The 144,179-nt window shown below is 36.0% G+C and overlaps 2 protein-coding genes across 2 annotated transcripts; one reads left to right on the plus strand and one right to left on the minus strand.

Moving 5' to 3' along the window:
* Window positions 1–28,790: 28,790 nt before the first annotated feature.
* Fancb (FA complementation group B) lies at window positions 28,791–64,958 on the minus strand. The gene is made up of 9 exons (XM_047535101.1): window positions 64,877–64,958; window positions 56,240–57,257; window positions 53,473–53,610; window positions 52,671–52,763; window positions 44,252–44,380; window positions 41,975–42,138; window positions 36,835–37,265; window positions 36,488–36,725; window positions 28,791–35,997 (listed from the first exon to the last, which is right to left on the minus strand). Exons 2-9 carry the CDS (start codon window positions 57,185–57,187, stop codon window positions 35,556–35,558), a joined length of 2,583 nt encoding a protein of 860 aa, XP_047391057.1. The 5' UTR covers window positions 57,188–57,257; window positions 64,877–64,958; the 3' UTR covers window positions 28,791–35,555.
* A 333-nt stretch (window positions 64,959–65,291) lies between these two features.
* Window positions 65,292–111,143, plus strand: Mospd2 (motile sperm domain containing 2). The gene is made up of 15 exons (XM_047536953.1): window positions 65,292–65,434; window positions 65,585–65,654; window positions 83,763–83,918; window positions 85,767–85,853; window positions 87,546–87,700; window positions 90,957–91,017; window positions 93,425–93,463; window positions 96,269–96,393; window positions 100,025–100,201; window positions 100,886–100,998; window positions 103,100–103,196; window positions 104,105–104,201; window positions 104,623–104,752; window positions 107,769–107,871; window positions 108,539–111,143. The coding sequence occupies exons 1-15, from the start codon at window positions 65,426–65,428 to the stop codon at window positions 108,674–108,676; spliced, it is 1,557 nt and encodes a 518-aa protein (XP_047392909.1). The 5' UTR covers window positions 65,292–65,425; the 3' UTR covers window positions 108,677–111,143.
* The last annotated feature ends 33,036 nt before the right edge of the window (window positions 111,144–144,179 follow it).

Genomic DNA, 144,179 nt, shown 5'->3' on the forward strand with positions numbered 1-144,179 from the left:
CAATTGTGGGTTCTTGGTACCTGTGAGCCCAGTATGTTTCAAATTGTTTAAAGAGTAGTATATTAATCAGGATTCTCCAAAGGAACAGAATAGGATTTATTAGGGGATTGGCTCACATGACCAGAGAGGTTAAAACATCCCATGATAGGCAATCTTTCAGTTGAAGAAGCATAGAGACCTGTAGCAAGAGCCAGAGAAGCTGATAGTATGGGTAATTACCAGAAGCTACAAGCCTCAGAACCAAGGAAGCAGACAGTGCATACCCGAAACTGAGGGCAAAGGGCTGAGAGCCCCCAAAATGTCACTAGTGCAAGTCTCAGAGTCCAAATGCCAAAGAATCTGGGTATAATGTCCAAGGGCAGCAGCTAGAGAAATATACCCTGCTCTGGAAGAAGAGTCAGAGAGCCAATTTCTCCCTTCTGCTTTCCTGTCACATCCAGGGGCCCCAGTTGATTAGATGGTACCCAACCACATTGAAGGAGGATCATCCCCACTCAGTTTGCTGACACACATGCCAATCTTCTCTGGACACATCCAGAAATAATGCTTTATCAGTTCCCTAGGCATCCCTCAATCCAGTCAAGTTAACATCCCAAATTAACCATTACAAGTAAATTTTAAATGCTTTTACCACAAAGAAATGATAAATATGTGAGATGATATATTTGTTAATCAGCCTGATTTAATCATTCCACATTATAAACATGTATCAAAATATCATATTGTACCCCATAAATATATAGAATAATTATTTGTCAATTAAAAATACAAATTTGCACATGCCTGTAATACCAGCAGCTCAGGAGGCTGAGGCAGGAGCATGGCAAGTTCAAAGCCAGTCTCAGCAATTTAGTGAGGTCCTAAAGAACCTAATGAGATACTGTCTCAAAATAAAAAATAGGGCTGGGGTTGTGGCTCAGTGGTAGAACACTTGCCTAGCATGTGTGAGTCACTGGGTTCGATTCTCAGCACCACATATAAATAAATAAATAAAATAAAGGTCCATCAATAACTAAAAAAAAAAAATTGAAAAAAAAACACAAACAAAAAAAAACATAGGTGGATCTGCTCCTCTACAAGAGAGGTAATCAGAGCTATGAAAAATGATACAGGAAACCAAAAAAATAAAATAAAATAAAATAAAAAATAATAAAAAAGCGGGGTTGTGACTCAGTGGTTAAGTGTCCCTGGGTTCAATCCTTCCTACAAAAAATAAATAAATAAACAAAAACTTTAAAATGCTGAACAAATAAAATATTCAAATATAAAAAGTAATAATTTTTTAAAAAGGAATCATAAATATTGGCAAAGCAGGTATAGTGGCATACATCTGTAGTCCCAGCTACTTGGGAGGCTGAGGAAGGAGAATTGATTGGGTCCAGGAGTTTGAGTCTGGGCAATATAGTGAGACTCCAATTAAAAAAATATGCCAGAAGTAAGGCTTAATTTAAAAAGAAGAAGGAATGTTAGTATCAGTAATGTCTGCAACAGATACATATTTTTTCAGATTTTGTTTGTATTACTATAGGAAAAACAATTTAAATGTTTCCAGGTATTTTCAAATATCAGAAAGTATTCTCTACCTTCCTCCCATTTATTCTTTACTTCACTCTGGTGTAAGCAGGGAAAAAAGGAATAAAAGTAGACTTTGAATACATTATTTATTTTAACCCAACCCCTGTCACTAGAAAGGAACTAAGTAAAGGCTTTTGTCTATCATAGGGCTTCTCAATCTCAGCACTATTGACATTTGGGGCTGGAACATTCCTGGACACTATCCTGTGCATTAGAGGATGTGTTAGCAGCATCTCTGATCTCTACTCACCAGATGCCAATAGCACTGCTTACTCCAAAATTGTCTCCAGGCATTGTCAAATGCTCCTAACAGAGTCAGGGGGGTTATTCCTGGTTGAGAATCACTTTTCTATTTGTTTCCTTTGACTACTAGAGGAATTTAGGAAGGGTTAAAATGATCTAAAACATAAAATGATCCAGTATTGAAGTTAGGAAGAGATGAATGAAACACTTTCTTCCATATCTACCATTTACTTACCCTGTGACTTTGGGCACACATCTGAACTCTGTTTTATCTATAAAGTGAGAAGAACAATGTTACCCAGCTCACAAGCTTATTGAAAGAATTAAATGAGACACTAAATAACCCATTTTTTTCATTTTGGGAAACTGCTATTATTATAGACCTAGTACCTGAATATACAGAAGTCTATTTCTCGACTTTCTGTTGTTTGACTTGTCTCTTTGCATGTCTATGAAAGTTCTTCAACAGGTTGCTTAACTATTACGTATATTAAGCCCTCTATTTTTTATGTATTATAGCTATATATAATAGGATACATTGTACCATCTTCATATATGCATATAACAATTTGCTCAATATCATTCCCCAGTACCTCCCCTTTCCCTTTCCTTCTCCCTCCCCAGATCTGCTTGCTTTACTAATTTCCAATTAGTAAATTATATATATAAAGCATAATTCATTGCAGTATATTTATACATAGGCATAGCATAATTCAGTAGATTTCATTTTCTAGTATTTCCCCATGTTCTCATCTTTTCCCTCCCTCTCAATCCTATTCCTTTAATCCCTCTATTATCCATAGGTGACTTGTCTGAAAAAAATCAGTTATCAGGAAAGGTTGGAAACTGAGAAGTGAAGAAAAAGACCTGCAGAAGTTCTGCACTAAAGTTTGGATATGTTTATCACATAAAGCTTCCCAAAGTTATTAAGTTTACAAATTATTCCTTCCTTAGACCATGCACCATCCTGTGCCTTGCATACAGAAATAGGCGCCCAATAAATCTTTGCTGAGGAATTAATTGATCAAATTCAGATATAAGTTAAATTAGCCTACAACTCTCAAATTAAGTAGGACAGGAACAAGGAAGCTATTGGCAGGAGTGATGTCATCAGTAAGAAGTAACAGCTAATAGTCTGACATTAAGAGGAAATTAAGGAGCAGATATTAATTTTAAAGAAACACATGCTCTGGAGAGTAAGCTGCCGTGCACATCACAATAACCCCTTAGCTGCATTACCATGTCAGTGCATAATAATTGACATTACTAATAATATCTCTGACATTTTTTAAAATGTGAATTCTGTTCAGCATGTTCCATTTTTTAAAATTCAGGGTAGTGTATAAGGGATTTGAGAAAGATTTTCATCATAGACTTATAAAATATGTGATTTTGAAATTTATCTTAGGCATTATCTATTCTTATAGATGAAGAAAGTCTAAGAAAGGTGAAGTGCATATTCCTTGGTCAGACACCAGAGATAAAGAATTGGAATAAGAGTTTTTGTTTGCTGACTTCAAAACAATTGGTTTTTCCACTACTGTACATTTTCCCAAATTACATGAATATATACTTTAAATTGATTAAGATTGACAGATTTAACATTTAGTGACTCGATTGGGGTATACATCAACTATTTGGAATTTTCCTTCACTGAGCTATTATTATTAATGAACTGGTCTTTATTTAGTCTTTGTGCTACTCAAAGAAAAAAATGACTTAATTAGTATATAAAGGAGGGAGATAGCATGATCATTGATTCCATGATTCAAGTGACTTAAATTTCTAGAAAGGAGAGGAAGATTCACATGTAAGAAGCAAGAATAATACAAATCAATGCAAGCCATTAATGAGTCTGAGTTCACAGCAACTCACATTAGGTGTTCTGGGAATAGAGAGAGGAAACAGCAACCCACGGCAGGTAGTCAAGGAAGGCATAGATGGAAAGACAGGTCACCTGAATTGGACCCCACAAACATATGTAGGCTTTGGAAAAGAAAACAGGGAGGCTACAGATGCAAAGTACATTAGAAAACACGAGGAATATGGCTGGGGATATAGCTTAGCAGTACAGTGCTTGCCCCACATAGGCAAGGCCTGAGGTTCTGGGTCAGGCCCTCGAACAGCAAAAACCAACAAACAAAAACATAAAACATAGAAATTTGGATCATATTTTCCAAAACATTCATTCAAATGTAGTACTGAATAAGTAGGATATTTTTATGAAAATTTAGGGATATGCAGGAAATATTCAAAATTGAATCTTCCCTAGAAAATCTAACTTAAAGGGATGAGAGAATAAGGAAAATGGCCCAACAGCTCCAGAATATCATGGTGTGATAGAAACATAATACTTGCCTCACACATAATTTAAAATTTACTAGTAGCCCCATTAAAAATATTGAAAATGTCCCATGATCTATAACCCTGGGGTCACCATTACCATTGCTGGAAGCCTCTGCCACCACTGGTGTTCCCCCCTATGGATTCTGGGGACACATCCCTGCTTTCCACACCCCAGTACTATCAGACATACCCATTAACTGCAAGTTTGCCCAGCAGTGACTGAAAAAATATCCATCATGCTCCACATCACAGCACCACCACTTCACTATCTGAGCAGCCACACAGTGTGTGCCCCACGCCCACTGCCATGAGCAACACACCTGCCTGGGACACTAGTGTGCTCCCACCCCCAAATAGCCTTAAGGGACCATGGGTTTTCCTACCCTACCAACACATGCACTATGCCCAAAGCCATCAATTATACCAAAAGAAGCTACAAGGAGATGACGGTATAGTACCCAACTGGAACCAAAGTCAGTAATAGCCTACCACACCAACAAATACTAAGATACATCTGTAGGAGAAAGTCTTTTGCTATGATTGCTATGAGAAACACCTTATAAAATAGAAACAACTGATCTAGCAGATACACATACATAAATATAGCAACATAAAAAGTATGAAACATCAAGGTACTATGATGCATCCAAAGAACACAAGCGAACTCTCCAGCAACAAACCTCAGAGAAAGGGACATCAGCAAAATGCCTGTTGAAAGAAAATAAAAATGGAATATTCAATGAAATTAGAAGACTTTAATTCATGATATGAATGAAAAATTCATCAAAGAGATAAGAGACCATGCAAAAGAACCAAACAGAATATTTGGGACCAAAGAACTCAGTAAGTTATATAAAACATACAGTAGGGAGCCATAACAACAGACTAGTTCAAGTAGAAGAAAGAATTTCTGAACTTGAAGGCAAGTCTTTTGAAATATCCCAAACATGAAGAAAAGAAAGAAAAAATAACACACAAAGCCTCTGAGCCTTATGGGACAACCATAAAAAATAAATATTCAAGTTATAGGTATTCTAGAAGGTAAAGAGAATGAAAAGTCATAAAAACATTCAATGAAATAATAGTTAAAAATGACACTAATCTTGGGGAAAAAATATAGGCATCTAGATCCACAGTGCCCAAAGGACCCCAAATATATTTTATCAAAATAAAAAAGTCTTCACTGTGGTATGTTATAATCAAACAGGTCAAGGTTCAAGACAAACACAGAAATCTAAAAACAGTAAAAGAAAACACCATGTTATATTTAAGGGAACTCTCCTTAGACTAACCAGACTTCTCAGCAGAAACCTTACAGGACAGGAGGCAATAGGATGATATATTAAAAGTTTTGAAAGAAAAAAACAACAACAAAGAATATTATAAACATCGAAGCTATTGTTCAGACTGGGCATAATAGTGCACAATAGTAACCCGTTATTTGTGAAGCTAAGGCTAGAGGATTCCATGTTTGAGGCAGCCTGGGCAACTTAGATTCTGCATCAAAATAATTTTTTATCCAAATTATACTTATTTTCATCTATCAATTTCAAAAACATATCATTCTCCCATATTTGCAGTTGTTTAGCTGAATAATTAGCCATTGAACAACCAAGTAACATTTGTTGCCTCAGTTAAATGGCTTCAGCTCCCAGCAGTGTGGGAAGGTCTCAAAAGAGGAAAAACCCCAAGATGCCTAGAAAAAAATGTTTAAGAGTGTACTGAATACCTTAGGAAAGTTAACTTTTGGGTTCCAGAATTTTTTTAAAAAATTTCTCCTCCTAATTATACCACCAAACATGCTTCAAATAATGTTGTATTAGAACAAATGAAAATAAAATTGAAACACTCATCACTTGGGGACAACCAATATTAACATTTTGGTTGTCCACCATATTTTAAATAAAATCATTTCAATTTTTATTTAATATTATAATGATTTTATATTAATAAATATCTATCTAAAGCAGTCTTTTAAAATTGCATCAATATTTTAGCCTTCCATTATACCATAATTTTTTGATTTCCTTATCAATGAATATTTGTTCTAAAGGGTTTAAAAATCAATGTTCTTATTCTTTAATTGGTTCTTTTTAGTTATATGTGACAATATAATTCATTTTGACATAATTATAAAAGCATGGAATATAATTTACTCTAATTCAGCCCCCAGTACTTCCCCTTTTTCTCCCATACTCCCACCCCTGTTCCCTTCCTTCTACTACACTGATCTTTCTACTATTTAATTATAGTTGTTTTTTTAATTAGTGTCTTGTGGATGTACATGATGGTGAAATTCAGTGTGGTATATTCATATATGTACAATAGGAATGTTAGGTCAGATTTATTCTACTCTTTCTCTATCCCATTTGTCATCTCTTTCCTTCATTCCCCTTTGTCTACTCCACTGATCTTTCTTCTATTCTTTTTTATCCCCCCTCCTAATTTTAAATTACCTTCCATGTATCAAAAAAAAACTGGATTTTTTACTTTTTGGGACTGGCTTATTTCACTTAGTCTCCACTTTCATCCATTTACTGGCAAATGCCATAAAGTCCTTCTTCTTTATGGTTGAGCAATATTCCAATGTTCCTCTGTGTGTGTGTATCATATTTTCTTTATCTATTCATCTGTTGAAGGGCACTTAGATTGGTTCCATAGCTTGGCTATTGTGAATTGTGCTGCTATAAACACTGATGTGGCTGCATCACTGTAGTATGCTGATTTTAAATCCTTTTGATATATACTGAGGAATGGTATAACTAGGTCATATAGTGGTTCCATTCCAAGTTTTGTGAGGAATCTCTATACTGCTTTCCAGAGTGAATGCACCAATCTGCAGTCCCACAAACAATGTATGAGTGTACCCTTTTCCCCACACCCTTGTCAACCTTTATTATTACTTGTATTCTTGATAAATGCCATTGATTGAAGTGAGATGGCATCTCAGTGTTTTTTTAATTTGTATTTCTCTAATTGCTAGAGATATTGAACATTTTTTCATATATTTGACCATTTGTATTTCTTTGTTTGAGAAGGGTTCAGTTCCATTCCCCTTTTATTGATTAGGTTATTTGTTTGTTTGTTTGTTTTGGTGTAAGGTTTCTTGAGTTTTTGTATATTCTGAATAGTAATACCCTGGGGAGAAGATGACAAAGATTTTCTTCCATTCTGTAGGTTCTCTTCACGTTCTTGATTGCATCCTTTGCTATAAAGAAGCTTTTCAGTTTGGTGCATCACGGTTTATTGATTTTTTATTTTACTTCTTACACTTTAGACTCTTGTTAAGGAAGTCAATTCCTGAGCCCACATGTCAGAGTATTGGGCCTACATTTTCTTCTAGCAGGTGCAGGGTTTCTGGTCTAATCCCTAGGTCTTTGATCCAATTTGAGTTTTGTGCAGGGTTAGAGATAGGAATCAAATTTCATTCTACTACATACAGTTTTCCCAGCATCATTTGTTAAAAAAGCAATCTTTTCTCCAAGGTATATTTTTTGGCAACTTTGTCTAGTATCAGCTAACTATATTTACATGGGTTTGTTTCTGTGTATTCTATTCTATTCTACTGGTCTTCATGCCTGTTCAAAATAATTTTTAAAAAATGGACTGGGGTTATGGCTCAGTGGTAGAGAGCTTGCCTAGCACATGTGAGGCACTGGGTTTAATATTCAGTACCACATGAAAATAAATAAATAAAATAAAAGGTATTGTGTCCATCTACAACTAAAAAATATATATTAAAATTTTTTTAAAATGGCTAGGGATGTAATTCAGCAGCAGAGCACTTGCCTGGTATAAATGAGTCCCTGGGTTCCAACCTGAGCACTGCCAAAAAAAGGAAAAAAAGGTATCCTCCGTAAATGAATGGAAAATAAAGGCAATCAAAGACAAACAAAAACTTGGAGAATCCATCATACTATACAAACCATACTAGAAAGGTACTACATATGAAAACAAAAATTTATACCTTCTATGTAGTTTGGATGAGGTGTCACCACAAAGCTCTTGTGTTTATACAGGAGGTGAAACTTTTAGATTATGAGATCTGTAACCTAATCAGTGGATTAATTCATATTTTGGATTAATAATCTGAAGGGATTAATGAGTGATAACTGTTGGCAAGTGAGGTGTGGCTAGAGGAAGTGGGTCACTGGGGGCTTGCCTTGGGGAGTTCAGATTTTGTTTCTGACTCTTCCCACTGCCTCTGTGCTTCCTAGCTACCACTTTTTCTCCACCATCCCCTTTTGCCATGATGCTCTGCCTTACCTTGGTCCCAGAGCTGTAGATTCAGCCAATCATAAACTGAACCTCTGAAAATGTGAGTCCACAATAATCATTTCTTCCTCCAAGTTGTTCTTGTTAGGTATTTTGGTTATAACAAAGAAAACTGAAAAAACTATTATCATAAAAACATGTGAAGGAATAAAACACTGGTAAAGCTGATGTACAAATAAAAGAGAGAAAAGAATCAAACTTTACCTGTACAGAAAACTACCAAACTACAAAAATAAACAATGAGAGACAGAAAGAAAGAATATCGAAAACAATCAGAAAATAATTAACAAAGTGGCAGGAATCAATTTTTTACCAATAATAAACTTGAATGTATATGAATTAAATTCCACAAATTATATTAAGTGGCTGAATGGATAAAAATAAGACACCATTATACTGCCTACAAGAAATTCACTTTATAAGTAAAGAAACAAATTAGCCAGGCACAGTGGTGAATGCCTGTAAACCCAGCAGCTTGGGAGCCTGAGGTAGGAGGATCTCAAGTTTGAAGCTAGCCTTAGCAACTTAGCAAAGCCCTAAGCATCTGGGCGAGACCCTTTCTCAAAATAAAACATTAAAAGGAATGGGGATGTGGCTCAGTGGTTAAAAACTTCTGGGTTCAATTTCTGATACAAAAGAGAGAAAGAGAAAGAGAGAGAGAGAAAGAGAGACACAGAGAGAGAGAGAGAGAGAGAAAGAGAGAGGGGGGAGGGAGGAAAAAGAAGGAAAGGAAAGGAAAGGAAAGGAAAGGAAAGGAAAAAGGGAAAAGGAAAAGGAAAAGGAAAGAAAAGAAAAAAAGAAACACATAAATTAAAAGTGAAGGTCTGGAAAAGATATTCTATGTGAGTGGGAACTAAAAGCAAGCACAAACAGCCATGTTTACATCAGATAAAATAGACTTAAAGTTGAAAACTGTAAAAGGAAACAAGGTGACTATATAATTAAAAGGTATCGATACAACAAGAGAAAATAACAATTATAAACATATAAACACTCTGTCTTGGAGTCCCCAATTTTGTAAGCAAACACTATCAGATCTAAAGAGAGAGACTCTAATACAATAATAGTTGGGGACTTCAACAACCTATTGTCACAAATGGAAAGATAATCTACACACAAAAAATCAAAGAAACATTGGCATTAAACTATACTAATAGACCAAATGGACCTGATAAAAACACTTATAGACCATTTCATGCAGCAGCTGGAGGTTTCACATTGTTTTCATCAGCACAGGAACATTCTCCAGGATAGATCATATATTAGGCCACAAAACAAGCAATGAGAAAAAGGCATCCAAATCACATCACATATCTTCTCTGACCACAATGCAATAAAAATAAAAACAACAAGGTGAACTTTCAAAATTATAGAAATACATGGAAATCAAACACCAAGCTCTTGAATTAAAATGGGTCAATGAGGGGCTGGGGGTGTGGCTCAGTGGTAGAGCACTTGCCTAGCTTGTGAGAGGCACTGGGTTCAATTCTCAACACCACATATAAATAAATGAATAAAAATAAAGGTCTATTAACATATAAAAATATTTTTAAAAATGGGTCATTGAAGAAATCAAAAGGCAAATGAAAAAATGTTGAAACAAATAAAAATGCAAATACAACATATCAAAACCTATGAGGTACAGCAAAAGCAGCACTAAAAGGAAGTTTAGAGCAATAAGTACCTATATGAAAAATAAAGAAAATGATTTCAAATAAATAACCTAAACATGCAATTCAAAGAACTTTAAAAATGCAAGAACAAACAAAACCCCAAATTAGTAAAGGAGGAGAAATAATAAAATCAGAGCATAAATAAATGAAATAGAGACAAAATATGAAGGATCAATGAAATAAAGAGCTGGTTTTTAGAAATACAAACAAAATTGACAAAATATTACCCAGGCTAACGAAGCAAAAAAAGAAAGTAGCACCAAATAAATAAACTCAGAAGTGAAAAAAAAGACATTACAACTAACATCACAGAAATATAAAGGATCTCTAAGCACTATTATGAACAACTATATACCAACATATGGGAAGATATAGAAGAAATGGAAAAATTTCCAGAAACGTAAATCCTATCAAAATTGAACCATAATGACATAGACAACCTGAACCGACCAATAACTATGAGACTGAATCAATAATAAAGTCTTCCAATAACAATAAAAAGCCCAAGAATTAATGCCTTCATTGCCAAATTCTATAAAATGTTTAAAGGAGAACTAAGTTCTTCTTTAGAAAAATGACCAACTCTTAAAACTATTCTAAAAAAATTGAAAAGGAAAGAACTCTGCCAAGCTCATTCTATGAGGCCAGAAGTACCATAACATCAAAACCAGACAAAGAAAAAAAAAGAAAACAAAACTACAGAATAATGTACCTGGTGAACATAGGTATAAAAATCATCAACTATTGAATAATAGAGTAAACTAAATTCAGCAGCACAACAAAAAAATTATACACGGCAATCAAGTGGAATTTATCCCAAGAATGTAAGGATGCTCCAACATATGCAATCAGTAACATAATACAGCACATCAACACATTGGAGGCCAAAAATACAAACATCTCAATGTATGCAGAAAAAGCTCTTGATAAAACTCAATACTGCTCTATGATTTTTTTAAAAAACTCAAAAATTAGGTACAGAAAAACATACCTTAATCCAATAATGACAAACTCCAATATGACAAACTCACAGCCAACATCACAATAATGTTCTTGAACAAGACAAGGATATCCACTTACACTACTCCCATTCAAAATAATAATACTGAGTCTTAGTGAGAGTAATAAAAGAAGAAAATGAAATAGAGGGCCTCCAAAGTAGAAAAGAGGAAGACAGACTATTCCTATTTACAGATAACATGATGGTTATGTTAAAAAAAAAAAACCTTAAAGGTTCCACCAAAACAAACTGTTTGAATTGATAAATACATTCAGGAAAGTTGCAGGACACAAAATCAAAATAAAAAAGACAGCAACATTTTTATACACTAATAACAAACAGGGTGGAAAAAAGAAAAAGTCACTCTCAATATATCCACATAGAAATAAAATGTCTAGAAATAAATTTAACCACAGAAGTGAAAGATCTCTACCATGCAATTTCTAATACACTAATGAAAGAAATTATAACAGGACACAAAAAATGGAAAGACATTTCATTCTCATGCATTGAAAGAATTAATATTGCTAAAATGCCCATACTACCCCCAAGCAAGCTACAGATTAAATGTAATCACCATCAAAATCCCAATGACATTCTTCAAGAACTAGGAAAAAACAGTTACAACACTTGAAGACCCAAAACAGTCAAAGAAATTTGTTTGCCCCTACATTGTTCAGGCCATATCTTTCACCCACATTACTGCAGCAGCTTCCCAAAGTTACCTACTTGGTATTACTCCACTCCAATCCACTCCAAATTCCACGGTATTCTTTCTACATACATATAATTCATGATACTCCAAACTCCATGGTATTTTTTCCAAATACAAATCAGAATGTCAACTCTTTGCAAAACAATTCAGAGGCTTATATATAGGAACTCTCGGTATAATTTTTGCAACTCTTCTAAAGCAAATCTTAATTGGTCTCAAATATAAATTAAAATTTTTTTTTGGAGGTTGGATACTGGCGCTGAGCCCGCATGCCCTCACACTGAGGAAGGAGGCCTGCAACTGAGCCTGACCACCTGCCCCCCTACCGCTGAGGGACACTGCGCCTGCCTCCGTGCTGACTCAGTGCACCCTAGCAGGGGCTCTCCAGCTTCTTTGGAGGCTGGTGTAGGCAATTTTAATTATTCCTGAGGGCGTGGCCATCATCACTGGAAAAGCGGCTCCAATCCTGAGACACCTACAGGAGACTGGAGGCCCTTTGACAGGTACCTCTATTTACTCACTTGCATCCTAAACCCTTCCCCATCCTCTTGTTCACAACTAAAATATTGTAAATAGTAATTGAACTGATCCTGTTCTTTACAATAATGTTAAAGTCTTTATAGGGGCTATCTGGTTCAGGGCTGCATTTTCTCTGTATTGGGTGCTGCAAATATTGATCTCCACTCAAAGGAGAGGTATAGGAAAACTACAGGGTCACAATAAGCCTGCAGGGAGGGAACTTCAGTACCTCAGATCATCACTGCTAGAGGGGGATATATAGAAACAATATGAAAAAACAGGAGAAGAAAGTGTACCTAACAAACCAAGATGCTACTGTGATAGAATCCAATGACAGCATGGCAGTAGAAATGAGGGGAAAAGAGTTTAGAATCTGCATACTTACAATGATCTGTGAAGCAGAAGGCAAGATAAGAGAGCAAATGAAAGCAATGCATGACCATTCCAGTAAACAGTTAAAAGAGCAAATGGAAAAAGCAAAAAAGAACACTTCAATAAAGAGATAGAGATTCTGAAAAAAAAAAAAAACAGAAATACTTGAAATGAAAGAAACAATAAACCAAATTAAAAACTCAATGGAAAGCATCACCAACAAAATAGATCTCGTGGAAGACAGAAACCCAGACAATGAAGACAAAATATTTAATCTTGAAAATAAAGTTGAACACACTGGGAAGATGCTAAGAAGTCATGAACAGAACCTCCAAGAATTATGGGATATCATGAGAAGAACAAATTTAAGAATTATTGGGATTGAGGAAGGCACAGAGATACAAAGCAAAGGCATGAACAACCTGTTCAATGAAATAAGATCAGAAAATTTCCCAAACCTGAAAAGTGAAATGGAAAATCAAATACAAGACACTTATAGAACACCAGGTGCACAAAATTACAACAAATCCACAGCAAGACACATTATAATGAAAATACCTCACATACAAAATAAAGATAGGATTTTAAAGGCTGCGAGAGAAAAGCGTCAGATTCCATATAAGGGGAAACTAATACGGATATCAGCAGATTTCTCAGCCCAGACTCTAAAAGATAGAAGGGCCTGGAACAATATATTTCAAGCTCTGAAAGAACACAGATGCCAACCAAGAATCCTATACCCAGGAAAACTAACCTTCAGATTTCACAATGAAATAAACTCTTTCCACGATAAACAAAAGTTAAAAGAATTTACAAATAGAAAGCATGCCCTACAGAACATTTTCAGCAAAATATTTCATGAGGAGGAAGTGAAAAACAACAATACAAGTCAGCATAGGGAGGAACTACCCTAAAGGAAAAGTCATCAAAGGAGAAACCAAGTCAATTTAAAAATCAAAAATAAGACAAAATGACCAGGAATACAAATCATATCACAATAATAACCCTGAATATCAATGCCTAAACTCAATAATCAAAAGACATAGACTGGCAGATTGGATTAAAAAGAAAGACCCAACAATATGCTGCCTTCCAGAGACTCATCTCATAGAAAAAGACATCCACAGACTAAAGGTGAAAGGATTGGGAAAAACATACCATGCACATAGACCCAGGAAAAAGCAGGGGTCTCCATCCTCATATCAGACAAAGTGGACTTCAAACCTAAGTTAGGCAGAAGGGATAAAGAACGACATTTCATACTACTTAAGGGAAGCATAAAACAGCAAGACATAACAATTTTAAATATTTATGCCCCAAACAATGGAGCATCAATGTACATCAAACAAACCCTTCTCAAGTTTAAGAATCAAATAGACCAAAACACATTAATAGTGGGGGACTTTAACACACCGCTCTCACCACTGGATAGATCCTCCAAACAAAAACTGAACAAAGAAACTATAGAACTAAACAATACAATCAATGATATAGACAATGGCATATTTACAGAGTATTTCATTCATCATCAGACCAAATATACTTTCTTCTCAGCAGCTCATGGATCTTTCTCCAAAACAGAACATATGCTATGCCACAAAGAAGCCATGAGTAAATACAAAAAAATAGAGCTCCTACCCTGTATCCTATTAGACCATAATGGAATGCAATATGAAATGAATGATAAAATAACAAACAAAAACTACTCATACACCTGGAGACTAAATAATATGCTATTGAATGATGCAATCATAACAGAAGGCATCAGGGAAGAAATAAAAAAATTCTTAGAGGTAAATGAGAACAATGACACAACATATAAAATCTCTGGGACACTCTGAAAGCAGAACTAAGAGGAAAGTTCATTACTTTGAGCTCATACATTAAAAAAATAAAAAGTCAACAGCTAAATGACCTAACATTACATATCAAAGCCCTAGAAAAAGAAGAAGAGATCAACACCAAAAGTAGTAGAAGACAGGAAGTCATTAAAATTAGAGCTAAAATTAATGAAATTTAAACAAGAGAAACAATTCAAAAAATTGACAAAACAAAAAGTTGTTTCTTCGAAAAAGTAAACAAAATCGATAAACCCCTAGCCACATAATGAAGAGGAGAGAGAAAACTCAAATTACTAGAATTCGTGATGACAAAGGAAAGACCACGACAGACACGATTGAAATACATAACATAATTAGAAGCTACTTTGAAAATCTACACTCCAACAAAATAGAAAATATCAAAGACTTTGATGAATTTTTAGAGACATATGATCCTCCCAAACTGAATCAGGAAGACGTACACAATCTAAGCAGATCGATTTCAAGCACCAAAATAGAAGAAGCTATCAAAAGCCTATCAACCAAGAAAAGCCCAAGACCAGATGGGTTCTCAGCCAAATTCAACAAGACCTTTAAAGAAGAAATGATACCAATACATCTCAAAGTATTCCAAAAAATAGAAAAGGAGGGAACCCTTTCAAATTCCTTCTATGAGGCTAGTATCACTCTGATACCAAACCAAAGACACATCAGAAAACTTTAGACCAATATCCCTGATGAACATAGATGCAAATATTCTTAACAAAATGCTAGAAAATTGCATACAAAAACATATTAAAAAGATAGTGCACCATGATCAAGTGGGGTGTATCCCAGGGATGCAAGGTTGGTTCAACATCTAGAAATCAGTAAATGTAATTCATCACATCAGTAGGCTTTAAGTTAAGAATCACATGATTATTTCAATAGATGCTGAGAAAGGGTTTTATAAAATATAGCACCCCTTCATGCTTAAAACACTAGAAAAAACAGAATAGTAGGAACATACCTCAATATTGTAAAGACTACCTATTCTAAGCCCATGGCCAACATCATCCTTAATGGAGAAAAACTGAAAGCATTCACTCTAAAAACTGGAACAAGACAGGGATGCCCTCATTCACCACTTCTATTCAACATCGTCCTTGAAACACTTGCTAATTAGACAGACAAAAGAAATTAAAGGGGTACAAGTAGGAAAAAAGAACTAAAGCTGTCACTATTATCTGATGACATGATCCTACATTTAGAAGATCCTAAAAATTTCACTAGAAAACTTCTAGAACTAATAAATGAATTCAGCAAAGCTACCAGGATATACAATCAATTATGGGTAAATCTAATGCATTTCTATTCATAAGTGATGAATCCTCTGAAAATTAGAAAAATCACTCCATTTACAATAGCCTCAAAAAAAAAATGAAATACTTGGGAATTAATCTAACAAAAGAGGTGAAAGAGCTCTACAATGAAAACTACAGAACATTAGAGAAAGAAATTGAAGAAAACCTTCAAAGATGGAAAGATCTCCCATGTTCTTGGTTAGGCAGAATTAATTTTGTCAAAATGGCCATTCTACCAAAGAAGCTATACAGATTCAATGCAATTCCAATTAAAATCCCAATGACATTCCTCATAGAATTGAGAAAGCAATCATGAACTTCATCTGGAAGAATAAGAGACCTCGAATAGCCAAAACAATCCTGAGTAGAAAAAGTGAAACAGGAGGTATCACAATACCAGACATTAAACTATACTACAGAGCACTAGTAACAAAAACAGCATAGTATTGGCACCAAAATAGACAGGCAGACCAATAATACAGAATAGAAGACACAGAGAGAAAACCATATGAATACTCTCACCTCACATTAGACAGAGGAGTCAAAAACATACAATGGAGAAAAGATAGCCTGTTCAACAAATGGTGCTGACAAAACTGGAAATCCATATGCAGTAAAATGAAATTAAACCTATCTCTCACCCTGCACAAAACTCAACTCAAAAAGAATCAAGGACATAGGAATTAGACCAGAGACCTGCACCTAACAGAAGAAAAAGTAGGCCCAAATCTTCATCATGTTGGTTTAGGATCAGACTTCCTCAACAAGACTCCCAAATCACAAGAAATCAAAGCAAGAATCATTAAATGGGATGGACTCAAACTAAAAAACTTTTTCTCATCAAAGGATACAATCAAGAATGTGAAGAGAGCCTACAGAGTGGGAGAATATCTTTTCCACGTGCACTTCAGATAGAGCACTTATCTCCAAAGTTTATAAAGAACTTACAACACTTTACACCAAAATTACAAAGAACCCAATCAATAAATGGGCAAAGGAACTGGACAGACACATCACGGAAGAAGACATACAGGCAATTAATAAATATATGAAAAAGTGTTCAACATCTCTAGTAATAGAGAAATGCAAATGAAAACAACTCTAAGATTTCATCTTACTCCAATTAGAATGGCTATTTATCAAGAACACAAATAATAGATGTTGGCGTGGGTGTGGGGAAAAGAACATTTTTACATTGGTGGTGGTGTTGCAAATTGGTGCAGCCACTCTGGAAAGCAGTGTGGAGAATCCTCAGAAAACTTGGAATGGAACCCTATTTGACCCAGTTATGCCACTCCTAGGTTTATACCCAAAGGACTTAAAATCAGCATACTACAGTGACACAGTCACATCAATGTTTATAGCAGCTCAGTTCACAATAGGTAGATTGTGGAAGCAACCTAGATGCCCATCAACAGATGAATGGATAAAGAAACTGTGGTATCTATACACAATGGAATATTATTCAGCCATAAAAAGAAGAATATTATGACATTTGCAAATAAAAGGATGGAATTGGAGAATATCATGCTAAGTGAAATAAGTCAATCCCAAAAAACAAAGACTGAATGTTTTCCCTCATAAGTAGAGAATGATATATAATGGGGTTGGTGGGATGTGGGGAGTGAGAGAAGAATGGGGGAACTTTAGATTATGTAGAAGGAAATGAGAGAGAAGGGGGTATGATAAATGTTGGAGTGAGGTAGACATCATTACCCTATAAAAATGTATGATTACACGAGTGGTATGAATCTACATCGTGTACAACCATAGAAGCGAAATGATGTACCCCATTTGTGTACAACGAATCAAAATGCAGTCTGTAAAAAATTAAAAGATAAATAAAAATAAAAAAACTTTAAAAAGTATACTAAAAACTTTAAAAAATAAAAGATATATTAAAACCTCAAGTTAAAATTGTTCGACTTGGATACAGAGATTCTCATCTTTTAAGTGGTGGTCACTAGGACACTGTTGGCTGGTGCCTATTCTGTTTTCTAACGTCAAAATTTTCAACATTATAAGCTAAGAACCAGTAGGATAGGATCTCCCTTCTTTATTAAGGAGTTACTGAGTTTGAAAAGAAAAACCTGCTACCACAAAAGTTTGCTTAGATTTGTCTTCAGACATGGTATTTTCACTTTTGACCAGCCTTTTTGATATTTAGATGATGATTTAAAATTATGGTAGTTACAATAGACCACACATATATCGAGTGTGTTTAAAGGCAGTAGGTACTAAATGATATCATTAGTGAAGTAAAACATTGTTAATTAAAAGTGGGTGGAAAGGGAAATAAGAACTGATGTTTATTCAGTATTCATTAAGTGGGAGGTACTAATCGGTTTAATCTTCACCTACAATTGCATAAGGTTCTATGCTATCTTCTGTCCTGAGGCTTTGCCCAAGGTCACTTTACAAATAAGAGACAGAAGGAGAATTTGAACTCTGATGTGACTCCACAAACTATGTCTTTATGACCATGCCATCTGCTTTCCAGAAGAATGGGCAAATAATCTATGGAGGTGGAATAAATTAGGCGAGATAAAATTCCTCTATACCTTTCTCTACCCGTGTATATGGGGGAAAATAGCTCATGGGAGTAGTCTGAAACAAGAATAGAATTTAGAGGAATTTGATTCTGAGTCCAAAGTTACATTAACGTGCTCTGTGATCGAGGGAAAACGACTTTAATTTGGGTCTTGGTTCTCTTAAAGTGTATATTAGCTGGCACAATGATGCATACCTGTGATCCCAGTGACTCAGGAGGCTGAGGCAGGAGGACTGTAAGTTCAAGGCCAGCCCTTAGCAGCCTAGTGAGATCATCTCAAAATAATAAAAAGAACTCAGGACATAGCTCAATGATAAAGTGCCCTGGGTTCAATCCCTAGTACCAAAAAGGGTGCATTAGTAGATAATAGTTAAGTATTACATTTGAATTGCAATTGTCTATTAGAAAAATGATCGATGTCTCAGAATTAGGCAAAAGAAAAAGATCACAGGTGCTCTTTCAGTATAGTGCTAGGCTTGACATTCATCATCTCAGCTATTTCACTGCTCTGCGGAGTCAGAGGTGAACTTGAAGAATTTTGTCCAATAGAAATGTAAATAATTTCTGTCCAAAAAAGATGGAGCCATCAAGGGGGTTACTGTTAATGGCCCTATAGGATATCAGCCAGTTTTGTATTTAATCTGGGAAACTTACCCAAACATTACTTATACATATCTCACTTCTCAAATGCTCTTTGACTGATTTTAATGTTTTACTGTTTTTCATCAATTTTTAACTGAAGTGCAATTTTTGACGTGTAACAATTTTCTGTGTGTCTGAGAGTCATGCTTTTATCCTTTTGAAAACTATCCTTAATATCCAAATAGAAAATTCTAAGTCTGTATTCTTTTCTGGAATTCCTTACTCTGCTTCCTTTGAATGACACAACAGTGATTTCATTTAAGTTGAGACTGCTACCTGTTGTTTTAGGTTCCTGGTAGCAGGGTGTCAATAGGTAAAGAAGGGATGAATTACTGTACTTGCCTGGGTGATTCAGCCTGACCATTAAGAGGAAACTGAGATACTGTTAGATAGAGGAGTTAAGGAGGAATGTCTAGAATGCAGGAGATCCCCTGGCATACCTCTATATTCTAGAACCTCCTACATCTTAGAATGCCCATGTGTTCTGATAAAAGTCCATGGGAAACTATAGCAACTCAATCCAGGCACAAATGTTAATGTCCCAGACCTTTGTAGACCTGTAAAATTAGGGTTTCTCAGAACACACTTGAGAAAATGTTCATCTAGTACAATTTCTTCATTGTTATAGACTTAAAACACACTTAAGTTATGAAAGCAATTTTTAATCTAATCAGGTAATATTAGGTTCCTTAGTTCTATCCCTAAGCCTACCATGAGCTCAATTAACTTCCTAATAAATGTTAACTATTCAATTATTAATTCAATAAATACTCTATTGATTAAACACCTACTAAGTGCCAGGCACAGATCTGGAACTTGAGAATACAATAAACCAATTTCTATTTTCTACCTGGAGCTATGTTTGTGTGTGTGTGTGTGTGTGTGTGTGTGGGGAGAGAGAGAGAGAGAGAGAGAGAGAGAGAGAGAGAGAGAGAGAATATAAACACATAAAAGCATCAATTGTCAGAAAGTGGAAAATCCTCTGAAAAAATATAAGACAGAAATGGAAACTATAGTATAGTAGTTGGGAGGCACTAGTTTATTCAGGGTAGTCAGAGAAGGCTTCTTTAATAAGAATGTATTTGAGTGGAGTCCTGAATTAAATGAATGAGTAAGCCATATATATATATCTAGAGCAAGGATCGGCAGTATTTTGCCTGCAGGCCAAATACGGACTGCTACCTGCTTTTATAAGTGAAGTTTTATTGGCGCACAGCCCCCACCTATTTGTTTATATATTATCTAAGCCTGCTTTTGTGCTTCAATAGCATAGTTGAATGGTTGTAGCAGAGACTGTATGGCCTGCAAAGCTTAAACCATTTACTCTCTAACCCTTTATAGAAAACGGTTGCCAACCTCTGGTCCAGGGAAAGAGGGTACCATGGCAAATGTAAAGGCACTGTGATAGAAGTGTGTTTGGCATAGTTATGCATTGGTAAGGTGGCCACTATGCCTAAGAGAGAGGGGACAGGAGGGATTGTTAAGAGAGTTGGCCAGATCATGTGGCCGTAGTGAGGACTCTGGCTTATTCTCTGAGTAAGATGGAGAGCTGGTGAAGGTTAAAGCAGAGTGACATGATCTTATTTTTGTCTTAAAAGGAAATTCCTGTCTGTTGTCCTCCCTTTATTTCTTCTCCCTTTCCCACTGCCGTGTCCCTAAATCTTTCTCCTCATGAAGCAGGGATAGCCGGGTACAGTGGCACACGCCTATAATCCCAGCAGCTTGGGAGGCTGAGACAAGAGAATTGCAAGTTCAAAGCCAGCTTCAGCAACTTAGCAAGGCCCTAAGCAACTCAGAGACCCTGTCTCTCAAAATAAAGTATAAAAATGGACTGAGCGATGTGATTCAGTGGTTAGTTGCTCCTTATTTCAATCCCTGGGTCAGAAAAAAACAAAAAGCAGGGTTGCCCACAAGTTAACCCTTAGTCATATAGCAGACAAATAATTATGACATATGACATGACATAGAACCTAACAGGATAAAACACAAGATTTTATATAACTTTTGACTTGTATAATCTAATTATTTAAACAAACGATTATTCTGGTTCTCTTTTGGTTTACTATAAATTCATATAGGGTTTTTTGCATCTTCTGGAGAATTCTGTTAAGTCCCCAAAGCTGAGACCAATAGGCATCAAGTTTCTAGTTATTCTAAAGACAGGTGCTGACTTAGTAAGAAGTGGACAAACTAGTTCAGTGACTACCACCTACCTCTAGCTTATTTAGGAGAAACACAGAGAAATGTGTTTAAAAATTAGAAAAGATATTATTTTTCAATGTTTTAAGAAATAAGAGCATACTGGTGTTTGTTCTTCCTCCCGAGGGCATTATCTCCTATCTCAAGTCAGGTCAAGTAAGCAGCAAGCAAATCCGTTTTGCTTAAATTTGTTTAACCAGTACTTCCAGTTTCTCAGAAGAGAAAGAAGGCATCTCACTCTGCAACTGATGCTTGCTGAGCTGTACATATTCACAGGTTTTCCCTGTACCACCCAAGTAGAATACAAGAGTATTTTTGGAAAATTTCACAGCAACCCCAGACCTCCAAATAGCACAAAGACTAGTGCCAAATTGTCCTTGAAGGGACCTGAAAGCTGCCCCACAACATTGGAAAAGAAGAAAGCAGTGGGAACAACTATACTTCCAAGATTAGTGGGCACAAGGGTGGCATGTTTCTCTGAAGGCCTAGTAGATTCTGTGGGAGGTAGCCAATAGAGCCAATCTGAAATGATCTTTCCAAAAGGGTTGCCTGCCAAAGAAAGGAGTAACCCCAGAGGTGTAATACCAAAGGGTAGGAGTTAAAGGAGAGTCATGAAATCATCACTGATCTTGCCAAGGCCTTCACAAATATCTCTGAGAAGATCAAACAAGGCACAGCACAAAGAGCCTGCAATTGTGCTATGACAGAGGTACCAACAGCTAGATTGTGTGGCAGCAAATCAAGAAGTATTGCTGTTTGCCCCTAATTTCTCCCTGAGGAGCCAGCCAAGAGAAGCAGAGGGAGTGAAGGTCCAGAATGCAATCTGTTTCCCTTCCCCATTTCTGGTCTGCAGAATCTAGGGCCAGTCCTGAGCTAAGAAGAAGGGCAAAGTTTTGATTAGTATAAGAAATTAATTTTTTAAGTCTTAATTATAAAATATACTCATCTTGCTCAAAAAATAAACAGTAAATAAATAAAAGAACACCAGTGAAAATTCTTTGCATTCTTTGTGATTGCCATTATAACTGGGTGAGAGAATCTCAGTGTAGATTTGATTTCCATTGATTTTCCTGATGGCAAAAGATGTTGAACTTTTTCTTTTCACACAACTGTCAGTCATTTGTACTTATTTTGAGAAATGTCTGTTCAGATCATTTGTCCATTTACTGACTGGGTTATTTGTTTTATAATATTGAGTTTGTTGAACTCTTTATATATTCTGGATATTAGTTCTCTGTTGGAGGAGAAGGTAGCAAAAATTTTCTTCCAATCTTCCAGCTGTCTCTTCATTCTGTTGTTTCCTTTGCTGTGAAGCTTTTTAAATTGATGTCATCCCATTTATTAACTCATTCTCTTATTTCCTGAACTACAGGAATCTTATTCAGAAAGTATTTACCTGTACATTAGTGTTTCCCCTAATTTTTCTTCCAGCAGGTGCAGTTTCTAGTCTAATTCTTAGGTCTTTGATCCACTTTGAGTTGACTTTGTGAAGGGTAAGATAGGGGTCAAGTGTCATTCTACGTATGGATATCCAGTTTTCCCAGCCCACTTGTTAAAGAGGCTGTCTTTTCTCCAATGTATGTTTTTGGCACCTTTGTCAAGAATGAGATGACTACAGTTGTGGGTTTTTCTATGTCTTCCACTTTGTTCCACTGGTCTACATGTCTGTTTTTATGCCAGTATTCAGAATCTCCAGGCTGTAGCAACGGCAGTGCTAAGAGGGAAGTTTATACCTATGAATGCCTACTCTATTAAAAAAAGAGAGATCTCAAACAACCTAATGATGCATCTAAGGTCCTAGAAAAGCAAGATCAAATCAATCCTAAAACTAGTAGAAGGAAAGAAATATTAGTAATTTGAGCTAAAATTAATGAAATAGAATCCAAATGAACACTTCAAAGAATCAATAAAGAAGAGTTGGTTCTTTGAAAAAATAAACCACATAAATAGAACCAAGGACAAAAGTCACATGATAACTCAATAGATGAGTTACTATGAGGTTAAATTATTATAATCGCTAGAAAAAAAATAATATACTATGAAAGTATATACCAGGCAGGACTTGAGTTGGTCTTAGAGGATCGGAGGTTTCCAAGAGGAAGTGAATTAACAGCTGAGATATGAAGGATAAATGGATATAAAACCAAGTTAATGGAAACGGAGGATTGGAGAGAGAGCAGAAGCTGCAGGAAATGGGAACAGCACATGCAGTGTTTGAGTAAAAAAGGTAAAATGTTGTGCTTGAATAATTAATGGCATGCCTGAACTCACCAGGAGAGTAGAATTCTAGCTAGGTCCATGAAGTAGGCCAGATACTTACCTTGTATGCCACACACGGGTTTGATCTTCATTCTAAAAGTAATGGGAAGCCACTAAATGAACAATGAAACAATAGAAAGATGACAAATGGCTTTTCAGCAGCAGATGACCAGGTTTGTGCTTTGACAAAAACAACTGGCTGCCATTTGAAGAACAGGACGGTAAAGAAACAAGAGGAAAAACACATAGATATTGGGGACCTTCCAGCAATCTTTGGCATTCTTTAGCCTGCAGTTGTATAATTCCACAATCTGTCTTCATTACAACATAGCATTTTCCCTGTGTGCCTTCATATTCAAGTGACCATCTTCTTACAAGGACACTGGTCACTGCAATGTGAATATGACCAAACAAGATCATATTCTGAGGTACTGGGGATTAGGAGCTCAACATACTTTGGGGGTGGGAAGGAGCACAATTCAACTCATATACAAATGCTTACATAAAATATTTAAGTAACAGTAAACAGCAAAATGTTTACTTCCTTTCCTTCTCCAGGCCTAAGCAAATCAATACAGGATAATCAAATTGCCAAAGGCATTAGTTCAGGATTGAATGTGTGACTGAATATAAGGCAGTAAGTTATCAGGAAACATTTCCTTTGGGAAGAAGGTTCCTCACTCTTTGATAAGCTCTTTTCCTTCTGGAAGGAGTGGTGTGCAGACACTTATTCTGGAAATGCACAATTCCTTTGTACCACATGGGGAGCCAACCTTACAATGAAGCTAAGAACATCCTAGAAATCCTGCTATAACAAAATGCTTCAAGTTTGAACATTTCCCATTTGAATGATGATTATATCACTTCCACATGTAAATTCATGTGGAGTTGGATTTTCTTTCAGAGGAAGTCCTAATGGATACCAGGTGTCATTATGCATTCATTGTACAGTCATTTTCTTCCCACTGTTTCTGTGTTCAGACTAATTTCTTTTTTTTTGTTTTTGGTACTAGGGATTGAACTCAGAAGCACTTGACCACTGAGCCACATCCCCAGCCCTATTATGTATTTTATTTAGAGACATGGTTTCACCATTGCTGAGGCTAGCTTTGAACTTGCAATCCTCCTGTCTCAGCCTCCTGAGCTGCTGGGATTACAGTTGTGTGCCACCACGCCCGGCTCAGAGTAATTTTTTATTTTAGAATTTAAAGAGAAAACCCCATCCATGATGACTGATACAAGGCAAAGAAGATAACCTAAATGTTAAAATGTCAAAGAAGAGATTAAGCTCATATATCTTTTGGTTTTCCTTTTATCGCAAAAGGTTTTGGAACACAGATAATGCATGAACGCTTTTGTGTAAAATTTGCATCAATAAGCACAACAGCAAAGATGAAATACCTTGTATTACTAATCCATTCAAAAACTACATCAGATTGTGAGGACTTTTTGGAATGACTCCTTCTGAAAACATATAAACCTTGATTTTGATATGACAAGAACGACTTAGAGGAGGAAAAGTTTATTTTGAGCTCTTGGTTTCAGAAGATTGGGTCTATGGTTGACCAACTCAACTGCTCTGCACCTGGGAGGAGGCAAAACATCATAGTGGAAGGGTGTGGAAGAGAAAGTTGCTCAGCTCATGGCAGCCAGGAATCAGAATGAGAAGAACCAGGAACAAGATATATAATACCAAAAAAGACACTCCTAGTGACCTACTTACTCCAGTCATGCCCCATCTGCCTGGAGTTATCACCCAGTAATCCATCAAATGGATCAGTCCAATGATTAGGTTAAAGCTCTCATAATATGAACATTTCACCTCTGAACATTCCTACACTGTTGATCATGGGCTTTTGGGGGACAGATCATATCCAAACCATAACATTCCACCCTTGCCCCCAAAGAGGTCATGTCCATCTCACAATACAAAATGCATTTAATCCATCTTTAAGTGTATTCATAGTCTTAACAGTTCCAGAATTGCCCAAAAGTCAGTCAAAAGTCTCATCTGAGACTCAAAGCAAACTCAGCTGTAAGCCCCTGTAAGACTGAAAGAAGTTACATATATGGAAAACACAATGATACATAGTAAACTTTCCCATTCCAAAAATGAAGAACAGGGACATAGAAAGGGATAGGACCAAAACAAGTCCTGTAGCACCCCATCTAGCATTTCTGGCACATGGCAGCAAGATGTAACGTGAAATGGCTTGGGATGCCCAGACCCTGCAGCCCATATGGCCTTTATCATAAAATGGCTGCCAGCAGTCAGCAGCTTTCCTCTACAGAAGTTCATGTTACTGGCATCTCTTAATCCTGGGAGGTCTCTGCAGCAGCCTTGGGTTCTTTTTCACAGCTTCATGCACTGCTCTCTCAGAGGCTGCCTCTGAGAGATTCCAATCCTGCTATACTTTTCCTGGGTGCTGAGACCTTGCTTTGAAATTTCTGTAGAAACCTCCATGACCCCTAACTCCAACATCCTGCATTCCTACACCAGCATCACATGGACAATGTCAAGGTCTTCCTGCAGCTCGAGCAGTAGTAGCCAGGTCCTCTTGGATCATGGTTGCAGTGGCCTGAGTGCCTGCATGGCATGGTGAAAAGAACCCTGAGGAGTTTCCTGGCCCTGATAACCAAGCAGGGTGCTCCTAAGTTCTCTTAAGTTAGTTTTCATTTTTATACCCAGGAGTTTGTGATGGGTGTGGTCTTACTGATTCCTGAGATGACCTGAAGACATCTTTCCTATTGCCTCTATGCAAAGTATTTAACTTCTCTTTAGTGGTAGCTATTTCTTCAAAAACCATACCTTTATTGGCCCTAATTTTATGTACACTTTCCTAGCCAAACTCCGAGTTTTAAAAATCCTTCTGCTCTGCTTTGTGTTTCTGATTATCACAGTAAACCTGGCTAAAAGCTAACAGCAGTACCCATGCTACTGCCTGAATGCTGTGCTGCCTTGAAATTCCTTCCTCCAGATTAATTAGTCCACCATCTTTAAATTCAGGCTCTCACAAAGTCTCAGGACATGAAAAAAATATAAACAAGTTATTTGCCCAAACAGAACTTGTGCAGCCTCTAGTTGAATCCCCATAGTCCTCATTTTCCTCCAAAACCTCATGCCCACAATCTTTTATTGTCTGCATTCTTTTCAGCATTCTCATCTTCTGCGCTCCTACCAGAATTGCCCATCAAGCTCTCTTATGATATTCCAGCCTGAACCTCCAAAATTTCCCAAACTCTTCTACAAAACAGTTCAAAGGTTTCTGAACTATATGGTCATGTTAGTCAAAGCAAAAACCTCACTTCTGATATCAATTTATGTGTTAGTCAGCTTTTCATTGTTGTGACTGAAATATCCAACAACTTAAAGAAGGAAAAGTGTATTTTGGGCTCAAGGTTTCAGGGGTCTCAGTCTATGGGCAACATAGTCCATCACTTTGGGCCTGAAGTAAGGCAGATCATAGCAGAATGAGGTGGACAAGGAAAGCTATTCAACTCATGACAGTCAGGAAGCAGAGAGAGCAAAAGGGGTATTATCAATGGACATGCTCCCAGGGATCTAACTCCTCTAGTCATGTACTACCTCTCTACAGTTACCACCAGTAATCCATCCAAATTATTAATCCATCAAATGGGTCAGTCCACTGATTAGTTCACAGCTCTCATAACGTGATCATTTTACCTCTGACCATTTCTTCATTCTCTATCAGGAGTTTTGGGGCACATGTCATACCAAACCATGACGGAGTATTCCATGAACCAGCAGCATCATCACCACCAATGATCCTGTTAGAAATGCAGTCTCAGGCCTCACTCTTGACCTGCTGAATCACAATGCAGAGTTCGACAAGATCCCCAGGTAATGTATGTTTATATTACTAAAGTCTGAGAAACACTGGCATATTAGTCAAGAGAAAGTTGCCACCAACAAAGAAATATCTGTGAAGCCATGCTCCCTAAAATGGTCAAGCTGATTTGCTATTTATTATAAAGCAGTGACCCTCAACTCTGGCTATGCATCAGAATTACCTGAGGAGCTTTTAAGCCAATGGTAAGACCTAAAGCAGAACTTAAATCAAAAGGATCAGAGCCTTTGGAGTGGGGCATAATATAAGAAAACCATTGAGAAGCTCTTAGTGGTTCTTAAGTACAGCTGTGGCTGAGAATTATTAGTGCAGGGCACTGTTCTCAAAGTTGAGAATGCAACAAAATAATCTGGAGCACTTGTTAAAACAGATCACCAGTCACCATATCCAGTTTCTGATTTATCTAGTCTGAAATAGGGCTCAAAATATGCATTTATAACAAGTTCCCAGATGTAGATGATGCTATTCTTTCAAGGACCATACTTTGAGAACCACTGATACAAAGAAATAAAACTGACTGAACTGGAAACTTAAAAGGCTGCTTAGGGAATCTCAAAGGCAAAAGAATTCATCAGATCCCATTGAAATGGTCACTAAAAAAAGAACAGAACAAGTATTGGGGAGGATACAGAGAAACTGAACCCTTTCTACAATGTTGGAATGTAAAATGGTGCAGACATTATAAAAAACAGTACAGAGGCTCCTCAATGAACTAAAAACAAAATTACGATATGATCCACCAATCTCACTTCCATGTACATATTCGAAAAATTGAAAGCAGGATCTCTAAGAGGAATTAGCACACATGTACTTACTGCAGCATTATTCATGGTAGCCAAGAAGTAGAAGCAACTTAAATGTCAATCCACAGATGAATAAACAAAATGTGGTATAAGTACTATATAAGATTATGCAGCCTTAAAAAGGAAAATCTGTCACATTCTACAATATGGCTAAATCTCAAGGATATTGTATATAATAAGCCAGGCACAAAAAAACAAATACTGTATGATTCCACTCATGAATGAGATTCCACTCATCTAAAGTAAACAAAATCATAGAAACAGAAAGTAGAAAAGTGGTTGCCATTGGTTGGTGAAGGGGAAAGAGGGAATTAATGTTTAATGTGTACAGAGTTTCGGTTTCACAAGATAAAAAAGTTATAGAGATCTGCTGCATAACACTGTGAAAATACTTAAGACCACTGAATTGTATATTTAAAATAGTAAAGACTGTAAATTTAATATTGTGATTTTTTGCCGCAATAAATAAAAGTGATTCAGACAATCAATTTAAGAAGTTGCTTTAATATATTATATATATGGTACTTTAATTTTTAGAACAATGTTTATTTCTAAAATTTTGAATATAGTTATTTTGTAGGCTCACTGATACAATAAAACTAATTTTTCAATCAAGAAATATTTCAAATGTGGAGTGCAGGTGCAACTCAGTGATAGAATGGGTGTTCAACAAGCCTGAAGGCCTTCAGTTGCCAGCACAAAAAAAGAAAGAAAATAGAAAAAGAAAGATTTCAAAAGTATAATCTGTATTAGACTCCTTTATGCTGTTCAAAGTGCTTTGGTTTGAACTTTTCTATGTGCCTACATTTTTTTCTAGCATTCTCTCTGAATCATGAGGTAAAACATCATTATACCACCATTTTAAACTCAAAACCACTTCCAACATGAATAGCCTCAGATTTTATCAGATCCCCAAGGAATCCTCTCACTAAGACAGTATTTCTACTGGGCATAGTTCATTTAAAGGTGTTCCCTGGAACCTCAGGAATACATATATCGAATACCTCAGTATAGCATATATCTCTGTGCCACTGTCTCTCCCATTAAAACTGAGCTTTTTAAGATCCAAGAAGCTTATTTATATTTGTATCTCCAGGTCCTAGATATACACAACACTGATTCAATGAAACCTAAAAATATATGAATGAATGAATGACAGATCCCTTCATCTTCTTACATTTCATATTTTCAAATAGGTAAAATATTTTCTATGGGAAGATCACCTGGAAAGATTAGAGCAAGCAAAGGGTGAAAACAGAACACAGAATTCAACTTCATTTTCTTCTCAAGTAACACAGTACTCATACAGAATAAAGATGTAACTTTCCTAAGCTAGACAGTTCACAATTTTTTCTAGAATTCCAAGTCCTCTATTGTAGTCATGACCAGTCAACAATGAATATCGTGGCAACTCACAAGACGTATGTATTTCTCAAGGAGAAGCTACTTAAAGATTATTTAGAGAAGTAACACTTTCACTCAAGAAATCCTGAAATATGAACCAGGAATGGTAATGCAATAATGCTGGAAAGTGACAGTTCTAACAAAGACAACAGGAAGGAAACAGGGACTAATGCATAGGTATTTGGTGTTTACATATAGGTGTAGGCGAGTATGTAAGAAAGCAGATTCAGCTGAGGCATCACTTAACTCTTAAGAATGTGACCATTACAGGATTTAGGATGAACTGTCACATTCACATTTTCCCTGATATTTCAATTTTATAAATAGATTTATACTTTTAGCAAATTATGTATTTCTTGCACCCCATTTTTAAAATAGTAAGTGTTACAATAAGACTGTCAGGATATGACAGTGTTTTATTAAAAACTGATTTTATAAGCAGAATAGCATAGTGGTGAAAGAGCAGAGGTACTAAAACTAGACTGGAGGATTTAAATCTTGGTAGTTCCCTTTCTAGCTATGTGATCTTAGGCACATTATTTAACCTGTCTGGGTCTCAGTTTCTTTATTAGGAAACAAAAGTTAGTTAATAATAGACATCTTAGAGTAGCACTGACTAGTAGAACTTCCTATGACTATGGAAATGTTCTCTGCCTGACCAAATACTAGTCACATGTGGCTACTGAGCACTTTAAATGTGGTCAGAGCAAGTAAGGAACTAAATTTTATTCTATGTTAACTAATTAAAATGTAAATTTGAATAGCCACAAATGAGTAAAGACTACTACCCAGAAAAGCACAGTTTTAAAGGGCTATTAGGATCATGTAGGCAAAACATTTAGAAAATATATGTTCACTATATATATGTGTGTGTGTATGTGTGTATGTGTGTGTGTGTGTAAATATATATATATATAAAATAAGTGTTACAATAAGACTGTCAGGATATGACAGTGTTTTATTAAAAACTGATTTTATAAGCAGAATACCATAGTGTGTATACACATACATATATCACACAACACACCCCATTGTAGAAAATTGGTATGAAGTGCAGGTTACAGTTTTATTCAACTATTTTCTTAAATGTTGTAGATAATTCCTTTTCCTACTATTTATATTTCCTATATAATTCTTTCCCCTTTCAGTTAGCACTGCTTCAGGAAACACCAGACTAGCCAGCACACTAAGCCCCACCTGCCCTTCCTAGGACCAACGCATGTACCACATATTTAAGTTTTATTTTTCTGAAGATTTTGGCAACTATAACACATTTGATCTTGACTTCTTTCAGATTCTATCCTCTGAAAATACATGCCAATGTTTTTATTATTTTTATCAGAATCTTTTAAGTGTTGGGAGTATATTAATTTTCTGTTTGGATAAATCAAAGAGGATTTTATTATTGCAGTTGACAAATTACTCAGCCATTCTAAGCCTTAAAATATCTCATCAGGCTCATGAAGTCACGGTAAAAATTACCATCACCTGGTTTTTATGATGAGGTTAGAAAGGAATCGGAAAGGGTTATCTTTCACTCCATAGTATGTATCTGTTATCTTTGAAAAGGCTATAAGGTCTAAATTAATAATGCTGTATCTCTTTTGATACAGCAATACTACTCTATTTCCCAAACAGTCCCATGACATCAAATCAGTTTTTCTAGCAAAGACTCCCAGAAAAATAACATTTGATAAAGATTTCTTCCTCTTTTTACTGAAGAGGATGTAGCTAAGAATAAGAGAAGAGTTGTCAGAAGAAATGAGAATTTAAATTATGAATTCTTGAGGTATCTAAGAAATAAACTGGACAGAAATGGTCCTTACATTTACAATTTTGTATCTTAAAATAGGAAATAGAGAAATAGGTTAAAGAATCTGACATGTGCCTCTATCCCAATAAGGAAGGCTTAAGAAAACAATTGAAATCATCTAATACTAAAGGGAAGCTAAGGAATAGAAAAAAGTAAGATAAACTTTAAAAATTAAAACTTTTATTTCAATTATATATTGCTATCAAGAATGTAGTAATTTGAACTATAAACATAGAGAGGGGGAGTAAGTCACTACCCAGAAATCAGGGTAGGCATGGGGTAGAGGGTAGATGGTTCTTTATTGCTGTTTTTTAAATGTAACCACATTCTGTGCTCCATGGGTTTTATTCTCTAAGATTCTTTTCCCCATTTCTAGCAGTTTCAAACAATTTTAGCTAGAAGTAGCAGAAACCCTGATTTCTATCATAAAGATTTTTTTTTCTGAATCCATCAGCAATCCAGGGAAAAAGTCAAATTTATGTTTGATTCAGGGGTGCAACTACAAAAATGTTGAGATCCAGTGTCAAATTCATTCTAATGTCCTTGTGACTCTAACATAACTCTTTTAAAATTAGAACTACTTCTAGCAAGTGTCTCTTCCTCAACAAAGTCCTTCCCCCCAATCTGACTAGGTCCAATGGGGTGGTCTTGTGCCAAATCAGTAATGGCTGCCAAGGAAAGGTATTATATCGACAGGCTTAGAATAGTGAAAACTAACCTCTGAACTGGAAATGGGGTCCACCTCCCCAAACAGTGAGAAAGAAAGTTTTGTGAACAAAATGAGAGTTCTGGTATGAAAAAAAGGAGGAAAAAAGATGTGCAAGGAGCAATCAATAGAGCATGGTATACTTTTAACTCCTGACTAAGTGGCATCTAGCTAAATATTTTGACTAATTATTAATGGTATGCTTTACTGGCCATAACACCACTTATACTTTGGCATAACTGGTTGCCACTGTGGGGAAATAGATAATTAAAAGTGAAGTTAAGGATGGTAAACCCCCTGGCTGAACCCAGAGCCATGATGTTGACCTACAATTACATACACAGGTACTTTGTCCAACAAGCTGCTCATAAGTAGAGCAAAGAAAAAAACCTAATAAGAAGAGCACTCTGGTTATCTAATTTACTGCCTTTATGAAAGTTCAGCTTCCAAACAGGACTTGGCATCCTACTGAATAAAAAGTCAAATTGACACGATTACTGAAATAAGGGCTTGGAAAGTGACCAGACTCAGCACTGCAAGAATGCATAACATCAGGACTTTTTAGGACAGCACTATTTTGTTGAGGCAGTAAGCCATTTGAGCAGTATAGACAACTCAGAAATAGAAAACAGAACAAATCCCTAAAGAAGTCAATTAAGTATACTGTTTATGTGTCAACATTCTTTCCATTGAACCAAGCTGTGTTTAGAAGTAAAAGCCTAAAGTTCTGCAAGATAGGGTTATCCAAGAAGGAGCTCACACTCTTAAAATTCTGAGCACAGAAAGTAATGTTTTTGCAAAATAAAAAAGGATTCTTCTCAATATCTAGTACTATCCAGGTGGAAGGGAGGGAGAGAAGTAAAAAGGGAAGGAAAGAGGGAGGAAAGAAGGAAGGAAAGCTCTGCACAGGCTTCTAGCCTAGACAGTTCAATTCTTTATTTTATTGGAGAAAGCAGATAGAGATGTAAACTACATCTTTTCTTTTCTGACACTGGGGGGAAACTTGGTAAATTCTAAATGGTATAAAGAGATGTTATTACAACAATATAAGATTCACTGGTATATTAAAGTTCCTAAATTATCTGCTGTTTTGGAACTTATTTGCAACAAGGACACAGGATCAAGGTGGTTTTAGGCATCTCCTTAATTTGGTTTAACATTTTTTCCATGTTGAGGACACTAATAACTATACATCATAGGTTGCTGTGAAGAATTAACCATATATGTATGTTTAAATCACATATGAATGTGCGTGTGTGTACATGCACGTGTGCTAGCATGTGGGTAAGTTTCAAGATTACCCTTTGACATAGAGCTGATAGTCAATAAGTGTTACATTTCTTGCCTTTTTACTACGCCTGGTTAATGAACTGACTACACACTAGCTTGAACATATTTCTTAATTAATGGGATCAGGAGTCAATAGATGGTTATTTTTCTGAAAACTATGGAGAGCTACATTCCTAAACAAAACTTGGTTTGAATTTAGAACCATGAATTTGGGACGATTATGTTTTTGAAAGTAACCTCAGATTTGTAACCAGGGTAGCGTCAATGGAATTTGTTTGCGGATGCAAACACAGCTGAATCGTGAAAATGCCAGAGTGTTGAGTCCTCAAACTTAGGCTTCTCTAGTTTGTAGTTAGTAGGAAAGTATACTAGAGTACAAAACTCACTTGTAAAAAAGGTATTTGGAATACATACACACACATATAATATTGATTGTATTTATAAATAAAAAATAAGTAACATGCTATTTTTTAGTATCAGAACTTTCCCTACAGATAAACTAAAACAATTAAATCCTGTTAGTCTTTTGACAACCTCCATTTTACAATCAGTTACTATATTTTATACTTGGTTGTTCTTTCAGAACCTGTCCTGGTCAGTTTCAAAAGATAACACACAACAAATACTGTTTCCAGATTTTTACAATTAATCCTGAATTTATTCCATTTCCATTTGCAGAATATCTAAAATATTTCTCATTGGCATTTCATAGAAATAGGGCTGTAGAGTTCTATCTCAATTTCCAATGGATTGCCAAAAAGAGGTAGTATATTATATGGACAATCACAAAAACTAAGACAAGAAACTAATCACCTATATTTTCTAAAAAACGTTTGTAGTTTGTATCACCAGATCATTAGGTACAAGCACTTCTACGGCATGGGGGGAATTAGCACTTCATAGCTGAAAGCATGAGATGCTACTTCCTATAATCATCTTCATTTCTTTCAACTGAGATGGAAACTGGCATCTCACTTAAGGATTTTAGAGTAAAAAAGATCAGGAACATTTCTTTCTGCTCATACCTTTTGGTGTCTTTTTCCTTCTCTTGACACTGTTATTAGTCAAGAATTCTTATTTTTCAAAAAAAGAAAAGAGGAGGTTCAATTTTTATCCCTTTGAAATGTCTCTCACCGGATCCCTTATAAATCACTTCTTTATTGAAGTCAAGTTTCACTTATTTTTAAAATTTCTCTGTCCCTAAGGAGCACCATATTCTTTAAATTATTTTAGTTACAACTTTATATTTTACCTTTGCCTAGAGTTGGAATTTCAGATGGCTTAAAAGCATTTTCAATTTTATTTTTAATAGTGGCCTGTGAGGTATACTTAGCCTTTTGAAAGGGATGTGCTTTTTAGAAAAAATGCCCTAAAATTTTTACATTCCTATAGACTCACACAATTTCAGAGCAGGTCTCTAATAAAATTTAAATTAAACAGTGTTTCAAAAACTAGTCTCACTCAGACACTCTGCCATTTGACTTCCTACAGAAGCTTAATATTTATAGGAACTTGTGAATCCTCAGTCTTGCTTAATATATTCATTTGAAGTTGTTTTTTACACACTAGGTTTTACTAAGCAGAATAGTAGCAAATAATTTTTTAAAGATTTAGATCAAAATTCTATTATAGCATTTCTGTCTTCACTTCAGTGGTGAATATAATATAGGATTTCTCAACCTCTGCATCATTGACATTTTGGGCTGGATAATTATTTGTTGTGGGATGCTACCCACTAGATGCCCACAGTACCCCTACATATCCCTAGAAGGTAAAGGAGGTTAAGGATGGTGCTAAAACTCCTACTATATGCACAGGACAGCTCCCCAATACAAAGAATTATCCAGCCACAATACCCCAGTATTAGTTTCTTGTCTTGATTTTATGATTGTCCACATAATATGCTACCCCAGAACTTCTGACAACCAGAAAAACACGCTTCCAGACACAGTTAAATGTTACTTGCAATGGAAGGTGAGAACAAAGGAAAGTAAAACAGCCCCACTTGAAAACTGCTACTCCACAAGGAATACTATTTTATGCATCATCAAAACTAAAAGAACTGCAATGAGCCTCAATATTTTTACAAAGGGGGCATACAAAGCAGAATGAAAATTGATGGGAGAGAAAACACAATTTCAAATATGATCACGCTGAAATTGTGATTGTAAACTGGTCAGTTTCTCTGCACTGAGGTCTGATTGCAACTGAATCTCAACTAATTTTAAAGTCATCTCTCTATAAAGGACACCACTCACTTTTAGGTTCCTTTCCAACATTTTCTTCTTTTCTCGCTGAACTTCTTCTCTGTACAAATGGATATTTTCCTTCTTGTCTGATGAAGCAGTCATGACACTACTCTTTCCTGTGTTTGCTTCACCCATCTGTACAAAGTTGCTTTCAACCTTAGCTAAAGCAGAAGAAGAAAGAGAACCAAGGGTAACCAGTTCCTTCTCCAAAGTCAATGCCAAACGATCAATTAGGAAATCCTCATTTCCTAATTTTAAATTTTTGAAGGAACAATTCATAGGGAGAACTCTGATGAGATTACGAAGGCACTGGAACAAAACTGTTTGATTCCTAAAATAAAAACCAAATATGATATTACAAAATTTGAAGAACACAAAGTAGTCACTTACAGCATATTGTAGTAATCAACTGATATTCATTTATACACTATAATGATGAATACAATCAAAAAAGCATGTGATCACTGATAAAATTCAGACTGCAGCAAATACACACACACACAACTAATTTGGTTCATATTATTAACCACTCCCTGATTAAACTTATTTTAAACATAAAGATCAGTATATTTTTTAAAAATCTCACTATGAAGAGGTAAAAGGAAATCTTAAAATAATTACTAGACTCTTTAAAAAGTCAATAACAAAACTAAAGCAGAGATCTTCAGTTTCTAACTAAAGTTACACCTGTCCATTCACTCTATACCAGGACATGGCCTTGACACATCCCACAGTAGCACAGAACTCTACAAGGGGAAAGCTGTTATACCATGCGGTCACCACACTCACATACACTAACACTCCAACTTAATGCGCATTACCTGGAATAGACTGTTAAAGTGCCTTCAAATGGGGTTCTTTGTTTCCAGTTGAAGAGTGTCCCATAGAAATTTCTTGGCCTTTTACAAAAGCACATTTCTGGAAATTCTTTGATTACTTCACATTTCATGTGTTCTAAGAGCCACATCTTCATTGAATTCACGGAATAGCCAGGTGATATGACTTGAAAACAAGATTTGTGCAATGTTGTAAGAAGTGCAAAAAGATCTTCCATGTCCTCTACAAGAAAAATGTCACAATTTCTATCATTAAACTGTTCATTATCAAATAAATGCTTCTTAAAATTTTCTGATTCAATTAAGTTTCTGATTAAAAAGTGCCAACAAACCTATCGGTTTCTTCTTTGGAAATGTCATTAAGTATTTCCCACTTGAAAGATCTTCTAGACTTAAAAAAAGTCTGCCACATGGAATATAACGATCTTTAGGACAGCTACCATTTTCTTTCTCCCTAATGTGTAGCAGCACAACGCAACAAAATTTATTGAATGCTAAAAGTGGTGAAAGAGACGTTATAGCAGTAATTATCTGTACATATGTTTTCATATATGGTTGTTCACAAGCAAATCTTCCTTCTTCCTTACTATCAGAGGTCAACTTGATCTTTTTGGCTTCTGATCCTATTTCATGTGGCATCAAGTGTGGTGCTGGGAAAGAATCTTTACTCAATTTAATCACTCTATTTTCACACTTAATAAGCCGAAAGCTGGAGCTGTAGGCTTGCTCCATTATCAGTGATAAAGTCACTTCATTGAGGGACCTGTAAAAAATATAAAGTTTAGTTAATTCTACCAACTCATTTTTTAAAATCCATCACCTCATTTTTAAAAATCAAATAAAAGATTAGACACCATACAAATGACAAAAATGTTTATTCTCTTCTTTTGTAGGAAACATAATTTCAAAGGTAAAATATATCACAGTTAACAATACAGATTTTTTTAAAGGTCCTGTACCATAGCTTCTAAAACAGGCAGGAAAACCATTGGAAATATGTTAGATTTATAGAAAATTGTTTTTCCTTCTTTCTTTCTTTCTCTCTCTCTCTCTCTCTCTCTCTCTCTCTCTCTCTCTCTCCCCCTCCCTCCCTCCCTCCCTCCCCCCCTTTCTTTCTTTCTTTTCTTTCTTTCTTTCTTTTCTTCTGGTACTGAGGACTGAATCCAGGAATGCTTTACCACTGAGTAACATCCCCAGCACCTTTTACTTCTGATTTTGAGACAGGGTCTCCCTGAGTTGTCCAGGCTGTCCTCAAACTTGTGGTCCTCCTGCCTTAGCCTCCCAAGTCATTAGGATTATAGGTGTGTGCTATGGCACACCACAACTGGAAAATAATTTTTAAAGGTAAAGAATGGTACAATAACGCCTGGATTTTATTTTTGATGTAGGATTTTCCATTCAAACTTTTCAAAGAAGAAAAAAATACTCATTTTTCAGAGTTTATTTTGGTAATAATTTAGATTTCAAATATATCTAAAATAAAAATTGCATTTTATATTCCCATAAATTACTTGAATAATATCTGCTTTTAACACAGAATATTACTGGTTTCTCAGCAATTCGTCCCAGATTTACATTTCTAACAACTTATAACTATGATATAGGCTTATTTTAATACATTCAACATTGCCAACATTACCAAATAAAACAGGTGAGAATGATAATACGACCAATAAGATGACTTTAACACACAAGAATTTCACTGTATATCTAGTGGGTTATAATAAGGATTACAAAAAAATGTTAAAACTTGTAACAATCATATTGTTGGTACTGTTATTCTGTGAATACTGCCATATAGACTGTGGAATGAAACAAGTAATTATGTTGGTACAACTGAGAACTTGGATTTTCAGCAATGGAGAAAAGACATGGATGCAAGACTAGTGGTGATAAGTAAATATCTTGAACTTCTTAGTATAAATTGGAAACACTGGCATGAATTTATGCTGTTTTATCACGAAAAAAAAATGAATCACAACCAACCAAACAATGACAACAAAAAAATCTCCCTCTGCCTACTAAAAAGGTCTAGAAAAAATGCACTCAGGAGCAAATGAACACCTTTTATGTCTAAACTCTGGTTTCTATATTACAAACTCTATTTGAGGGTATAGCTAAATAACTGATGAGAGGTTTCTCTATAGAAATATCCCAGCTAATAAAAAGGCAATAATAGAATCAAAAAATCATCATACTGGAAATTCCAGTAAAACAATGATCACCAATAGCTAATATCACAAAATGAAAAGATCCGACTTTATATACCTCCTGATGCAAAAAAGCAACATTATCTATTAAGTATTCTCTCAATGAAATTCAAGTATTAATCTGATCCAGGCTCTGGATTTAACTGCTACTTTAGAGGAAATACAGGAGACAGAGAAACATGTGAAGCAATAACACAGGATGAAATCAGCAAGATCTTGTCTACAGAACTTCACAGGGCCTACTGCTTGATTTCTTCAAACTACATAAGAGAAACAAATACAAAAAAAAAGAAAATGGCACATATAGATTATGAGGGACTGGAAAATATCAGTCAAGTTCAATTTATAGATCTTATTTGGATATGAAAAAAATTTTGATAGAGACAACTAGGAAATTTTAATGTTTACTGGGAAAATTACTGGTAATTTCTGAGGGGGGATTATATACATATTCTAAGTTCTTATTTTTTAAATACATACACTAGAATAGTTACAGGTGAAATAAAATGATGCCTTTGGGGCTGAGGATACAGCTCAGTTGGTAGTGTACTGCCTCACATGCACAAGGCCCTGGGTTCAAGCCCCAGCACCAAAAAAAAAATGCCTTTGATTGTTCAAAATAATAGGGGTAAGAAGAGAATAGAGGTATAGATGAAACAAGACTAGCAATGAGTTGAGCAATGCTGAAGCTCAATGACTGGTAGATGGGGTTTACTATATTTTTCTTTCAGTATGTTTGAAATTTCCTACATATAAAAACATTTTTAAAGTAATTTTGTTTACCATATTATTAAGGAAATAAAAAGCAAGTGAAAATATAAGAAGCAATAAAAAATGATGAGCCAGATCTGAAGATGAGCAAATAAGATAAATGCAAATAATAATAAAAATTAGAAATTTATTGATGAGATTAAGTAGCTGAATAGAGAGAACTAAAGATAAAATTAGTAAGTACAATACAGAACAGAAGAAACTACTTAGGATTCATACTGAGAAATGAACAGAAAATATGAAAGAGAAGTTAAGAGATACAGAGCATAGAATTAGCAGGCCTAACAGGACTTCCTGGACTAAGAGGAAACCCATGAGGAAAAAAAGTAAAAGGAAATTGGGAGGCATCAATATTTGAAAAGGTAATAACTAAGAATCTCTTGAGTTGCCAAAAAATTAAAATCATTTCTTGGAGTCAAGAAATTCTAAGACCTAAAGAAGAATAAAATCAATATCTGCATCTAATTGCATCACAGTGAAATAGTTAATAACAGAATGAGTCCAAAGAAAGTAGAAGAAAATAATAAAAGATAAGAAATTAATAAACAGGAAACATAGAATCAAAGATTGGCATAAAAATTTTTAAGAGACTAATAAAATGAATTTCTAACAAAATTAATCAAGAAAAAAAGAGACACAAGGTTTGGAATGAAAAAAAGACTGACAATATGTTTGATAAATATCTGAATATCTTGGTAACAACATACTAATAAATATGATGACTTTGGTGAAATGGACAAATTACTAGGAAAATATAAGCAAAATGCATTTAAGAATACACAAAATCCGAATGATCCCATTAACTCTTTAAAAAACTGAATCAGTAGTTAAAAAACATCTCATAGGGACTGGGGATATAGCTCAGTTGGTAGAGTGCTTGCCTCGCATGCACAAGGCCCTGAGTTCAATCTCCAGCACTGCAAAAAAACAACAACTCATGAAGAAAATGGCCAGGTTTCCACTGCTTTCCAGGTCAGTACAAGCAAATATCAAAGCACAGATAATTCTGAATTGACACAAACTATTCCACAAAACAGAAGAAAAGAAAATAATCCTTATCTCATTTATAAACTAGTATTAATCCAGGCACAGTGGTGCACACCTGTAATCCCAGCTACTCACAAGGCTGAGGAGGGATGATCTCATGAATCCATGAGACCATCTCAGACAACACAGTGACACCCTATCACAGACAAAAATAAATGAATAAATACAGTATAGCATAAGCTGGGCATGGTAGCATATTCCTGGAGTCACAGCTACTTAGGAGGGTGAGAAGGGAGGATCACTTGAGTCCAGGAGTTCTAGGCCAGCCTGAGCAACACAGCAAGACCTCCAACACAAAACAAACAAGTATATCCTTGATACTAAAACCAAGCAAGTATTGTTTAGGAAAATTTCAAGCCAATTAAAAATGCAAATATTCTTGACTGAACATTAACAAACCAAACATACCAGTGTACCAAATGATAGAATAAATTTGGGTTTATCTCAGTAACACAAAATGGGTTTTATAATAGAAAATTGATCAATACAACTCACCACATTAAAGAAGAGACAAAAAACTCCATATGATCAACCAGCCCAAAACACCTTAGAAATTCACAGAAACAAGAACAAATCCATATCTCAAGTCCACTAGGTAAGTAATGTAAATGTCCTACTGTGTTGAGCTGCTCATATATAGTGACATGCTCTCTCCAACTACTACAAGGCACTACCTTGTCTCTTTCAACTTGCATATTTGGGGTTTAAATGTAGCACTACAATGCTTATATTTAGTCTATTTTATCTCAAAAGTTCTTTGCTAGTCTGCAGATAACAGACATTACTTCCCTATACGTGATCTCAAAGAGAAAAATTCCTGTATTATCAGAAACTTTTGTTACTTAACTAAATTTTCACCAATCCATGTTAGTCAATAGTCTCTAAATGTTCCCAATACTTCCAAATGTTTTGATAAAAAGCTCTGTATATTGTTTAATTATTTCTTACCCTGAGACTACAACATCTTGGTTTTGTAAATATCACTTTCTTCATGTTATTAACATCAATGTGTTTGTGTAAAAGACATGCTTCTACAGCTATGTTGGCCAAGAGACATATGATTATTGAGCACTAGAAATGGGGCTAGTCCGAACTAAAATGTGATATAAATATAAAAACTTGAGGGCTGGGGAGATAGCTCAGCTGGTAGAGTGCTTGCCTTGCAAGCACAAGGCTCTGAGTTCGATCCCCAGTACTGCAAAAACAAAAAAACTTGATATGAAAAAATAAACCTAAAATATCTCATTAACAATTTTTATATTGATGACATGTTGAAATGATAATATTTGGGATATACTAAGTTAAATAAAACATCATTAAAATTAATCTCATCTGCTTTTATTTATACTTTTTTAATATGGCTACTAGAACAGTTAAATTGCATGTGGCTTACATTAATTGGACAGTGCTGGTCGAAAGCGTTATCATGTCACAATTTACTTACAGCTTCAAAGATGACATTTTCACTCCAACAACTAAGCTATCATCCATGACACGATACCATATCTTCTCTACTAGCTGTTCTGAATCTTGAAAATTGTCTGGTAGCTTTTCATCAAAGGCATGAACACAGTTTTCTTCTTTACCACAAAAAGGAACAAGATATCCCTTATACAAAAATATGTTTAAATAACTGATTAGGAAAAGTATCTAATGTAGCAAAACTAAAATAATGTAAATCAGCTTTTGGTCAGGTCTTCTTGTCTAAACATTTTATAATAAATCATAATGTACCATATTATATATTATACATAATTTGCTAAAATAAAATACATAAAACATAAAATTAATTATCTATTCTGATCAAGAAGCATGGTCTGACTGGAACAAGATGAGTTATTCGACACAGAACCAGCAGGGATGTCAGTCTGACAATATGTACCCTAGGTATACCAAAAACAATCCAAAATTTTAGCAACTTGCACTTAGCTGGTAACTATAGACTTTTATGTTAATAAAACCAATTAAACTGATCTTTGGACTGTTTACAGATTGTTAAAATTTATTCTTAAAAGTCCAGACCATGCTCAGTAATTTCTGCACACATGAGCATTTATAATAACAATAGAAATAGTAGTAATGATAACAACATATATTATTGACTGTTTATGTCAGGCACTGTTCTAAATGTCACTCATGTATCAATTCATTTATCCCTTACAATAACTCTAGTATCCTTTGTCAGTTGTATTGTTGCCTACATTTTACAGATAAGGAAAATGAAGCACAGAGAAGTTAAGTATCTTGCCAGAGGTAACACAGCAAGCAAGTGGCAGAGCTGGGTTTGTACTAAGGCATACTAGTTCCAAAGCCTGTGCTCTAACTTAGCCTACTCTCTCTATATATGATAATTACTGAAAAAAAAAGATATGGGCACTTACAGCACAATAGTGCACTAACATGTTTCTACTGGCTTTGGCCAGCAGCTGTGAGATCTGAGGCAGGTTATTCATCTGAAACCTGAGGAAACTGTTACTACCTTTCAGTCTTGTTTTTGAAAAAACAATGTAAACAGCCCCAAATAGGGCCTTGAACATAGTGGTTTCAATTCATTTCTAAACATTCTTTCTTCTCTGTAATACTAGCAAAATTGATGCAGTAGGTGAGAAGGGAAAGGGGACTCAATTTTAACAAGGACTTTTGTGAGATCTCCCAGGAAATTAGAACAGTGATAAAGAAATACAACACGATGTGCTTTTCTTATGTTTTTTACATTAACAGGATCATATTTTGGACCAAGCCCCTCATACTGCTAAGACTGAAATGCAGGCAGGGGACATAAGAATGCCAATATAGGGACTGCAGTTGTGGCTCAGTGGTAGAGTGCTTGCCTAGCATGTGAGGCACAGGATTAGATCCTCAGCACCACATATAAATAAATAAATTAAGGTATTGTGTCCATTTACAACTAAAAAAAAAATAAGAATGGGCAATATAGAGGAAGTCAGGGCAAGGCACAAGAGTGGACTTGAGAAAATAAAAATGCCACATTAAGTTTCTCTATGTAATTGTACATTCTGGTCTTTCTCTGTATGTAATTAATATGCATAAACACTGCTTTTATGAAGTCTGAATAGTTTTAACTAACTTTTGCCATTACTATACCAGCATAAGGAACTGCAAGGTACCTGAAGAAGTTCATATGATGGTCCGCCACAAAGAAAAAAAGTAAAATTATAAACTGTAGATAGAATGACTAAGGAAACACAGCAATTTAAGGGTATTTACTAGATAGAGGAATAAATATCCTTAGAAGTGAACAAGGCAACTGACTGAAAGAACAATCATCATGCTAATGATGAAATTATGTCATCACTAATATAAGGTTAAATAATGCTCAGTATATTCTATTTACAAATCCAGGAAATATTTACTTATGAGTAATTCCTATCTAAATCATACAAATAAAAAAGTTAATAGTTAAATCTTTTTTAATCAACAGAACTTGTTCCTTAAGGTTTCTGATAACTGAAATTTAATTTAATTAACCAAGATTTAATATCCTATAGGATTGCATGCAAATAGGTAAAATATTGGCTCCTAAATCAAATATTTTTCAATGTCATAAAAGTCCACCAGTATAATCCCTGAAACATTTGTTCTTGATCCACTGAGCAGTATTTTCTAATATATTCCAATATTCCAATTTAAATAACTCTTCAACAGCTTGCTTGCAGATTTTTGATGCATAAAGTGATAAAATGGCCATGATTAATTTTACCTCTTCTGCACTTGATGTACTATCATCTTTCCCTTGAACCATATTTATTAAAGCTTTCCAAGATTTTGAAATAATTTTCTCCTTAAGCAATAGATGCTGCTGTAATTCCTGAACAGAAGCCAAACCAACCTGTAAAGTAGAAAGAAAAATAGTTGCCAGAGTCATAATTTCAAATGAAACCAGGCATACCATTAATTCAGGAAGTACTCCAAATGTGCTTTTCAATTCATTTTTCTATGGAAAAGCAGGGAATATTTCTCAGAGCAAAAATTTTTATTTATAGATTTTAAGACTGATTACAAAAAAGTATTTTTTCTTTCAAAGGAAAATATAGCAAATAACTACAATATAGAGTTTATGTATCAAACTGAGAATGCCAATCTATTAGCATTCATTTTAGTATTAAGTAACTAGGAATCAATATGGTTAAGAATCAAATTCTGTGAACACTCTCACCCTCATCAAAAACATTTTTCTTGTTGAAATAATTTCTGCTTCAAAACTAAGCATCCATATAAGCAAAGACATCATGAATAGAAATGATCACTCTGAATATGATAGTTTGAAACTCTCTGTTCATATAATTTTTACAACAAAATTTTAAAGATGACATGTTATAAGTTTATTTTTATGTCATGTAACAGCCCTGACATGTTATAAGTTTATTTTTATGTCAATAAACTCACTGCAACAATCTACTCTCCTGGAAAAAAAATACTGAAAATTACCGAAAAAAATAATACAAATGTAGGTCTGAACAGGGCACAGAGCAACACATTCCTTTTATTATACCAGATAAATAGATTTCAGCACTAAGGATGAAACATTCATGGAATAGATTGTGCTGCTGAAAATTTAAAGAGTTGTCATTGAACTGATAGAAGTTGTTTCATTTCAGATGGATATCTGAAGCTGTTTAAGTATTAATCTAGCTTTTAATAAAACATGTATTTCTATATTTAAAAAACAAAATGCATTCCTCTTCTGGATTCCTTAAACTTTCAGGCAAGCCAATTTTATTTTTATCAATGAATATAAGTTGGAAGGTGAAGACTAAATTATTTCTATATCTCACCTCATTGCACAAAGTATATAAAGTGTCTATCTAATATTTTAGACTTCTATCAAATATTTTACACTACTCTTGTTGACCTAGTTCTGTGAGCTACTCATCTTTCACAGTGCATCACTCATTCACTCAGTAATTCATGACTTATATAGAAGATGTACTCATCAGAGATATATAGCCAAATCTGAGTTGCTGGATGGGTATGGAGTAGAAGAAAGGATTATGTGCACAGATTGAAAATGAACACTCAGAATACTAGCTTTGGTCTCTTGCCCTTTCTTTCTTCAGTATGTTCCCTGCTCCAGGATTAAATAGTGAATCACAAGACTTGTTAGATAATTTATGTTATGAAGTTTTATTATAAAACTACAGAAATATATAAGAAATTTAAACAATATAAAAGTATGCCTCACCTCCTCTTCTTAGACACACAAACCTAGATACATAGTCAATAGATGGTTTACCTTTCCAACACATTTTCATGTTACATGTTATATGTTAAGGAATGTGTTCTTTCTCTTCCTCACAAACAAAAAAACCCACCAAAAACCCAATAAAGGAGCACATGCACTGGACGACACTGAACCTGGCTTTTTTGTTCTTCATTGTGAGCTCTATCAAACACGGTAGAAGAGTACACAATACAAAAGAGTACACAGATTTAATAATGAAGCCAACACCCACATAACAACACCCATGTCAAAAAACAGCACTCTACAAGCTGCCTGTAAGCCCTCTACAGTCACAAACTTCTTTTCTTCCCTGGAACAACACTACACTGGCCCTTTTAAAATAACTTCCTTATCTTCATAATTTTAACACATTTGTATGAATTCCTAAGGAACATTTTTAGTTTTTTGTGTTTTGTTTCTGGACTTTTTATGAATGATTTTAGAGTTGACCACGTTGTTACTAGTAGATATAGATCATTCCTTCCATTTTATGACTATGATTTACATCTCTGTTCTGTTGGTAGACATTTGGGTTACACACAGTTGTGGAAAATTACAACCAATGCGACTAGGAATGTCCCTGTCCATGTTCACAAGTCTCTCCAAGGTCCTGGTCTCTCCTTTTCCCCTCCAATAACTCATTGGAAAATAAATTTCATGGGAGAAAGAATAGTACAATGGACTCTAGCTCTAGCTCTGCAAGCCACTTAACCTTTCTGCTTCTTTGTTTCCTCATGTACAAAATGGGGGTATGGAAAACTTGCTAACCTCTTAAATGGCTACCACCATTAGAACTTCAATATCCACACTGACAGCTGCTATGAATATATGGATTCTTAAGAAGGACACTACACTCTCTTTATGCTCCATCTCCATTTGTCCCTGCTTTCCCTTTCCTTTATTTAGCCTTTCATAGTTTCCTTGTCTTTGTGAGATTTTTTGGATAATTTTTCTAATACATTCTGATTCACTAAATTTTTTTGCATTTCTTTCAACTCTTTAATTATTAGTTATCTGTTGAGCTTTAGTTGGAAAAAACAGATTTGGTTATTTTCTGTGAGTAATTACTTGTGATGCCTTGTTTTTTATGTGCTCTTATTCTTTGAGTGGCTCATTTTCTTTGAAAAAAATAATAAAATGTGAGATTTCTATGAGGCCTGGGATAAACATGTATTTCCAGAGAGGTATATTTATTTTTGCCAAGTGCATGGGGCATCACTGTCACTGATGAAGGCTCAAATATGCTCCCAGGGCAAAAGAAGCATCAATATTTTGCTTATTTCTCTGGGTTCCTGACTTGAAATTTTGGTTTGATAATTTATTCTTATACTGTCAGGTTTTTAGAACTTTTAACAAACTTAAAAATTTTTTCATCTGTTATTTCAAGTTGTTTTTAATCAGAAGAGTTGGCCTGCTTCATAAATCAAACCTCTTATAAAGACATGCTTTCATAAACTACCCTATTATGGCATCATTTCTAAATCAGTATAAAAATATCTTATTCTTCTTGGCACCTATATAATATTCCATTTTTCATGTATATCATGATTTATTCACCATAATCCTTAAAGGTGTACATTTACACTTTGACCACTCTTGTTATTTATAAACACTACATAAACATACTTATAAAATCATCTTGGGGCTAGAGGTGTTGCTCAGTGGTAAATTGTGTGCTTAGCATGCATAAGACCCTTGGTTCAATCCCTAATGCCACCCCCCAAAATTTCATGTTCATCCTTAGGTTTTCTAGAAGTGAAACTATGATAGTAAAAAGACACATGTGATTCACATTTTAATATCTATAACAAGTTTCCCCCTTAAGAAGGTAGGGACACTTTATATTCCCAACAATTCTGTGTAAGAAGGCACATTTATATTAAAGAAAATATCCCTTGTCATTTATTACAATCTTTTCCCACAACTTTTCTTTTTATTTACTTTGCTCAGGGTGCAAAAGTTTGTAATATATCAATCTCTTCCTTTATGGTTCTACTTCCATTATACTGTTTTATTTATCTACTATTCACATTCTTATCTGTTTAATAAGCATTTAGTAAATTCACTTTAATAACTGAAAAAGCTATGAAAAAATTTTAAAAGGGCCTGCAAAGTACAAATATTTACTGTCTAGAAAGTCTGCCAATCCCAGGGATAGAGAAAAACTTAATGGACACCATAAAGAAACAGACAAATCCAAAAAGAGTGACCACTGGCCTGGCCTCCTTATTAGAGTCATTTAACAAGTGGGGAGGATAGAAGGGGATATTATTCTACATGAAAAGACCAAGAAGAGATATGATGACCAAATGTAGGGATAAACTGATTGGATTCTGAAAACAGGATATATAAAAAACATGCTTATAACAACTAAATACATTTCAACATGGGCTAAATCGATAAGATTTAGAGATTAAGATTCATTTTCTTAACTCAAATTACTAAAATTCGGAATGAACAAGGAAACATCACAACAGACACGAGTGAAATACAAAACATAATTAGAAGCTATTTCGAAAATCTATACTCCAACAAAACAGAAAACCTTGAAGACATCAACAAATTTCTAGAGACATATGAACTACCTAAACTGAACGAGGAGGACATACACAACTTAAATAAACCAATTTCAAGCAATGAAATAGAAGAGGTCATCAAAAGCCTACCAACAAAGAAAAGTCCAGGACCAGATGGGTTCTCAGCCGAGTTCTATAAAACCTTTAAAGAAGAGCTCATTCCAATACTCCTCAAACTATTCCATGAAATAGAAGAGGAGGGAACCCTACCAAACTCGTTCTATGAAGCCAATATCACCCTGATACCTAAAACAGACAGAGACACATCAAGGAAAGAAAATTTCAGACCAATATCCTTAATGAACATCGATGCAAAAATTCTCAACAAAATTTTAGCAAATCGCATACAAATATATATTAAAAAGATAGTGCACCACGATCAAGTGGGTTTTATCCCAGGGATGCAAGGTTGGTTCAACATTCGGAAATCAATAAATGTCATTCACCATATCAACAGACTTAAAGTTAAGAATCACATGATTATTTCAATAGATGCAGAAAAAGCATTTGATAAAATACAGCATCCCTTCATGCTCAAAACACTAGAAAAAATTGGGGTAATGGGAACATTCCTAAACATTATAAAGGCCATCTACGCTAAGCCCATGGCTAATATCATTCTAAATGGTGAAAAACTGAAAGCGTTCCCCCTAAAAACTGGAACAAGGCAGGGATGCCCTCTTTCACCGCTTCTATTCAACATCGTCCTTGAGACTCTAGCCAGAGCAATCAGACAAACCAAAGAAATTAAAGGGATACGAATAGGAAAAGAAGAACTCAAACTATCCCTGTTCGCTGATGACATGATTATATATTTAGAGGAACCTGGAAATTCCACCAGAAAACTTTTAGAACTCATAAGTGAATTCAGTAAAGTAGCAGGTTACAAGATCAATGCTCATAAATCCAATGCATTTTTATACATAAGTGATGAATCTTCAGAAAGAGAAATTAGGAAAACTACTCCATTCACAATAGCATCGAAAAAAATAAAATACTTGGGAATCAATCTCACAAAAGAGGTGAAAGACCTCTACAATGAGAACTACAGAACACTAAAGAAAGAAATTCAAGAAAACCTTAGAAGATGGAAAGATCTCCCATGTTCCTGGATAGGCAGAATTAATATCGTCAAAATGGCTATACTACCTAAAGTTCTATACAGATTCAATGCAATTCCAATTAAAATCCCAATGATGTACCTCGCAGAAATAGAGCAAGCAATTATGAAATTCATCTGGAAGAATAAAAAACCTAGAATAGCTAAAGCAATCCTCAGTAGCAAGAGCGAAGCAGGGGGTACTGCAATACCAGATCTTCAACTCTACTACAAAGCAATAGTAACAAAAACGGCATGGTATTGGTACCAAAATAGACAGGTAGATCAATGGTACAGAATAGAGGACATGGACACAAACCCAAATAAATACAATTTTCTCATACTAGACAAAGGTTCCAACAATATGCAATGGAGAAAAGATAGCCTCTTCAACAAATGGTGCTGGGAAAACTGGAAAACTATATGCAATAGAATGAAACTAAACCCCTATCTCTCACCCTACACAAAACTCAACTCAAAATGGATCAAGGACCTCGGAATCAGACCAGAGACCCTGCATCTTATAGAAGAAAAAGTAGGTCCAAATCTTCAACTTGTTGGCTCAGGATCAGATTTCCTTAACAGGACTCCCATAGCACAAGAAATAAAAGCAAGAATAAACAACTGGGATAGATTCAAACTAAAAAGCTTTCTCTCAGCAAAGGAAACTATCAGAAATGTGAAGAGAGAGCCTACAGAGTGGGAGAATATCTTTGCCAACCATACCTCAGATAGAGCGCTAATTTCCAGAATCTATAAAGAACTCAAAAAACTCTACACGAAGAATACAAATAATCCAATCAACAAATGGGCTAAGGAAATGAACAGACACTTCACAGAAGAAGATGTACAAGTAATCACCAGATATATGAAAAAATGTTCAACATCCCTAGTAATAAGGGAAATGCAAATCAAAACCACCCTAAGATTTCATCTCACCCCAATTAGAATGGCGATTATCAAGAATACAAGCAACAATAGGTGTTGGCGAGGATGTGGTGAAAAAGGAACACTCATACATTGCTGGTGGGGTTGCAAATTAGTGCAACCACTCTGGAAAGCAGTGTGGAGATTCCTCAGAAAGCTTGGAATGGAAACACCATTTGACCCAGCTATCCCACTCCTTGGCCTATACCCAAAGGACTTAAAATCAGCATACTACAGAGATACAGCCACATCAATGTTCATTGCTGCTCAATTCACCATAGCCAGATTGTGGAACCAACCTAGATGCCCTTCAGTTGATGAATGGATAAAGAAACTGTGGCATATTTATACAATGGAATATTACTCCGCAATGAAGAATGATAAAATTATGGCATTTGTAGGCAAATGGTCGAAATTGGAGAATATCATGCTAAGTGAGATAAGCCAATCTCAAAAAACTAAAGGACAAATGATCTCGCTGATAAGCGGATGAGGACATATAATGGGGGGTGGGAGGGGCTAGCATTAGGTTTAGGGTTAGGTTTAGAGTTAGGCTAAGGAGAGCAGTAAGAATGAAGGAAAGAAGGACTGTGTAGAGGGAAAAGAGGGGTGGGAGGGGTGGGAGGGGTGGGAGGGGTGGGGGGGAGGGGAAAAATATAATAAACATCATTACCCTATGTAAACGTAAAAAAAATAAGTAAATAAAAAAAAAAAAAAAGATTCATTTTCTTTTCTTTTCTTTTTTATTTTTGGTACCAGGGATTGAATCCAGGGGTGCTTAACCACTGAGCCACATCCTCAGCCCTACTTTGTATTTTATTTAGAGATAGGGTCTCACTTAGTTGCTTAGGGTCCTGCTAAAATGCTGAGGCTGGCTTTGAACTCATGATCCTCCTGTCTCAGCCTCCCAAACCACTATGATTACAAGCATGTGCCACCACACCCAGCAAGATTAAGTTTCTAATTATGATAATGATATTGTGGTTACATAGGAGATTGTCCTTATTTTTAGAAGATTCTTGCTGAAATACTTTGGAGTGAAGTATTTTAACATTTACAATTTTCAAAAGATTCTACAAATACGTATACACACACATAAAGAGGAGGCAAATATGATTTTAAAGAGTAATAAAAGAGCTAGGCACAGTGGCACACGCCTGCAGTCCTAGCTACTGAGGAGGCTAAGGAAGACTGTTTTCAGCCCAAGAGTTCAAGGACAAGCTGGGTAAAGAGCAAAACACCGCCTCAAAACATTAAAAAATATAGTCGAATCTACATGGGGACTACAATGTTAAACATTATTCTTCAAACTTTTTTTATATATTTACATGCTATTTTATACATTAAAAAATATATTTATATACATAAACAAAAATGCAGGTTAAAACATTCATATTATAATCATATTTCTGTGTAAATTACATCAAGTCATAATAAAACTATAAGAATATAAACATGAACATGTTAAAATTGGTTATTTTACATAGGTACCTGTTAGTTTCTGTTTAGTATTTCTTTGCAGTCTCAGTATTTTATGGGGGATGTACATTCGGGAGAAAAACAGACTTTTTTTTTTTTTTTGGTGGTGCTGGGGATCGAACCCAGGGCCTTGTGCTTGCAAGGCAAGCACTCTACCGACTGAGCTATTTCCCCAGCCCAGAAAAACAGACTTTTGTAGAGAATTTTTTACAGAAAACATGAAGGTACACTGCTCATGTCAAATAACTTGTTATAATTTATCCTATTTGGTATCCCTCTCTCCAAAAGAGATACTGTGGTATACCAATTCTATAGGCCAGAAAGAATGTTTTCAAAAGTGAGCATCTTATATTGTGTCTCATGAGGCTTATTAAATCTACCCAATCTTACTCTAAAGAGATGTCATTTTTAGATGACATATTTGTAAGTAATGCTACGATAGCTTTTACACAGGTGCCAAAAGGTAAAGATCCTTTGAAATACCATTTTCCCCAAGTGCTGAGCTGTTTACACTTTAAACATATTTCTTTCAGTGTTCTTTCCTTAACAGAATAGCATTCATCAAAAATCAAAAGTAGAATGAAGGGAAGGGAAGGAAAAGGAGAGATAGTGGAATGAATTGGACATCACTTTCCTATGTTCATATATGAATACACGCCCAGTGAAACTCCACATCATATACAAACATGAGAATGGGAAGTTATGCTCCATGTATGCATAATATGTCAAAATACATACACTCTGCTGTCATGTATATCTAAAAAGAACAAATAAATATTTAAAAAAACAAAAGCAAAAAACAAATACAGACACTAACTTTTAATCTTTTTTCCAGTGCTGGAATTACCAAATAACAATGTTCTGGTTCATCTTCAAATAAATCATCTTCATTACGAGTCAATGGATCACTCTAAAAAAAAAAAATCAAAAAAACCCTTAGAACTAAAATTTTGAAATAAAATTGAAAATTTTAAGATTAACAAAATATAATTAAAGTTTATCCACTAAAATATTACCCTCAATTTTATGAAAGGCAAATTATATTTCCCTATCTTCTTGTAACTAGATAAAATTACTATGTCTATTACTATTACCACTTAAAATACTGCTTTAAAAGTATTGGATTATTAGCTTTCTATTACTTTAACTAGAGAAAATAAAAATTATCTTCATCTTACAAGTAAAAAAAAATCTGAGGTTTGGAAAGATTTTCCACAGATCTGAAACTGCAGAGTTATAATTTATTTCATGTTCAAGACTTCAAGATACTCTGAACTGTTACTTCTTTTAAATGCAGTTTTACTTCATTTTACTCCTTAATACGGTATTGTGCTTATTGTTATAAAAATTGATTTTCCAGAAGCAACAACAAAATTAACTTATAATATTAAAATCATTTGAATGACCATCAGAAATACCATATTCCAAATTTACATATACTCAGTTTGTATAATATTTGTTGATTTAATGCATAGATTTAAAAGATTCAATCTATATATTTTTAAAATTCAAAAGTATAACTATAAAAGCACAAATACTTAAATGGTGGGTCAAACGCACTTAAGTACTCAAAATTTCTTAATATAGCTCTTAAAATAACATATAACAAAAGAACTCACTGAATAATTTATTTTGTCAAGATTTGTTATTTTAAATGAGTTCAAGGAGTCCTTAAAAAGGAGAAGTACTTGTTCAGTTCCAGTTCCAATAAAGTCATCTATCAGTACAGAGGTAAGTTTTTCCCACTTAGCAGCAATCTGAGAGAAAGTACACATTAAAAGAGGAATAGAGAAGAAAAAAATCAGATGTGAAATAAACAAGTCCTTTTGTTTCATGTAGTAATTTGTTATCCCCAATATTATAAATGAGTAATGAAAATGGTAGTGTAAAAACTAAAATAAAATAGATACTACAGGATCAGAAAGCACAAGGAAATAAGACAACTTTATAAATACCAAGATACTTACATTTAATACTTTATTAATGTTTGTCCAGGGACTGTCACATTTCCTGATTTCGCTGTGAAAATCTTATTGTAAGCTATTATAAATTCTAACACTTCTCATAACTAAATCTTTTGGAAATCGTAACATTTATCAAGAGTAAAACTCTAGTGAAGATTCTTTATCAAGGCAAATTTATGGAAAACCCTCATTCCCATAAGCCTTAGTGTATGTGTATCTATGATAAGAACAATTACCCAAGGAATTCAGTTAAATTCAGTAACTGGTGCTACTAGTACACATTCAAAGTAGAATACCTTAAAAGAGCATCAAGATGAACTTATTAGCTTAAACCCTGGGGAAGGGAGGCAGAGGCTATTATCAGGGAACACAAAGGTAAACACCCATAACGGTGGGTCACCTAGAAGCATCCTGCCTACTGGAATGATTTGGCCAGTTTGTATTAGAACAGGAGATCCCAAATCTGAAGTAGACGACAGCTACTTAAAGGTCCATAAAGCTGAAAGCCTCCAGACTGATCCCTTGGAAAATTAACACCATGAAGATGAGACTCCCCTTTCTCCCTGAGGCAGAAAAGCTAACAGTTCCACTCAGAATCTAGGAGCAGAGGCACATCTAGATGATACATGATGATGGTTTGTATTAGGGTAGAATGTTAAGTAAGGCTGTTCAATCTGTACAACCAAATATCAATCTTGATCCTCTTGGGATAATTTCTAAAGCTATGATTCTTCATTTGTGCAAGAAGACTGTTTATTTGTAAACCCAGAACCCTCCCAAGGTTATCATGGAGCATAACGAACTTTAGGAAGAAGCATTAGTGATAAGAATGTGCTCAGCATGCAACCACCAGAGAGCTGGCACGCATGAATACACACACATTTGTAATCTATACCTTGAGAAAGTTGCTATCCAGTACAAACACAGGTGAGCCACGAATGCATAGCACACATAATTTTTAACTTTCTAGGAGCAGTGAAGAGGTGAAATGAATTTTAATATACAGTCACCCCTCAATATTGATGGAAGACTGGTTCCTAGACTCACCGCACATACCAAAATCTGTGGATGTTTAGATCCTTTATTTTAAATGTTGTAGTATTAGCATATAATCCACCCACATTTTCCCATATACTTTAATTCATCTCTATCTTACTAATAATACCTAATATTATGTAAATGCTATATAATTGTGATTATACTGTATTACTTAGGGAATATACAAAAAAGTTTGTACATTTTGGGGACAGACATAATTTTTTTTCAAATATTTTAAATATGCAGTTGGTCGAACTCATGGATGTAGAACCCCCAGAGGGCTAACTGCCTTTAACCGAATATCTCCAAAATACTACTATTTTAATTCAATGTAGTTAATTTTTAAAATTGAGATTTTTTACCAAATCTGAAATCTCACATATATTTGACATTTGTAACACATTTTAATCCAGTCCAGTCACATTTTAAGCACTAAATAACATACATGGCTAGTGGCTATCATATCAGACACACAGATCTTTTCCTATTGACAACATACCAATATCTACTTCAGGTATATCTGACAATGAACTCAGTTTTGAAATGCCTGCTACAAACATTCTTGTCAAAACTTGCAGAGATAATTTCTCTTGAGAGAAAGACTGAGAACAGAAAAGCTAATTAGTATCCTCTAGACTCAGCTATTTCAAGTCCTATCACTGGATTAAACATACCTAGGACTTTAATGAAGAACTGATCTGGGAGCATATTAACCTTAATTTTCATCATTTACTCAGAGTTATGCTTGTTTGTATTTTACCTATCTTTGTAAGTTACCTTAATTCCTTCTTGGAAGGAGGTAGTAAAAGAATGGATAGAGGGATACATAGTCAATCCAAAGGAAGACTGTTTCTGGGGGAAAAACTGCTATCAAAGACATCATCTCATTATTCAATAAGGCATTCATTTTATTATCCAAAACCTCTTACATAATACCACAAACAGTAAACTCCTTTCAGAACTCAATTTTAGAAAAAAAATTCCCCTTTCAGAATTTTCAATCACAAAACCATCATATTTACTTTTTTGTCTTACGTGCTAAGTAGCAGTGATCAAATGCAATTATTGTATTTCCCTTAACCTAGGTTTTCTGACATGATTATATTAATAAAATTTAGAAATAGTTATGTTAAAAGACAAAGAAATACATAATCATTATAATTATGTATTTATATATTTCCAAACTCATAATGGCAAGACAAACAATTATCAGGTAGTATTCAGCTAACTTTAAGAAAAAAGAATAATGTGACAATTACATTTTAAGGGCAGAACTACAAAAATTGACTTAGCTAATAAAACTCCAGGGTGAACTCCATGAAGCACAGAAATGCTTAAAAGGTACCAGATCACCAACTGAATTATTAGAGATTAAACACTGTACCTGAAAGTTCTTTTTCCAAACAGCACAAGCATCATTGGACCTAAATGATACAATGAAAAAGAGGTTCCCTTCACCCGAATTTAGAAGTTGAACAGCACAAGGATCTCCAAATGGAAGCTGACACAAACGTTTAGGAGTTCCATTTTGGAATGAAATCAGCTGATTTTTTCGAGTTAGGGCAATCAGAGATATTCTGAACTGGTTGTTGACAATCTCAGTTTCACAGACATGCACACAAGTTACCACACTGCTATAAGCAGGAGGAATAATATAAGTATCACTTAATACTTCTTGACTTTCAAGAGAATATACACAAAATTTGGTATTCTGAATTTCAAAATCTGATTCTGAAGGCTTTTGGTTGCATTCTTTCTCAGACGAATCACATTCTGTTAGTCCCAATAACACTATACCTAGATTTTCAATCTCGCCTGCCCACTCAATAGAGGAAAAGTTAACCAACACACTCATAACTTTGCGAGTGTGGGAAGAGATACAGTACAATGTGTTGACATATTGCCATAAAACTAAAGGGCCATTAAGAACCCTTATGCTCTCCTTCAACTCATGGGCTAGTTTAAAAGTCAAATGCTTTTCAAATTTATTGTTACTGTGAAGACACAGTAGAAAATATTTGAAAATGTTATTTTTATTGCTTTGTATCAAAATGTAAGGGAGGTTAATTCCAGTTCTGAAATCTGACACACAATTGCAACATATAATTTTTAAATGAGAATATTCTTTCCTCATGCTAAAGAACCCAGTGGACTTCAGAACAAATGTTCTTGTTTCTCTATCAAACACCATTCTTTTGACATGCAATATGAATATTTTTGCAGGCCCTTTATCTGCAAGATTTCCTTGAGACAACTGAAAAACAAGGACTTCTCCATTGTAACACAAGAGCCTCTCTTGTTCTTTAGATGACATGGCTTGTTTACTAGGCATTCCACAATATCAAGTCTTTGTGCTGATCCAATTTTTCAATGCAAATTGATTCCAGTTGATGCTTTTAATCCTAAAAAATAAATGAGAAAAACTGCCATGAAGTAGGCAGAGTTGAAAAGGAAACACATTTCTGTTAGAAAATTATCACACAGGCAACCATAAATTTCACTAAGCATTTTTTAGCTTTTTATACTACATACTTTCATGACAATGTCACACTTGGCAGAAAAGAAAATCCCCAATAATATTTCTATACATCCTGTAAAGAGTTTGCTAGGATGTTACTAACTGATCAAAAAAAGATACCTGAATGTGTTAATAGCGCATATTTAAAGGTTTACATGCTCTATTAAAAGTGACTTCAGACATTCTTTCTGGCTCAGGGAATTTCTTAAGGGTTCTACTTCTCTCTGTGTTTTAAACCTACCAACTCTTTTCTATTTTCACCTTAGCCCATACAGAATGACAAGTCAGTTAATCAATAGTTTACTTGTCACGAAGCTCTGGCTCTATCAAAATATGGTGATTCCCGAATTAGACTTCTCACAGTCCAGGTACTTAGGCTCCTGCTTCCCGAAGACAAAGAGCCTATACAGGCTCTATGACAAAAATAAAACCCCAGAAAGAAAACAGGAGAGACTAAAGCAAGGCTGAAAAAATATAAGAAATTAATCTTACTTTACAAACAATGAATTTTTATTCCCTAAAGAAGTCATTATTCTCATTCAAAGTAGGGAAAAATTGAGGATTAATACAATTTATTATAATGGATAGAATTATTAATCATTCTTGCTTCCTATATGCCAGGTACAATACAGGCACTATTTAATGCTTACAACTATTCTTTTAAAATAAGTATTCCACTGGGCATGGTGGTGCACACCTGTAATCCCAGCAGCTCGGGACACTGAGGCAGGAGGATCACAAGTTCAAAGTTAGCCTCAGCAACTTCACAAGGCCCTAAGTAACTCAGTGAGACCATTGTCTATAAATAAAGTATAAAAAAAAGTCTGGGAATGTGGCTCAGTGGTTAAGCACCTCTCGGTTCAATCTCTGGTACCAAAAAAATAAATAAGGATTCTGTCTGAAGAGAGAGTCTACAGAATGGGAGAAAATCTTTGCTGTCTTCACTTCAGACAGAACATTCGCCAGGATAAAGAACTCAAAAAACACCAAAAAAACAAATAACCCAATTAATAAATGGGCTAAGGAACTGAACAGGTACTTCACAGAAGAAATAGGAATGGTCAATAAATATATGAAAAAATGCTCAACATCTCTAGCAATTAGAGAAATGCAAATTAAAACTACACTGAAATTCCATCTCATTATCAGAATGGCAATTATCAAGAATACAAGTAAAAATAAATGTTGGCAAGGATGTAGGGAAAAAGGTATACTCAAACATTGTTGGTGGAATTGCAAATTGATGCAACCACTCTAGAAAGCAGTAGATTCCTCAGAAAACTTGAAATTGAACTGCCATTTGACCCAGTTATCCTATTCCTCAGTATATACCCAAAGGACTTAAAATCAGCATACTACAAGGATGCAGCCATATCAATGTTTATATTATAGCAGCTCAATTCACAATAGCTAAGCTGTGGAGCCAACCTAGATGCCCCTCAACAGAGGAATGAATAAAGAAAATGTGGTATATATACACAATGGAATATTATTCAGTCATAAAAAAGAATGACTTTATGACTTTTGTTGATAAATGGATGGTTCTGGAGACTACCATCCTAAGTGAAATAAGCCAATTCCAAAAAACAAAGGTCAAATGTTCTCTCTGATATGCAGATACTAACACACAACAAACTGGGAGGAAGGAAGAATAGAAGTTCAGTGAAAGAGACAAAGGGGAATGAAAAGAAGGGAGAGGAGATGGGAATAGGAAAGACAGCAGAATGAATCAGACATAACTTTCCTATGTTCATATATGAGTACACCACCAGTGAAACTCCACATCATGTACAACCACAAGAATGGGATCCTAATTATAATTAAGTTATACTTCAAGTATGTATTTGTCAAAATATACTCTACTGTCGTGTATATCTAAAAAGAACAAATAAAAAAATTTTTAAAAATAAAATTTAAAAAAATAAGTATTCTGCTGGGTGTGGTGGTACACCTGTAATCTCAGCAGCTCAGGAGGCTGAAGCAGGAGGATGGCAAGTTCAAAGCCAGTCTCAGCAATTTAGCAAGTCCCTAAGCAACTGAGTGACACACTCTCTCAAAATCAAAAAATAAAATAAAAAGGGCTGGGAATTTGGCTCAGTAGTTGAGTGCCCCTGGGTTCAATTCCCAGTACCAAAAATAAAATAAAATAAGTATTCTTATTATCTTTTTTTTAATACAAACAACTTATTTTAATGAAGATAAGACAACTTCCCAAGGTTGCAACAAGGATTCACAGTTACAATACTAATCAGCAAAGCTGCTAGACTTGGAAAAAAGGCCCTCTGACTCCTGAGTCTACACTTTTAACTACCACATTGACCTGGCATCCATTTTCTTCTTCTGAACAAACTGGTTATAAAAAGGTAACTGGAGAGAATTAGTTAAATACAATAAAAATCAAAAGAACACCACCTAAATTGAACACATATTTTTAAAAAAAGGATGTTCTCTCTTTTTTCAGTATATGGCTACACATACTGAATCACTCCTTTGATAGTGTTTAAAAGCACTACTGAATGCTTACCATAAACTAAGCAGAAAAAGCTTAGAGAGTCAGTATGAATCTGGGTCTTCCTATTGCTAGATGTGTGATTTTGGGCAAGTTACTTAACCCCTTCATTCCTCACAACCACATCTGTATAAATATAATAATATATTTATACAGAGTATAATAATAATATCTACCTAGCCAGGTGCAATAGCGCATGCCTGTAATCCCAGAGGCTGGGTAGGCTGAGGCAGGAGGATCGTGAGTTCAAAGAAAGCCTTGGCAACTCAGCAAGATCCTGTCTCTAAATAAAATAACCAAAAAGAACATACAAAAAATTAAAATGTAAAAAAAGGTGGGGGTTGGGGATGTGGTTCAGTGGTTAAGTGCCTCTGGGTTCAATCTCCAGTACCAAAAAAAAATTCCACCTCACAAGGTACTAGAATTAAATACAAAGCACTTGAAATAGAGCCTGTTAAATAGGACGTACAGTAGTAACCCTAATCATAGGTACTGCAGTTTGTTACTCATGGTCAACTGTGACCTGAATATATTAAGTAGAAAATTCCAGAAACAACTCATTCGTTTTAAATTGTGCACTGTTTTGAGTAAAGTAATAAAATCTCATGCTGTCCCACTCCTTCCTATCTAGGACAGGACGTGAATTATTCCTTTGTCTAGCATATCTAGATGTTTCTGACTGTGTAGTTACTTAGTAGCTATCTCAGTTATCCAAATGCTTACAGTCAAGTAACCTTTATTTTACTTAATAATGACCCCAAAGTTCAAGAGCAGGGATGCAAAGGAGGCACTAGAACATAAAATATGAAGACAGGTTAACTTGGGTACTATATGACAAAGCAGCAAGGCATACGGGAAAAAACATAGTATATATAGAGCTTACTACTACCCATGGTTTTAGGCATTTGCTAGGGATTTTGGAATATATCAGCTGTGTATAAGAGGAAACAACTGTACTCAACAACTGTTAACTGCAAACATCACTATCAGCATCAGCATCATGGCTAGTTCTGGCCCATATAGTATCTATCCTTCCAAACACTGAAAGAATAGTTACATACTTAAGGATTTGTGGATGAAGATTCCCCTCCACAATAAATAACTCTACTTCATACCTTTCTCCTACTTGTGCACCATTATGTATACCAGGAATTTCAACTGTTTCCGAAACATCTAAAAACTAGATCATTTACAAGTAAATAGGATTGTATTCCCTTGAATGAGAAGAAAAACCCAAAAGCTCAAGTTTTATTTATTCATGATAAAAATCTATGAATAGTTCAATTAGAAAAATGCATCACTATAAACCATAACCTAAAATTTAAGTCAATGTAGCCTACATTTTACAGAAAGGACTATGATTTACAGAGGCAATTCTACTTAAAAGTTGATTCAATTAGCATTTATTTTCAAGTTGGAGATGTCCCATCTTATTATCTCATTTCCGAATATATCACTTGTGGTTTTAAAATGTGCTCACAAATTCTTTGTTACAATTTTCATCAAGAAGTGTCACTTATTTGCCTCCCTTTGAGGGAGGGCTGGATATTGTGACTTGCTTCCAGCCCAGAGAATAGGGCAGAAAGAAGGAACTGTGTGACTCCAGGAATGGATCATAAGGAACAATGTGTTTTCTCTTTCACCTCTTAGATCACTTGCACAGGGGGACACCACCTGCCACACAGCAGTCCCATGGAGATATACACACAGCAAGGAACCGTGGCTTCCTACCAAAAACCAGCAAAGAAATGAGACCTCTGCCAAAGCCATATGAGTGAGCCTTCTTGAGAGCAGATCTTACAACCCCAGGTCAAGACCTGAGCCAGAACCACCCAGATAAGTTGCTCCCAAATTCCTAACACTCAAAAATTAGGAGATAATAAAGATGTGCTGTTTGAAGTTGCTAAATTTTGGAGTACAGTCAACCCCTGGTATCCATGGGGAACTGCTCACAGGACCTCCAGCAGATACTAAACCCACCAGAGTTCAAGGCCCTTATATAAAATGGCATAGCATTTGCATATATTGTCAGCTCTCTGTATCCATGGGTTCCACATCTGTAAAGTCAACCTACTACAGATCAAAATATTCCAGAAAAAAACTGAGTCTGTACTATACATGTATACCTTTTTTTCTGGTCATTATTCCCTAACGGATAAGAGTGTAACACCTATTTACGTAGCATTTACATTGCATGAGTTATTACAAATATTATAAGATCCAGAGGTATTAAAAGTAGATGGGTGTGTGTAAATTATATACAAATGCCATGGCATTTTATATAACAGACTTGAGCATTAACAGATATTGGTATCTGTGTGTGAGGGTCCTGCAACCAATCACCCAGGGATACCAAGAATGACTGTAACCTATGTTAATATAAACATAGTAGGGTGGCAAAAACTTATTTCCCTTACCCACTCTTCTCTACTAACCCCCTCCCTCAATGAACATAGTGTTCCTTTTAATGCTTATAAATTCATTTTGGCACTATACATTTCAAAACTCTAAATAAACTATCGTTGTGGTTCAGGAACAACCTATAAGAGCAATATAATATCTGCATATGAAATCCAAAAAAGTCTGTAAGAAACCATATCAATTGTAAGCAAGGAAAAATATCTCCAGAAAAAGACGTAGAATTAAGATGCCCAACCAAAAACAGCACCTACTAATACTGAATACAATCTTATGAACATAATGTTGACAGATACCTTTTACCCATATATATGGCATTGTTAAGTAAATTAAGCTGTTTACCAAATATGTTCACCATTAAAATGGTTTTCCCTTTATTAAACATTTCTTGGGAGTTTACCCAGAACTGATCTCCCCTTTTCCTTTCCCAGCATTATCTAACACGCCTAAAATATCCGTGTATGTGGGGGAATGGTGATTTACTAAGTTAAAGAATTAAACATTAAATTAAAGAAGGAGCTCAACATCATACTAAGGACTTCTAACTTTCTCCTACAAACAACGATAATCCTTTGAAAGACTTCAAATTCAGAAACCACAAAATTGTATTGCTGTGTTATAAAGACCTTGGTGACAGTGCTGAAGATGTGAATGAAGTTATAATGGAAACAAAGCTAACAATTAGGAGATAATTATGAGTAATAAAAGGGAGAGGTGACTTTGGAATATAAACTGGCAGTAAACCAAAATGCATATATACAACTATTTTAATTTCTAGATACAAATCCAGGGAAATAATGTCACATATGAATAAGGATGTTGCTCTAGAATGTCCACTGCACTATAATTTATAATATAAAAAAGTAAAAGGTATGTGTGGTGTGGTGACACATAACTTGTTTCCAGCAACTCAGAAGATTGAGGCAGGAAGATTCCAAGTTCCAGGCAACTGGAACAACTTGGTAAGACTCAGTCTCCAAATAAAATAAAAATTAGGATATGGTTCAGTGGTAGAGTGCTTATCTAGCACAACTGAAGCCCTGGGTTCAATTCCCAATACCACAAAATAGAAAAAAAGAAAGAAAATTTTTGATTACCATCAATAGGACAATGAATAAATACAGATGGCTTATTGCACAATCATTAAAATGAATGCATTAAAACTGTTTATGATCAATTATTTTTAAAATAAATTTAAAAAGAAACTGCAGACAAGATATACTGTAGTATTTATAGAAATGAAAAATATATAAAACAGTATTATATACTTTTCGTTTTAAAATTGCTATATTCTTTAAGTGTTTTCTCTGGGAATAGTGGCAGGGAGTTCTTTTTTTCCTCATAGAAGAGTGCCAGATACTGTTCTAAGCACTTTGGATTAGTCATTTACTCCTCATGACATCCTTATGCCATAGGAAATATTACTATCTCATTTTAAAGATGAGAAACTGATGCACAGAATTTCAGGATATTCCCAAAGGCCTACAGATAAAAAGTGCCAAAGCTAAGATTCAAACCCAGGTAGTGTGGTCCAAAATATAAAAGCAAAACTAAACAGTTTATGCCAAATGTTGAATGGCTGGTGATTCCAGACAAGGGGATGGATGTCAGAGTCTGGTAGTGGAACCAGAAGGAGACTTCAGTTATAACTAAATTTATTTATTTACTTTAGTGGTGCAGGAAGTGGAACCCAGGGCCTCCAGCAAGCTAAACAACTGCTTTACCACTGAGGTACATTCCAGCTGAAATAGTCTTTACAAATGTATTCAAACCATTTTTACACAATGTGTTTGATTTTTTTTCCCAGAAAAGAATGTAAATATAAGAAACAGTGTGGGGCAAAAGACTCTGAAGTGCCATATTAAAATGGGTGACTATGGATGATGCAAATATGGGGGACTGTTCTTACAACTTCTTTGTTGTTTTCAGTACCTTTCAAGTTTTAAGAAAGGTAATATTGTATGCACAATGATTTCCTTTCAATTACAGGCTTTTAACTAAGGAAACTAAAATTTGTTCTAGTACTTCATAAATCCAAACCTTTCTCAAACCTTGGCACTACTTATGTTTTGTGCTGGCTAGTCACTGTCTTTTGTCCTGTGCACTGCAAGATGTTTGGCAGCGTCCCTGGCTCCTGCCCCCCTGGAAACCAGTAGCATCAGCTTCCCGGAGTAGTGAGAGTTGTGACAACCACAAATGTCTCCAGAAATTGCCAAATGTCCCCTAAGTGGCAGAACCGCTCACCTCTCCCGCTGAAAACTACTTTAATTAAATCGAAAAGATGTTTTTCACTTTTTACTTTACATAACTGAGTCTAAAGATTTCAACGATAATTTTTCTTTTAAGTATCTCACACCCCAAATAGGACGGAAGTTGAAGGAATGAAGAAAGTTTTCAGATAATACCAGAATACAGCAAGCACTTAAAATCCAGTCCTTCCACTGAAAACAGATCTAGGCCCCGAGACGCCAGTTTCCTTCCTGCTCTCCCGCACAGTGAAGGCAAGGGGTGCAAGTCCAGTCGGCCTCCCACAACGCGAAGATGGGAGGTAGGGAAAGGAGCAGACCCTACCTTACCTTAACTTAGGCACGTTCACCAAGACCCACGCAGGCTCAGCGTCCCAAAGTTCCAAACCTCCCGCCAGCGCGCTGCATTCTGGGAGAGCCCGCGCGGAGGCTGCGTGGAATACAGAGGAGGCGGAGCGTACCAAGTGGGCTGGGAGACGGTTGCCATGGGAGGTTGAGGAGGCGGAACCTCCAGGGAGTGTTGTGAAAGCGAATGGCCAGCCAAGCTCCCCAGGGCGGAGCCGGCGGGGGCAGCGCCACAGATCTAGCTGCTGGCGGGGGCGGGACCGCAGTGCGGGGGGACGTCGGGGGTGGGGCTCGAGCGAGAAGCGAATGGGGCCCAGGCTGCGAGCCTTGTCCCTCCTCCAAGCCCAGGCGGCTGCCTCCGATAGACTGGTGCAGCGCCACTTCCGTCTGCCTTCCGGTGTCACGCGACCACCTCCCCCTCCCGCCCTTCCCTGTCTACCTCTGGGCCTGACTGGCCGGTGATGAGATACTCTGGCGGCGGCGGTGGAAGAGGTGACAGCTTCAGCAAGTGCAGTCACATCCACAACCGTAATCATGGCCGAGGTGAGGAGCCGACTGCACCGCTGCTGGCTCCCTGGACTCGGAAACCACCTCCGAAGCCTGGGGCCGCTCTCCGGGGTGCAGGTGGGCTGGGCTGAGGGTAAGTGGGCTGGTGCAAGAAGTATCTAAGCTCCTGTCATGTCTCTCACCCAGAATAACGCCCAGAATAAAGCCAAGCTCATCTCTGAGACCCGGCGAAGGTTTGAAGCTGAGTATGTGACAGGTGAGCTCTGCGTCCTCGGGGTTGACAAAGGTGTACAATGAGCATCCCCAACTTTGCTAGGGTGTTAGTGGGTGTCTCTTTGGGAAGTATAAGGACCATTTCGACTCTCACAGGACCTGTACTCTGCACGTTTCAAAGGTTTTGCTCTCCAAAACAAGAGTGGTCGTCTGATGCTTCCTTTAAAGGGTTAATGTAAGTTGGAAATCGGTGATTTTCTAGCATCTCTTCGCGTTTATAGAACTTGTAGGACACTTGTCAGGCTTGCGACACTGGCCATTTCACAGTTCCTTTACTAGCTTTTCACCAGTGACACTCTGAGAAAATGAATCTGGAAACTGCCATAGTACTGTTGACGTGTACTTAATTGAATATGCCAGTTTCTTTGATATTTTGCCTAACTTCATTTCATACAACACAGCACGCTACCCACAGTGTAGGCCTTCCAGTGCTAGAACAAGTTATCTTATACTCTCATACTATACCTAGCAAAGTTCCTATGAGTCCAGAATTGATTTATTGGTTGAACATTCTGTGTCCATATGTCACGACGCTTGAGTTGTCAGGTATTTAACTGATGATTTAATACTCATCAAATAGTTTTTTAAAACATGCAGGATAAGTTATAAATATGGAATTAAAAAAGGATCTATATGTTGCCTACCTTAGAATTGTTTCTATTTCTGACCTTGCCACTAAATAGCTTACATGTCTATTCTGAACCCATTTCCATATCTGTGAATTGCAAATAAATTAGGAGGATTAAATGAAGAAGTATATATCAAACTGTCTAACAGGAACTTAACATATAAGTTCTCTATTTTGTCTCAACAGTCATTTTGGTTTCTTTTAAAGAAGTTAAGCTTGCACATCTTGACTTTAGTGCTCTGCAGAAGTTTCTTACAACTTTAAACTGCCCTAGATTATGTATCAGTTGATGACCTAGAACAAATAAGGAAATCTGTTCCAAATAGCCTGGTCACTAAATCTTTTCATGCCTCCTTGCCAATTTTCTTCACTCTCCAAACTTTGCACCAGAGAGTTGCAAAAGTGCTCAATTCACTTTTAGCCCAGAGATCTCATTTCAAATAACATAGCTGGTTGCAGTAAAGACATAATTCTAAAATTGCTTTCTTACAGTTACATGATTTATAGTATTTTAAGAAGTAACTCAGAACTAAACCTAGTGAACTGGTGACCCCGCTGTCAGTAGTCATTTACTTATGCCCAAAGGAAGAAACAGAAGATAGGCAGAAATTTAGCAATACACAGATCTTAAAGACCATATTGGTTCAGCCTTGTCATTTTTAAAATGAGGAAATTGAGGCATGGGGAGATTAAGTGATTTACTCAAAATCCCTGGTGTTTGTGGCTTGGCCAAAGTTAGTACTCAGGCCTTCTGAAATTCACTATAGTAATTTTTTGGCAATGCCATAATGTCAAATTAGATCACGTCACTCCCCTTCCCACTGCATGTACAATAAAATCCCAATCTTCATGGTGACCTGCAATGCAAGACCATACATCATCTGATTCTTGCCCACCCCTACATCCTTACCTCTTACTTCTCTCCTTGCTTAGTGCAGATTTGACTACTTCCTACATTAAAAAACATACATTGCAACCCAGTAACACATGTACGTGCTCACATAGTTGAAGCAAAAGTTCATTAAAGAATACTTATTCTGAAACCATGTGACTCTGATGTTTTTACTATTTGACGTCCTTTTAAAAAATTCAGTGATCCACAAATTTGATATCACAATCTAAAACATGACCCACAGTTTGAAAAACATGACTATACTGCCTCATTTGTGTTCATCAAACAGAATGAGTCTGTTTCCATCTCGGGAACTTTCCACTTCTTTACTGTGCCTGGAAGGCTCTTCCCCAGTTAGAGTGTGTGGCTAGGTCCTTTTATACTTTCTGAGGCTTAAATGTATCTGAGAGGCCTTCACTGATTATTAAATAGCTTCCCTGCCCTGCTTATTTTCTTTACTTCTCTTACCATAACCTGTAATTGTCTTGTATATTTGTTTATTTTTCACTTCCTCAAATAGGTTATATATGAGTTCTGTAGCAACCTATAGAAATTGAGGGGAGAAGTCTTGTATATCTTACTTGCCTCTGAATACCTAGTAGAGTTCTCAGTGCATACCCTGAATGAATACAGCAATACTTATATGCATTGGAAGAATAGTCCAATTATGAATTAAGAACTGTCCCAACTGGCTTCCCTTTCCCACTAAAATCTAACAAAGAGCAGTCCTCACAATATATCTCAACACAAGCATTATTTCAAAATAAAACACTGTGTCAGGCATGGTGGCACATGCCTGGAATCCCAGCAACTAGGAAGACTGAGGCAGTAGGATTGCAAGTTTGAGGCCAGCCTCAGCAATGTAATGAGACCCTAAGCAACTTAGTGAGACCCTGTCCCAAAATAAAAAATAAAAAAGACTGGGGATGTGGCTCAGTAGTTAAGCGCCTCCCCCCCCTCCCCGGGTTCAATCTCTGGTACCAAAAAAAAGAAAATGTAAAGCACTGTATTATGTGGCATTAAGAATGGGGAGGGTTTTATCCTTAAATATACACACTTGAGTAGGTATGAATGTGTGTAATTTATCTGCACAGCAATTGCAAATATTAATTTAAAGACTTAAATGGAAAACAAAATTGAAATCTTCAAAGACTTTCTTAAAGGTTCAGTTGTTTCCCAAAATGTAATATCTGATAAAGGTGGACTTGCAAAGTGGTTAAAAAAAGTTTTATAACTTACCTACCTTCTCCCTTTTAAGTTTGCTCTTTAGAAACTAACCTGGGTGTTTAGAACATCCACTTTCCTTCTTCCTCTGTCTTTCACAATTTCTATTGTCATTAACAATATTTTGTTTCATAAGAGGTTTAAGGCAGACTTACGTAAACATGATGTTTTTCCAAAAGAAAAATGTGTATTATCTGCAAGCCTATCACTTCAAGTACTATCTATAATCCAAAAACTTTTTTGGAGGTAGGTTCCTAGGAATTCCAAACAAATTTTTGTGCCCATAGTAACTGTTACCAATGATGGGAATATTTTAATTTGACAAAAGGAATAAAATATAGGTCCATAATTGTCCTTTTTTTTCTCTTTGTTACTGTGAAAAATTCCATGCTCAGTCTGAAATGAGAAACTTTGCCCATTCTTTCTTTATACTCCTTGTGCACAAGACAAGAGACTAACCATTTGTGATAATAATTTATTCAGATCCTCAAGTACTCATTATATGCTTAATTCTGGGAAGCAGTGTGTCAGTATTAGAGAAAAAGTTAAAGAAAAATAGAACCCTTCCCGAAATACTACAATCTAATAGAAGCATTAAAATAGAGACAACCGTTAAGTTTAAGGCAAATTATATTGAGTAATAAGAGTGCTAAAATGCTCTCTGTGATAGTCAAAGACAAGGAAAAATAACTACTGTTTGATGTCTGGGTAAACACAGAGTTACAAGAACGTTTATAAAAAAAAAAGGTGGTGCTATACTTTGAATTCTAAGTGTCCTCCAAATATCCATGTGATAAAGGCTTATTCCCAGGGTGGTGCTATTGGAAGGTAGTGGAACCTTTAGGATGTAGGGCCTACTGGGATGTCTTTAGGTCATTGGGGAGTATGCCCATAAAGTGGATTATGGGACCCCATCCCTTTCTCTTTCTCTCTATTGCTGCTTGGCCTTGAGGTAAGCAGTTTTGCTACACCACATGCTCCCACCATGATGTGCTGCCTTGCCTTGGGCCCAAAAGCAACCAGGCCAATCATTGCCTGGAATCTTCAAAACTGAACTAAAACTAAACCTTTTCTCTTTACAAGTTGATTTTTCTCAGATATTTGTTAGGGTAACAGAAAACTGACCCAGGTAGTGTTTCTCATGACTATGGAAACATGGTAGAATTTGTCCAGGTAGAGAAAGCTATCTACGTGGGTCAAATAGTCTGAGCCAAGGGACTGAGGTGAAAAAATATGGAGCATGTTTAGGAAGCAATAGCAAGTTCTCTCGCTAAAAATATTGGGAGTATATAGTATTGAAATCCTTGGACACCCAAGTGATGTGTGTTTTAAAGTGAGGGTGGAGAACTATTAAGAGGTTGGTTGAGTTTATTATGTGACTTTACAAATATATGAATTTGTTTAATTGAATTTGGTTGATACCAAAAAATATCTACCAGCCCCTATAAGCTTGCCATTCATAGACAGCTCTTCTAGCAATGGATACATTTTTCAGTCTTTTCTTCTATACATTTAAGATTAGATTGGTTTTTGAGTGCTGGGGATTGAACCCAGGGCCTTGTGCAGGCTAGGCAAGCACTCTACCACGGAACCGCATCCCCAGACCATTTTTTTATATGTTTAAGAAAGTAGAGTTAAAAGACCACTCTGGGGCTGAAGTTGTGGCTCAGTGGCAGAGCACCTGCCCAGCACAGGTGAGGTACTGGTTCAACCCTCAGCACCACATAAAATAAATAAATAAATAAAATAAATGTTAAATTCTAAAAAAAAGCCACTCTATATAATTTTGTGTTATATTTTCATTGACATGATCTTTATTTCCCCAAATTTATAAGGTAGACAACATTGTGTATTAATATTTGTTATTTGGGTCTATAAATAAGGTAGTTTTCTTATCACTTAGTTTAGGTAATCCCTTTTTGGACATTTAGATTATTTCCAGATTTTTGTTAATATAATTTTTTGTGCTGAAGTTCAGATTGTTTCCTTTAGATTCAAATCAAATTATTGTTTTCCTAGGTAATTTTGACACATTTGATAATATGTGTTAAAATCCCTCCAGAGAACTTTCACCAATATTCATTCCTACTAGTCCTGTAGGAGAGTATTAGTCTCACTACATATTTCATGTGATTTCCTAACTGATGATTCTTTTAGTTTGCATTTGATTGCTAGTTGTGGTAAACATTTCAGATATTTACATCCACTTATAGTTTAAACTTTTTTGTTAGTATGGATTTTAATATTGGTATGGACTTTTTTGCTCATGTCTCTTACTTTTCTTGTAGTTTTTGAATATATTCAAAAGGACCTATTGCTTTGTGGTATCTTCCATTGCTATTAAATAATTTTCTCTTGCTAAATAACTTTTTTGTACTCTTAATTTTGTTTTGATTTTGTTTTTTTAATTTCTTTAATTTTGAAATTTTTTATTTGCAGAATGTATAAAACATAAACAACCTGTACTTACTATTCAACCAAAGAACTTGAGTGTGTACTTATGTGTTCTCGCGTTTTTATTTTTTCTCAATTTTAATACCTAATATTGTAGTAATAAATATAACACATATAAACAAAAAAGGTTTTTTGAAATCATCAGTTATTTTTCATAGTATAAAAGGGGTCCTAAAGTCAGATGTTTGAGAATTGCTGCTCCAAGGTTTGTACTGGGCAATGAAATGGGTAGACCACAGAATAAGCACATGTTCAGCTTTACTAGATAATGTTGAACTGTTTTCCAAAATGATTCTACAAGTTTTCATTTTAACCAGTAGTATTTTTAGTGTCCTTGTTTTTCCACACCCTAAAATTTCCCACTTAAAAAAAATTTCGCCCATCTGATGGAGGTGCTAGACTAGCTATCTCATTGTGGTTTCAGTTTGCATTTCTTTGAATACCAATGAGATTGAGCAGTTTTTCATATCTTCATGGGCCATTTGGTTTCCAATACCATGAAAATTACTTCTTCAGGCACCTGTTGACCTTTTGTTCTTCCATATAAATTTTAGACTATCTTATCATGTTTCTGCAAAAACAAAAAACAGCTTCTGATGGAATTTTGAAGGGAATTGTGTTAAATCCTAAGATGAGTTTAGAGAGAGCTGACCTTATCGTGGTAGAGTACTTCTATCCACGAACCTAGAGTATATATCTGCCTACCAAATTCCTTCTATGGAAGGACTTAACATTTTTTCCATAATGGTTAACCCATCTTTTGTTATATTTATGCCCAGGTCCTATACATATTTTATTTTTGCTACTGTAATATAAAAGATATGTCTTAAAACTTATTTTGTAAATGATGGTTGCTAGTTTTTGCAAAATGCATTTGACTTTTATACATTAATATTGAATTCCAAAGCCTATTACCCCTTAGTCTGATAATTTGTAGCTATTTAATTTGAGATTTCTATGAAATCTATGAAATACTGCCAGTTTTCTTTCTTTCCATTTCTTACATCTTTCCATTCTTTTCTATTTCCATACTAGCTGGAGCCTTTAGAACATTGTTGAATAGAGCAGTGGTGAATATGTCACTATTAAGCATGATCTTTTCCTTCTGTTCTTGGTTTCCTAGTTTGAGGTTCTTTGATTTGTTCCCATCAAGTTTGATGATTGAATTTTATTAAATTCTTTAGATATAAAAATTTTTATATCTGATGAAATTTTCATTTGGGTTTTCTTCTTTAGCTTGTTAATATGGTAGATTATATTGATCAGGTTTTAAGAATAAGCTACTATATTTAGATTACCAAGTTTTTAGCATTTTTGCATGTTTGTTCTTGACTTGACCTCTAATTTTCTTTTTTCTTTTTGCTTCTGTAATATTGACATCAGTCAGGATTATGTAAGCTTAGAAGTGTTTCTTCTTTTCTGTTCCTTAGAAGATACATTCATTGTTTAGCTCTAACTGGAGTCCTCAAATTTGTCATCTCCTCCAATTTATTATGGTTGTTTCATGTGTCAGTATTTTGTTACTTACCATATATTTACTAATAATTTGATTCAGTTTCTTCTTCAGTCTTGTATCTAGAATCATTATTTCATATAATGTATAATTCCCCTGATGAGGTGTGTTGTAGTAAACTCTTAGTTTTCAAAATATCTTTACTTTGTCCTTAGCTATTTTTGCTTGTTTGTTTGTTTGTTTTGGTCTTTCTTAAATTAAGCAACAATTTTGAGGAATACCTTTTATTTCTGAGGATGAATGGGGAAAAGTGCTTAGTAGCATAGACTACAAAAAAGGCAAATTTCAAGTCCAGGAAGATCAGCAGTGAATGGAAGGAACCCATGTAGATAAAAGGGTGCATAAAACAGGGATTGTCCTTATCAGCCACCCTGTCTGGAATGGAAGGATGGAAGGAAACTGACATTTAAAATGTAACTGTACTATTGGATAATTTGCATAAGTGTCTAGATTATGAACCATATGAGGGACCAGTTCAGGCTTCACCTCTTTTCATCTGCAATACCACCTCTATTTTGGGCTAGCAGATGGTGGGTGATCACAAATTAGTCTTCATCATTAATGAGTTATTAACCCCAAGCAAAGATGCCTTTAAAGAATAGACAGGCAGATACTTTCATTTTCTTAAATTCTTCTCTGTCTTTAACATTCTTAAGGTCAATCATTTTAAAGTTGTCATGATTGGAATAAAAGAAAAAGTCTTCAGAACTTATCAGATGAATGTATAAAGAAAACATGGTATATATACACCATGGAAAACTGTTTACAAAGAAATTCTGTCATTTGCCACAGTCTGGATGAACCTGGAGGACGCTGAGTTAAGTGAAATAACCTAGGCACAGAAAATCAATTACTATATGATCTTACTTATATGTGGTATCTAAAAAAGTTGAACTCCTCTTAGAATCATGGTTACCAGAAATTGTATGTGGGGAAGAGGTTGGGGAGATCTTGATCAAAGGATACAAAATTTTCATCAGACAGGAAGAATAAGTTCAAGATACCTATTGTCCAACATGGTGACATAAGGTAATAACAGTATTTACCAGACAGAAATGATGTGTGTGGGACAGTGTGTATGCTGCATAGCTTGATTTAGCCATTCCATATTGTGTACATATGTCAAAACATTACACCATAAACATACACAATTTTTATTTGTCAATTTATAAATGAATTAATTTTTAAAAAGAAATTATCAATTTTTATCCTTATTGCATATCTAAAAATTTCAAGCCTTTGTTATAGGGAATATAAGATTATAACTTCCCATGGAGACATGATACATGTCTCCATGCATGGTACATTGTGTTGGGATAAAGAATTGGTAGACCTCCTTATTTTTGAATCTTTCTTCTCAGTAATGACTTTCTATAATAACCAGCAAACATTCTTTTAATTTTAGTCTTATATCTTTAAGTTGTTGATACCTATTCTTCATATGTCCTCATTCTGAATGTTTAGTGATATTTAAAAATTTAAACCATCTGTTACTAGAATGCTGTAATTTCTAGGATGTGAGTTTGTTTTATGACATAGTCATTTGAAAAGGTTACACAAGACTGGTGGTCTTGCTTATCATATCTGCTATCCTTTTTTTTCAGTTCTGGGAATGAAACCAAGAGCTTCATTCATGCTAGGCAAGTGCTCTGAGGCCACATCCCCAGCCTTATTGTGTGCTCTGGGTAGTACAGTGCATGGATGATTTTTCATTACTGAAAATGAATCTCTAAGAATAATTTGATTTGATAAAATCTCTAGGAGAGTGAAAAGAGTTCACAGAAATTCCCAAAAGACCTTTCCCCACTATAGCCATTTTACAAAGAGGGGAAGGCATAAAAGTAGCTACATTTCAATCAAAACTACTTTTAGCTGAATTTGTCTAGACTAGTGATTTGGCATTTAGGAATAAACATTTTTTATATTATTACTTTGTCCTGATTACTTGGACCATAATTTGCAGAAACTTTTCCTTTCCCATTGTACTGTTGTATATTCACAGCTAACATAGGACATTCATAGACAGTTTTAAAGTTTTTATACAGGTACTTATTCAGTATCTAGAATATTGGAATTTTTTATCCTGTTTTTTTTTATTGTAAACAAATGGGATACATGTTGTTTCTCTGTTTGTACATGACGTAAAGGCATACCAATTGTGTAATCATAAATTTACATAGGGTAATGTTGTTTGATTCATTCTGTTATTTTTTTCCCTTCTCCCCACCCCTCCCACCCCTCTTTTCCCTCTATACAGTCCTTCCTTCCTCCATTCTTCCCCCCTCACTAACCGTAACTCTAACCCTAACACTAACCCCTCCCACCCCAATTATGTATCATCATCCACTTATTAGGGATATCATTCATCCTTTGGTTTTTTGAGACTGGCTTATCAAACTTAGCATGATATTTTCCAATTTCATCCATTTGCCTGCAAATGCCATAATTTCATCATTCTTTATGGCTGAGTAATATTCCCTTGTTTGTGTATATATATACATACATACCACAGTTTCTTTATCCATTCATCAATTGAAGAGCATCTAGGTTGGTTCCACAATCTGGCTATTGTGAATTGAGCAGCTATGAACATTGATGTGGCTGTGTCTCTGTAGTATGCTGATTTTAAGTCCTTTGGTTATAGGCCAAGGAGTGGGATAGCTGGGTCAAATGGTGGGTCCATTCCAAGTTCTCTAAGGAATCTCAACACTGCTTTCCAGAGGGGCTGCATTAATTTGCAGCCCTACCAGCAATGTATGAGTGTACCTTTCTCCCCACATCCTCACCAACACCTGTTGTTGCTTGTATTCTTGATAATCGCCGTTCTAATTGGGCTGAGATGGAATCTTCGGGTGGTTTTGATTTCCATTTCTCTTATTACTAGAGATGTTGAACATTTTTCCATATGTTTGTTGATTGCTTATAGATCTTCTTCTGTGAAGTGTCTGTTCATTTCCTTAGCCCATTTGTCGATTGGATTATTTACATTCTTGGTGTAGAGTTTTTTGAGTTCTTTATAGATTCTGGAGATTAGTGCTCTATCTGAAGTATGATTGGCAAAGATATTCTCCCACTATGTAGGCTCTTTCTTCACATTGCTGATAGTTTTCTTTGCTGAGAGAAAGTTTTTTAGTTTGAATCTATCCCAGTTATTGGTTCTTGCTTTTATTTCTTGTGCTATGGGAGTCCAGTTGAGGAAGTCTGGTCCTAAGCCAACATGTTGAAGATCTGGACCTACTTTTTCTTCTATAAGATGTAAGGTCTCTGGTCTGATTCCAAGGTCCTTAATCCATTTTGAGTTTAGTTTCGTGCATGGTGAGAGATATGGGTTTAGTTTCATTCTGTTGCATATGGATTTCCAATTCTGCCAGCACCATTTGTTGAAGAGGCTATCTTTTCTCCATTGCATATTTTTGGCCCCTTTGTCTAGTATGAGAAAATTGTATTTATTTGGGTTTGTGTCCATGTCCTCTATTCGGTACCATTGATCTACCTGTCTATTTTGGTACCAATACCATGCCGTTTTTGTTACTACTGCTTTGTAGTAGAGTTGAAGATCTGGTATTGCGATACCCCATGCTTCACTCTTTCTGCTAAGGATTGCTTTAGCTATTCTGGGTTTTTTATTCTTCCAGATGAATTTCATAATTGCTTGATCTATTTCTGTAAGGTACATCATTGGGATTTTAATTGGAATTACATTGAATCTGTATAGCACTTTTGGTAGTATGGCCATTTTGACAATATTAATTCTTCCTATCCAAGAACATGGGAGATCTTTCCATCTTCTGAGGTTTTCTTTAATTTCTTTCTTTAGTGTTCTGTAGTTCTCATTGTAGAGGTCTTTCACCTCTTTTGTGAGATTGATTCCCAAGTATTTTATTTTTTTCGAAGCTATTGTGAATGGGGTAGTTTTCCTAATTTCTCTTTCTGAAGATTCATCGCTTATGTATAGAAATGCCTTAGATTTATGTGCATTGATCTTATATCCTGCTACTTTACTGAATTCACTTATGAGTTCTAAAAATTTTCTGGTGGAATTTCCTGGTTCCTCTAAGTATATAATCATATCATCAGCAAATAGGGATAGTTTGAGTTCTTCTTTTCCTATTCGTATCTCTTTAATTTCTGTGGTCTGTAATTGCTCTGGCTATAGTTTCAAGGACGATATTGAATAGAAGTGGTGAAAGAGGGCATCCCTGCCTTGTTCCAGTTTTGAGGGGGAATGCTTTCAGTTTTTCACCATTTAGAATGATATTAGCCATGGGCTTAGCATAGATGGCCTTTACAATGTTAAGGAATGTTCCCACTATCCCTATTTTTTCTAGTGTTTTGAGCATGAAGGGGTGCTGTATTTTATCAAATGCTTTTTCTGCATCTATTGAAATAATCATGTGATTCTTGACTTTAAGTCTATTGATATGGTGAATGACATTTATTGATTTCCTGATGTTGAACTAACCTTGCATCCCTGGGATGAAACCCACTTGATCATGGTGCACTATCTTTTTAATATGTTTTTGTATGCGATTTGCTAAAATTTTGTTGAGAATTTTTGCGTTGATGTTCATTAAGGATATTGGTCTGAAATTTTCTTTCCTCGATGTGTCTCTGTCTGGTTTAGGTATCAGGGTAATATTGGCTTCATAGAATGAGTTTGGGAGGGTTCCCTCCTCTTCTATTTTATGGAATACTTTGAGAAGTATTGGAATGAGCTCTTCTTTAAAAGTTTTGTAGAACTCAGCTGAGAACCCATCTGGTCCTGGACTTTTCTTTGTTGGTAGGCTTTTGATGACTTCTTCTATTTCATTACTTGAAATTGGTCTTTTTAAATTGTGTATGTCCTCCTCGTTCAGTTTAGGCAATTCATGTGTCTCTAGAAACCTGTTGATGTCTTCGAAATTTTCTATTTTGTTGGAGTATAGAGTTTCAAAATAGCTTCTAATTATGTTTTGTATTTCAATCATGTCTGTTGTGATATTTCCTTGTTCATTCCGAATTTTAGTGATTTGGGTTTTCTCTCGTCTTCTCTTTGTTAGTGTGGCTAAAGGTTTATCAATTTTTTGTTTATTTTTTCGAAGAACCAACTATTTATTTTGTCAATTTTTTGAATTGTTTCTTTTGTTTCAATTTCATTGATTTCAGCTCTGAGTTTAACTATTTCCTGTCTTCTACTACTTTTGGTGTTGGTCTGTTCTTCTTTTTCTAGGGCTTTGAACAAATATCAGACTTGGTACTTGATTTCTCATCAGTAGCAGTGATGCTAGGAAATAGTAATTTTCAGAAAGTATGAGGGAAATATCTGCCCACTGAAAATATGTATTCAAAAGTAAAGGTAAAAGTTTTAGGCAGGCATAGGTTGATAGTTCATTGCTGGTAAAGTAAATATGAGACTATTTCATTAATAAGTAAATAAAATGCAGAAAGGAAACAGTGAGATGCAAGAAGCAATGAAAAGCAAAGAAATAGGTAGGCAAAGTAGTGAAGAAAAAATCAATAACAACAATAATTATAGGAATAGGGGAAATGGAGATAAAACATCACAAGGACTTGTATTGTTTAGATGAGCATAGAAATATTAACTTCATATTTTTGTATATAAGGTATGGGGGAATAAAAAAAGAATAGAAGAAAGATCAGTGGAGTAGTCAAAGGGGATTGAAAGGAAGGGAAGAGAGATGGGATAGGGAAGACAGTGGAATGAATCTGACCTAACTTTCCTATGTACATACAGGAATATACCACATGAATCTCACCGTCATGTACAGCTACAAGACACTAAAAAAACTATAAGTAAATGGTAGAAAAATCAGTAGAGTAGAGGGAAGGGACAAGGGGGTGGGAGAAAGAGAGAAAGGGGAAGTATTGGGGACTAAATTAAAACATATTATTTTCCATGCTTTTATATTTATGTCAAAAATACATTCTATTGTTATGTTAAGAAAAATATGCAAAAAGCATGTGTGAAGGTGTAGCTGCTGAAAGATAGAAATAAAATGTTTAACTTCCAAACCAGTGGAGTACTGAAAAAGAGAATGAATAAAAAGTCATCTTCCCAACAAGAAACAGGAAAGGATAAGCAAAGAAACATAGTAACCATGAAACACAGAAAACAACAGAAATAATCCCAACTTTTATCAGTAGTTGCTACACATATAAGCAGATTTGTATGCATTAACTATCAGGTTAAAGTTTTAAAATCTTAATGACCTACAGGCTACAAGAGACTACTAAATTAAATTAGTGAAGAAAGGTTGAAGATAAAGAGATGGAGGAGCTGGGGTGTAACTCAGTGGTAAGCACTTACCTAGCATGTGCAAGACCCTCTTCAGAGAGAGAGAGAGAGAGAGAGAGAGAGAGAGAGAGAGAGAGGAAGAAGAAGAAGAGGGGGGAAGGGGTGGGGAGAAGGAAAGGAAATAGAAAGAGATAAAAAAGGTATCCAAAACAAATATGGACCAAAACTAATCCTGTGTTGGCAGTACTTTCATTAGATAAAATATTACTTTGAGTGAAAAGCAGTACTACATATAAAAAGGGATGTATACTACTAATCATAAAAGGACCCCTACAAAGGTATAACAGTTAAGAACTAACAACATAAAAAAGTTACCAAACAATATAATCTTAAAATACATAAAGTGAAATATCCTAGTTATAAAGCAAACTCAAGAAATCCACAAACATGTTGAATGCTTTTAACAAACCTCTTCCAGAAATACAGAAAACAAGCAGGCAAAAACACTTAAGATTTTACACTTTAACAGCACAGTGAACAAACTTGATCATAGACACATAGACATATGAATGCTTGTTGTATATTTGAGTGTATAATCTTCCCTACTTAACAAATACAGAATGTGTACTTTTTAAATATCTGTTTTTATTTTGGGAACTTTTGCAAATTTTCCACCTATAATAAGTCATAAAATAAGTCTCAGAAAACTCTAAAGAATCTAGGTCATACAGTCCAGGTCTCCTAATATCAAACAATGTTATTAAAATCACAGTAAGTAGATACTTAAATCAAATTTTAAGAAACTAAAATAACATGTCTCTTAAATAACCCATGGATTAATAACTTCCCAACAATGTGTGTAATTCTTTATTCTGTTAAATAACCCATGGTTTAACAAGGATTTCACGATGGAAATTACGAGTAAGGCTATAGCTTCTAAAAAACTATAGCAAATATTATGTTTAATTGTTAAACTTTAGAATAGTTCCTGTCAAGTCAGGAAAAAGACAATGACCTGTACCATTATTTCTACAACTCCTCATTATATAGGATAACTTAGTATAAAGCATAACCAGAGAACAACAAAATCCCATTTTTGTGCAGTCCTCAGAGATTTGTGTGCATGTGTATATTTTTAGAGGATTGATAAACATGTACACCCAAAAAAATTCAACAACAGAGGACATGTGTGGCCTCAAAGTCCAAAATATTTAGATATTTACCATCTGACCCTATATAGAGAAAAGTTGCCATCCCTGCAATAGACCAATGGTTCTCCAAGTGTGGTTTGTGTACTGGCAGCATCATATAAGTACTGGTTACAAATGCTGATTCTTGGATCCCACACAAAATTAGATACTCCAGGGGTGGGTTCCAGTAACTCCTGTTTTAATAGACCCTTCGTAATGATTCTCATACATGCCGACACTTGAGAATGAGTGCCATAGGCCAATGACTTAATTCCATCATAAAAGATCACCCATCACTCAGTCTGATAGCTTCACAAGAAAATGGAGATTCAGGGTAGATTGTGGCCAACTAGCAGAGGATACTCCTGAAGGATTATTTTGTTATTTTGGTCAATCACTCCCATTGTTGACATTTACCTAGTCCACCCAATAGAAGTAGTCCATTCATTATGAATGCTCCTCCAAGGCCCTATCAGGACTTTCAATAGATCCATGTCAGAATTGTGGAGGAATAAGAAATCATATGGTGTTGTAAACTACTATAATAACCTAGAGTTTTATGATTGCTCCTTTTAAATATTATGATGCCCAGCTAAAAACTGTTCTCTAATTTTCAATATCAGAACATTTTTGTATATTTTCAACTTTAATCTAGGCCCATTTATAGGAACTACCATATACTTCCAAGACTTTCTCAACTAATTAACTTTTAGGTAAATTTGAATTTTGTCTTTCATTGATGGTTAACATTCTAACTTATGTTAATAGAAATCCATTTGTATAGTGTTTACATTTTTCAGTGTTATTGATCCTCCAAAGACTATTAGTAGGCAGTCCTTATCTCCACTTTACATATAAGAAAATAAGGCTTTGAGTGACTTACTTGGTCTCACTATATATAGCAGTATAGGACTTCTGATCCCATCACCCTACCCCATATCCTGAATGAAGCCACATATTTTTCACACTTGTTAAATTTAAAACACAGTTTCTGACCTGTTGATAATGTCACTCTGTTTTACAAAAAAGAATTTCAGTCTCTTTATCTTGCAACATTTACAACTCTGTGTGTGTGTGTGTGTGTGTGTGTGTGTGTGTGAGAGAGAGAGAGAGAGAGAGAGAGAGAGATGAAAAGCTAAGAGAATCATTGTTACCCTAGAACATTTAACTGTCTGTTCCCACAGGTGAATCACCATTGTCATGTATCTTTAGTTCTTTCTCTGCCAAATAACAGATGTTGCAATTTAATTATTGGTGTTGTACCTGTATAAAACTACTTTACAGGAAAAAAAAACTCATATAAAAACAAATATGGGGTCAAAAAAGCTAGTGAACCATAGCGTATTGATGGTTCATTAAGAAGATTTCTAAACAAAGGAGTAGCTGAAAATGACTTCTTATGAAGAAATGCAACTGGACACAGTGGCACACACCTGTAATCCCAGTGACTTGGGAGACTGAGGCAGGAGGATTGCAAGTTCAAAGCCAGCCTCAGCAATTTAGCGAGACCTTAAGAAACTTAGTGCGACCCTGTCTCAAAAAAATTTTTTAAAGGGGTGGGGGATGGGGGCTCAGAAGTTAAGTGCCTCTGAGTTCAATTGCTGGTTACCCACCCCCAAAAAAGGCCATGGTCTTTAAATTTCTTCGTAATGGGCACTGTCTCCTTTATGCTATCCCTAGTGATAGTAGTGGTAGTAATAATGAGAACAATAATGTTTTTTTTTTCTTATGGCTAATGTTTACTGAATTATTACCATTTACCAAATATAATTCTAAATGAGGAGTTTTCAGAGTCTGGGACCCTAGGGAATGCCCAAGACTCTTTTAGAAGCCTATGAGGTCAAAACTATTTTCATAATAATTCTATGATATCATTTGCCTTTATCACTGTGATGACATTAGTAGTGATTGCATAGAAGCAATGGTGGGTAAAACTGCTGAGTCCATGACCCAAATCAAGGCCAATAGCCATCATAGTCTTGCTTGTCAACCCTCTCAGTGAAAAAAAAAGGAGAAAAAAGGGCAATTTTATTTTAGAAAGTCCCTAATGATACAGTAAATATTATTAAATCTTGACCTTTGAGGACATGTCCTTTTAATTTTCTGGGTAAGAAAATGGAGAAGTATGCATAAAACACTTCTGCATGCTAAGTATGTTTAAGTGACCATCTGAATTAGTCACATTTTTCCTAGAACACCATTTTTATTTGGAAGAACAACTGATGAGTAAACTATGGTTATGCAGACTTGGTATTTGTAGAATGTTTCTTGAAAATACATGAAGTCAGTCTGTAATTTCTGAGAAAATACCTTACTGGTCCAGTAACCCAACTGGATGGTCCTCCTTCATGGGACAGGAGACTCCATGAATTCTTTTATTTCCAATTTATGCTTATGAATGCCACATATAATTAAAGAAAAATGCTGATGAATTTTTGAGTAGCAAAACTAAAAAGCATTTTCCAAGATTTAAGTACTACAAAACCACCCATTTTATAGATTAGAAATAGAGCCCAGATATTAAAGATCACATCCAAGGTGACTATATGCAGATTTGTGATTTATGGTCTCATATTTTATACTGATTTAAATTTCCAAGTATTTTCATACATGTTTTTTCATCTGGTCCTTATACAGCGCTGTATGCATATAAAGCAGCTTAAAGATAAGGAAATTGAGACTCAAAGAAGATAATTCTCTAAATGCACTTTATATTTTCCTGCCCCTTCTGCTATAATCTCTGCAGCTCTGGAATAAAGGCAGTGCAATTGGAGAGGAAGTAGCATCTGTAAAACTTGGAGACTAACTAGATGTGAAAGAAAAGGAAATGAAGGAGCCAGGAAATTTTCTGAAGCATTTTCTTGGGCCTTGAGAGGATACAGATAGCTGAAGAAAAAAAATAAGACATAATAGATTCTGTACATGAAGGTTTACTGAAGGACTTCTCATTGTCACTACTGTCATCTGTTTTGGAAGATTCATAAGATATCTACTCTTGACACCTTTACTGTCTATTTGGGAAATATGACATGCATGCTGAGAACTCTAATTCAAAGTAAAAACTGATAAGTGCCTTAAGAAAGGCTAAGTTCAAGTCCTGTGCTGCTAGTTCACAGGAGTGAAAATATTAGGTCTTTATGGAAGAAGACACATTTGATAGGAGTATTGTAGAAAGGTAGAATTTGGTTGCACAGAGATGGTTGTACAAAGACAAGGAGAGTTCAGTTGCAGAAACATAGAACAAGGCATGCAAGGAGGAATATCTGGTATAGAAATTAGGAATATAGCATGTGTGTATGCAGATAGTGAGAAGTTACTGTTATTAAAAGCAAATATTCCAATAAATTATTGAAAATATCGGCCTCAGTATGGAAATAATAAATACCATAATGATGTATACATGGTCACGTTTTCATTTTGCATTATTTATTTTTTTAAATAACACTTGCCAAGCAACCATCTTTTTAAAATAACTTATTCATTTCTATACATATGTCTTTATTTGACAACAGTAAGGATTTCAAGTTCATGTACAATTGATCTTCCCAGATAATTGGTTTACAGTTTTAGAGAGGGTTGTGCCAAATATTTTACTCTGATCTTATTTTGGGGGTCTTTTTATTTTGTTTTTGTTTTTTGAGCCCTTGTTTCATTACGTTTCCAGGCTCAAGTGATCCTCTTGCCTCAACCTCCTGAGATCTGGGTCTATAGGCATGCACGACCACATCAGACTCTGGTCTTATTTTTTTAAAATATGCAGTCTTTAAGTAACTTTAGTTTTTACTCACTTAGAAATTCCATCAATTCTTTAAATTGCTTCTTCATCTGAATTATATTCCTACATCTACCCTCAAAAAGCTTGGCTTTGTCTTCCAGGCCTTTCTTCTTGGCATTGACATTTGTTGTTACTGCAGAATTAATTTGACTTGGAAACTTATTACTCTTTTTTCCCTAGATAAGTCAGAAAAATATGATCCACGTGATATTGAAAGGCTACAACAAGATGATAACTGGGTTGAAAGTTACTTATATTGGAGACATAATGTTGTTGATGAAACACTGAAGATGCTTGATGAGAGTTTTCAGTGGAGGAAAGAATTTTCTGTCAATGGTAAGCCATTCAGTTTAACTATGACAGGGTAACATTGCCTGCACAAATGTTGCTGATTTACATTTATTAAATGTTGTATTTGTACATATTCTTGGCAATTGTCATATACATATGAACATAATTATTTAGAAAGACCCAATAACACTTTCAAAGGAACAGCTTGTGAAAAAGTCTTATCAGTAGGATCATTCCTAAGGAAATCAAGTCACCAGGGAGCAGAATCACACGTTCTTCATTCACAGCACAGCCTTCTAACCTGTGTTTAGTTCAGCACCATTACACAACAGCAAGGCAGCATGTTCACTACTGGACCTAGAAATAAGGATATGTTATTTTCCTGTTTTTCTCAAGCTGTTTCCCATGCCTTTCCCTACCCCAGAGTTCCTTGTGCTTGTGGGTGTTTATATAGAATCATTAAATGAGTAGAGATTCTAGAAAAGCAAACTTATCCCCAAGGATTCCAATGGCACTTTTCTTAATTTTTTAAGTCCACTGCTAGATTGAAAACTTCCCAAGTGGAAGTTTTGAATATTAGAGGGAATTTTAGCATGGTCTTCAAGTATATGAAGAACTCTTCGCAGGAAGGGTTACCTGGTATCTGTCTCCTAAAAATTTAGGATGAAAAAACTGACATAACTACTGATTTCAATTAGGTATAAAGAAGGATTTCCTGTCCTTGAAGATTATAAACTCTGGAGTGAATAGGTCTCAAAATTTAGTGCAAGATAGTCAACAAGTAATTAGAGCAGATACTCTCCCCAGTCTTCATACTTGTAGAAGGAATCCATGAGAAAGGGAATATTAAAGAAATAAAGTGATTGCACTAATAAAAAGAAAGAATGTGATTGGATGTTTTAAAACCATGTGAACTTTTCGGCAATAGTTTAGCACTTATTACTGAAAGAAAAAATGAATCTGGTAATTTAAATCATTTAAGTACAGAATAAACTTTTGAACTCAACCATACTTGTGTTCTTACATAGATTGCTAGTTTCTGGTGGCAAACAGAGATAGGAAAAGCAGTGGGAGGTGTGGGAAAAGAGAAACCTTCGAACATTCTTGGGGAACTGCTGATAAATGAAACAGAAGCTTCTACCTTGTCATGTTGGTCCTCAGCCTTCCCAGAGACTAGACACTTTGTTTGTTCTTCCTGTCAAAGGATCTTGCATTATTCTTGCATTTCTACTGCCCTAGGGTTATAAACTGTATTAGAGTCTACTGGATGTCAAACATTTTGTAGAAAAATACCATTTTACTAGAAAAATCAAAGTCAGTTTTTCTCCACTAATTTTGAGGTTATGTGAATATATACAAACAGGTGTTCCTTCTTTCTTTTTGTCTTTTCTTTCTTTTTTCTTTTTTTTTTTCTCTATGCTACAGATTGAACCCCGGGCTTTATATACTAAGCACATACCCCACCATTGAACCCTGACCATGGGCCCCTATTGTGTTCTCTTAAGATTGTCTATAGTGATAATATTTGTTAGCAAGTCAAATCATTATGTGAGCCACAACCAGAATTTGAAAGTATATCCAAATAAATAATGACTGACTTGTCAAAGAAAATAGAATATTTCCATTTCTGTCACCTGTGTATATTTGTTTGCAGTGCTAGGGATCAAACACGGGTCTTATACATGCCAGGCAAGGGCCCTACCATTTGAGATACACCCCCGCAGCCCTCCATATGTCTTTATGTCATTCGTTTCCTTAATAGGAAATATCCTTTTGTATCGCTAGTTGTATCTTTTTTTCTATCAGAGCTACTACATAACATTACCTTACATTGTCAGTTTTATCTTTTGGTTCCTAAATTATAGTTACTGATCAAAGTTTATCACTTTTTAGACCTTAATGAATCCTCCATTCCCAGATGGTTGTTAGAAATTGGTGGTATTTATCTGCATGGTTATGACAAAGAAGGCAACAAGTTGTGTAAGTATATTTAATTTATGCACCAACATTTATCTATCTCAATTGAATTAATCTGCCACACTTTCTCCATCTGTAGTACACTGCTTGTCTCCTGCAATTGGGGATGGTCAGGACCATCTTTACTGCATATCAGATACTTAGTAGTTGTGCATACTGTTTGCATTATAAGAAAGTAGGCAGTAAAAGCAAATGCTGCATCCTATAACCCAATCAAAATAATTTGATTCAGGGTCACTATCTTCTATTTCGACTTTGTTGTTAATGTTTGTGGGGGGTATACAAGAAGTCAGTTTTGTTGTTGATGTTGTTATTAACATTTGACCCAGTATTTTTATGGAGAATCTTTTTTATAGTTGCTAAGAGTTGCTAAATGGATTTTTGTGTGTGTGTCTCTCAGTCATCTCCCCTTAGCTTTTTCCGAAATGTGTATAATAACAAGAAGAACAGAAACAGTCATCTCTTTGTTCAGATGAATCCATTGTCCTCTCCCACTTGCACCAGATCTAGCTTCATTTTGTGCAATGAGTGCAAACTGGTGTGTTTGATCCCTGCACTGAATAGATGTACTTTGCTTATGTTGCTCACTTTCTCTTTAGCTTGTGTTCTGTACTGTATTTTAACAATATCTTATCTTTCCCTTATCACTAATTTCTCCTTTCAATCTTTAATTCTCTCAGGTCTTCTGCTGCTTGCCCCTTAAATGTTTCCCAGGCTTAGTGTTTTCTTGGCTTCTTTTAGTTTCCAGCTAATACCATCTCCTTGGGTCATCTGAAGCATAATGGCAGCTTCAGCTACCTTCCCACACATGGTGGGGATCCCACATAGTCCCCACACCACGGGCACATATGCAACTACCCACAAACTGGCCTCACTTGACTGTGAGCTGCCTTTAACCATGACACACAACAGAACATCTGCATCCTACCACTTGCCCTCTTTCTATATTGCCCAACTTGTTCTCACTCATTTTCTTATCCTCTAATATAGCTTTAATTTGGTCCCTTTTCCATCCTCACAGCCACTTCCTCAGTTCAGTCCCTGCCTACCACCCACTTGTTCTTAGTCCCTTCCCAAGTCATAGACTATTAGGTTTCCTGCCTTGCCTCTTCCACTCTATCCTCTGTGCCACTGCCCAAACTGTGTTTTGAAATAGGAAAACTAAAATGTCCTGGTGTTCCAGAGACCCTCAAGCCCCTGTCTATTTCACATCTCCTTTCACTACTTGTCACATTTTTTCATAGCTGCCACCACCTGAAGCATTTGTCATACTCCACTCATGTGCCCAGCACCTGCTCAGGCCGCCATCGCACCTGTCAGTATCTTTCCTCTGGATGGAACACTTTTTTCTAGTGCTTGGCAGAACCATTGACTTTCTTTTTGAGAATACTGAAGAGCACTTTCAGGTTATTACCAAATAGTGTTTGTTCACGGGCATTTTCTCTTTCCCCATAAAAGTGAAGGTTGTTTATTTCCTAAGGGAAAGAAAAATAGTTTACCTCTCTGCTTCTCTTTAATTTAAAGGTCCCAAGGGCAACTATTTTTCATTTAAAAGAAAGAAGAACTGCTTTTAAAATGTAAAACAAAATGAGTTATAAATGAAGAAGCATGTCAAGGGAAAGGCTGTATATGTATGTAATAATATTAAAATGCCATAAATCTTGTTCTTATCTTTATCTTTTGTTTTGATTAAAGTCTGGATCAGAGTGAAGTATCATATAAAAGACCAGAAAACTATATTGGACAAAAAGAAGCTCATAGCATTCTGGTTGGAACGTTATGCTAAGAGAGAAAATGGAAAACCTATAACAGTGATGTTTGACCTGTCAGAAACTGGACTAAATAGCATAGTAAGCATTTTACATTAATTCTAAACCATTGTTTATCCTGGCTTCCTCCCTCTCTCCTGTCCTCCCTGCCAACCAAATTTTGTTGTAAAATAGAGCTAGCTTAAGTTTGCAGTTTTTTTCTTTGAATGAAGTCAGACATGGAATTGGGTTTGCAGAGAATTAAATTTGCTTCAGTACTTGGCATTGACACTAGAATTCCTAGAAATGTTCCATGTCTGATAAACAGGATGAAGAGATGGGACATCAAGACTGGCAGAGCATGAGTCAATGTAATAACAACTTTTCCACTATGGCTCATATCCTACTGCACCCACTCCTGTGCCCTGCACAGAGGAAACACATGCAATAAATATCAAATAAATTCATATATGATCTCTATGACATTATACCTTGTTTTGCAGTTGCAAAATACTCACAAGTTTTACACAAACTGTGATTTTGTTGGGTACTTTTGTTTGCTTATTTGGATTTTTTTTCTATTTGTCTGTTTGATTTGCTAAATTTTAACCCCAGGTGACTTTTGCCAAGCTTAAAAACATAAGTCAAACAGTAACTGGGTGTGGGTTGCATGCCTGTAGTCCCAGCTACTCAGAAGTCCGAAGCAGGAGCATCACCTGTTCCCAAGAGACTGAGGCCAGCTTGGGCAACTTAGCAAGACCCCATCTCAGAAAAAACATTAAAGTATTCTGTCTTTAATTTGGACGCTTGTCTCTTTAGTGCTAAATATAAAACCTTTAGCAGCAGTTGAGATTAGTTGGTACATTTATTTTAACTGTTGTCTTGTATATTTAAACTGTGGCAGATTCTGATAGCAGTGAAGTGGCATTTGCAGACCCACTCACAGCAGTGTTGAAATCTTTTTGGAAATCCATTTGGCAAAGTATGTTAAGAACCTTAAAGTGTCCATATTCATACTGTTTTCTCGTAACTAACTTCTAGAATTCTATTCTAAAGAAATAATCCTGAGTTAAAAAATAAAAAGCATTGTGCATGAAAATGTTTCTCAGGATGTCATTTAAAATAGCAAAAACCTAGAAAACATACAAATGTCTAACTTGGTGAAATGGTAAATTATGGTATATCTAATTGGTGGAGTATATGTAGCTATATAAAATGGTGTTTATAAAGAATTTATAGTAATATTGAAGAATACTTCTTTAATGAAAAAGACTGTTTTACCATAATATGGTGATATGTAGCTCAAAAAAAAGAAACCTTCAACTTAAACAAAAAACAGGCTAGAGAAAACTATTAACAAGAAGTTTTTGGTGTGATTGGACCACAGATTATTTTTTTCATGTTTCTATTACTCTTTATTGTTTAAGAATCCAATGCCCTGGATTTTTTTCAACCTAGTTTCCATGTGAATAGGTTTATAATTACAGAGGAAATCATTTTATATTCAAAATCAAAATCAAATTACCTAAATAAATAAATATTCCATAGAGGTAAATCACGATTCTTTTATCCTTTGGGTATGATAATTTCCTATCTATTAATTCAGAATCATGCAAAATAAATGTTAATATTTTCTGTTACCAAATATAGGGGCAGGGAATTGACTTGAGCTGTTTTTTAAGCAACTTATGTGATACCTCATCATCTTTAATTTGTAAATAAAGTCTATTTGCATGACTAAATATTTCAGTCATTATTGTTTTAAACTACTTGAATCTTATTGGGTAACTTATTTCTATATATGAGCCTCTCATGATTCACATAGGGTTTAAATCATCTTATAAAGATGTATACAGAATTACAGGGAAAAACTTAGGAAATCATTTGTTAGAGTTGGGCCACCAGTTTGACTCTAAGCTTTCAGCTGCCTGCCCTTAAATGAAATCTTTTTAAATCATGCAGTGGCCATACTTGAAAACCTCTAGTTTAGAACTAGTTATTCATTCCTGATAGTTGAATTAGAGAGAAAAATCTTTCATGGGTCCTCAAAGGAAAGACATTTTCTAAGATAATGTATAACATCCTCAAAAACAGAGTCATCCTTACAGAATGCAGAACAATAGGTTTCATAGAACTATTTTATGTAGTACCCACTGATAGACATACAGCAGTGGCATCTTATCAAATCCATCTGAATTAGCAGTAACTCAAGATTTGATGAGCAAGCACAGTCAATTAAATAAATGGTGGAAATGAGAATATTAGACAAAGACTAGGCAAAGTTCCTAGAGGGTTTATGGATTATAAACTAGGTAACAAAATGTTGATATAACTAGTTCTTTTCAGCTATTTTCTTTGCCTCTTATTTAACCTCAAATTACACTGAAACTTTACACAGTAGGTGTAATGACTATTTATAAAAGTATTATTATATGCTAGAATTTATCCCATAACTACTTCAGATAGTTAAGGACGCTTACTTTCAGTTTACTGCAATTAAGATGCTGCAACTCAGATGCTAGGGATGACTTCATAGACTCTCATCTCTAGAACAATCTGCCTTTTGGTAATTGTGATGGACTGTAGTTTGCCTGCTTATATCTTTCATCCAGCAGACTTTATAAGGTGGTAGATCAGGATTACTGAAACAGCCTGTGCCCATGAAAGAACATGGAATGAAATGCAAATAGCATCCCCAATGACCTAATTTCCTATTGCTGTGCTCAAAGCACTAGAACTAACCAGACAGCTAAGTTTACAAAGTCTCCCAGAAATTGAAGTCAATGAACAACACTTGAATATAAACTAAAACAATAAATTGAGGTCCCTAAATAAAAGGAAAGAAGCCAGAAGTAGATACTTTGATACTTTGGTCAGTGTGATCAGATTAATTGTTAAAGCTATCATGTGGTATAAAAAGTAGGTTTAGAAGGCAAATACTATAACAGAATTTATATCTATATGTATTATTAGTCCACGTAGTTATAAACTGTGTGTATTCTTGTATTCTTGTTTTAATAATTATTGAATTATTCAGTAGATTTAGAGTTCTCTGTGGGGATTGCTTTTAGATCTATTTTATGCCCCATTGCCATAGCAGCCTGAAATATATAACTAGTTTGAGCAATAATTTTAAAACATCACTCAAGCATCTGATTTCTTCAACTCAATTTTAGGACTGATAATTATAGTTTAATAACCTAAAAACTTAATGCTTGGGAATATAAATATTTATATGAGCTCATTTTTAAGAATTTAATAGTTGTCTCATTTGTATTTAACAACTTATGACCTTTAGAAATGTGCAATTTAAAGTTCTCTAATGTGGACAGTCTTAAAGATTTAATCTTTATTTTAGGACATGGACTTTGTACGCTTTATCATCAACTGCTTTAAGGTTTATTACCCTAAATACCTCTGTAAGTAACTTACTCCTTTATAAAAATGTAATATTGAAACTATAGACAATGTCTGAGAATTGTAGAGCCTTGTATTATTATAGACTTTCATATCTAAAACATTGTTTTCTGATGAAGAGATTTAAGTGTGTACATAGGTGGACATGTAAGCACATTTTATGGTAGGTAAAGAGGAAATTTTTTCATAAGTAGTCATTGTCCTTTACAGTTAGTTTTAAAAGTTTAAGTTCTAAAATACATCCCATAACACACACATACACACACACACACACACACACACACACAGGTACATACAAATAGACATTTACTTAAAAGATTGGCCTAGTTTTACTATTCTTTCAACTTAGAAATTCATTTAAAATTGTATTTATTATATGGAATGTTTATGCATGCAAGAACAGATAGCAATATGGATAAAGTACACTGTATGATAAGCAACATTATTGCATAAAGTGCATTGTGTTATTGATTGCTTTCTAAAAATTGTCATTAAGAAAATACTTTACAAGAAAGCACTGTATTTGAATCTTGCGTTTGGAGTTTTATTTCTTTTAGTTTTAACTTTCCGGTAATTACCCAAATGAAAAATTTGTAAATCTGAAATGCTTATTTTTTCATTTGTTGGATTTATATGATGAGTTCCCCCTAGAAAAACAAGCTTCCAACCCACATAAACAAATATATTTAATCCCAATGGGTTAAAAGTGAAAAGATAGAAGGGAGGCAATAGAGATATAAAAAATGAAAATTCATGGACCCTTCTGGGTATTCTCCTGGCAGATACCTAGATTAGGGTCATTTGGAACTCATCATTCAGGTGACACTAAAATATAAAAATTCCTAAAGCATCTTACTTTGGCTTATTTTCACATTATTATTGTTAATTTGAAATTAGGAATAGGCAGAAAGCATAATGGATATTAAGAGTAGTGCCACCTCTAGCCCTGTACTCTCATCTCTTCAGAGACAGTATTTGTGAATGTTCTTAGCTATAGAGAATGACGAGTAGTGTGCGATTTTGGGAACCTGTAGCATCTACTGTTCCTTAGGAATTCTTCTGTATCTGCAATGTACCCTTATTCTTTAAGGCTTTTTGAGCAGTGCCAGTCTATAGTTTGTAGGGTATCACTACTCTGTATTATTAGTTTGATTCTCTTATGGACAAAATTAAAGCAAAATTTCCAGTTGTTTATTGAAATATCTGAAGGAGTTTGTAAAAAGCCACTTAGAAATAACATAAATATTCTTATTACTTTATAAAATACATCCAAGATTTTTTAAAAGAATTATTAATAAATTCATACATTTTTTAAAAAATATTTTTAGTTGTAGATGGACACAATACCTTTATTTTATTTATTTATTTTTATGTGGTGCTGAGGATGGAACCCAGTGCCTCACACATACTAGGCAAGCACTCTACCACTGAGCCACAACCCCAACCCCAAATTCATAGATCTTTATAAGCATGAATTAGAATGCTGTTCATTTCAGTTAACTACAGATAATGTATATATTATACCAACATACTGTAATTTTGCAGACATTGAATTTTGTGGAATCGTAAATTGATTCAAAATCCATCATGAAATATAACCAGCATATCTCAAGTATATACCAAATGAAGACTGGACTGTTAAGACCAGGGTATCTCTTTGTACCTTGTTCTTTACATGTACTTCACTTGTCCTACATTATTATATCCACTCTGTAAGGTTCTCTGCTTGGAGAAGAATGAAATTACATATTGATTCATCTGGAATAGAAAAATGAACTGAATATCAAAACTCCCCTTTGTGATTTCTGGTTCTTTCTCACAGTTGTTAATAGGGCTGTTTAATATCTTCTGTTCAGTGTGTAAACTATACTTCTCTATACTTTGGAATTATTGGCTTCCTAGAACTCATAATATTAAAAAAGTAGAAATAATTTTTGTTACTTAAAACATAGTGATTTATTAAAAGGGATGGAGAGAACTGTGAGACTGTTTTAATAGTGTAATATGTAGAAAATTATAATTAAATATAGTATAATGGAAGTGTTTTTAAACTTCAGTGACCTTCAGCACTATTATGAAATGCCAGTTCCAAAGAGTCCACTTACCCTCTTAACTTACTTTCTTTTGTACCTTTCTTCAAGCAATAAATGAACAAAGAAACAGGCTGTTCTCAAAACAGCAGTGACAGTGCATTATTGATTTCCCACTAGTCATCCTCCTGGGCAAGCCACTCATCATTGTGAGATGTTGGTTCAGTCCCAGCACCACTCACACTTCACTGAATTGTACTTGGTCAGCCAGCTCAGTTTTTACTTACATTTAAGTGATCAGATTTTTCTAGGCTGGGTATGAGTGATAGTACTATAGAGGTATTAAGTCACATTCAATGAGATTTTTTTCATCTTTCAGCAAAAATAGTGATCTTTGATATGCCCTGGATAATGAATGGTGAGTAAATTATTTATGCTTTCCTAAAACAAAATATCCAATTTTCTTTTTTCTTACTTTGCCAACCTAGCCATACTTCTACAGCTATTTAATAACAAACTGTATTGTACTTGGTGTACACTCTTAAGAGACTGGAGCTAGAGTACTCAATGGCTGGTCTTAAGCAAATGGAGTTGACATTCTCTGCCCAGACTCTGGGGTACTCACTGGTCTTTTTTAAAATCAACCTCAAGATATGCAGCCATTCAAGTGACAGTGTAACCAGAAGGCTCTATTTGTCATGTACAAATAGGGAACATCACAGAATACAGGCCTTGGCTATATTTTCTCTTCAACTTCAAGTTGATGGAAGAAGATGGGATGAATCTGAAATTCACCCTAAATCGCGGTAGCCACATGACCCTTTTGACAGTTGTAATATATTTCTTGGCAGTATTTTTTGAAAAATCCATTGAAAAACAATTTACCAACTTTAAAGTGATTGCAAATTTTATTTTCTCTGAATGTGAACTTTCATTGATGTTTACAAAATCAGTTACATAGAAAGCAATAGAGAAAATCAACAAAACTAAAACTTGGTTCTTTGAAAAGTTCAACATAGTTGATAAAAACCTTTAGCAAAACTTATAAAGAAAAAAATACTTAAATTATTAAAATTTGGAGTTAAAAAACAGGCATAACTACTGACTTTATCAAAACAAAAAGAATTATAAGTGAATACCATGAACAATCGTATGCCAAGAAATTAGATAACTTCGATGAAATGGCTAAATTCTTACAAAGATGTAAACAACTGAAACTGACTCAAGAAGAATCAGAATAGAATTATAACACAATTGAATTAGTAACCACAAAACTTCCCACAAAGAGAAGCCCAGGATCAGGTGGCTTCCTTGGTAAATTCTAGGAAATATTTAAAGAAGAATCAACACCAATCCTTTGTAAACAGTTCAAAAACATAAAAGAGGAGGGAACACTTCCAAACTCATGTGGCAAGCATCACCGTAATATTGAACCTAACAGGAAAAGAAAACTCCAGACTCTAACCCTTATAAATAGAATCCAGCAAAACATAAAAAGCAGTATACACCATGACCAAGTGTGATTTATCTCAAGAATGCAAAATTGGTTCAACATAGGAAAACCAGTGTAATCCACCACATTAATAGTAGACACAGGAAAATCATTCAACAAAATCTAGTATCCTCTCATGATAAAAGCACTGAAACTGGGAATGGAAAATGTAGAGTTGGAACAACTGAAAGTTAGAGCGATCATAGCAATCTATAGAAGACCCCCCCCCACTTCTGGCATAAACTCAAGTTCAAAGGTTACCAAAACCATCCACAACTTTGATAATTCCCTGGAAGGACTGCTAGAACTCACTGAAAGCTATTATACTCATAGTCACAGTTAATTACAGAGAAGAGAGTCATATTAAAATTGGCCAAGGGAAGTTTCAAATGTGGAGCACATTACTTTGCCAGCATCAATGTGTGGCAGTGAACATGGATTATTGCCAACCATGGAAGCTCACCCAAGCCTTAGTATTCAGAGTTTTTATTGGGGTTCCATTACATAGACATGATTGATAAACTCATGGTTCATCTCTGTCCCCAGTCTCTCCAAGGTCTACTAATATTGTGTGACCAGAGCCCCCACCCTAAACCACATGTTTGTCTTTCTACCATTGCCAGTGCCCACCCTAAATCATATTATTCCAATGTGATCCAAGGCCCCAGGCAAACAAAGACATGAGGATTACCTCCCAGAAACTGAGGGCAAGAGCCCAACCTCCTTGAGCAGAGCCAATTCTTTACTACACAGAATTGAACTCACTTAGCCTGACAAAGGACGTCAATTGAGAACCCACAGCTAACATCATTTAAATTATATCTCAATAAAGCTGTTATCAAAAGTCAAATTTAGCGCTTTAACTCCAGTTGCATAGCTTTAAGCCTGCCAACTCACAAACTTTAAATTGAAATTATTGATAATTTAAATGTTATGCAAAAGAAAAACTTAAATCATAGCCAAGGTAAAAATGTAATTTTCTGAACTGGTATTCAGAGTTTATCATGCTGTTCTTATTTCCAGTTTTTCCATCAACACTTATGCACATTTAATGCAGTATTCCACTTTTAGTATCTTAAAAATGTGCTTAGAATCTTACATTAGAAATGAGACTTAAAAAATTAAGTGTAAGTAAGAAATGGCACGACAGGACAAGATTGTAATTACCAAACAGCTGTGTGTGATAACAGTTTATTCGTGTAGATTCATTAAGTTCCCCCACAGTTATGTAAACTGCAGAGCCTGGGAAAAAGGCAGAGTAGTTTAGAGGTAGGAAGGAAATCTGGGTCCAGTCACACCCATAATGGGGAGGACTACTTCCTTTTCTTTCTGATTTCTCCTTTGAGAAGGTTTTTCAGATTGAGGGTTTATCAGAACCATAGTAAATGACTCTTCATACTATTGCATACTTATTCCCTAAGTCACACGGCAGTTTTATTTACTGTCTACAGATCTTAGCACTTGAGATGTGTTCAGATGTTGGTAAGATTATTAATGAGCATCAGGGTAAATTAATCTTCCTGAATCTCGATAGAACATTTGAAATCCATAAAGGACAGTTACACCATAAATGCCTACAGGAATTGAGACTATTAAGTATCATGCCATGTGAAGATAAATGTTAACAGATCATAGCCCAAACTGGTTTCAAAAGACTGAGGTTAGCATAGACAATGAATTAGTTGATGAGAATGAAAAGTATTTTAATGAAATGACTGTTTTTTTCTTTAGCTGCTTTCAAAATTGTGAAAAGCTGGCTTGGCCCAGAAGCAGTGAGTTTTTTGAAGTTTACAAGTAAAAATGAAGTCCAGGATTATGTCAGTGTAGAATACCTGCCTCCCCACATGGGTGGAACTGTAAGTATAGCCCTTGAAACTTGTTGATGAAATAACACTGAAGAACAGCACAATTACTGTATTCATTCCTCAAGGAAAAAAACAAAAGCAATATTGTGCCATTCAAAGACAGATAACAGAGACTCCAAAATAGAAAGTGATGGTACAGACACTTTTCATTAAGTTTTAAAGTTGTTAATTTTTAAATTTTTGAATGGGTAATTAATTTACATGGTTCTTACCTGCAGAGTATTCAGTATTCAGGAAAGTATTCAGAAACAAATCTTTTAAAATCTGTTCTTCTACTTTGAAATGGTCTCCTCCTACTCTTATACCAACTACCCTGTTCCCTTCTACAGCAGCAATTTTATATTAATTTCCAGGGATGCGTATTGCATATATAAGCAAGTAAGTATATATAATTCTTCCTCCCTCCCTCCCATCCCTTTTAAACATACTGGTAGTGTATGTATCCACTATTGCACAACTTGCTTTTTTTCTTTATAGCATGTCTTAGAGATTATTCCAAACCAGTGTATGACAAACTTTCTTACTCTTGTTTATGGCTTCATAGTACTCCAGTTTCTAAGATGAACCACAAGTTCTTGAATTTCCTTTTGATGTGTCTTTAGTTTTCTTCCAATTTTGTGTTGTTCAATAGACTTTTTAATGTAAAAGATATTATTAAGCATATACAATCAAGTTTCTTTGTTTTGTTTTGTGGTGCTGGGAAGAAAACTGAGGGTTCATGTATGTTAGCCAAGCACTGTACCACCAAGCTACACCCCAGCCCTCAAGATTTTTTGAACCAATTTTTACTACTTACAAATAAGAGATCATGAATAAGTGGGTACATATAAAATTTTTAGTACTACATAACAGTGAAACTTACTGTGATAGTTACATTTGTATGATTTATTTATTTTTTTATTTTTACAAACTGTATTTTGATTCATTGTACACAAATGGGGTACAACTTTTCATTTCTATGGTTGTACACGATGTATATTCATACCATTCATGTAATCATACATGTACATAGGATAATGATGTCTGTCTCAGTCCACCATTTTTCATGCCCCCACCCCCTTCTCCCTCTCATTTCCCTCTATGTAATCTAAAGTTCCTCCATGCTTCTCTCCTTCCACCCCCAACCCCATTATATATCATCAACCACTTATCATGGAAAACATTTGGTCTTTGGTGTTTGGGGATTGGCTTATTTCACTTAGCATGATACTCTCCAATGCCATCCATTTGCCTGCAAATGCCATAATTTTATTCTTTTCTATGGCCGGGTAGTATTCCATTGTGTATATATACCACAGTTTATTTATCGATTCCTCAATTGAAGGGCATCTAGGTTGGTTCCACAATCTGGCTATTGTGAATTGAGCAGCTATGAACATTGATATAGCTGCGTCACTGTAGTATGCTGATTTTAAGTCCTTTGGGTATAGGCCAAGGAGTGGGATAGCTGGGTCAAATGGTGGTTCCATTCCAAGCTTTCTAAGGAATCTCCACACTGCTTCTAGAGTGGCTGCACTAATTTGCAACCCCACCAGCAATGTATGAGTGTACCTTTTTCCCCACATCCTCGCCAACACCTGTTGTTGCTTGTGTTCTTGATAATCGCCATTCTGATTGGGGTGAGATGGAATTTTAGGGTAGTTTTGATTTGCATTTCTCTTATTACTAGAGATGTTGAACATTTTTTCATATATCTGTTGATTGCTTGTACATCTTCTTCTGTGAAGTGTCTGTTCATTTCCTTAGCCCATTTGTTGATTGGATTATTTGTATTCTTGGTGTAGAGTTTTGTGAGTTCTTTATAGATTCTGGAGATTAGTGCTCTATCTGAAGTGTGTATGGTAAAGATTTTCTCCCACTCTGTAGGCTTTCTCTTCATATTGTTGATTGTTTCCTTTACTGAGAAAAAAAAATTTAGTTTGAATCTATCCCAGTTATTGATTCCTGCTTTTACTTCTTGTGCTTTTGGAGTCATATTAAGGAAGTCTGGTCCTAAACCAACATGTTGAAGATTTGGACCTACTTTTTCTTCTACTAGGTGCAGGATCTCTGGTCTAATTCCGAGGTCCTTGATCCATTTTGAGTTGAGTTTTGTGCAGGACAAGAGATAGATGTTTAGTTTCATTTTGCTATATACGGATTTCAAGTTTTTCCAGCACCATTTGTTGAAGAGGCTATCTTTTTTCCATTGTATGTTGTTGACTCCTTTGTCTAGTATGAGAATACTGTATTTATGTTGGTTTGTCTCTGTGTCCTCTGTTCTGTACCATTGGTCTACCTGTCTATTTTGGGGCCAATACCATGCTGTTTTTGTTACTATTGCTCTGTAGTATAGTGGAAGGTCTGGTATTGTGATACCACCTGCTTTGCTATTCCTGCTAACGCTTGCTTTAGCTATTCGGGTCTCTTATTCATCCAAATGAATTTCATGATTGCTTTCTCTATTTCTTTGAGGCACGTCATTGGGATTTTAATTGGAATTGCATTGAATTTGTATAGCACTTTTGATAGTATGGCCATTTTGACAGTATTAATTCTGCCTATCCAAGAACATGGGAGATCTTCCCATTTTCTAGTTACTTTCTAATCTTTTACCATTATTAATATTGCTACAGTCAATATTCTTATAAGTAAATCTTGGTACATGGGTACAGCAAATATTTGTATAAGATAAAGTCCTAAAAGAAATTATCAGGCCAATGGGTATATTTAGCTTTTAATTTTGGTAGCTGTTGCCAAATTCCCCCAAAAACATTGCACCTATTTACCAATAAAGTGTGAGAGTTGTGCCACATGCTTGCCAACACCTCATAGTCTCATTTCTGAAATCTTTGCCAGTCTCTTGTGAACAATATTTTAATGTGATTTTAATTTGCACTTATTTTATTATAAATGCTATTGAGTGCTTTTATGATTTCAAAGGCAGTTTTCCCTCTTTGACCATGAACTCTATACCACTGTTTACCTTTTGGTGAGTCTTTTTCCTGTTGATTTATATATATCAACAAAAAACATTTACCTTTTAAAAAAGCTGTTTTTTTTTTTTTTTGAGGGGTGGTTGATTGGTTGGTTGGTTGGTTGGTTGAGGTTTTGTTTTGGTTTGGTTTTTGTTTTTATTGTGGTGGTATTTTTGTGGTGTTGGGGATTGAATCCAAGGCTTCACACATGCTAAGCAAGTGCTGTCCTGCTGAGCTGCATCTCCAGCCTATTATCAATATTTTTGTGCTTTCTAGGTTTTGTACTATGTAGAAAGGCCTTCCCTACTTAGGTTTTTATTTGTTTCTTTTTTTGTTTTTAATCCTTTTTCTGTTTTGTTCCAGTGCTTTTCTGGTTTAAACAAATACCAAGTACACATACATACATTTAAAGCTTTTATCCATCTTCAATTTTTCTTGGTGCGAAGAGTAAATTTCTAAGTTGATTCTTTTAGATTCATAGATTGTGATTGTCCCATGCTACTTAGTGTGCTTTCCCTATCTATCTGGTTTGAAATACTTCCAGTATTTTAAATTTCACTACCTAATTGAATCTGTTTTCTTGACTGAAGTAATGAATTTTAAATCTACTATAAGAGAATTATTTCTCTGTCCACCTCTTAGCAGACTGATTTCTTTTCTCTTAGGATCCTTTCAAGTATAGCTATCCACCACTGGTAGATGATGATTTCCAGACACCATTGTGTGAGAATGGGCCCATTGCCAGTGAGGATGAAACTTCAAGTAAAGAAGATATAGAAATTGATGGTAAAGAAACCTTGGAAACAATTTCTAATGAAGAGCAAACTACTCTTCTAAAAAAGGTAATTTTATGAATAAAAGAAATGAAATCAAATGCTGTGGTTTAGTTCCAATTCTACCACAGGCTGGCAATGGGATTTTGAGTAATCCACTTAAACTTGTTGCCCTTCCCCATCATTGTGTATAAAAAGATAGAAGAAGGACAACATGAGCTGATTGGTAGCACCACTTTGTTGTGTGAAAGGCAAAGGCTGAGTCCATGCTTTGTACAAAAATTGTCAAAGTGCATCTGGAAGGATATGTTTTATCTAAATATTTTTTTATTTTTCTAAGATAAGTGATTGATTTAAAGCTTTACCTTGATCTACTTCCTCATCTTTCAAAGAGCACTTAGTTATTAGTCTTTCTACAAGTTTTTAGGGACTTGATAGAGAAATAAATATGTTATAATTTAGTACAAATTTAAGAACTCTTAAGGGAAGGGACCATGTTATATTTTCAACAGCAACATGTTTATAGTGGGCAATTAAATATATGTTCATGATCATGTTACTATTTGTTAAATATATCACTTAGGTATAATAAATGTATATTAAAGATTATAATTTAGGTTGAATTAAAATAATATTTATCCTTTGGCCTAGTGACCTGACCAACTACCAGTGTAAAACTAAAATGTCTTTATCTTTTCTCTTTCTTGGGATGTGTATGTGCTTGTGTATGTGTGTGTGTGTGTGTATCTTTAGATTAACCCAGCTGAATCTATTCCCAAAGCAGAAGAAAATGAAAAAGTTGATTCAAAGATGAAAACTTTCAAGAAACCATTGAGTGTGTTTAAAGGGCCCTTGTTACACATCAGGTAATCACTGAAGATTTTATTAGCTATACTATTATATCTTGAGGAGGCAGAAAAATTAAAATACAAAATTCAGGGTTATCTGAAGACTCACCTTAGTTTCCAGACATAGTATGTATTTATACCTACCTTATTATTTATTATATTGTGTGTATGTATATGGCCCTTATCATACATCAGATAATAAAAGTGAATATTCATATATTAATAAATCTGAATGACATGTATTTTTCTCATATTACCTATACTTATATAATTAGGGAGATGCCAGAAATGCCACCAAAAGAGGCATTTGTTGATTTGCCTTCTAAACCCAAAAAATAGATTTTTGACTAAAACCCAATTTCAGCACATCTCCATTTCTGTTGCTAGGTTATTTGATCAAAAAAAAATTAGTGTTGGGGCCTGGGGATAATAAGCTCAGTGTCCCTCATTCATGATAATTGAATATAGCATTTTCTGTCCCTCTACTTGAAACCTCCTTATGTAATTAGTTTTAGGTATATCTCAACCAGACTGAGAAATACTTTTAAAAAAATTGAATCTGAGACTCTGTAATTGACAAAATGGGTCTTTTAACACATATTTTGACAACTGTTGTAGTTGGATTAATTTCCACTGTCTGCGTATATGTGTGAGTGAGAAAGAAAGATACACATATACATTTTGTTTCCCAAGGACTTTCTTTGCCCTTCTCCCATTTTTGAGTTTGCTCTCTTTTGTCTTCATTTTTCCCTCTACTAATTTGTAAGTTATACATTCTGTGTTTTCACGAGGGACCTGTCAAAAGTGCAGATCCTAACCTGTGAGTGTCAAGGTTTGACAAGTAGAGCAGGCTAGGAAAAAAGCCAAGCTGGAACAGGACAGCTTCCAGGGCTGCACTTGGGCTCTGGCACCACTGCCTGTGCCCCCAGCAAAATCACAGATCACAAGGACCCAGACGATGTCCATCTCTCCAAAGCTGCTTATGGTTTTTGAGCTGGTTACTGAGAGTGACTCAGAGATGCATAACCTTGCTGCCCTTTATATAACTTAAGATTGATCCCTAAAAGGAACCCAGCAAGCATGCTGGGGTTTTTTGTTTTGTTTTGTTTTGTGGTGCTGGGGATTGAACCCAGGGCCTTGTACATGTGAGGCAAGCACTCTACCAACTGAGCTATATCCCCAAACCCCTATGCTGTTTTACTAACTTGTCCAAAAGTGGGGCAGAGCCCTTCTGGGTGAGCTTTTCCTTAATAATATATGTTCTCTAGACTACAGACTATTCCTCATGTGTAGACATTCCTTATGTAAAATGAATCTATTTGAAGATGTATCTCAAAATCAAAATATGTTTCCGAAGGCTCACCTTAGTTATTTAATTAAAATAAAAACACCATCCAGTATGTCCTTCCCATTGTTTTGAGGCACCTGATATAATTTGAATAATATCATTTAAGTGCACAAACTTTGCTTGAATCTTTTATGTTTTAGTAGGTCATAGGCATTACAATGACCACTAATAGTAAAATTTGAATTTTGAGGCTCACTGATTTTACTGTTTGATAAGTTTTTCCTTTAGTTCCCATTCAAATTTCTTTCTATGTTTATTTCTCTCCTCTGTTACCTAGAAAAACCATTGTACAGTAAGAAGTTATTCTTTTATTTAAATATATTCCTAATGATCCTCTTTAAGTTATGTTCTTGTCTGTTGGTATAAGACAAAATGCCCATGTCCTATATATCTGTAATGAGGGAAAGTTGAAACATCGATCCCTTCTTTCCTTTGATTATAATCCATAGCCTTTTAAAGAGTTTAAGTAAATGCACCTTAAGATTGTGTTAACTATAGAATTAATTCAGTCTTTCTTATTCTCTCGTTTCTTCTTTCTTATTTTGCTCTTGATCTTAGGGAAAACAATAGGGTTTCTTAAATAGCATGCGTTGGATCAGTAAAATTGAAATGTGAAATTGAATTAGGTGATTGTTTTATAGTCTTGTTTTCAGTGAAATCTCTTTATACAAATAAGCATAAAATATTAGCCAAATATATTTTTCAAGCTAATGATTATATTGTCATTTATTCTGAGTAATGCAAATGCCCTGTGTTTTTGTCACCACCTAGCCCAGCTGAAGAACTCTATTTTGGAAGTACAGAATCTGGAGAAAAGAAAACTTTAATAGTGTTGACAAATATAACTAAAAATATAGTGGCATTTAAGGTAAATAGCTTAAAGATATAATACATCATGTGTGAAAATGTGAATTGGAAAGTGATTTGAGACAATGCTAATTGAAAGATTAATCATTAAACAATGAATAATCTTGTGCAAAGACTAAAACAGTGTTTTTCTTGATGATACTTTTAGGATGTTATGTGACCTACTGGTTCTAACTAAGCAGTACAACTTCTGTGGGATCTGCATCTCAGTCTTTAATGCCCCTCATAGGCTAATGTCCAAATTATTCCCAGAGTTTAATGCCTATTGTAAATAAAAGCCCAAGGAAATCACACTTCATTATATGAATGATTTAATTCATAACAACAGTGAAAGGTGAAACTATAAAGTTGCAAGTGCACATTTCCCTCAAGTGCAGTATGTTCTACAGTATAGTTTATATTGGTTACCTACCTGATACTGAACATTAAGTGTAACAAGACTGAGTCCACAGCCACCCATATCATAGGTATTCCTTTCTTAATCTCCACTTGGACTAAGATATAACTGTTAAGATGTTGTGGATGTGCTTTGATTGTCAGCTGTGTTTGATTTCTAAGTGCCATCATACTGGGATGTACTATGCGTTCTGTTGCATGAATTTGCATTACTAAGTGTAGGTTATTTGCAGACAGGATACATATTTAATAAATGGGTTAAATTTTTTATTTAAGAGGAAGACTAAGTGACAGTTGAACTTAGAAATACCTTTTTAGATAGATCAAGATGCTTTTATCCTGTTAATGAGGAAAAATACAATCTATGCATAAGCACCAAGGTTGCTCTGTAGACTCTCAGTTCATTGATTATTAACTATTGATTATTTTAAAGTCATTTTTAAGCAATCCCCCCCAAAAGAATAAAGGTTGTTACCATATAGGTTGTTGTGTAATGCCTGTGTTTCCAAACAGGTGAGAACAACTGCTCCAGAAAAATACAGAGTCAAGCCAAGCAATAGCAGCTGTGATCCTGGTGCATCAGTGGATATAGTTGTTTCTCCCCATGGGGGTGAGTTCACTGTGGCCACAGCAGCTGTGGTGGGAGGCTGAGACATGGGGCTGTTCACTGAGTCTGCAGAGTTATAGGGCTGAATGTAGAAATTAGCAGAGTATCAGCAAGCCCCCTCGGCCTTACTCTAAGTATCTGTTTTTGTATGTGTGAAATGAGATGGTCAAAGGGTCTCCAAAGCCCTTTTCCAGCATTAAAATGTAATTGTCTTTTAATGAGTGAATTTTTTTAAACTGATACCAATTGAAATTGAATTTCAAAAACACATAATTCTTCATCTGGGGGACTTTTTACATGTTTAAGATAGTTCCCTTTTCTTCTTGTTCCTTAATGTAATATTCTAGAATAATGCAGTAAGCCACATATCCAGCCCCTTGTAAAGGTTCCTGTTCATATGCTAAATTACCCTTTTGGAATGCAGGTTTAACAGTCTCTGCCCAGGACCGGTTTCTGATAATGGCTGCAGAAATGGAGCAGTCATCTGGCACTGGGCCAGCAGAATTGACTCAGTTCTGGAAAGAAGTTCCCAGAAACAAAGTGATGGAGCATAGGTAAGATTTTTCTCATAGATGTGTGGAAGAATCAGAAAAAGAAATGTACCTCCATGGGGGAGGCACCATTCCTTCCTTCTTGACTCTGTGACTCTGGGAATAAGTGACCTGGAACTGCTCAAGAAGGTCCTGACAAGAGGAACTCTGTGGAGATTACACATGCATGTTTCTGACCCAGAAGCCCCCCAATTCAGGAATGCTCATCGTGACTCTGAGAATGTGTGTTGCAGCATTGGAAAGAATGAACTTAAATGGTCACCAGTAAAGCAATACTGAGATATATTTGTGTATAACCACACTAAAGAGTTCTCTGTACCATCCAAAGAAGCATAGCAAATCTGTTTGTTCTGACATGGAAAGATAGATGTGATATGTTATCAGAAAAGAAACTAATCACAGAAAAATATATATGACATTATCCTATATAAAAGGGGCTAGTATAGGTAGAGTGTGTAGATATATATGTGTGTGTGAGTATGTAGGGTTGTAACAAAAGTCTTGAAATGATATATAGAAAAAAAGAAGGCCATGTTGTAGTTTAGTTTTGCTTTGTTTCCTTTTTAATTGGAATTCTGATTTATTAGAGTGTTCCCAGTTTTGTCCCCCAGAGAACATTTGTCAATGTCTAGAGACATTTTTAGTTGTCACATCTGAGAGATGGGTTACAATGGGCATGTAGTAGGGAAAGCTAGGGACACCACCTAACCTCCTGCAGTATGCAGGACAACCTCAACCCCTTTAAATCAAGTGGAACCAAATGTCAGGAGTGCTGAGGTGAGAAACCCTCACAACATTTAGAGTAGTACCTGAAGGAAATTAGAGTGAGCTACATTGGAAACTGGACAAAGAGCTTTGTAGGCTGAGAAAGAGCTTTGTAGGCTGAGAAAGAGCTTTGTAGGCTGAGGGAATAGCAAATAAAAAAGAATTGTGCTTGGCCCATGTTTGTGAGGAACAGCAAGGAGGACAGTGCCACATGACTCCAGTGTGGGGTGGGCATCCAGGATATGGGGAGCAACGAGATAGTAGGACACCAGATCACTGCTGGTAGTGACTTCTGAGTTTGAGAGAAAGACTTACTTGGTACTGAGCAGAGCCATGAGGAAATCTGGCTCCTTTTGTTCAAGGATCCTTCTGGGACTGTGTAGGAAATAGTGGGTAGATGCAGTGGCAGCTGTGCTGCAGGGGTCACACTGGAGTAGTGCTTGCCGTGGGACAGCACAGTTCTAGGTGCTTTACTTTCATTTATTCAAGGAGTTGTGAAGACCACCCTAGTAGGGTGGGAAGGATTTTTCCCACTTTCAAGATGAGGAACTGATAAACCTATTGGTCACATCTGAGTAAATTTTTCACAGAAGGGGTTGAAAGAATTCAAGAGTGGCTGGAACAGAGAGTGAAAGCAAGTGGTAAGAAAGAAACTGAGAGAAGCAAGAAGGGGCCAGAGAAGGAGCTCAGTCACCTACCACAGAAACAGTGGTAGAGTCCAACCTAGACTGATCTGCCTTTGACAAGATCATGCTGTTGGTGGTAGAGTTAATAGAGTGGAAGAGAATGAGAGTGCACCTGGGGAGACAGGTGTTATTTTAGTTGGCCCAGAAAGAGAGGGGAAAAGTGAAGCCTATCCTAAAGGAGTGTTTTGTGGTCAAATGGAGGCCAACAATCAACAAAGAGAAGGAAAATCAAGTAAGCTCTGCCAAATCATCAAAGCCCAGTGAAGAGAATGTGTCATCAAGTAGGAAATGACCAGTAATATCAAGTGGTGCCTTGTGAGTCAAGAAGGATGAGGTACAGAACAGCCAGTGCCAGCTGGTGATGATGTTACAGAGGTTACTGATGACCTTACCCAGAACAATTTCTGTTGGCAGGAGCCACATAGATCAGAGGAAGTGAAGAAATGGAAGCTGCTGTAAAATCTCACTGGAGGTGTGGTTGGTTAGGAAAAGAGTGCAGTGGCACTTGGAAAGAGGACTGTGTCCTTGATGGTGCTCCTTTTTAATAAAAGAGATTTGAGCATTGTTTAAAAACCAGGTTCTGAGACCATTAGAGGAGAAGCCAGATGTACAAGATGTGTCATTAGCAATGCAGTTCCTGAGAATGCTAAAAGGAGCAGGAGTAGAGGGATGATGAGCCTCAGTCCCAGGGAGAGGGGGAGAAAGGAATGCAGATGGAGACCCAGCTTCCAGTTGTTCCAGTTGTTTTTGCATGGACTAATTACATATTTAAATTTTCAGATTATATTTCAGGAAGACCTACTTTTTGTTGTATCAAGAGTTTTTCGGGGGTTGGTTTTGGTTTCGGTTTGGGTCAAAGGTGTGGATGTGGAAAAAAATTTGAAAGGTTGAGAAACACTGGTATAAAAGGTATTAAAGATTACTTTGAAGTTTTATGAAACAGCCTCTCAAAATAAGGGGGTGGTTTTGGCTTTGTTTTATATAAGTTACTTTATTTTCTTTGCTTTTGTTTTTTCCTATTCCTTAAGGCTTGATTTCCTGTAACTGTCAAGAGGAGAACACTGTTTTCTCCCAGGAAGTGGGTGGGATGTTTGGTGTTTTGGTACTGAGGACCCAAGTAAAGCAGTATCTCCTATCTAGAAAGGGTGACTGCCTTCAAAAATAGTAAGATATTTGGATGAATTCTACTGAATACCATAAAAAGTTATTTTAAAAAACTTTCCATTGAATCTCATGGGTATTGAACAGTATTCACAATCTCTTGTGTTCTTTCTACATGCATTAAGATGCTAGAAGAGGACTAGGGATATAGCTCAGAGGTAAAGCACTTGCCCAGCCTGTGCCAGGCTGTAGGTTTGATCCCTAGTACCAAGAAAAAATTAGAGAAACTTGAGGATAAATAGATAAATACACACTGAGCCACTACCTTAAGTGGCCCTGGGGAAGGGAATGAGGCCTTTCACCTCTGTTACATAGACTCTTGTGTTTAACTTTTTCATTTTATATTTTAATTTGATGAGAAAATGTACTAAAGCGTTTAAGAAGTTGTTTCCTTTGCATTTTCTTAGGTTAAGATGCCATACTGTTGAGAGCAATAAACCAAACACCCTTACATTAAAAGACAGTGCTCTTAACATGTCAGATAAAACCAGTGAAGATATATATCTACAAGTAAGTATACTTTCTTCCTAACTAAAATAAGTTGTTAATGCTAATCAGCATTAGAAATCCACTTTTTACCACTAACAGAAGGGAAAATCTTTGGCATAGACACGACAAAAGTGCTCTCTTCTTTGTGAAGAGAAGCCAAATTAGAAATGGTAAGAGGTGAGTTACTTTCAGAAATTGAACCTTTGAAGAGCTCTGGCCATTTTAATTTGGAATAGGGACCTTGTGCTTTGCTGAGTATCAAAGAATTCCATCTTGCAGAAAGGGGTACCAAGTAGCACTTATAAATTTGAAAGAGACAGAAAGGTACTGGGGGTGTTACTCAGTGGTAGAGCACTTGCCTATCACCAGATTTGAACCAGCACTGCAAACAAGAGACAGACAGACAGACAGAAGGGCTCTCCTTCTGAGTAGCTCAAAGGTTTCCTGTGCCTCCAGGAAGTGATTGCTTTGCTCCTGTCTCAACTAGAAAATTGTACCTTTCAAAATAAGAGTAATCAAACACACATCTGTCCACCAAAGAAGTTGAATACCTCCTTTCATTTCTAGCCCCCTGCCTGTCTGAATAGATGGGCCCCATCCCATTCAACATTTGAATTTCTAATACCCCTATTTGTCATTCCTATGATTAATGATTGTTTTTATTAATACGAATCTTTTTCCTCTTCAGCTCAATCGTGTACTAGAAAGCAATAGGAAGCTTGAAGACCAAGTTCAACGCTGTATCTGGTTCCAACAGCTGTTACTTGCCTTAACAATGCTCTTGCTTGCCCTTGTTGTCTCTTTCTTTTATTCACTGTACAGTTAAAGTGGTGGTGCCTGGTCAAAACCATGGCTTTTTCATCTGTTATTTGGGAAAAGCAACAGACCCCAAACTACTACACCAAGCTACTAAAAGTATTGCACATCTGTGCTTCCTAAAAGGAAATATGCAGCACTTAAAGGGGTACAGTACTTACCTGTCTTGAAAATAAATTGTTCGAATAAAGAAATTCTGGAGAAATTATTAGTGAGTATAGTTAGTTAAGAAAGTAAGTAAAGGTATATGCATTGTGTAAATGAATAGCGTAAATGTAATTTATTTTTTCCTTTTGATTCAAATACTTTTAAAGCTTAGGTTTTATCATGTAAATACATTAGCTGAACTGAAAAGTATACGTAACATGCTTTGTTGCAGCCAAAAAATGTAATCTGCTTTTTTATGACAAAATTATTATAGCTGAGCCAACTTGCTAGCTTTTCTATACTCTGTATATAAAAGAACATGTATATTGAAAAAGAAAACATACTTAACAAAGTAATTTATGTAATCATGACTTTGTAATTTTGAGAAGCACTTCCAGATGATAGTCAATATTCTTTTGGAATGTAAATCTATTCAATGCCAAACCACCTTCGCCTTTGTTTCTCAATGTTCCTTAACAGTCTGCCTTTTATTAATCCTGGGCTTTTTAATTAACAATCTCATTTCGGTAGAATTTCGAAAACTAAATGTGGTTGGCTCTTTGAATTCTGATAGTAATGCCCAGAAGGAAAGTCTCTCCAAGCAGACCTCCTTTCCAGTCATCTCTGTGCAGCTTCATGTTGTTCACTGTGGCTGGACAGTAAGCCTTTCACCTAATTTATTATGAAAGCCCAATCCTCCATTCTTCCATCTTCACCCTCATTCCAGAGCAAAGGAATCTCTCTATGGACCACAAATTGCACTGTCTTCACCCTCATTTCTAAATGAAAGGCATTAGATAACACTTTTTGAAAAGTTAGTTCTTCAAGATGCTAAGCATTATGATGAATTTGTAGTTCAAAATGTCCCTTGTTAAAATCAGCCAGTAGAGAAGAACTTACAAAAGACTGGAGTATCTATAAGGGTGAAAAGAAAAAAATGTAGAAGCCTAAATATCAGCTCTCTGTTAGAGAATGAAAAATATAACTCATGATGGGCTGTAAAACCTTCAGACCAGGACTAATTGACTGACTTGTTATTCTGCCATGGGTACGGAAATACCCACCCAATATGGTTCCTAAATTCCTGAAGAGATACCCCTTGCAGAAGCAGAAGCTAATGAAATTAGTTTTCTTTCTCATTAATATGACCAGTTGTTAGTCCCTTTTGGTTCACATGTGTATCTACTTTATATGAAAGAAAAAATAGCCTGCTTGTAAAATAAATTTGCATTTCAAATGAGCCATATTTGGAGATTTATTATTATTATGAAGTGAGTGTTGTTGGCTTTCATCTTGAAGAAGTTGATTCCAAAACTGAGTTATGGAGAACGATATAATAGATTTCCTTCAAAATTGGCATAGAAAATAAAACCTTAAAAGGACACTGGTGTGATACTTTGTCTTAATTTGGGCTTTTCTGTTTCAGTTTGCTACCTCCAGATGTGCAAGGGACTGCAGTCCACCCTAAGTACTGTGCACAATATCTACCTGTGTGTGTGCACAGTGAATCCCCCTTACATGGTAGATTTTTGGCCTTCATATGATTTCCCAAATTATTTGTGTATGCTTTTCTGTTTCTTGGCAGATAAATGAAAGAATTAGCCAAGATTGGAAATGTATTGTCCTAACGGTGTCCCTTTAATGTTTCATATGAAAATTATGTTGACTCACTAAAATATCCTTGCTTAATGTTTAGTCAGTGGAAATTAATATATCTTGTTAATGTTTGTGTGTCTTTTAAATGTGACTGAGCAGAATTACTGAAAATTCACTATAAAATCAAAGAATCTAAACTTTTGTACTTGTCTTGATTAATCATATATATTTACATTTTTTTGTCTTCATTTGGATTTAATCACAGTCACATGATTATTTTTGGTACTCTAATCAATAATTTTGTTTTTAATCATGTTATTACATGTTCATGACCAAATTACCAAGGACTTTCATTTAGATTTAGAGTTTTGTCACTTGAGAATGGAAATTAATAGATTTTCCATGAAAACATTAATGAGATACCATTAGCTTGATCTGCAGATAGCCTAAAAATGCAATTGCTGATAATCCTATCCTCAAATTGAATAATACCATAACTGTTTTTATATCTTGCCACTAATTTTGACTGGATTTAATAGCACTTTGTTGTATAATTACAAAAAAAAATATATTCCTAGAATTTGTTGCCAGTGTAATTTCTCTAATGTTCAGGTGCTTTTCATATATTTTCAGTATTTTTATTACTATATTGGTATTTTCTTTGTATAAATTGATCAAAAGAACATGTTTTCTATTTTAATATGTTTTAGAAAAATAATTACATTTATGAAATAAATATCATCAGGAAAAAAAAAACCTCTGGTCTCTAATTGATAAAGCATCTTAAAGAAAATCAATGTTCAAATTCATACTGACCTTTTAAAGATGATAGGAGTTTCTTTTGGATCTGCTTTGCATCTTTATAAGGACAACATTTCAGGCTTCCAAAGATACAGTCCTGGGTTAGGTGAGCCTGTCCTTTAATGTGTCCCTTTTCTCCTCATCCCTGTGTCGAGTCTGCCTGCTCTTCAGAGCAGTTCTTAGCAATGGACCCACTGTCGTGGCTTGGTTCTCATTATTGAACTCATCTGGGGCTGCAGTGAGTTGAAATTGCCCCAGTTCTAGTATTCACACACCTTCCCACCTGATGGGAGTAAGCGGGAAGCAAGCTAAGGAGGCATCCTGCTGTCTGCCGAGCACTGGGATGTTGGGCAATGTGGCATTGATGACTTCTAAAATCAGGATTGTTGGGGAGGGGCACAGGGCAACCCAAACTGTTGATAAAAGTGTTGGTGATGTTGGTCCCTAGCCACTAGGGGACACAACCGTCCAAATGGGAGGTACCTCGCCATAAAAATAGAATGCACAGAACTGGTAGCTCTTCTGAAAGAGGTGGAGATTTTTTTAAAGCGGGTAGAAAGTTCATTCCATCTTATAAAATAAACTGCAAAGAACATTAACCTACCAAGAAATACCATACCAACCTGAGACCGTGAAGAAAATCTTTGTAAAGGACAATTTTCTAGGAAACAACTCCTCTGGTGAAAGAATGAAGTGCAGGAATCTTCAACTCTCTCCCCTACATTTTCACTACCAACTCAAGGTTTCCTGATCTCAGAACACCATGGAGTCTCAGAAGCATAGGACTCTCACGTGTGCACATGCTTCTCTCTCTCTCTCTCTCTCTCTCTCTCTCTCTCTCTCTCTCTATATATATATATATATATATATATATATATATATATATATCCCTCCCTGGCCCCAAAGAGACAGACTGGAAATGTTCCATTTGTCCTGAGTCTGGCAATTAGGAGTGAGAGCACTGAGGTAGACTGCCCAAGTTCAAGTTCCCTCTCTGCTACCTCCTCCCTGAGTGTCTTGGGAAAGTCAGCCTGCTTCAGCCTATTTCTTCTCCCTACCCAATGCAATAATCATAGGACTAATTGACAGGATGGTTGTGAGAATGAGGAAATAATGTAAAGCATCCACTGAGACTGGCCATGCTTGGCTGGTGTATTGCCTCCTCCACTTCATATTCCAGCTTCCTATAACTTTTCACACTTGATCTTGAATGTCCCACCTCATTCACATCCAATCTTTCCTGCTTTGTATTCCTATCCTTGCCTTCTTGGCACCTCAATGAAATCATCACATCAGATCCTTCATGTCTACATCTTAATTTTGTCCTGTTGAATAAATGTCCAATCTCATATCTTTTCTACCACACTCATGTCCCCTGCTATGAGAAGTAAAACTAATCTTGTGCACATGTTAAAATAGTTGAAGACAATTGGTTTAATTGGCAAGAATATAGGGGGATATCTCCCTGACCCTCAGGACAAGACATATGCTCATCTGATTGATTTGAAGTCTTTCTAGAGGAAAAATTTGAGTGATCCTTAGAATACTTTTAACAGTATTTTTTTTCATGCTCCTTTCTCCTTAGAAGTCTGGGAATACATCATAAGATCTTGTTTTTAACAAAGGAAAAGAGGGTCCAAGAAGTAATTCTTTTTCCCAGGATTACATGACTAGTCAATTTCAGAGCCAGGAGTTGAACTAGGGCAATGCTTATCTGCTGTAACCACCCTTAACTGTCACATTTGAGTAATTGGTTAAAATGTTGGATGGGTAAGTCTGACAGAGCTTCACCTTCCCTAAACAGTATGAGAAGGAAAGAGAATGAAGATAAAATACTTAGAGAAACAAGAAACAGAATAGTCACTCAGGGCTTTTGGCTGGAAAAGTAAAGTTTCCTGGTATTCTAAGCTATACATAGCCTTACTTTGAGAAAGGTTTTCAATGCAGGGGCTAATGTTACTTTGATGGAGTGTTTTGTTGTGCAGTATTAACCCTCAAAGGGGTTGATTTATCACTCCATTGAAGGGCATCTTGTAGAGTGTGTTGTCACTAGTTGTCTCAGAAAGCATAGGCTAGTGGCCTGAACAAGTTGTATGTTTAACAAAATCAGGGCATATATTAGTTTTCTATTGCCATATAACAACATTTCACGAACTTAGTAGCTTAAGACAATACTAATTTACTATCTCACAGTTTCTGTGAGTTGAATTCAGAACAGTATGACTGAGTTCTCTGCTCAGGTTCTCATGACTGAAATTTAGTGTCAGCTGAAGGCATCCTCCATAGAGGCTCAAATGGATAATGATCCGCTTTCAAGTGCCTTCAAGTTTTTGGCAGAATTCATCCCCTGGTGGCTGTAGGACTAGGATTGTTGATTTCTTGCTAGTGAGAGAACCTCTCAGGTCCTAGAGGCCACTCTTAGGTTTTTGTTCTATGTCCTCCACCATAAGCAGTTCACAGCATTACTCTTCCTGCTTTAAATCTCTTCTCTCAGGAAGGGCCCAGTTCCCTACAAAGACCTACCTGATTAGGTCAGGCCCACCCAGAACAATCTTTGAGATTAACTCAAAGGTAGTTCATTTGGAACCTTAATTATACCTACAAAACCTTTTCTCTGCATATGACAATCTAATCATGGGGATGATATCCCATTGCATCCTCAAGTCACACACTCAAAGAAAGAATGTACAGAGGGTCTATTGTGTGTGCTGTAATTTCACTCAATTCACTCAATTTCAGTCAGGAAATAGGATGATTGAAACTCAGCCTTACCTAATCTGATTGCTGACTTCCTTGCTAGATCTGGGACTATAACAAAGAAGTGAATCATTTGTCTTTGTCAATCCATTCTTTGAATTCACAAATGTCCCAACAGAAGTTCTAGTCCACACCTAAAAGGAAATGGACTAGAACTTCTGTATTAGGCACCAAATGACAGGTTTTGGTGTATATCTCTATCCCAGTTGACTTTCTCTAGTCTCATAGTTTCAGTTCACACAAATATTCAAATTTATAAATAAATTGTTAAGGGAAAGTATGTGACCACTGTATTTAACATTTACTCAACCATAAAAAGTACTCAAGAATGGTGCTAACAATGAGTTAATCTGCTAGAACAAAGGGTACTTCCAGTAATTGTGTGCTTTTATGAATGAAGCTGTAGTAAAAACAATTAGCTTCTTAAACTTTCCTTTCTCTTTCAGAATAATCTGTTCACTTCAGCTAATTTATTTAAATTCCTTCTGTCAGACATAAGTATGCTCTGTGAAAATAGCTAAATGCAAAGATTTAAACTGTTAAAAAAAGAAAGAAAAAGGAAAGAAAAATATCTTTACAGAGACATGCATCATGTTTCCAATATTTATACTTTGTTTTGGATCAAATTCCAGTTCCTTAAATTCTATTATTTTAAAAAGTACACTGCACACTTTCAGGTTGTTCTGGAGCAATGTATGTATGTATATGTGTTGAAAAATCTTGCTGATTTCCTGATTCATGTTTGAAAATCATGAATGTATTTTTTGGAGGGTGGGAGGTACTGGGGATTGAACTTGGGGCACTCAACCACTGAGCCCTATCCCCAGTCCTATTTTCTATTTTATTTAGAGACAGGGTCTCACTGAGTTGCTTAGCACCTTGCTTTTGCTGAGGCTGACTTCGAACACATGTTCCTTCTGCCTCAGCCTCCCAAGCTGCTGGAATTACAAGCGTGCACCACCACACTCAGTCATGTATGTATTTTTAGTAAGTTTCTAACAACAAGAAACTTCAAAAATTCCTAATATTGGAAGTCATATATGATTCTTAATAAATTTCTGACTGCAAGAAGATTCTGAAACATAAGATTGTGCCTCTCCCCTTTCCTTGCTAGATCTGGGACTATAATGGAGAAGTGAATCATTTGTCTTTCTCAATCCAATAGTCATGTGTCTTTTTTCTTTGGCATTTCAATATTCTAATTCTGTGGTTCTTTAGTCGGGGTGGAGGGTAAAGAAATAATCATTAGGGACAATAAAAATAGCATGGCACGGTCTAGCAAAATTTACTTTCTTAATGTGACTGAATTAATAGGTTGCTAAAAAAGAAAGTTCAAAGAAAAGGGCAAATGTAAAAAGCAAAGGTTCCTTGAAAATCCAGTATTTAACCATGCTAGAATTTCTTAAACCACTTGAGACCTAAGTCATTAAAGGTAGAGGTGCATCTAACCGTGGAGTTACATTCTAAAGTCAGTGCTTAGGGAAGAGTTGAATATAGTCAGAATTTTCCTTGAAAATTTGTCTCCACTGAGACAGGCATAGTAATCCATCCATATCTTGATGAATTCAAAGCTTCATCATACACCATCACACATCATACACCAGACAAATCATTAGGTTTACTTTATTATTTGGGTGGAAGGAAGGGGTCCTGTATCATAATAAATATATGTAGTATCTCTTTGTGGTGTTTTTGTTTTTGTTTTTTGGTGCTAGTATTGAACCTCCAGTCTCACACATGCTAAGCAACCACTCTTCCACTGACCTACCATTCCCAGCCCTATATTGCGTCTTTAAAACTAGATACCAGCAAACTCATCTTGCTTTAAGAGGCACGAGAGAATTGAGAATGAATGAAAGGAAAACATTCATATTTGCCATTCTATATGCATTCAATAGAATAGACCACCTTTATTCTAAGATCTGAGGGCTAAATCTACTTGAGGGTGTTCACATACTTGGGAGTAAACTCAGAACTGAAATATGATCTTCCTTTTAGACGAACTCCTGTAAAAGATCCCAAAACATCCCCACTTGCATACCTTGTTATCTCACTTCATTCTATGGTCTAGTTACATCACTCCAACAAATAAGCACTTGTTAAGGTCCAGAAATGTCCTCTATATGTTGCTTTATCCAATGGAACTACTTGAGCCCAAATATGAAGTGGCTCTCTCTACAATTGTGCTATATTAATCACTAGGTTTCTGAGACAACAAACTTCTTTTCTTTGCCCATTGACACCCTTTAGTTACCTTTACTGGCTTATCTTCCTCTGCCCACTCTTTAAGATGTTATGGTTTCAACTGGACTCTTCCCTCTGTTTCCTAGAGAAACTCCTCCATATCCATGGCTGCAAATACCATTGGTAAGCCATTAATCCTTGTATATTTCTAGCCCAGATTCCCTGTTTTAAGTATTACATATGTGCCCACTACTGACTCTGCGGTTTTAGGTGTTCATCACAAACTGTGAAAAGCAACTCACAATTAACCCCTGACCTTGACTTCTGGTCCCCAAGGATGACACCACCTTCCATTCATTTATACCATCTATAAACGTTTTATCCTTGACACTGCAGAGCATTCCTTCTGCATTCTCTCTCTCTCTCTCTCTCTCTCTCTCTCTCTCTCTCTCTCTTTCTCTATCTCGCTCTCTTTACTCATCCCCACTTCCCAGTTTCTCTCACCTGGACTCCTGCAACACGCTCAAGTGGCGTCTGGGCATCTTCCATAATCCTTTCTCCATATTGATTCAGAAACATTCAGAGGGCTGGGGATATAGAGTGTTTGCCTTGCAAGCACAAGGCCCTGGGTTCAAATTCCCAGCACCGCAAAAAAAAAGAGAGAGAGAAACTGCAGAAACATTCAGACCTGGTGTGACTGCACATCTGATTATATCATTCCTTTGGTTAAAACCCTCAAGTAGACTTCTTGACTTTTAACCCATGATTAAATTTCCTAATTTGCCCTACAAGGTTCTTTCCAGATTCATTTCTCCAACCCACTGCCAAGTTTCCCTTTTTATATTTGGGGCCCATTCTCTACCTGGAATTTCCCTCCCTACCAACCTCCCACCCTTATCCATTCCCAGTGACTCTCAGCTCATCATTGACTCAGAAAATTTTCTCACATTCCAAGGATGTATGTGGTTAGAGCTCCATGTTAGATGTTCCCATGACACCACCATGTTTTCTTTGTAGCACTCATTACAGCTTGTATTTAAATACATGTGCATCTTTTATTAATGTTTCTCCCCTCATTAGGCTCTAAATTCCTTAAGGCAAGGGATAGTATTCATCACCAAGTCCCCAGCATATACTACAATACTTGTTACATGCATAGAACCTAGCTGATGAAGGAAAAAGTTTCTGAAATTTAAAAATTAGACTACTCTTGAGTTTTAGGCTAGCATTTCCCTTCTTCATTCCTATTTTTCCCCCATGTACATCAATCAACTGTCATTCATGAAGCACAGCTTCAGGCAAAGCTTATAACTTGGTACTCAGGGGATGGGGGGGTGACAAGTATTAAAGGACAGTCACCATTCTCAAAGAAGCTAGGATATCTGTATGAATCCTGAATGGAAATTATAGGTCAGTGGGGTCATTGTCTCTCCAGAATTTGTAAAGATATTTCTTTTCTCATGGACTCACTAGAGGTGGACAGTGTTGAGGGATAGCCAAGGGTTTAACGATCAGGAACTTTCCCCAACTCTTCATGTCCTACTTGCATCCCAGAAGGGACCACTATGATCCCCTTAATATCATGCTAGAGTAGTTCTTCAGGTGCTGTTTCTATCTCTATAGGTCTGCATTCCTCAAGCAAATTCCTTTGAACATTAATTAAACTTGTCCAAAAAGCATTGTCATATAATTTTAATAACACTATATTAATCAGTAGAGTAGAGCAAGTGGATCATGGGAAGGAGAAGGGGAGGGAAAGGGAAGGTACTGTGGAATGAGGTGGATCAAATTATGATATCTGAATGTATGAATACAGCATACTGAATTCTAATATGTATAATATAATGCATCAATATTTAAATTATGAAGAAACACCATATTAAAACAAAACTGTCTTCTCCCATAGAATTTCAAATTAATACTCTTAATTGTATTAATGTTGAAAGCAAAATTCTGAAAACATTATGTATTTTGCAAATCTATGACATCACATATTAAATAAAAATTGTAAGCAATCATTGTTTTGCACCAAGTTTCTGCACTAGGCCCCAACAGACCAAGTTAAAAATCAAAATGGAGTTGCTCACACTATAATTCCACCTAACCAAGCTGAAAATAAGCTTTTATGCCATCCTGAGAAATCAGGATTAGAGAGGGAATAGCCAAATTTCCCAAGAGACCAATTATATTTGTCATGATAATGAAATTTCCTCTGCTTTCATCTTTACACAAAAAGTAACCTAAAATAATCTGATGTTAACTAATCTTCATTATTTTCCTATCTTTCTGTCTCCCTTTCCCCACATTACCAGGAAAACCACTTCAAGATGACTATTTCAGCTGGGCATGGTGGTGGTATCTCAGCTACGTGGGAGGCTGAGACAGAAGGATTGCAAGTTTGAGACCAGCCTCAGCAACTTAGTGAGAACCTCAGTAACTTAGCAAGACCCTGTCTCAACATGAAAAATAAAAAGGACTGGGAATGTGACTCAGAGACAGAATGCTTGGCTAGCATGTGTGAGGTCCTAGGTTCCATCCCCAATACTACAAAATAATTTTTTTTTAAAAAGTGACCATTCCAACTGAGCCCACCATACATATGTAGTCCCAGCTACTTGGAAGGCTAAGGCAAGAGGAGGCCAACCTGGTAACGTGGAGAGACCCTGTCTCAGAAAAAAAGGGAAAAAAAGACCATTTCACTTTCTGTTTTTGTTTCTGCTTTCTTCAAACCTTTCTCTGTCCATAAAGCCAAACTCCTTTGCTCAGATCATCAGAATACTTATTTTATTTTATGGAATATAGTGTTGCTCCATTCTAGAATTGAAAAATACAGCCAATTAAGATTGTTAAACTAAATTCTTGTAATTTTGTCCTTTGGCACATGGAATCTAACTATTCTGAGATCACTTTGGAGAACACTGTGTTGGTGGTTTTAACAGGGTTGAAGGGTCCCTGTGTGTCTATAAGCCCAGCCTGCAACTGGAATGTAAATCAGAGCTAAAGGTGATGTTCAAAGCTAAAATTTCATGACTTTTGTACAAGAGGATAGATTTATAGCTAAAGTCCAAGATAGATCTTTATACTCTCGTTTCTAAATTCCATTTGTGAAATTAATTGGACGTGATAAAGTGTGTATTTTAACTAAGAGTCACATGGAATTCCAAAAACCTTTCTGTGAATTCACATTTCATTGTTCCATTTTACCCCCTATGGCATTTTGTAGTTTTGCCATGGCCAGATTACACATGTCTGACTCTCTCTTCCTTCTTATCCCTCTCAGAACATTTTTTGTCTTACCTTTCAGTGGATTGGTTAAATATATGAAAGGTATTTGAGACTTACTGGGATGGAAGCTCATCATAAAAACTAGTCATTATTGCTTTCTGCTCCACAAGACTTCAACCAACGCACATTTGTTCGACTTTCATTCACTCAAGGCAAATCCAAGTAGACCTCAGGAGCAGCATAAGAATCCTAACTTAGGGGACTTCATTATAAATAATAAATGTAATTATGCATATAGTACTTGTTTAAAGTTAATGGTATTCTATGAGTATTGGCACACATGGATTTAACTGCATGTAATCCTTTCATGTCAGCCTGCCTCTTTCTGATAATGGCATTTCTTTTTTGAGTCTTCTTTCCAACTGGTTGTTTCTCTGAAGACAGAAATTCTGCCCAATACTTCACCTTATTCCAGTAGTATTGTCATCTTCACTCATATTTTTGAATTTCAATGGTTCTGGCACTGAACTTTGGCTAATTGTTTCTATTAACCTTGCATTTTATGGTTTAAAATCAATATACATTTTTATTAACAGTTCAGGGGAAAAAGTGACTCTGTGAGTTTCCGCTATATAAATGCATCTTATTTACCCCAGGCACATCTTTCTGCTACCTATTGAATCTAATGTTCTTTAACTCAATTATAGGTGAAATTTTCACATTCCTTTTCTTGCCCATGGGATTCATTATTCAATATTGTATTTTCCTGCCCTCCAGTAAACAGCATGAATAGTGTTAGGTTGTTCGCTAGGCAGTCCCTAAACAAACATGGCTTGAATCAAATGAACTGAAAGTTCAAGGCTTTATGTTCAGAAAAGTATGAAAGATAGAAATCTGTTTTGTTGCCCCTTAGCAATAAGCTTGGAAAAGTCAAACAATTATAATGGAGATACAGAAGCATCAAGAAAATATCACTCCTTAAGCAGAGCCATGCAACCTTAGAAATCAATGAGTCCTTGGTCCTCTTCAAAGAGTGTGTTAGAAGTAATCACTGAAAGAGGAGCCAGAATCTGACTAAGAAGGCTGGACTGGGCTGAAGAGTCTGAATTTCTAGCAAATATTTAGGTCATCTTGATGCTACCGTGCTTACACCAGGCTTTGAGGAGGAAGGCTTTCAAATGTCAGAAAAAGACCAATCTCAGGGTTCACCCCAGATCTGCTGAATCAGAATCTGTATGTTCACAAGATCCCCAAATCTCCAGTGGTTCATATATATATTTAAAACCTTCATGGAAAGGACTTCTACTTTTTACTCAAAAGTTATTTTTTTCTAAGAGACTTCTTGTTTTATTTGACTATTAAGCATTTCCTTGGCTGCAATCATTGTGGCTTAGAAGGTGTTTTATGAACTTCTGTGGATTTTGCTTGCTATGTTGTTCATGGTCATTTATTAGTGAGCTATGTTTTGTATGATTAGTCTTTAAAATGCATTAAACATTTTTCAAATGTTTTCTAATATGTGTACTGCGCTGAGCACAGTGTTACAAGGAGAAATTACATGTGGCCTTTGACTTCAGGGAATCACAGATGTAGGATAGGGTGGTCCTGGCCCAGTTATAACAAGTGAAATCTCTAAGTGTTGCAAGAGGGGAGGAGGGAGACATCACTGTTTTAGTAATCCTTCCCTCACTATGACAAAATACCTGAGATAAACACTTAAAGAAGAAAAGATTTGTTTGGGCTCATAGTTTCAGGGGTTTCACCCTATGGTTGACTGGTATCATTGTTATGGGTCTAAGAATTATGCAGAAAGAGTGTGGTAGACCAGAGATACTCACCTCATAGTGTGCAAGAAACTCAGAGAGAGAAAAGAGAGAAAGGGGCTAGGAACAAGATATACTCTTCTAGGATATACCCCCTGTGACCTACTTCCTTCGACTAGGGCCCACCTGCCTATAGTTTTCACCTCTTCCCAGTAATCCATTCAAATTATTAATCTATCAAATTAGTTAATTGAATGATGAGGTTAGAACCTTTATGATCCAATTACTTCCCCAGATGTCCACCTCTGAACATTGCTGCATTTGGGGACCAAATCTTCAACACATGAGTCTTTGGAGGACATTTTAGATCCAAACTATAATGATCACTTACACAAAATGAACTATTTTTGTCATGAAACATCTTCATATTATAGTCTAATAATTAAAAAGATGGCATTTTCCAACTAGCCAGGCCCCAGAAATCCATAGATTCCTGGTGGGTTTATCATAACTAATCCTAGACAAATCTGGTGTATCCTAACGAAAGCATTCCCTTGATAAGGACTCCCCTAATCATCAGGAAGTCAAATTAGCCAACCCACAGGAGAGTTGACCAAGTTATTTCTCCTTCATGTGTCTTCAGGGTGGTGAAAACTGAGTGCAGACCAGCCATCAACAGTTTTCTTCCAATTTTCATTGATGTGTAATGCTGGGGGCTAGCTAGGGAAATGCACTGTTTGGAGAGTTGACTTTTCAAAGGTAGAAGAAAAGGAAAAAAGACATTTGTGTGAAAAAATAACTCATCCCACTCTAACAAATGCATCTTGGAAATGTAACATATGAAACTGAGTAGGATCACAGTGAATGAAGGAACATGCAAATCGGTCTTAGAGAAAAAATCTTGGGACACTAATTGATACATAACACATTCCTGCACTGTCTTGAAGACATTAATAATTAACCCACTTTCAAACTGGTGGGAGCACATCTCTGTGCAGGGTTAACCTAACACAGTAAGAAAAAAAATGGAGGCCATATCCTGAACTCTATTTGGTGGGATCCAATTGTTAGAACTGCTGGTGTTATCATTAATAATAAATGGCTCTATGTTTATTCTCATTTGAAAAACCACTTTGACATTCAGATTTACCAAATGAATTCAGATGTTTAATGCTCCATTGAGAATCAGTGGATTTGTTTAATATTTAAAACCTATAAGCAAAACAGAACTTATTCTAGAGATCAGTTATTCAACAATTGGAAGCTTTCCAGAGTATATTAAGAAAGAGACACCTGAACAGGTAGCATTTACAACAGTTTTTACCCCTGTACAGGTGTGGTTTACATTCTACCACATAAATAAGATTGTCCCTGGAAATGGAAAATACTACTCAAACTGTCTCCTGAAAATGTGTTTCATTTGGGTGCAAATTAAATAGATTTTGTTTTGCTGGATCTGTAAAATCAATCTATTTTTTGTTTTAGATCCTTTAGATAAACCATAAATCTACTAACTTATCTCCTTTCATTTTCTTTCTCTAAAAGAAATTATTCCCTAATCTAGGGTCAGTTATCAAATGTCCACAGGATGGGAGATAAGGGGAGGGTTTCTAGATGATGATTAGTTGCAAAGAAATGTCACTGTAGGGCAGATGGAAGAAGAAGAATTGTTTTGTGTGGCACAGCAACTTTACCTGCTACTCTTAAGGTGAGAATAAAAGGGTCGATTTGCTTCTACAAAAAACTACTGAATGAAATCAGCAACTCTCCCAGGCTTTGATGCCAATGCCAAGATTAGATTCCTCATTCCCAAATGAGGTAAGTGCTGGATTGTAGTGGGACAGGGATCTTGGCTTAAAAAACCCTTTTGAGTAGGTGGAAGGTCCTCAGTATATTATGTCAAGGATTTATCTCTACAACTAGGAAATATAGAATCTGAGAGTTTCACATGTTTGTAAGTCCAAGAATTTTTCATAAATCCTAAGAATGATTTTACAACCAAAATAATAAAGATAAAGATCACATCATGAAAAAATAATGTGATAAAATTTAAGAGAAGTATATATGATTACTTGGAAAGTATAATTTAGTAGAAAATGATTAATATTTCAAGAGGGGAATAAAAATGAAAATATACTGAATTAAAAGCAATTGTTTCCAAAGGTAAATATAGATCTTCCTGCATTTTTCTCTTATCTCTCTTTTTCATGGGCTTATCATACTCCTATATTTTTATCACTAAAATTTTAAGAAGGATATGAAAGAATTTTTTTAAGAATTGTCACTTATGTTGGTTATATAATTTTTCTGTTACTTTTAGGGTAATTTAGCCAACATCAAAAAAAAAAGTTAAAGAGCCTTGTCACTGAGTACAAATAGATAAAATAAAAACTTTTCTAGCACAGTGCCCTACCTGTCTCAGACACTGTGTTTCTATGTTCATTTCTCTACCCTTTTCAAATTCATATGCAGTATTCTTTCATCAAAGCCAAAATCTCAAAAATTGAGTTAGCTTTTCTTGTTTATTTAATGGACTGTAAGTAAAGATAAGTTTGAAGTTTCACAAGAATATTCTCATGGAAACTTGATTTGCTAGATAGTGATCTGGACAATGCTTAGGATTTCAGGAACACTCTACCTTCTTTACCCAGAGATTTACTCTGTCTCTAATTCCCCACACTCAACAATCACCCACTCGTTCTACCTCCTCAGTGTTTCTTGAAAATGTGTTTTCTTTTTTTATTTGTTCTAATTAGTTATACATAACAGTAGAATGCATTTTGACACATGATACATAAATGGAGTATAACTTCTCATTCTTCTGGTTGTACATGATGTAGAATTACACAGGTTGTGTAATCATATATGCACATAGGGAAATAATGTCCCACTCATTGTCCTATTCTTTCTACCCACATACACTGTCCCCTCCCCTCCCTTCACTCCCCTCTGCCTAATCCAAATTACCTCTATTCTTCCCTAGCCCCACCCCATTATTGTGAATTAGCATCCACATGTCAGAGAAATCATTCAGCAACATTTTCTTTATCCATTCATCTGTTGAAGGGCACCTAGGTTGGTTCCATAGTTTAGCTATTGTGAATTGAGCTACTATAAATATTGATGTGGCTATGTCACCGTAGTATGAAAATGTCTATTTTCTCCAATATTACTTTCTGCTCTTCTCAAGCAGAGGTAGATAAAGTTCTAATGTAAAGGGCCAGATAGTTAGACTTTACAGGCCTATGGTCTCTGTTACAGTTATTCAACTTTGCCAACGTATAACAAAAGCATCCATTGATAACATGAAAAGATATGGACCTGACTATATTATGGTCAAATTATTTACAATAACAGGTGGTTGATCAGATTTGACAGCCTGTAGTTTGCCAACCCCTGGCCCTAGATTGTTCCACTGCATCATCATTGGTCTACCTACCTCCAATCTTCTTTAATTACACCCTGCTCTCCACACTACAGTCAAAATGACAGTGTTGAAATGCAAATCTGATTGTGATAATTTTCTAGAGAGAAAAAGATATCAAATATCCATTCTCTTGTACTTGTTTTCTCACCAAATTCTGATTTTACTTAGTACTGGCAGCCCAAAAAATAATACATTACCTACCTTCATTCACAACAAGGTGTAAGTATGTTACAAGTTCTAGTCAGTAATATGTAAATGTAAGTATGATGTGAGATTTCAAGGAAAGCTACTTTGAAATTAGGAAGTAGACTATTGACCTGGAGTGCAGATATGATGGGTAGAATTTCAGCAACTATGAAAGTCGATGCTAAAAATCATGCACTGAGAATGACAAAGACAGCAAAATTGTTCGGTGTTTTACAGTAGCTGGCATTCTAGCCTAAAGTGCATATCACTTGATTTTTCACTAGGTAAAGGTAAGAAACAATATATATTGTTTTACAAATATCGTGTTGGATTTTGTATATGTGCAAACATAATCCTAACTGATATATTAATAATTCATCATTGTGTAGTGGCCACAGAAGTGCTTTCAGTCACAAGTAACCAAAAATAAGAGGGGGGATCTGGATGAAGGTGTATCCTGGCTTATGTTATGCAGTCCAACAAACCAAAACCAGTATTGGCTTTTCTCCCATAACCGAGATGGCTACCACAATTCCAGGAATAACATCCCCATTAAATGTAGAAAAAATGGCAAATGGATCTGCTGGCAATACCTGTCGTTACAATCAGGGAAGCAGTTGTTTTCTTAAAATCACTCCAGCAGATTTCTACACGTCCTTCCTGTAGCAGGAAGTGAGTCTGGGAAAGTACGTATTGAGCCACATACTCATCAACCTAATATCTATGGCAAAGGAAGATGAAAGGGTCTGGGGGTATTGTTGGTTTAGCCAACCTTCAGGGTCTCATAATAGTTACCCATATCCCTCAGGATAAATGTTCCAATCAAGAATTCAGCCTTCTTATGTCTTAGAACATAGTTTCCAACCTCTACTAAACCCATGGATTCTTTGGGGCTTTTGTTAAAATGCAGATGCTGATTTAGTAAGTCTCAGGTGAGGCCTGAGATTCTGTATTTCCAAAAAAGTTCCCAGGTACTGTTGCTGCTGCTGCTGCTGGACTTTGGCATTATACTTCTTGTTGTAGTCAGTTACTGGGTAATTTGTAAAGCAATGGTATTTACTTAGCTCATAGTTCTGGAGGCTGGAAGTCTAAGATCAGGCAGTCTCATCTAATGAGAGCCCTGTGCTGATAGAAAGTGGAAGAGCAGGTGGGCACATGTAGAATAAGCAAAACATGAGACATAATGACAACCCCGTTCTCATGATGACTAATCTATCCCTGAAGATTGATAAAACAAAGATTCTATCATTTCTTGTGTCTCCACCCCGAACAACAAAAAAACAAAAAAGACACTGACATTAACCCCTCTTAATGACCTAATCACCTTTGAAGGACCTCAACTCCCAACACTGTCACAGTAGCAGTCAAATTTCAACATAGATTTTGGAAGGGTAAACCATATTCAAACCATTGTTACCTGGCATAGCAAGGAATGGTGACATGATTCAGCCCCTGCATTATTTCTACAGCTTAATTTTATGCCCTTTCCACACCCACTCTCAGCTTCAGCCACATTTCTCTTTCAGTTCCCTAGAGAGATGATGATTAATCTGCTGACCATCTCCTACATAGCATCCTCTGTCTGAAGTTCAGTCTCAGCTTCCTCAGCTTCAACCCCTGAACCCTTACTCATTCTTTGGGTCTCAGAAGATGCATCACTTTCTTTAAGAAGATTTCCTAGCTGGCACTACCCTCCCTGTACATGGAATTTACTCCTATTAGAAATTATTATAGAGGCTGCCCAACCACTAAAGCTAAATTAATTCATATAACTTAAAGGTGACAAGAAGTTGAACAAGATGTAAAAAATGTAAGGACTTAAGCACAATTTCTTATTATGCTGTATTACTTAACTTAATGCATCTTTTCTCTCTTTAAGTCTAATTTCCTCCAAATCAGTACTACTTAGGACTGGCTGCTCCATTGTTCATCACTGTGTGAAATAAGTATAGAAATTGAGAATGAAAACACTTTTGGTCAACTTCACAGTTATTTGTTACTTTTTAAAGTAACAATATATTTTTGAAGATGTATAGGTTCAAAATGAACTAGAATTTTTTTAAAAAAACTGATTTTTCTCAACCAATAATATGGGAAGCACTTGTCTAAATCTTCTTATATGGGTCAGACCATCTGAAACAGTGGTTCTCAATCAAGAGTGATTTTGCTCCCCAGGAAATATTTGGCAATGTCTAGACATTTTTGATAGTCACAGCTGGAAAGGGGGCTGTTACCTAGTGTGTAGAAGCTCAGGATGCTGCTAAACACCCTACATTGCACAAGACAGCTTTGTACAACAATGTTCCAGCCTCTAATGTCAATAGTTCTGAGGCAGAGAAATTCTGACCTAAATACTTTTCTAAACTCAGAACCTTAAACTAGTTCAGGGCCAAATCCTCTTCCTTTCTTCTATTTTCTTCCTTTCCTATTCCCTCCCTTCTTTTCTTTCTCTCCTCTTTCCATTTCTTTTTCTTTCTTTCATTTTCAGTTCTTTGAGCTGATGAGTTGTGTCTTTCTATCAGAACCACAAACAGAAAAGTTACACACTCACATGTTTCTGTAGTTTGATTATAAAAGAACCTACTTCATTTTTCCTTTGGACCAAGGATTCTTTCTGCTTCCTCCTGACACCCTTGGTTTCTTCATGGCAGAAGAAAAGGAGAAGCACATTATGATTCTTTTGCTGCAGAAGGGTCTCATGACTTTTTTCCTCTATCATTCTTTTTCTGACAGCTAGTATTTTTGCTTTCTTAGGCTTGTATTTAGAAGGGCTGTTGGCACTAATTTGAAACCAATGCTATGGTGTTCACATTTCAAAAGCTTCTCTGCTTACCCTTCTGGCAACCATCTCTTAACAGGACTAAAGTGCTTTTCTTATTGGGCTTGAAACTGCTGTTCAAGATTCTTGAAAAATAACTTTTCAAACACATGTAAACAGGCTCTAACGAGTTCTGCTAAACAAAAATATGAATTTGGGACTAGTGGTGTAAGTCAGTGTTATAGCACATGCTTAGCCTATGCAAGGCCCTGGTTTCCATTCCCAGCAAAATACTGCCCCTACCAAAAAAAAAAACAACAGAAAAGAAAAGAAAGAAAGAGAGAGAGAAAGAAGGAAAGTCATTGACCACAGAACAAAGAAGAATTTGCACACTGATTCCCATGTATTTAAGGGCATGAGCAGCATACCCAGGGCCACACACGTGCTAGGCAAGGACTCTACTATTGAACTACACTCCCAGTCCCATTGCTTATTTTTCTGTCCTTCTATTTCTCTGTCCCCACCTTATAAGTAAATTAACTTTGAAATGACCAATCTGCTTTTGTTCTTTTGTTTCTGCTTATTGCAACCTTTCTCTGTCTATAAAACTAAACTCTTCTACTTAGTCCATCAGAACACTTATTCTGGGCTAGGGTTGGGGCTCAGTGGTGGAGTGCTTGCCTAGCACATATGAGGCACTGGGTTTGATCCTTAGCACCACATAAAAATAAATAAATAAAATAAAGACATTCTCTTAAAAAAAAAGAACACATTCTGTTTTTTGAAATGAAGGATTTAACCATTCTAGAATCAAAAATAAAGCAATTAAGATCCTTAAACTAAATTGTTGTCATTTTGTCCTTTGACAGCAGCTGCTGATGACATCTCACAAGCCAGTCACACATCTGTGCTGGGATCTCTTTCACTATCTCTAGCCACCTGTCCATCTCCTTGAGGAGCTAAAGTTCAAGATACATTAAATTACAAAACCTGGAACTGTCTTGCTCTTCAATGTGGGAACGAGAAATCCTACGCTCCCCACTCAAAAGGAAAAGGGAGGAATACTGAAGGCATTGACATTGTCAATGCTCTTTGTTAGTTTTTAAAGTTTATGAAGGACTTCTTGGCCATGTTCCAAGAAGGCCTTCCCTTACTGGTTACTTTTGCTCTGGCCATTGTCTCCTGTGTATGAAACATGATTGTTGGTCTAATCATAATTCACTATGTCTCATGCCCAGCTTCTACCTCTAATGTCACTTGTAATCATGTATTCATCCATTCAACATGCAGGGATGACTATAATAATGAATAGATGCTCTTAGAGGAGCTTTGGCAAAAGGAAGGAAGACCTCAAACAATGGTGTCATCTTCCTGCCTTGGGAAATTGGCAACCTCTTCACAAAGATATGGAAATTGCATCTGACTTTAGAGGATGAGCAGGAATCTGTCAAGCAGAAAATAGAGGACTATTTAAGAAGATAAACATTATAGCAAGGATTAGATAAGAATGTGCCCTATGGCCTGAAAGCAAGGGTGACATTTTCTCAATGACTAAAGAAGCTCACAAGCACTCCCTACTGGCAAAGAGAAAAACAAGTTAGTGTAACATTCTTTGGTAGTAAAGGAATGCCATTATTCATGTAAAATTCCAAACTTGGACTAAAAAAGGAAAGAAAAAGAAAAAGAAAAAGAAAGGGAAAAAAGGCCTTATATACATCAAAAATTCATTTCATTGTTGTTCAGTGAATCTCAGCTAGTGATGATTTTAACCCCCAAGGGACATTTGGCACTTTCTGGAAATGTTTGTGGTTATCACCTAGTGCGGGAGTGTGGACATTGGAGACCAGAGGTGATGCTCAACACCCTATAGTGCCTAGGACCACCCCTGAAAACAAAGAATAAGAATAAAATAAAAATGAAAAATCCCAATGTCAATAGTGCTGAGGTGGAGAATCAGTTCCAGTCCATGCTGTATGGCTAAGGGTACATTTACTTAAACCAGTATGCTTTCATTTGTAGGGTGGAAATCTGCTCTGCTCAGCTCTTTGTTCCTTAGACAGTTTAAATGATGACACATAAGATTTACCCTGTCCCACCTTCACTGCCGCAGTTACATTTATAAATAAGGCCCTCATGAATTTAGAACACTGTTGAATAACTTTAGTTGAGGGAAAATCAGATAAGAATCAAAGCATGGGGGGAACATCATGGCTCCAAGGCTGTGCGCCCATCACTGTCAGTCTGACATAAATAATTATGGCAGTACATACTACCACGAATGCATTTGTCTAGAACAGAATTGTTTTATCCTGCTGTAAGCAGAAGCAAGGTTTTCTAAATACAGTGTACATTATTTGAAGTGAGTAGTCCCACATTTGCAGGTGGAAACAGTACAGGAATTTAATATTCAGTCAACAAACATACAAACAAGGAGGTGGGAAACAAGATTTTGTCTGAAACTGCATTTTTTAATTTAGTGAACACTAGCTACATGTGAATGAGCACTTGAAATGTGTAAGTTCAAATTGAGATGTACTGTAAATGTTAAATACACACTGGATTAGAAAGACTTACTCCAGAAAAAAAGGATACAAAATGTTTCAATAATATGTATGCTCATTATGAGTTGAAAAGAAAATATATTTGCTATGTTGGGTTAATAAAATATATTATCAAAATTAATTTCACCTGATGTCTCCATTTCTTAAAATTAGATTACTAGAAAATTTTTAATTATATATGTGACTTGCTATACATTTCTCTTATTTAGCACTGGTCTAAAAGCATATACTTCTATCATTCTCTTTTAATTTTATTGTGATGCTCATGAAAAGACCCTACAGTTTTGATTCCTAACAGGTGTATTCTTCAATCATCAGGCCATAGATTCTCATTCTTGGCTGCACATTGAAATCACCTTGGGAAGCTTTTACAAAATACTGATGTTTGCATATCCCTAGCCATAAAACAAAACAAACAAAAAAAACTATAAAGCTAAATCTGACATCTCAGACAAAAAAAAAATCAACTCAAAACAGATAGATTTGCCCTTGTGTTGCCTAGCATGTGTAAGGTCCTGGGTTCAATCTGCAGCATTGAAAAGAAGACATATTTTAATGTAAAATGTGTCTTTTCACCAAGATGGCACAAAAGTGAAGGAAAAAGCTCCTGCCCCTTCTAAAACTGATGTCAAAGCTTTGAAAGTCTAAGACTTGCCAGTACTGAAAGGGATTCACAGCCACAAAATTAAAAAAAAAATAAAGCGAGCTACATGTCACCTTCTGGCAGCCCAAGACATTGTGGCTCCAGAGGCAGCCCCAATGCCCTCAGAAGAGCACCCCCAGGAGAAATAAGCTTTCCAACTAAGCTATCATCAAGCTCCCTCTGACCACTGAGTCAGCCAATGTTTAGATAAGAGACAACAAGCTTGTGTTCATTGTGGATGTCAGGCCCAGTAAGCCCCAGATCAAACAGCTGTACAGAAGTTCTATGACATTGATGCAGCCAAGGTCAGTACCCTAATCAGGCTGGATGGAGAAAGGAAGGCATATGTTTGACTGGCTCCTGACTATGATGCTTTGGATATAGCCAACAAAATTGGGAAAATCTAAACTGAGTCTGCTGGCTAATTCTAAATATACTTTTTTTTACCATAAAAATATAAAACTATGAAATTTTAAAGGAAGACATGGGAAGGTGTTCAGAATCTAAGACTAGGTGGTAAGTTTTTAGAGTTTATACCAAAATCATAATCCATCTAAGGAAAAACTTATAAGTTGGACTTCATCAAAATTAAAAACTTGCTCTGTGAAAGCCCATGTGAAAAGGATGAAAAGACAAGCTACAGCCTGGGAAAACACATTTGCAAACCCTATATCTGACAAAATATCAAGACATCCTAGAAAACTCTGAAACCCAGAAGTAGAAATGTACATAATTTAATTAGACTATGGTAAAAGACACGAAGAAATATCTCACTGAAGAGGATAGATGAATAGCAAATAAGCACATAAAAAAATGTTCAACATCATTGGCCATTAGGAAAATGTAAATTAAAATCACTGAATGAGAATCTACAATTATCTCAATGTAATTTTCAAATTTAAAAAGTTCTGGGGCCAGGGGTATACAGGGATACAGCATGTGCTTAGCATATACAAAGCCCTGGTTTCAATCCCTAAAGAAAGAAAATACTGTCATTTTTTAAACAAATAAAAATTTTAAGTTAAAAAGTAAAACCACCATCCTTCCTACCCCCAAGACCCTGATTTGAATGGTTTAGAACGTGGCCTGGGAAGTGAGAACTTAAAATTTTCATCTTGATTTTAACATGCAGTCAAGGTTACAAATAATTCTTCTGGGATAAAGAGTGTAGTTTAATAGGAATTTATAAAATAGAGCCGGAAGGCAGGTGAGGGAAAATGCTGACTTAGGGCTTTCTGCTTGAGGGTTATCTTCACACCCAATCCCCAAATAAGAGAATGAGTACAGCTTGTTCTCAGAATGGTTTATGTTCCAGCATTATGTCTATTCAAACATCTAGCTATTTCTATTCACTGGAAAGAACAGGATTTGGGTAAATTTACCAGGTTGGATGAAATTTTTAGTAATGCCTTTCTGTGTTCTCTTTCCTTTCTCTATTAACATCCCTTTCCTTCTATCAGTTTTCAAATTCATCTGCACATTGGACTCATATGGGGAGCTTATACAATGTTGATACCTGAGTCCTAACCCGAAGATTTTCATTTCACTGATGAGGAATGTGACTTTGGATTGAAAAAAAAAATCTCCTCAGGGATTCTGATATGCAGTCAAATTTGAGGATCACTGCTTCATGCCACTGGCTCTCAACCCCTCTTGCAAGTTGGACATACCTGATGGTGCTTTTTCAGTATCTTGAGTCTGACATCCAACAACTCTGAATTGTTCTGGGATGTGACCAGGTCATTGGGATTTTTAAAAATCCCTAAGTACTTCTAACATGCAACTGTGTTAGTCAGCTTTCTGCTGATGTGACATATACTAAGATAATCAGTTTCTAAGGAGGAAAGTTCTATTTGGGTCATTGTTTTGGAGGTTTAGTCCATGGTTGTCTGGCTCCACTGCTTTTTGACCTAGGGTGATGCAGAACATCATGGTGGGGAACATGTGATGAAGCAAAGCTGCTTAACTCGTGGAGGCTGGGAAGAGAGAGAGAGAGAGAGAGAGGAGAGAGACTGGGCCCAACTTCCTTCCACTAGACCCCAGGTGCTAAAGATTCCCTACCTCTGAACAGTACCACAGACTGGCAAGGAAGCCTTTTAGCATATGGGCCTTTAGGGGACATTTAAGGTCCAAACCATAATAGTTAAAAACCAGTACATTAGGCATCACCTTCTATTGTCTTCAACAGAGATCAGTTGTGTTCTTACACACCAATGTTTAGCAGGCTTCAAGGTTGAATGCTGTAATAGGAGAATATTTTACAATTGGAAGGTGGGGAGTAATCTCTACAATTTCACTTTCTAGTATTTGTAAGGCTGGGAAATCTTTTCCCACTTTACCTTATTACCAGTGCATATCACAATATCCCCCTTTCCTTACAAATGCATTTGTCTACCATGAGTCCATAAGACCTTTCCTAATCAACTGCCATGTAATTTCCCAAGTCATTGGCTCTCAAATTATGGTGCGCATTACAATCTCCCTGGATTTTTTTTATACCCTTGCTTCTGCCCCCATCTCCAAAAGTCTGGATGTAATTGGTTGGTTTGGGGTATAACCCAGCTGTAGGGATGGAAGATTCTCTGTCTCTCTCTGTCTCTCTCTCTTTCTCTCTCTGTCTCTCTCTCTCTCTCTCTCTCTCTCTCTCTCTCTCTCCTCCCCTGTTGAGATTCAAATATTTGAGTATGGGAAATGAAATTACAATATACCAATTAACAGGAGAAAAGGCATACATGTAAGGTTTATGTGTGCAGGAGCATCACAGGAGAGTGAGAATCTAATAACAGAATTTAGAAACTTATTACCTTCTTCATAGGGAAGAGGGAAGCGGGGGTCGTAGGCATTTTTTAGAGAAAAAGTAAATTATTTGAGGGAAGAGAAGTAGTCCAAAGGACAGATAATAGCCTGGAACAAAGTTTGTCTGGGCTCTTGGAGTGGTGTCAACTCCAGTTTTCCTTGCTGTAATTAGTATCAGCCTTCCCCAGCTGGTGGGGTACCTGGGGAAGGGATTCACAACCATTGAATATCTTCTGGAGGATTCAGCTGCTAGGGGAGCTAGGAGAACTTCAGAGAAAGCCTTTCCCTGAATTTGATACTCCCCAGGTGTTCTCAGTTTTTAGTCCACAGTGGCATATTTTAGGGTATCCTTTCCTGAGCCCCAACATGGGCACTGGTAATTATAATGTTTAGCTAAGTTTGAAAACCACTGGTTCAAGTGATATTTTATTTAGTAATGTGAAACTAACTTTCATGCCAAAAGATAAGGTAAGAAATAGACATGTAGCATGTAGACTATTTCTTATGTTCAAATTGCACTCTGTACAACATGGCAAAGTGTTTGCAAGTGCAACAGAGAATGTTTGTAAATGCATCATTACTGGGAACACCACATTCCAAATCCAAATCACCTTCTCCCACAGCTAAGACTCCTAGAGAGCATCAGAGTCTTATGGGTGAACTATGCAGAGTTCATGTACATGCCAAGTCTACAGATTGCTGAAGGAAAAGTAGCTCTTCTGCAAAACAGTGGCTCTCAACTCATCAACTCTCTACCGCCTGGTGGGCAAACATCAAATGCAAATTAAAGATAAACTAATTTAAGTACTAACTGCCTCTACCTCATCTCCTGAGGAGGCTGGTGTTTGTGATCACACCTCCAAAGTGGTGTGCCACCTGCGGACTGTCATTTTCATCAGTTGTGCATAATTACACAGCCTCATTTTGAAGATATTTGCTTGCATTCCTTTCTAAATTCTATAATAGCAGAAGATATTTTCCCAAGTTAAAATATCCTCTCCACCCCCATCCATAGGGCACTTTCAAGATGAGTATCTGAGAGGGGTCACTATCCCTGGCAGCAAGTTTTAGAGAGCTCTGAAAAAGAAAAGAAATTTTAATAAATGTCATAAGAGAGAATCTTATGCTTTGCACTATGACTTAAAGTCCATTCTCTTGCCAAAAGGGATGGGCGCCAGAAGATGAGTCACACCAGCAAGGGAAGTGTGATGTTAATAGCAAGAAATGGTATGTAGCAGAGGCCCTCTGAACAGTGCCTAAAGTCGGGCAAAATGGGCTGAAAGCTTATTGCCCCAGATTTTCTCGAGCTGAGCATGCTGGAAGCAAACATTTAAACATCTGGGAGATGCTGTGGTGGTTTTGCCCAGCTGAACCCACCAGAATCTCTTTCCACATGAAATGAAATATGGAATCAGAACAAAAATGTGGGTGAAAATGAACATTCAAATTTCTAAACTTTCCATTGGTTCTATGTGGTTATTTTCCTATGTAGGGGGCAGTATGTCCTGGGGTAAAGAGATTACTAAATCAGGGGCCAGAATAACTCCATTGGGTTCATCTTAAAAGCTCAGGAAATTCTGCCTGAAAAACTGGGTATCCAAGTCACAGTCAGAGACAAATAGACGAGAAGCCACTGCATTTCATTATTCACACTGGCTTCTCCTAAATCTGTGTTTCAAATTTCGGTAGAATTAAAAATCCATACAAGTGATTCTCACACTTCAGTGTGCGTCAGAGTGACCTGGACAGTCTGTTAAAACACACCCTCAGTGTTTATGGTTCCGCAGGTCTTGAATAGGGCCTGACAATTTGTATCTCCAACAAATTCCCAAAAGATGCCGAAGCTGACAATCCAGGGATCATACTCTGAGAGCCATTGCTCTGAGGAAAACTTTCAGGTGTTTTATTTTTAACCTGTACATTTTGTACATGACCTTGGGGATTTATACCCAAGTATTCTTTCTTTCTTTCTTTCTTTCTTTCTTTCTTTCTTTCTTTCTTTCTTTCTTTCTTTCTTTCTTTCTAGATATTTGGACCTTCAGTAAGTCAAGATAGCACAGATTTTGTTGTCACATGGAAGATGCTGATTTTGGATGTCCATGATGTGAGGTGTCCCCCAACAGCTCATGTGTGAGACAATGCATGAAGGTTTGGAGAAGAAATGATTGGACCATATCCTTAGCCTAATCAGTGAATTAATCCCTGATGGGATGAACTAAGTGGTAACTGGAGGCTGGAGGGGGTGTGGCTGGAGGAAGTGGTTAATTGGGCTGTGGGTATGGGGTATATACTTTGTATCTGGAGAGTGTAGTCTCTTTCAGTTTTCTGATTACCATGTGAGCCGCTTTCCTCTGCCATACTCTTCCATCGTGATGGAGCTGGCTGTCTATGGACTGAGACCTCTGAAACCATGGGCCTCTAAATAAACTTTTCCTTCTCTACAATTGTTCTTGTCAGATCTTTTAGTCATGGCCGCGAAAAAGCTGACTAAAACAGACAGGAACTTCTGGTTTCAGATACAAAGCAGCAACTGACTGAAAATTTTAAAATGTAGAAAGACTGCTGGAGTATCAAGGGAAATGGCAAATCCCAAATGCAGAAAGCAGAGTGGGAAGATAGAGAAATATTATTGTGTGGATGAGACAATCTTTTATATGGAAAACAAACCAGCCTTGAGGGAACAAACAGGAGGGTTTTGGTAATTTATTTACTAACTTTATGGTTACTGATGTTGACAGGATGCATAGGTTGGGCTGAGTTACACATCTGAAGGGATTTCCTAGTTGGGAGGTATGTGAAGGTGGTATGATATGGTGCCAGTGGAGGTGGAATTCATCTTTTCTGACGATTTAATTTGGGACTTCACCATTATTTACTGGTCAGCCAGGACTGGTTTTAGGTAGATTGTCCTAAGTGTAGGAAGATGGATTTAATGACCTCATAAGTTCCATTACTTCTTCATATTAAAGCAAGAATATAAAGAAAAATTAGTGCTTCAGTGGGAGTCTATGTATTGTCTAGAATTCATCCTTCTCTATTATCTCATTCTGATTCTACAAAAGTTATTTTGAAACTCTGTAAGGTGTAGGTAGCCAATACCAAAATGATTTTTGTCACAAATTTTGTCCCATGGAGGATCAATCAACTTTCTTCCCACTCAGGAAAAAGCCGACTTTGTCTCTACAATACTATAAAACAATTCTAGTGCTAACCACCTGGAGTTAGTACAGACTCCACAGGTGAAAGGTGTACTCCCAGGAAGATTGCCCTCACTGCAGATGCCAGCTGACATTCCCTGGGCCACCTATGTTTCTGATGAGCTGGCTACAAATTCAGCGACTCCCATTTTCACACGTTTGATAATTTGCTAGAATTACTAACAGATTTCCAAGTGCTAAACTTATGATTACTATTATAAGGTATTTTGGTCAGTTTTTTTTTCAGTGTGACCAAAAGACCTGACAAGAACAATTAGAGGAGGAAAATTTTATTTTAGTTTCAGAGATCTCAGTCCATAGACAGCCAGCTCCAGAGTTCAAATTTTGTTTTGAGACAGGGCTCACTAAATTGCCCAATCCGGTCTCAAACTTGCCATCCTCTTGTCAAAGCCTACCAAGTAGCTGGGATTACAGGTGTACACCACCATGCACAGCTTAAATTATGCTCCTGACCACCATGCATACCACATGGTCAAACATTTTATTCTTCTTCCTGTTCCTCTCTACGTACTTGGCTCCATGAAGAGAAGACCATCCAATCACATATTTACTATAGTTAGGAGTCCTCTGCTTCTCCTGACTCTTCCATTAGATTACAAACCTCTTGGGGTAAGTTTGGGGCCTTGTCCCACTTTGCTTCTCTAGTACCTAAGACTATTCCACTATCATATGGAATGTGCTCAATGGAACACTTTATAAAAGAAACTATGATGTTTAAGTTTTCCCAGTGAATGTCTGATAATTCATTCTGTTGAAACAAATTGATGATGGATTAATAGGAGAAAGGGCATATAAATTTATTTAACATTCATGAGGAAAATCACAGGACAGTGATTATTCAATAACCGAGTAAGGTTCAGATGCCCATATGTACTCTTTTCTATAAGAGGAGAGGGAAGTAGGGTGATGTTGGTAATTTTGAGGGGTAGTGAATAATTTTAGGGGAGATGAATGAATCTCTGAGACAGAAATTAACTTGTAAATGATCTCATTTAAATTTGAATGAGCCAAAGATAGACATTATCTTGTAACAAAGCCCACCCAGGTGTGGTCACATTCCTTTTTCTTCTTTACTGGGATAGTTAAAGAAATGTCAGGGAGGGAATATGAAACAATTACATTCTCTTCAGCATGCCTTAATGCAGAAAAAGGAATATCAGAGTAAAGCTTCTTCCAGAATCTTCTGATCTCCAAGAGCTTTAATTTAAATCCTGATACCAGGGTGCCATATTTTATGGTGACTTTCTCTGTACACCTTCAGAAGGAATACATAAATGAATAGTAGCAAGTAGTGGTTTTTAGCATTCATTGAACATTAGCTTCATGTACACAAATTCCTTTCACTATGACACACAAACTTCACAGCAACTCTGCAGATCAGATACTACTGCTATTATTGCTACTTTACAGATGAGGAAACTGATGCTCACAAAGATTGAAAAACATGCCCAAAGTCACAGAGAGAGAAGGTGGCAGAACTTGATGTGTTTTTCCCCTAAGTGCTTCATCTCTAGGTGAGCATTTCTCAAGCTTGAATGTACTTGGGAATCACCTAGAGGGCTTTGTAAAATACCTGGGGTGGAACATGGAATTTGCATTTCTAGCAAGTTCTCAGGAGATAATGATGATGATAGCTCAGGGTCCACAGATAGACAAATGCTCTAGACTGTTAGCTTATTGCAAATAAAGTCAACGACTCAGGTCAGCAAACATAAAAGAATAATTGCTGGTAACGTTTTAAACACCAAGGGTAATCTTGTACATTTTTCATTTTTACTAAGAAGCTGTCAGCAACCCAAGGTTTATTCCTTTATTGTTTAGTAAGCATATGAGAGGATTCTTACAGAGTGTAAAATTAAAGGAAGGAATATTCTTTGGCATTATTTGGATATTTCATGAGATAGAAAAAAATGCCAAAAATTATCTATTTCTACACAAATTAAAATTTTAAATATGGGGTTGTTTCTAAATCAGAGCATTGTATCAATTGTGTCTTTGGAGAAAATGGTTCAAGGCAGTGAAAAAATCCTCATGAAACTCCCTTTTCCTTTCCAACCTTGTGCCAACCAGGGAGAAGGTGGTGGTGGTGTGCCTGTAGTAGTCTTTAGGGGAAACATACAGGCATTGTTTGTCAACCCAAGTGTTTTGCACAAACTTAGATCCCAACTTTGACATCACAGTCAGCTGCTTCTGTTAACCAAACTCCACACAATACCTCTAGTTCTCAGTTCAATTTGAATGGAATCTGGACTGTTGGATTTAGAAATCAAACAAATGCTGCAAGAGTCCTATAAATAAATGTCTGTAATGACCAAGGAGGAACCTTTGGTGAGGGTGGTGTGTTAGTTAGCTTTCCAGTGCTATAACAAAATACTTGAATAATCAACTTAAAAGGAGAAAATGTTTGTTTTGGTTCACAGTTTTGTAGGATTCCATCTATATTGTGTTGAACTGTTGCCTTTGGGCTTGTGGCATCATGATAGAAATGTGTGGCCGAGGAAGCTGCTCACCTCATGGTGGCTGGGTAGCAAAAGAGAGAGCAAGGGACTGGGATTCCATTATCCCCTTCATAGGAACACCTTTAGTCACTAACTTCCTCCCACAAGGCTCTACCTCTTAAAGGTTCCATTGTCTCCAAATAGTGCTGTGGACTAGAGACCAGACCTTTAATACAGGGACCTTTGGAATAGACTTATTTGAACAATGGACCACTAGGTCCATTTAAAGAAGTAGGTCTTGTGTCTAACTTCAAAGTAGCATCACTTGGGAGCTGGGGTTGTAGCTCAGTGATAGAGTGCTTGCCTAACACGTGTGAGGCACTGGTTTTAATCCTCAGCACCACATAAAAATAAAGAAATAAAATAAAGGTATTGTGTTCATCTGCAATTAAAAAACATTTTTTTAAATAGCATCACTTGGGGAGTTTTATAAATCCCAATGCCCAGACAATAGTCCAGACTAATTACAAAAGAATTGCCTTAGGTGCATCCAAGTGTTGGCCACTTAGATGCTGCTCCAGTGATTCCAGTGTGTGGCCAAGTTTAAGAATCAATGTTCTACAGCAGCACTTTTAAATTGTATAGACTTTCATGTTAAATGAAGACTTTGATTTAGTAGGTCTGGAGGAGCCTGAGATTCTGCATGTCTAAGAAACTCCCAGGTGGTGCTGATGCTGCAAGGGAATTCAGATATAAGAAGAGCAGCTAAAATGAGTGGCAAAGTTGTGCTTCATTGAATGTAAAGAGCTACTACTGCTGAGACCTGCTCACTTCTGCTTGCTTATTATAGTATTAGCAAGCACCAGATAATGCAGGAGAATTTCTGTTATTTGGTCCCCATTGATAGTGGTAATATCCTGCCTCTGATGAGGAGTTAAAGAAGCTTTGTGAGGAGTTAAAGACGTTTCATAAACCTAGGTGAAATTCTAATTTCTCTTATGTAGAACTACCACATGAAATGTTCCAGGGTTTCTGAAAATAGCATATTGTGCCCCTCTGGGTAGACTGTTGAATTCGATGAAACCTCAGTAATCCAGTGTTGTGCAGTGAAATCAGTTTTCAGGGGAGAGAATATTGTTGGGACTTAGAAAATGATACCCCATAGTATGGTGCTTTGTTTGGTATGCTGAGTACTTTAAACCAAAGAGCAGTCTCAGAACTAGAAAGATCTTCTTTTTGTTCTCCTCATTCCTCATCCCTCTGTCTCTCCTGAAGTACAGGAAGGGACTTTCTCAGAAGTCCTCCTATTTACCTAAAGGCTGAATCTTCCAGAAGATTAAGTTATAGGAAGAAAGACTAGAGTTGATACCAGACCCAGAGCTCAAGCTAACTTTGTTCTAAGCAATTGTCTGATCTTTGGGCCTATTTATCTCCTCTAAAAATCACTTACTCTTTATCCATTCATCAATTGAAGGGCATCTAGGTTGGTTCCACAATCTGGCTATGGTGAATTGAGCAGCTATGAACATTGATGTGGCTGTATCTCTGTAGTATGCTGATTTTAAGTCCTTTGGGTATAGGCTGAGGAGTGGGATAGCTGGGTCAAATGGTGTTTCCATTCCAAGCTTTCTGAGGAATCTCCACACTGCCTTCCAGAGTGGATGCACTAATTTGCAGCCCCACCAGCAATGTATGAGTGTACCTTTTTACCAACATCCTTGCCAACACCTATTGTTGCTTGTATTCTTGATAATTGCCATTCTAATTGGGGTGAGATGGAATCTTAGGGTAGTTTTGGTTTGCATTTCTCTTATTACTAGAGATGTTGAACATTTTTTCATATGTCTGTTGATTGCTTCTAGATCTTCTTCTGTGAAGTGTCTGTTCATTTCCTTAGCCCATTTGTTGATTGGGTTATTTTTGGGTTATTTGTATTCTTGGTGTAGAGTTTTTTGAGTTCTTTATATATTCTGGAAATTAGGAATATTACTCAGCCATAAAGAATAATAAAATTATGGCATTTGCAGGCAAATGGATGAAATTGGAGAATATCATGCTAAGTGAGTTAAGCCAATCTCAAAAAACCAAAGGACGAATGATCTCGCTCATAAGCGGATGATGACACATAATGGGGGATGGGAGGGGGGCAAGAATGGAGGAAGGAGGGACTGTATAGAGGGAAAAGAGGGGTGGGAGAGGTGGGGGGAAGGGAAAAAATAACAGAATGAGTCAAAAACTATTACCTTATGTAAATGTATGATTACACAAATGGTATGCCTCTACTTCATGTACAGAGAAACAAGAAATGACAATATTTCCTTCAGGTTGCCCTGGAGGGCTGCAGCATTTCAGGTTGTCACCCTTGTAATTGCCAGACTAACAACTGGCAAAGAGCCAAATTAGGTGGGATGGGGGGGAGGTGGCAGGGAAAGGTAGGCTCCCAAATCAAATAGGGGTTTGTTTTGAATTAAGCACTCAGCCTTCTGGTAGGGAAATCAGCTCTGATTGCACCCTGCCATTTATATGTGTTTTAAAAAAGTTAAAATAAAAATCTAAATTCTGAAAAAAATAATCACTTACTCTTCCTTTAAACTTGTCCACAATTTCCAATTACCTATCCTCTATGAAGAATGAATTTGAGCTTCAACCATCTGGCCCTCCTTTAAGTTTCATATTTTGTATGACCCTCACATGCTTGCAAGTTAATACATGTGTATGTCTTTTCTCCTGTTTATTGACTGTTTTATAGACTGAAATGATCAAACTTCTAGGAGGTGAAAAGAGTTCTTTTTGCCTACATCCTTCCATATCATGGTCATTAGACTATGTTGGAAATGATTCTTAAATGATGGTACATTTCCTCTGTCTCTACCACCACGATTCTGTGAAATGCGTAACTTGCATTGGTATGCTATTCAATGATATTCCCCCACTCATCTTTTCCATGTAGCTATTTACTAAATCCCATCATTGTCTTCCTGTCTACCTATTTCAGCTTCCTTTGCTGTTATGTATGGTTATGTGACTTGATTTTAGCCAATGGAATGTGAGAAGAAAATGGTGTGTACCATCTACAGACTTGGTCATAAAAATTTCTCCCACTGTGATCTTCCAAGCACTTTCCTCTGTGCCAACTGTGCAAATGAGATAAGCAACTTGGAAGCCACCTATTGAAGATGGCAGAGCCATGGGGAACTTCCTGTCAACATTTCTCTTAGACTTTACTTGATAAAGTGATAAACTTCTTTCGTGTTTGAGCCATTCCACCTTTTGTGATTTCTTAGAGTATCCAACCATATTGTAACTAATAAACCTCCCAACTATCACAACTCTAACCTCCATGGAAAAGCAGAACTCAGGGAAGAGAACCAGAGTCATTAAGGATACATGGTGTACCAGCCTAGCCTAGAGAGCAAGGGGTTTATTGGAAGATTTGAAGAGATTCCCTTCCTCTTCATGGATCCTTCTCTATGCCACTCTACTGCTAGAGGTTGACATGGAACTTAGGAGACTTTCTCTACTAAAAGAGATAGTAGGAGCAAAGTAAGGAGCAAGGATGAGTTAATTGATTGGGTCTGCTTTTTGTCTTAGTTTTTGTGGGATTGTGCTGTTTTTTAAATTTTTATTGTGTTTTCAATTGAGAACTATATCTGTTTGCAAACTAGCTCTTGAAAAATACAAGGAGTACAGATACTATAAAATAAAGCAGACTCCAGTCATGAGACACTACATACATGTCTTAGTTTAAAGAATGAAAAGGATGAAACTCAATGGTAGATCAGCCCTGAGTTCAATCTCCAGTACCCCTCCCACATACACACAAGAAAGAGAAGGATAAAATGGCAGGTTCACCTGTTCTCTAAGGAAACTCATCAAAGAAAGAAGGGAGAATAATAATGATAATGATGAAGATGATAAGTAACACTATTTGGTTTTGAGCATATGTCACCACTTTTACAAAATTTAACATATTATCTTGTTTGTTCTCCAGAACAATTCTATTATCAAGTACTATTAATATCTTCCTTTTGCATTCACAAAAACAGAGGTGTAGAGAGATTAATTTGACTGTTCCACAAGTGATGGAACCAAGATGTGAACCCAGTCAGTCTGTTTCTGCAACCAGAAACATTGAGGATAGAATCATTATCTCCCTTCTTAGGCTGAATTGATATAAGTCACAGGCTCCTTCTTCATTCTGTTGAGAGTTTGAGAACCAGAGGGCAAACTAAGATTTGAAGCTAGTAATTTGACCCTTAGATCCTGTGCTCTGTTAAAGTAAATTAAAATGGAATGGGGCCTGGAGAACTCCTGAGCAGACAAAGCCAACCAGACTGCATAAGAGCCCACAAATTTGTTGGATTTGCAAACACAGGTGAAACTTAACTTTGTCTATTTTGTGTAAATGCAATATAAAGAAAAATGAAACCTAAGGCTAACTAATCAGGAGCCACCAACTAACTTACAGTTATGTAACTAGGGCCTTTTCAGCAGGCTAGTCAAATAAGGCAACTCTATAACTGTAACCAATTAAGTAACTTTTGGGTTTTTGCTTTATTTCTGTTTATATATTCTAAAGCCCTCTCTTTGTGTTCCCTCAGCAGAGCCTCTGGACTACTTCCAGTTTGGAGCTGCCTGATTCATGAATCACTGTTTGCTCAAATAACTCTTTAAAATTGTATTGTCCCTTGGTTTATCTTTGAATAGCTCTTAAATTTTATAGTTGTGTCTCATGGAAAGTTTCTCCCCCTTTAAAAAGATGTATATACTTCTAGGCAGGTTTCATATGCAGCCTTTTTTGCTCTTTTGTAAAGGATACCTTGTATCTGCTTTTAATGGTTGGAGGTGTAGATGTGTTAATTTACCATGAAATATTTAATTTTTGCTTTGTTTTGCTGTTTTCATTAATAACCTTCTCTTTTTTATTGTGGTGTTAAAGATTAAACCCAGTGCCCTATGTATGCTAGGCAAGTACTCTACCACTAAGCTACTTTCCCAGCCCTGAATTAATAA

This window comes from Sciurus carolinensis, chromosome X, assembly GCF_902686445.1.
Source record: "Sciurus carolinensis chromosome X, mSciCar1.2, whole genome shotgun sequence".
Taxonomy (NCBI): Eukaryota; Metazoa; Chordata; class Mammalia; order Rodentia; family Sciuridae; genus Sciurus; species Sciurus carolinensis.

Excerpts from the sequence above, each read along its gene's own strand:
- Fancb (XM_047535101.1), bottom strand. The coding sequence starts at position 57,187 with ATGCCTAGTAAACAAGCCATGTCATCTAAAGAACAAGAGAGGCTCTTG. Across the intron at positions 53,611-56,239 it reads TTTGGAAAAAGAACTTTCAG|ATTGCTGCTAAGTGGGAAAA; the intron begins GTACAGTGTTTA and ends ACTTTCTCTCAG. Across the intron at positions 42,139-44,251 it reads GTACATCAAGTGCAGAAGAG|GGATATCTTGTTCCTTTTTG; the intron begins GTAAAATTAATC and ends TTTTTGTATAAG.
- Mospd2 (XM_047536953.1), top strand. Across the intron at positions 91,018-93,424 it reads TTATTACCCTAAATACCTCT|CAAAAATAGTGATCTTTGAT; the intron begins GTAAGTAACTTA and ends TTCATCTTTCAG. Across the intron at positions 103,197-104,104 it reads AAAATATAGTGGCATTTAAG|GTGAGAACAACTGCTCCAGA; the intron begins GTAAATAGCTTA and ends GTTTCCAAACAG.